This window comes from Macaca thibetana, chromosome 17 (genome assembly GCF_024542745.1).
Source record: "Macaca thibetana thibetana isolate TM-01 chromosome 17, ASM2454274v1, whole genome shotgun sequence".
Lineage (NCBI taxonomy): Eukaryota > Metazoa > Chordata > Mammalia > Primates > Cercopithecidae > Macaca > Macaca thibetana.
The window spans coordinates 48,473,243-48,617,421 of NC_065594.1; positions in this window are offsets into that span (position 1 = coordinate 48,473,243).

The following is a 144,179-nucleotide window of genomic DNA, read 5'->3' on the forward strand; positions in this document are numbered from 1 at the left end:
TTTCCCAAGAAGGTTTGTGTTCACACACACACACAAAATGTTTCTGCACTTTTATTAGTTTTCTAAGGCTGACATAAAAAGAACCAGTACTACAAATTTGACAGTTTAAAACAACATAAAATGCACTGTATCAGAATTTTAGAGTAAAAAAGTCTGAAATCAAAATGTCAGAGGGTCTGTGCCTTCACAGGCACTCGGAGGCAGAATCTGTTCCAGAGGTTCCTTTTCCTTGCCTCTGGTGGTTACTGGCAATCCTTGGTTTTCCTTATCCTGTGGCATCATTAACTCCAGTCTCTTCCTATATTTTCACATGGTCTTCTTCCTCTCCACACCTCTTGCTCTTTTATTGGTAGAACACCAGATATATTGGATCAGGGCCCACCCTAACCCGGTATAATGTTATCTTAACATGATTATATCTGCAAAAGACCCTATTTCCAAATAAAATCACATTCATTTGTACTGAAGTTTAAGACTTCAACATATTTTGGAGATACATTTCAGTCTATATTTGTCTGCCCTCTAGCCCCTTTTTGTGCAAAATACATTATTCACCTTATTCCAGTATTCTCAAAAAGTATTAACCCATTATAGTGTCAACTTAAAATCCAAAATCTCATCTAAATATACAGCTGTCTCTTAAAATGGCATCAATATTTTCTTTTCTGTAGCAAGAAGTGGGAAAGTTTATATTTGTCCACCTGCAAGGTACTTTTCTTTCATGTTTTTACATACATGTGTATACTATGTGTGACTTTCTGACATGGACATACTTTATAAGTGACTGATTAGCCATTATTTTTTTCAAATTTAAATACAATCGCCACATATTATAATCTAGGTCCAAATTCAGTGTGATATTAGTACATGGAAATGTTATCTTAAAATTTAATATATTAAATAATGTAATCTGTATTTGGATTTTGGTGAAAGTCAATAAAAGATGCTCAAGATAATTATCAACATAATGCTATTTTGTTAGATTTTTCAAACTATTAATCAACCATATCTTATTGTGAATCTTCTTATTGTCAGGCTGAAAAAGATATAGTCTATTTCTATTCTGACTTCTATAACCGTATTTCAGGGAAGAGTTATTTTAAAAGGTTAGTATTTATTTACACAGTAAATTTTTCTTGAGTGTATGTATTCCATTGTTTGAAAAACAAAAGCTTCGATTGTCTTAGATTTTTAAGATTATCATAGTTACATTATTTAATGCTTATTAAATTTCAGGAAATGAGTTAAATAATGTATATGTATCTATTATTTAATCCAAACAACACTATTCTGTGATAGATATTACTAATCTTCTAATTTAAGAAACAGAAATGGAAGCACACAAAGGGAGGGAGGGAGGAAGGAAGGTAGGAAGGAAGGAAGGAAAGAAAAGTAATACTTGAGAGCAGAAACTTCTTCTTTACTGCATTTTAACTCTTGAATCCTCCCACTATCTACAATGCCTAGTTCTCTCTAAAGGCTCTCTGTAAATATTAGAAGAAATAAATAAGTAAATGTATAATTTTGTTCTTCCACATATTTCTTTGCCTTACTCATAGAAACAAAACAAAATGAAATGAAAGTATTTAGTATGTTTTAAAACAAGAATATGGCCAGTGATGTAATTAGTAAGTTGTGAGTGAAACTTTCAGCATCCAAAGCAGGGTTGGCAAACTATGGCCCACAGGTCAAGTCCTTCTCACTGTCTGTACTTTTTAAAAATAAGTTGTATTAGAACATAGTCACCCTCACTGTTTTGGTGTGGCTCATTTTTGCTGCATAGCAGGGTTGAATAATTATGACAGAGACAGCAAGGCCTGCAAAGTCCTAAATATTTACTATCTGGCCTTTTACAGAAATGTTTACAGATTCTATATTTAAAGCTTGGATAAAACTCTAATGTACAATATCAAAATGCAGTTGAAACAATTTTATTCCTTTCCTGGTACCCCAGGTTTTGTCAAATAAATGAAGAAAAGTGACCTCCTTGAATGCAGAAAAGCCAGTAAATCACTTAAGGCCATGTCTTTATAGTACCCCTGAATGTAACTTTCTGGGCTGCTTTTCAGAAAAAACAAACAACCAAACAACAACAAAAAATAAAAAATAATAAAAAAAGAAAACACCACCACCAACAACATCCAACACACAATACCCCTCAAATTCAATATACTTGGATAAGTGGTAAGTTAGAATGTTGGCAGCAGGATAAGGCTTAAAATGAAAAAATAAAAAATAAAAAAAAATCAAAAAACACCAAAAACAAAAAAACAAAATAACATGGAAATTCCAGACTCTTTGACTTTTTGTAATAAAGGATGTTAAATATAAAACAACATATTATTTAAAACTAACAATATTTATTATATGTTTAAAGGGGTAGTGAAATGAGAAATCCTTCCATTGGCCAAGTAATTACACTAAAGAATACACTACAAAATAGTAATAATAATTCAGGTAAGGAAAGTAAGGAGAAACACTAGGAATGTTCCCACCCTGGTAAGAGGCCTAGAGGTCTCACCTTCTGTTTCTCATACCTTTGTGTAGTCCTCTTCCACACTGTGCCAGGGTTTGCCTCTGTGATCACTAGAGTACAGTTGAATGATGGTATGTCACTCCTGAAGACATTGAGGTATTGGGAGGCTGAATGGATTAAATTCAACTTAACAAAACTGTTACTAGTTTGTACCATGCTAAATATAATGAAGAAATTTACTTCAATTATTCCCTTAATTGTAACTTAACATCACAATTGTTATAAAGTTTTGCTTCAGTCGTTGTAACCCCATAACTGTCTTACTTCACTACACACATATCTATGGATTTTCAGGAAAATGGAGTCTAGAAATGAATAGGTCACTTTTATTCCTGACTTCCTTTAATATGATCTATTAACAAAAAATTATTATATTAGCTTTGATTATATTCTACTTGAAGGTACAATTTTAACAATGTTAGTATGCATATATTAATAAACAATTCAAAGTAAAGATAAGGAAATGAAGTCCTCATAGATTGGTAAAATTTGGAAACTACTTTACATGGTTTACTATTTGGCTCCTAATCATGTTGGCCATCATAATTGTGCTACAAGTTTGACTTGCTATGGTAATGGTTATATTAAGGATGTTGACTTATTCTTTTGATAAAGTAGAGATAAGTTTATTACCTGGAAAATTCAACAACAAAAATATTAGTATGAACACTGGGAGAATGAGAATATAAAAGTCATATTCAAGAAATCCCTTGTAGGCAACGAAAGTCATGACATAAATATAGGAATAGAGTGCTAATCTTCAGCAAATAATTTGCACAAGCTCTGGTAATATTTGTGAGTTGTTGAAGCATTTAAAATTTGTAGCAAATCATTTTTCCCCAAAAAATATGAATCTAATTTTACACGCAGCAGTATTACAGAATAGACATGGAAATAGTATGTCTTCATGGCTTGGGTTTTTATCAATGCATACATTAAAGTAAAATATTCTTAAAGATTTACTACGAAATAAGTTACTGTTACTACAGAACTAAATCTAGCTTATAGTAAAGACACATCTTTATTATAATGTCATATTTTGGCCTAAAGGTCATGTCATAAATTAAAGCTGAAATTAGTCCAGCAGAGTCCCATTATTTTTTCTCAGCATGAAACTTCAATAATATGACTTAGACTGACCTTTTTTCACTATTGTTTCAAGGTATCTTGTTAATATTCTTTTGCGTTATCCCTTTCTCTCCAACATATACATTTTTCCTCTATAAAGTGTAGTTTAGCTCCAGCTGTAACACATTCAGCTTGCCATCTGTTGAACATTTGGATTCAGCTGTAAATGCTGGGGTATCTATTCTGTAGGGACATTTTGCCAAATGACCACTCTTTCTCTAGATAGTCATTCCTAAGACTATAGTCATATGTGGATGCTCTAACATTTGAGAAAAATCATTTGCCATATCTAGAAAATAATGATTTTTGTAAACAACTTGTGACTATTGAGAATATTTAGTAATTTTTCCATGTGGTAGGTATGTGTTGAAACTGTCGCTAAATACTGTGAATTTTTGGTCTATTCTAACTGAAATCAGAAATATAACATTCCAAAAGCCAATATTAATGCAATTTCTTAATATAAGTTTATCTTCAAGATAGTTTTAAGGGCCTGTTTTCAAGCATAAAGTACTTATATTAATGTTCTGCTATCAAGAAATACTCATAAGTGCTTTTTTTCTCCTCCTAATTTTGCTTGTCATAATTTGGGGGAGTTTGAAAAATGTAAATGTCTAGTATTTGAAAAGAATACCTGTGGCATATAATGCATTACCTATTTAATGAAGATATAATTTGATAAAATACCTATAGTATAAAATGTTTTAAAATACCATTATATACTTTGATTCTATTAACTTAGAAAAAATAATTTGGAGCTTTATTTACTGCTCAAAAATGTAATTTATTAGTAAATATGTCCTAATTATCTACTTAAAAAACTCCAGTCACTTAAAGTATTTAGTTTATTTTTAAATATCTGCTATGTAAAAGATTTCTAGGTAGTATTCATTATACAAAGAAAAAAATGTGGTGTACAGAAGAAACTCACTGTGTAATATGAGAATATATATTACGAAAATTTTATTGTGGTCTTTCAGTTCATTCCATTAAGTACTTATAGTGAATATATATTTTGGAATGTCCAATAATCTCATCATTTTGGAAACTCTACCCAGTTAAGGACTATCAAAGGCCAACTTCCTTAATACAGGGAGAAAAACTGGATGCTGGAGGAGAAGTAGAAACTTCGAAAGAACTAAGCAAGGAGGCTGAGGGAGAAAAATTTACAAACCCAGATGCCATGTCTTGAATCCTTGAACCTTGTCATGCCTAAAACCACTCATGAACTGCTTACAATTTAGGGGACAGTATATTCTATTTCTGGCATAAGGTAGCTTGAATTCTCTTTCTTTTCACTTGTTACTCCAGGAATATTGACTAACAGAAAAGTGGTGCATTTACAACTTTTGTTTCAAGTGAAAGATTAGAAATATTGTTCTGGCATCTGAGGAAAGAGTAGTGAGAATCTCATATTTCTGGTTAAGAAGCTGAATTTTGTATGTAAAAGAGAAGCCTCTAGTTAAGTCATTACCTGCTCTGTCTCTGGACTTAGCCAATGTGTCCACCCAGCTAGCAATGTAAAACCCATGTTGAAATATGATAAAATATGGAGTCTTTAGGCAACCTTACAATCCTCAGCATTGTCTTACAGAAAAGGTAAGACTCAGTTTGAGTTGGTAGAGTGAGATACTCTGTGCTTGAGACTAGTGATACAAACCCATTCAGTGAACACAGTCAAAGGCCTTATTTCATTTCAAAGGCTTATTTTGGGTTCTGTTCTATGGAGACTAGAAGTGTTAGGTACAGAAATAGAACTAACAAATGAAGATAAAAATGCGACTTTGAAGGAACCAAAAAAATAGACAATGTCTGATACGCCAAGACCTCCCTATTGTTTCTTTCCATATACCCCTACCCATGACATGCAGTACTTTCTTCTACTATAAAATGCCAACTATAAATACAAAGCCTTCACACAAGAAATATAAATTCTGCCCACCATATTATTGGTATATATTTATACGAAACACCTTACAAGAGAGAATCTGTGAAAATGGGTGTTGCAAGAAAGCAGAGACAAAAATAACAGGAATAATCTTCATATTCGAAGACCTTGACAAAATTTATGGCATCTCTACTATCAAAGATGGAACCTAGAAACCAAATCAAATTGAGATTTATTGTGTTTTATGGGGGGTATTATGAAAGAAAATCCCAAGTCTGGTAGTCTAGTCTATGATTACTTTTTACACCAATAACTTACCCAGTTCTTCATAAACACTAAAAAAGGACTTCCATCTTAGAGACGTACAGTAAGTATGATGAACACAGAGGATCTCTCAGTTGTCCAGAAATGAGGGACAACAATTCCGACTCCACCCCCTAACTCCCCTCTCCCCTAGTAATCACCATTCCACTCACTAATTCCATACGATCAACTTTTTTCTTTTTTTCAGATTCCATATATAGGTGAGGTCATGCAGTATTTATCTTTCTGTGCCTGATTTATTTCACCTAACATAATGTCCTACAGTTTCATCCATGTTGTCACAAGAGAATTGCCTTATTTTTTTAAGACTGAATAATAAGTACTCCATTGTATATACATATCACATTTTCTTTACCCATTCATTCACTGATGGACACTTAGATTCATTCCAAATTTTGACTATTGGGAATAATGTATTAATAAACATGGAAGCATTAATCTCTTCGGTTCAAGAGATCAATTGTAAAACATAGTGCCTATTGTTATAACAATATATTGTGTTCTTGAAAATAATACAATGTTAAATTGTTCCCATAAAAAAAACTGTGTGAGCTAATTTATATGTGAATTCACTAGTTTTAGCTATTCCACAATGTATAGATACTTGAAAACATCACGCTGTACACAATAAACATATACAATTTTATCTTTCAATTCAAAAATAATGTTTAATGAAGTTAAGAAATGAGACATAAATACTCAGTCTGATGAAATATTACATTTGATTGTGAAGAAAGTAAATGACCTGCTGTCATTCACTATGACCTACTATCTGATAAAACGGACTGCTTTTTCTTGCTGTTGTTCTTAACTTAAAGTGTATTGCCTCTTGTTTCCTTATCTTAAACATCTCTAAACAATTTTTCATTTTTACTCTATATTCAGTGTGCTGGAGTTGCAAATTTGTCATGTAGCCATGCTGTTTACTCTTTTTTTTTTTTTTTTTTTTTTTTTTTTTTTTTTTTTTTTTTTTGAGACGGAGTCTGGCTCTGTCGCCCAGGCTGGAGTGCAGTGGTGTGATCTCAGCTCCCTGCAAGCTCCACTTCCCGGGTTCAGGCCATTCTCCTGTCTCAGTCTCCCGAGTAGCTGGTACTACAGGCGCCCGCCACCATGCCCGGAAAATTTTTTTGTATTTTTAGTAGAGATGGGGTTTCACCGTGTTAGCCAGGATGTTATCGATCTCTTGATCTCGTGATCCACCCGCCTCAGCCTCCCAAAGTGCTGGGATTACAGGCTGGAGCCACCGCGCCTGGCTGCCATACTGTTAATTCTTATGTTGAGGAATGCTAACTGAATCTACTCACAAATCATGCAGTTATTAGAACAGCGTGGTACAAATTAAAAACAAACAAACAAACAAAAACAACCAAAGGAAAACAATATAGAACCTATAAATAAATCCACACATGTATGGCCAATTGATTTTCAATAAAGGCGCCAACAATACCTAATGGAAAAAGGATAGTCACTTAATAAATGGTGTTGGAAAACCTGTATATCCACATGCAGAAGAATACAATTGGACCCTTACTGCATACCATATGTAGAATCAATTCAAAATGCATTAAAGACAGACTTAACACTAAATCTGTAAAACTACTAGAAGAAAATACAGGAGTAAAACTACAGTACATTGGTTTGGTCAATGATTTTTTGAATTTGACTCCAAAGTGCAGGCAATAAAATCAAAATTAGATAAATGGTTTTACATAGAACAAAACGTTTCTGCATAAAAACAATTAACGGTATTCAGAGACAACTCACACATTGGGAGAAAGTGTTTGCAACTATACATCCGATTAGGGATTAATATTAACAACATATTAGGAGCTCTAACAACTCAATAGCAATAAAATTTTAAAAAAACTATTAAAAATGGGCAAATAACCTGAATAGATATTTCTTAAAAGATGACATACAAATGGCCAAAGGAAATGTGAAAAAAACGCTTGACATTGACAATCATTAGGGAAATGAACATTAAAATCACAATGAGATATCTCATAGCTGTTAGAATGACTATTATCAAAAAGACTAATGATAACAAGTGCCAACAACAATAAGGAGAAAGGGAACACTTGTATGCTTTTGGTGGCAATGTGGATTAGTGCAGCCATATGAAAAATTGTGTGTAGGTTTCTGAAAAAAATATAGAATTACCGTATGATTTAGGAGTCTCACTTCTAGGCAGTTATCCAGAAGTTATGAAATTAATTTGTAGAAGAGATGCCTGTGCTCCCATATTTATTGCAGCATTGTTCACAATGGCCATCATAGAATCAACCTAAATGCCATCAACAGATGAATAGATAAAGAAAATGTGGTGTATGTGTATCCATACACACACACACACACACACACACAAACACACACATAAACACAATGGAATACTATTTAGCTTCAAATAAAAAAAATGTCATTTGCAACAACATTAATGAAATTGGAGAGCATTATTCTAAGTGAAATAAGCCAAGCACAGAAGGACAAATACCACATGGTCTTACTTATACGTGAAATCTAAAATAATCCAACACATAGAAGCAGAGAGTAGAATGGTAGTTACAGAACCTGAGGGCAGGGGAAATGGGAAGATGATGGCAAAAGGGTACAAAATCTCAGAGAAGAGGAATATTATTTTAGGTCTTTTGCACAGCACAATGAATATAATTAATAAAAGAGGGCCGGGTGTCATGGCTGAAGCCTGTAAACCCAACACTTTGGGAGGCCGATGTGGGTGGATTACCTGAGGTCAGGAGCTCGAGATCAGGCTGACCAACATGGTGAAACCCCATCTCTACTAAAAATACAAAAAGTAACCAGCTACCTGGGAGACTGAGGCAGGAGAATCATTTTAAACTGGGAGGTGGAGGAGTTGCAGTGAGCCAAGATCATGTCACTGTACTCTAACCTGGGCAGCAGAGCAAGACTCCATCTCAAAAACAACAAAACAACAACAACTACAAATAATAATAGAGGATTGTACATTTCAAAATTGTTAGGATAGTAATTTTCAAATATTGTTACCACCAAAAATGTTACATATTTGAGATAATGGATATGTTAACTATCTTGATTAAATTATGTTAGATTGCATTCATAAATAATACCATTACTTGTTGTCCTATAAACTTATACAATTATAAATTGTCAATTCAAAATAAAAACAGCAGTGTGGAGGGAGAATATTTACTAACATCCAAACGTCTTGGGACTTTAGTTGCATAAAAGAAGGGCATGGGACTAAGAACTTTGGTTGTCAGTGGATAGTTGCATGGTATTTTTGCATTTTTCTAGATCACATTATGAGAATGAGTTTATATGGATGTACTGGGTGGCTGCAGATTTACGGTATTTGTATTATATTATTTTTTGGTCTGCACTGTATAGTATCTTCACTTCTTTTGGAGATCTGCTTATCCACACTCAACCATATGATTCAATAGGCATAATAGCTATAATTCTCTATCAAATTTGCTGACATTCTGAGCAAATTATTCACATGCAATCATCTTCTGACAGTAGTGTTTAGACCAACAGGAAGTTAAGGCAGTCATATTTCTTCTCTGGATTTTTAAAATATGGAAGCAGCTGAAAAAAGATTTTCCTACTGGGCCACATATCTGAAAATTATAGACAGTCTTTTTCCAAAGATCAAATTACCTCCAGAGTAAAGAAATCCTCCACACAGTAAGGGATAAAGATGCTTAAGTAGAAATAAGGTAAAGATAGAGAGAAACACAAGAACAAGAGTGAGAATAAAAGCAAGAGAATGAAAGTGAGAGAGGGAGAGAGAGAAGGAGGGAGAGAGAAAGGGAATCGTCGGCACCCTTGAACCTGAGAGTTATGAGTCAATACGTTCATTTTATTTCACAGACTATTAGAATTTCCTGGGGTTTTTTGGGATGAAACTTAGTCATTATTAATAAAATACCATTGAATCAAGCATTGCCTATCACATCAACTAATAATCTGTACCTTTGCAGTTCTGGCTTCTGTGGCTCAAAATGAATCAAATGTTAATCAAAATCTACATAATATAGCCCAAACAACTGGAAATGAAAAAACAACAACAATATATAAATAAGTTTTTTTATAAATATTGAAACCCCAACTAGTGATATATATGCACTAACAGTCTCCCAATGTCCAATGATGGGGATCTAATCTGATAGGGACATAAGACTGAGTCTTGACTTCCCTGGAACATTATTCCATGGCTTTTCTTGTAAACTGGGTGCTCATCTTTGAACAGGCTCTTCCCTTTTCAGCACTGGGTATAAGTCAGATACTTTCTTCCTTTCACTCTTTTTTTGAGAACAATTTAAAAAGCGCACACATAATACCTATGCTCTTCAGGCTACAGAATATAATTTGGGAAGCAGCAGATAAATAAATAAATCAATAAACAAAAAATTGGCTTCTGTATCCAACTCTTTTCCTCAAAGGAGAATTTATGATGAGAACGAGTGTGCTATTAGGACCAACTATTGCTGTCAGTTTATTGGTTCCTAGTGATTCAGTTTGGCGTTACTAGGTCTAGGCTCATTCAAATGAGAGGAGGAGCAGAGGATATTTGTTTTCTTTCTTTTTTATTATTATTATACTTTAAGTTCTAGGGTACATGTGCATAACAGGCAGGTTTGTTACACATGTATACTTGTGCCATATTGGTGTGCTGCACTCATCAATTCGTCAGCACCCATCAACTCGTCATTACATCAGGTATAACTCCCAATGCAATCCCTCCCCCCTCTCCCCTCCCCCCTCCCCATGATAGGCCCCAGTGTGTGATGTTCCCCTTCCCGAGTCCAAGTGATCTCATTGTTCAGTTCTCACCTATGAGTGAGAACATGCGGTGTTTGGTTTTCTGTTCTTGGGATAGTTTGCTGAGAATGATGGTTTCCAGCTGCATCCATGTCCCTACAAAGGACACAAACTCATCCTTTTTTATGACTACATAGTATTCCATGGTGTATATGTGCCACATTTTCTTAATCCAATCTGTCACTGGTGGACATTTGGGTTGATTCCAAGTCTTTGCTATTGTGAATAGCGCCACAATGAACATACATGTGCATGTGTCTTTATAGCAGCATGATTTATAATCCTTTGGGTATATACCCAGTAATGGGATGGCTGGGTCATATAGTACTTCTAGTTCTAGATCCTTGAGGAATCCCCATACTGTTTTCCATATGGTTGAACTAGTTTACAGTCCCACCAACAGTGTAAAAGTGTTCCTATTGATCTACATCTTCTCCAGCACCTGTTGTTTCCTGACTTTTTAATGATTGCCATTCTAACTGGTGTGAGATGGTATCTCATTGTGGTTTTGATTTGCATTTCTCTGATGGCCAGTGATGACAAGCATGTTTTCATTTGTCTGTTGGCTGCATGCATGTCTTCCTTTGAGAAATGTCTGTTCATATCCTTTGCCCACTTTTTGATGGAGTTGTTTGTTTTTTTCTTGTAAATTTGTTTGAGTTCTTTGTAGATTCTGGATGTTAGCCCTTTGTCAGATGAGTAGATTGCAAAAATGTTCTCCCATTCTGTAGGTTGCCTGTTCACTCTGATGGTAGATCCCATTTGTCAATTTTGGCTTTTGTTGCCATTGCTTTTGGTGTTTTAGACATGAAGTCCTTGCTCATGTCTATGTCCTGAATGGTATTACCTAGGTTTTCTTCTAGGGTTTTTATGATATTAGGTCTAACATTTAAGTCTCTAATCCATCTTGAATTAATTTTCGTATAAGGAGTAAGGAAAGGATCCAGTTTCAGCTTTTTACTTATGGCTAGCCAATTTTCCCACTACCATTTATTAAATAGGGAATCCTTTCTCCATTTCTTGTTTTTCTCAGGTTTGTCAAAGATCAGATGGCTATAGTTCAAAAGCTAGCAGACAGCAAGAAATAACTAAGATCAGGGCAGAACTGAAGGAGATAGAGACACAAAAAAACCTCCAAAAAATCAATGAATCCAGGAGCTGGTGTTTTGAAAAGATCAACAAAACTGATAGGCTGCCAGCAAGACTAATAAAGAAGAAAAGAGAGAAGAATCAAATAGACACAGTAAAAAACGATAAAGGGGATATCACCACCGACCCCACAGAAATACAAAATACCATCAGAGAATACTATGAACACCTCTACGCAAATAAACTAGAAAATCTAGAAGAAATGGATAATTTCCTGGACACTTACACTCTCCCAAGACTAAACCAGGAAGAAGTTGAATCCCTGAATAGACCAATAGCAGGCTCTGAAATTGAGGCAATAATTAATAGCCTACCAACCAAAAAATGTGCAGGACCAGATGGATTCACAGCTGAATTCTACCAGAGGTACAAGGAGGAGCTGGTACCATTCCTTCTGAAACTATTCCAATCAATAGAAAAAGAGGGAATCCTCCCTAACTCATTTTATGAGGCCAACATCTTCCTGATACCAAAGCCTGGCAGAGACACAACAAAGAAAGAGAATTTTAGACCAGTATCCCTGATGAACATCAATGCAAAAATCCTCAATAAAATACTGGCAAACCGAATCCAGCAGCACATCAAAAAGCTTATCCACCATGATCAAGTGGGCTTCATCCCTGGGATGCAAGGCTGGTTCAACATTCGCAAATCAATAACCAAATCCAGCACATAAACTGAACCAAAGACAAAAACCACATGATTATTTCAATAGATGCAGAGAAGGCCTTTGACAAAATTCAACAGCCCTTCATGCTAAAAACTCTCAATAAACTAGGTATTGATGGAACGTATCTCCAAATAATAAGAGCTATTTATGACAAACCCACAGCCAATATCATACTGAATGGGCAAAAACTGGAAAAATTCCCTTTGAAAACTGGCACAAGACAGGGATGTCCTCTCTCACCACTCCTATTCAACATAGTGTTGGAAGTTCTGGCTAGGGCAATCAGGCAAGAGAAAGAAATAAAGGATATTCAGTTAAGAAAAGAAGAAGTCAAATTGTCCCTGTTTGCAGATGACATGATTACATATTTAGAAAACCCCATTGTCTCAGCCCAAAATCTCCTTAAGCTGATAAGCAACTTCAGCAAAGTATCAGGATACAAAGTTAATGTGCAAAAATCACAAGCATTCTTTTTTTTTTTTTTTTTGAGTCGGAGTCTCACGCTGTTGCCCAGGCTGGAGTGCAGTGGCGGGATCTCGGCTCACTGCAAGCTCCGCCTCCTGGGTTCACGCTGTTCTCCTGCCTCAGCCTCCTGAGTAGCTAGGACTACAGGCGCCCGCCACCGCGCCCGGCTAATTTTTTGTATTTTTAGTAGAGACGGGGTTTCACTGTGGTCTCGATCTCCTGACCTTGTGATCCGCCCGCCTCGGCCTCCCAAAGTGCTGGGATTACAGGCTTGAGCCACCGCGCCCGGCCACAAGCATTCTTATACACCAGTAACAGACAAACAGAGAGCCAAATCATGAATGAACTTCCATTCACTATTGCTTCAAAGAGAATAAAATATCTAGGGTATTTGTTTTCAAAGTGTCAAGTAGATGAGAAAGCCCGGAGAAGCCAACATCAGCAGGCCAAGTGCATGCAAACCTCAAATATTTAAAATATTTTACACAGAATCCCTTCACAAAAGACCAGGCCAATATTTACCAGTATGATGCTTTTAAAGTTACTACTGTATTAGAATTGGAGAAGATTGCTTATTGGCTTATATATTTTTAATGCCAGTCATTAGAAGCCTAAATTTACTCCTGGTATCTTTTAATAAAGAAATCTAAAACATTCTCCATGATAAATTTGTCACTGAATTGTATATTTATTTCTAATCTAGTAACTCAAAAATATCTTACCCTAAACATTATTAAACCAGATCACATTATTCCAAGATTAAATACTCCTGAAAACATTTTTGAACGAGAATTTAAAATGGTACATCTAGACAAAATATACATATATAAATCAGTTTTAATCTATATGAATAAATGTTAGCTGCATGTAAGTTGACATTATCCTTCCCAATTCTGAGTAACCTTCAAATTTGAGAAGATCATATAGCAGTTATCTTTGTCAATACAGCCAAGTATATCAAAATACAATGAATAGCCTGTTCAGTCTTATATATACACCTGCTGTTTAATATTTGAAATTCTTGTCAGAGAAGTATTTGCAATTTGGTAGTAGAAAGTGTAAATTATGCTGATTTATAATGTTACCTTTGAAACAAAATGCATAAAGACACATACAACAGCAATATTCACACAGATGGTCTTAACTGTCAGCACACAAAAATAGTAAGCATAGAATTATCAAAAAATCAAGATGAATTATATGCTGCAATGACTTATTAGGGAACTGAGGCTTTTTGTAAAAAATAACATATTTTTTCTTTGCCTGAAATTTTCTTTCTTCATTTTTTTAGCACAACTAATTTTCACTCATCCAGTTTGACTTAATGCATCAATCATCTATTACAAAAACATAGACTCCCCTTCATTTCTCTGTGACACATTGTCCTATGAAACTATTGCCATTATCTCTCTAGCCTATTTTTTTTTTCTTGTTTTTCCCATGGGATGAAAGTTACTTGAGGACAGGTACTTTGTATGCTTAGCACATAGCATCCTGCCTAGCATATGGTAAGCTTTAAATAAATATTAACTAAATTAATATTGATACATTTCTTACTTTCACAGATATAGTAGTTTGAGAACAATGTCAGTCCAGAAATAGTTGGCCTGTTATTTGTTAAACCTACACTACATATTGGCCATTGTGCCACTAGGTGATGTAAAATCCCCACGTGCTGTGGCAATTATCTATTTATTGCATCTCATCAAATTCATTCTTTTTTACCTTGCCTTATGATCCTTGAGTGAGACTCTCCAAACATTGCCTTATTGAGATGTGGCTTGGCAAGGTTTTTGTCATTAGAGCATCCTGAATGAAAACTGCAAGGACAATGGAGGAAAGAATTTGTATCTTGAATTCTTTCTGTCTCTGTCTCAGTCTCTTTCTGTGTCTATCTCTCTCTTTTATTTCTCCCTCTCTTCTTTTTTTTCCCCCCTAAATACATATAACAATGCTTTCCCAAATATAAGTAAAACTGCATATAATAAATTTATTAAATTATACTAAATAAGCCTTAAGTGTGCAGTAGAATGAACATACAAGATGAGGGTTTTTTTTTTTTTTTTTTAGATTTTAATAATTCTAAAATACAACTGCTATGTTTGCTTTTCTTCCTTTCCTGCCTGTGCCACACAATTAACAATCATTGTGATGTTCATAGAGGCAAAGCACTAGGTCAGAGGTGAGTTGCATCAACTTTAGAAGCTGAGGTATGAAAAAGACTTTATTAAACATTTGCAAGAACAGATTAATTTTTAAAATGCATACAGATTCTACAGGTAAGAACCTACCTGTCAAACCTAGATTATAAACCTTGAGGATTTAGTTTATCAGTTTTCTAAGCATGCACCAAGCACTAAGGGCAAACTTTATTACAGCACAATAAGTGAATGAACAATTTGCCATGTAAAAAATATTTTCACCTTTTATCTAGAAAGATAAAATTCCTTGTAATTGTGAGTAACATCTATTGCTCTTTTGAAATCCAATGGAAGCTAATTGTTGTGTTAAACAGGAAATCACCTGCCCAGAATGAGAGTACTTCACTATTAAAAGCATCAATTAAAGAGTCAAGGATGATTGACAAAGCTATTAAATGCTGAAAATATGTCATTTAAAAGGTAGAAGTTAAAAATGAATGTACAAAATCTATGAAATTGAGAACACTGAAGCTAGTGAAAATTGGAATAAATTACAAGGGAGAAATTATTTAAACATGAAACTAAATACCTGTGAATTTGGGACCTGTTGGTGAAACTATTAGAGGACACTGAACTAGTCTTGCACATCTGTAAAATTGATACAAGTTTGAGAAATGAAATGTGGTTTTACCAGGATCAGAAATTCTGCTAACTACATGACTCTATACATTTTATATATCCGAGACTGAGTTATTTGCAAGAAAGTAGACATATATACTTTACTTTCTTTCCCAGGGGAAATTAAAAATGCAAATATATACAAAGGAAAAAAAAAAGAGCAAATACCAGGTAATATATTTTGACTGTGTGCCCATTGAAATCGCAACTTGAATTGTATTTCCCAGAATTCCCATGTGTTGTGGGAGGAAACCGGGGGAGGTAATTAAGGCATGGGGACTAGTCTTTCCCATACTATTCTTGTGATAGTGAACAAGTCTCACGAGAACTGAGGAGTTTATCAGGGGTTTCCGCTTTTGCTTCTTTCTCATTTTTCTTTTACTGCCACCAAGTAAGACGTGCCTTTTGTCTCCCGCGATGATTCTGAGGCCCCCCAAGCTATGTGGAACTGTAAGTCTAATTAAACCTCTTTTTGTTCCCAGCTTTGGGTATGTCTTTATCGTCAGCGTTAATATGAACTAACAAACGGCCGGGCGCAGTGACTGAAGCCTGTAATCCCAGCACTTTGGGAGGCCGAGACGGCGGATCACGAGTTCAGGAGATAGAGACTATCCTGGCTAATCCGGTGAAACCCCGTCTCTACTAAAAAAATACAAAAAACTAGCCAGGCGAGGTGGCGGGCGCCTGTAGTCCCAGCTACGCGGGAGGCTGAGGCAGGAGAACGGCGTAAACCTGGGAGACGTAGCTTGCAGTGAGCTGAGGTCCAGCCAGCCACTGCACTCCAGCCTGGGCGACAGAGCAAGGCTCTGTCTCAAAAAAAAAAAAAAAAAAAAAAAAAAAAAAATGAACTAACACACTAAGCAAGGATATTTGCCTCTTCTTTTATTATATATGATAGCCAGTCTATGTAAACACTTACGTAAGTATTTGATTAAGTATACGGATTTTATTTTCTTACTAAAAAAAATTATCTGATGCAAAGATAAATAATAATAAGATATATCAAATCATTGTAGATATTTAAGGTGTACAACCTGACGATTTGCTATACCTCTTCATTGTGAAATAACCATGACAATCAATGTAACTAACATTTCTATTACCTAAGATAAATACGTTTTTTATGCGTGTGATGAGATAACTTAGAATCTATTCTCTTAATACATTTTAAGTATACAACACAGTATTGTTACCTCTAGTCACCTTGCTATATATGAGATCGCAGAACTTACAGATTTTGGATATTTGATCAACATAAGTTGATGTACTCCTTGACCCACATCTGAATCAATTATTTTTGGTTTATTTCAGTAAGTGCAATGGATCTATGAATTTATAATTTAATAGATTTATATGATCAATCTATTAAACTTATCATTTATATGATGACTGAGTTTCTTGCTCTCAGTAGAATAACAAAAAAATTTGTGTAAGTTTTTGTTTGCATACAACATCTTCAGAGCAACCTCTAAATTGGAAGAAACAAATTTTACTAATGAAAACGGTATACATACTTGCTGAAAAAAAGGTAAGACATATAAATTTTAACTGACAAGGATTTAAGTGGAAGAATAATCCATTTACTTATAATAAATTTATTCTAATAGAAATACATTTTGTAGGTAATACATTTTAAATATTAACTATATGATTAGTACTGACTACAATCTGTACAGATTCAGCCACTTGGTTTCTAAAGATCAATAATTTTATTTATACACTTTCTAAAAATATGCAGTGTTAGCACCCATTTCTAAGAAACTGAGAACACCAAATACATTAATTGCTTTAGAAAAAATCTACAGTATTCTTTTGATAAATAAGACAGATTATTTAGTCACTAATTAGGAGTGTACTCTTCTACAAGACTTTAACTTTGCACAAATTCTCAGTAAAGACTATTCATACAATGATAGCAAAGAATGTAAGTACTTATTGTTTGAAATAAAAAAATGAAATAGGTATGCCCTTAACATTTATAATAGGAATATAAAAACAGAATATCTTTAATAAAAAACAATCCATGCATTTTGTAGAGTAAAATATGCAGGTGTGTTAGAAAGAAAATAATTGTACAGTATGTTAAAAACTGACATGAATTTCAAACCACTTAAGCAAAAAAAAATTAGAGTAATTTTATTAGATGGATAAATTTATATGATGACTGAGTTTCTTGTTCTAAGCCCGGATTTCTTAATTTGTTTTTGAATGCATTTAAAACATAAATTTAATTTCAAATATTATTTAAGAAACAGTAGATAATTCTGTATAAGATCTATGTTTAGCCCGCTTAACTTGATCTACAAAGATTGAAGTTCAAATATTAAATGAATAAATAATCGGATTACTCTTTTAATATACATGAATTGATGTGTTATTCTTATTTCTAAAGAAACATGCTATGAAATATACATGCATGCAGATATCTATCTATCTATATCTCTCAGAAAAATTATTTTAGAATACATGTAATCAGCAGTGAGCTGTTACATAATAGTAAATAAACAGCTCTTAGGGCAGGGGAGCTCTAAAACAATTTGCATTATTTTTCAATTTCCAAGCCAATTTTTATGGCCATTGTTACTCACCTTCCACAATGCCTGAACATTTAACAATCAGGTTTTGCAAGGCAATAACAACTAGTTCCAGTATACCACTCTATAATGTATAGAATAAAACTGAAATAGAGAAATTTATCTATTGGTTGTTAACTTTATTTAAAACATTTACAATAATTAATATTGGCAAATGAAAATAATATTACTAAGCGAAACACGATAAACCATTCTGAGCAATCTATTGCAAGGACAGAAAACTAAACATCGCATGTTCTCATTCATAGGTGGGAATTGAACAATGAGAACACTTGGACACAGGGTGGGGAACATCACACAACAGGGCCTGTCGTGGGGTGGGGGAGAGGGAAGGGATAGCATTAGGAGATATACCTAATGTAAATGACGAGTTAATGGGTGCAGCACACCAACATGGTACATGTATACATATGTAACAAACCTGCACGTTGTGCACATGTACCCTAGAACGAACTTAAAGTATAATAAAAAAAAGTGAATAGTATTCATAAAAACATAGAGGTCTTCAAATGTTTGACTTTAATTTGATATGCTATTTTCATCCATGTATTTTTCTTCTAAAATTGTTATATTCCATAGTTATTTCTACCACTTTATTTTTTCCTTTTTTCTATATTTCTTTATATTAATTTTTAACTCTCCTCTATTGAAAATAAGACAGTTTTAAAGAACAACAGTCTGACTCATTCAATTCTGCTAAATATTTTAGGCTTCAACTCAGCAGTGTTTCTTTTAGTGACCCTATAGAAACACATTTCCCAAAATATAGATATTTATTTTATATTACAAATATTCAGTTTTCTACTTTTCAAGAATTATGTGCTAATTGTTAGGAGTGTAACTAAACTCAAGTTTTCTCAATATACTTTCTCATATCTAGTCCATTTTATAGTTTGTCCCTTTAAAATTTGGTGTAGATACAATATGTAATTTATTATGGAATTTCTTATTTATTTTTATTTAATAGATCCAATAATTATCAAGATTTCTGGGTCCCTTCTTAATAAACAAAATTGAAAATTATGCACTTAAATAATCATATGCCTATATGCCTATATATAGGCAACATGAATTAAAAATAAAGTTATCAATAAATTTATAAAACTTAAGAAATTAAATAAATTGATAAATATAAATTATATCATTTTATAGCATTTATTAATTTCTATAATGTATTTCCTAAATGGGATGACATTCCGGTAATGACTACTCTTCTTGATCATTCAGAAAGTGTTTGTTGTAACAGAATTCTTCTACATAATGCAAACATTTTATGAATACTGTGCTTTGGAACTATTATTTTGTTGTTTTTGTAGAATGTAAAAGAAAATTTAGATATTCTCATATGTGATAGCCTGAATAAGATGGGTTAAAGACCTATATTTTAATGGAAATATTCCAAAAATAATAATGGGGACTAATTAAAAAATATCACATGATGTGGCATGTCCAAAAATGAGTGTTCTCACAGTGTCAAGGTTTAAAAGGTTTTTCTAATTAACTTACTAAATAAGTAGGAGTTTTTGTTTTTCATGATATAACCATATTTCATATATGTATATGTGTATATGTGTGAATGTGTGTGTATATGTATGTATGAATATATGTTTAGTGTGTGTATTTGTACATATATTCTCTGCTGAATACATTTTTATTGAAAACATTCAACATAGACATTTCACAATGAACACAAAATTGTTATTTAACATTTCATTAAACTTACTCTGAACTTTGTAAGAAACCCAACATTCTATGTTTCTAACTGACGTCAGTCAGGAATGAGAGACTCATATAATACAATTTTTGATTTAGGTTTGCCAATGTTGATTATTAACTGTGCCATCTTAATTGAAACTAATCCAAAATCCATTTTTATGATGCATTTATTATCAGCAACATTTCTGAAATGCAATACTCTAAATCTTAAAATGAATTTACAAAAGAGACTTACAACAAATAATATTCATAATTATCTGATGGTTGCATACCTTGTAATAATTGGTCTGTTATTTTAAACTTAGTGCTTACTATACTGCTCTTTAGTGGTAAACAATAATGTGAAATTGTCAGAAACACTAATGGATCCAGAGTATACTCTGGGAATTTGCATTGCTTATTTTGTTTAAAATTATAATTGTGAATGTATTTTATTCTAGTATCTTTCATAAAATTGTATCAATACAGGAAATCTAAAAAGTAATTAGTATTTGCTGGCAAAATTCTATGTATGAAAATGGTGAACAGTAAAATTTATTTACTATTTAATGCTAGTGACAGCTAAGTATAATCCTCTATCAATATGCAAAACTCAGTTTAAAGTAAAACTGAAGTAATGTTTCTCCGTTTGCATAGATGATAGTGTATTGAAAGATTCTACCAACTCCTGGGCCTTTTTTGTTGCATCTTTCTGCTATTGTTATCTAGAAGGCCTAAGCTGTGATCCCTAAGTTTTAGTAAACTAATATATTTATAAAATATATATCTTCCCATCATTTACTTTGAATATATACTATCTTTATTGATTAAATATATTTGTAACATTATATCATATAAAATGTGTATACTCTTCAGATATCATGATTTGCTGCTTTTTATTTAGACAATATTGTATAACAATATTCTTAGAAGATATCTATGATTATACCTGCAAAACTGCAAATATCCAAAATCGTGAGTGGTCCCTAAGACACCTACATTTCCATATATATAAGAACATAGTATTATATTATATATAACATATACTATATATATAATAGAATATATGTAATATATATTCTAATACAGTCTTTTCAAATTCACTAATCTTTACCAGCATGATATCAAAATTATCAGTTCCATACTGTGTATTTTTATCTATGTCCTTATATTTTGGTTTTTAGAATACTTGTGTCTTATGTCTTTCATGACTCTGCCTAACATAGTCAAGCTTTCCTTAAGCTTCTGACCATAAAGAACATAGTTCTAATTGGTTGAATGTAGTTGTTCACTTATTCTATCATGTGTTTCATTCCCGTTTCAGTTTCCACTGATTGATACTTTTCCTGCTTCAATACAAGTCCAGTAATTGTTGATAGTATTCCATGCATTGCTAATTTTGCCTTGTTGGTAATTAGATATCTTAATGTTCCTATAAATATATATATGCTTTGTTCTGGGATGCAGTTGAGTTCTTTGGAAACAGTTTAATCTTTTTTGGGTTTTGCATTTAAGATTATACTTGAGTAAAATCCTAGAAGCACTGACTAAGGCAAATGTTGAATCACTGTTGTGGGAAAATCCTGATTTCTCTACCGGATGGCCCATAAATTATGAGATTTTTCTAGACTGGCTACTGAAAATACCAAATAATTCCATCCCTGGTGGGATCTGGGAAGTGTTCCCCATAGTCCTTTCAGATTGTTCTTTCCCTGTCCTTGGTGGAATCCTCATATTCACATGCTAAACGAAACCCAGTTTAAAAGTCCAGAAACCTGGTACAGGAATGTAGAAGTCTCTGCAGCTACGTTCTCCCTGTACTCTGTTCCATGTGCCTCCCCTATTTCTCCTTATTTTTAAGAAGCTGGAAATTATTCAGTATAACTCTTAATTTTTTCAGGTTTTTTAAAAACTGCAAATATAATGCTACCCATACTAATTTCAATATATTTATCTAACATTTATTTATCTATTGTTCAGTTCTTACAACAGCATTTTCCTGAAGATTAAGTCTTTGTCAGCTCTCATTAATGAAAACATCCTAAAATTATCAGGATTTGCCTTTTGAAATATGCAAAGAGAAAGTAAATTATATAAATTATTTCATGAAAAATCAAATAATTTTCTACAAATGCTTTTAGTGTTTACATTAATATGATCAATGCTGGGAAAAAAAAGGCAAAAATAACAACTAATAAAAATGAGAATTTAAAAAAAAATTGTACATACTCATCCTGCTATGAGCAAAAAGTTATTTTACTGAAGAGTCTAGAGGTAAAATTTTTAAACATCATAATCCCCAAATAACCCTTGATACCTTGACTCCTCATTTAGGCAATAGTGTCACTTCCAAAGTTCATAAACAGCTTTCACGTTTCATGTAGTCACAATTGTTTTATGATTATGATTATTGTTATTTAATTCTTCCCCATAGGTATGTATGCATATCATACATGGTAAGCAAATTGTAAAGACTTTGGGGATAAAATATACATGTCACATTTTTTTTTCATTAGAGAAGAAAATGAGAAAGCTAATGAGTTACCCAAAAATTTGCAAATCTAAAATATTTATTTGGCAGATATATTTTAAACACATGTGTTATTTTATATTTTGCATACACATTTTCTTTGAACTCTAAGAAACATAATTTAGGAGTTTTGATCATGGCAGAGATACTTGTATTGAATATGTATTGAGCTGATAACAATAACCAACTCTGGATAAAACATAAAACATAACTATTTAAGGAGACCCTACAGGAAGGAACTATAAGGATACCAACATTGAAGGAAGATAAGCAAACTCTGATGTGTCATATATAGCTATCCTCTCCTGAGAACACTTTCCAGATTATAGGCCTTACTATTGGGGTATAAGGAAAAATAGAAAATAATACTTTTATTAAGACATAGGAATAATATTAGGTCAATTTTTAAGGTTGTCAGACGTGATGTAAATTGAGGGAAGATTCCCAATTCTCCACCTCTTTCTTCTCTCAAAACAGAAGAGAGTCACAAAGAGTATATACATAAACTTTTCTCAACTCTATTTTGTACTCTTTAACTATTCATGCAAGTGAAAAAAATCCAAGGAATCTAGAAGGAATAGCAGCTGAGATATAACTTTTTTAGACATAACCTGTGCAGAGAAAAAATAATTTGAAGTTCAAATCCCAGCCAAAGAAAGGGTTTGTTACAAAATCGCTGGTTTCCCTGTTAAAAGCAAAGGTTACATATTCTAGGAGTGATCTCTAAACCAAAGGTTTTGCTGTAGGACAAAAGACTAGTCTCCACAAGCTTTCTTTATAAAACCAAAAGCCAAGCCTCCACCATGTCAAGGTAATCCTCTAGTTATTTATCTGTCAGGACAAAATTCAACATTCTTTCGTGTAAGAACAGGCAAAATTAATTAATGTGTGGTAGAATTAAAATAAGAACAGCCCTTGCTATTGGTTTGGAAGAGATAATGTTTGACTGTAAAACAAATGAAGATAAATTTCTGTGGTAGTAGAATTTTTTATATCTTACTCTACACTGTATATATTTGTCAAAATTCATCAAGCTGAATTTAAGATCACAGCATGCATAAGTTAAACCTTAAAAAATTTTATTAAATATGAAACAAATTCAAGAGCAAATTTAAGACTTCATATTTACATAGACTGGATATAGAATTCACAACTATATAAATGTGTTTTCTTGTGTTTATGTATGTTGAGCTAAAACCAGTTAAAAGACTAGTTTGACAAATCAAATCCACACAAATGAACAATTTTACCAAAGTAAAATTTGATTATTAATTTCAAGATTTCAAAAAACAAATACCCACAGGAAAAGAAGAGAGGTCTGGCATGTCTCAGATGTCTCCTTCCTTCCTGTACTGGATATGTGTTTTGTGGGAAGGAACAATAAGCAAAGTTTTTAATGAGATCCTGAATCAACTCAGACAGCAGGAAAATTTATGGAATAAGACCTCTCATTTTCAACCCAGAAAATTGACTAGTTACATAGCACTTGCTGTAGAAATGTGCTTCATAAATCTGTAGATCACAGGTGTATTTGTGAGAAACAGGAAAATTGGCCCAAGGCAAGAATACCCTCTCTCACCACTTGTATTCACCATAGAACTGGAGCCCTGGCCAGGACAATCAGGCAAGAGAAAGAAATAAAGAGTATCCAGATAGGAAGAGAAGAAGTTAAACTATCCCAATTTCCAGAAGACATGATTCTATATCTAGAAAATCCCATAGTCTCAGCTTAAAAGCTCCTTAGGCTGATAAACAACTTCAGCAAAGTCTTGGGATACAAAATCAATGTGCAAAAGCCACTAACATTCCTATACACCAACAACAGTCAAGCCAAGAGTCAAATCAGGAACATACTACCATGTACAATGGCCACAAAAAGAATAAAGTACCTGGGAACACAGCTAACTTGGGAGGTAAAAGACCTCTGCAAGGAGTACTACAAACTACTGCTCAACAAAATCAGGGATGACACAAACAAATGCAAAAAAATATCCATGCTCATGGATAGGAAGAATCAATATTATTAAAATGGCCTTAGTGTTCAGATATTATTAACATTTATAGATTTAATGTTATTCCTATTAAACCATTCTTCACTAAACAAGAGAAAACTATTTTAAAGTTTTTATGGAACAAAAAATGAGCCCAAATAGCCAAGCCAATCCTAAGCTAAAAGAACAAAGCTGGAGGCATCATGCTTCCCGACTTTATACTACATGGCTACAGTAACCTAAATAGCATGGTACTGCTGTTTGCAAAAATAGACACATATACCAATGGAACAGAATAGAGAACCCAGAAATAAAACTGCATACCTACAACTATCTGATCTTTGACAAACTTGACAAAATCAAGCAGTATGGAAACGTTTCTCTATTCAATATATGGTGCTGGGATAACTGGCTAGCTATATGCAGAAGATTGAAACTGGACACCTTTGTTACATCATATACAAAAATTAACTCAAAATGAATTAAAGGTTTAAATGTAAAACCCAAAACTAAAAAATCACTCTGGAAAACAACCTAGGAAATACCATTCTGGAAATAGAAATGGGAAAGAAATCACAAGGATGCCAGAAGCAATTGCAACAAAAGCAAAAACTGACAAATGAGATCTAATTAAACTAAAGAGCTTCTGCACAGCAAAGCAAACTATCAACAGAATGAGCAGACATCCTACAGAATGGTAGAAAATATTTCTGCCATTTGCACATAATGCACTTGACAAAGGTCTAATATCCAGCATCTATAAGGAATTTAAATTTGAAACCCAAAACAGAAACCCCCATTTAAAATTGGGCAAAGAACATGAACAGACACTTCTTAAAAGAAGACAACATGTGGCCAACAATAATATAAATAAAAGCTCAACATCACTGATCATTCGAGAAATACAAATCAGAGCAACAATGAGATGCCATCTCACACCAGTGAGAAATGGCTATTATTAAAAAGTCAAAATAATAGATGCAGGTTGTGGGGAAAAAGGAATGCTTATCACTGTTGGTCAGAGAGTATATTAGTTCAACCATTGTGGAAGACAGTGTGGTGATTCTTCTGAGAGTTAAAGACAGAAATACCATTAATCTCAGCAATCCCATTACTGGGTATATACCCAAAGGTATATAAATCTTTCTGTTATAAAGACACATGCATGCATATGTTCATTGCAGCACTATTCACTACAGCAAAGATACGGAATCAACCTAAATGCTGGTCAGTGCTAGACTGGATAAAGAAAATGTATCACAATACATCTACACCATGGAATACTATGCAGCCATAAAAAGAATGAGATCATGTCCTTTGCGGGGACAGGAATGGAGCTGGAGACCATTATCCTTAGCACAGTAATACAGGAACAGAAAATCATGTCCTGCATGGTTTCACTTATAAGTGGAACTAAATGGTGAGAACACATGGACATGTAGATGAGAAAAACACACCCTGGGGCCATTCAGAGGGTGGATGGTGGGAGCAGGGAGAGGATCAGGAAAAATAACTGATGAGTACTAGGCTTAATACCTCGGTGATGAAATAATCTGTATGAACAAATCCCCATGACGGAAGTTTACTTATATAACAAACCTGCACATGTACCTCTGAACTTCAATTAAAAAGAGAAACAATCATAAATCATGAACATATTAGTTGGAATATTTCATAGAGACTATCTCCTAGAAAATATTGTTTACCTTGAAGCCTAGTTATCAATCTACAGCAGCGTTTGACTTGACCACTGTATTTTCTTTCCCCTGAGAGTACCTCTTCACCTAACTGGGAATAAATGAATGACAGGTCAGCTGCTTAATCCCCTTCTTTCCCAGTTTTTATACTAAAATAAATCACTTAATAATAAATACCCGCATTTTATTGTATTTTTTTATTTAGCTAGGATCAATTTGCAAATCATTTTTTTATTTATTTTTACCAAATTTTAATGCCAAACTAAACCTGAATAATACATATAAAGAAATCCATGATTTAAGACCTCACATGCAGCATAAATAGTCCTGAAATATGTATGCAATAAAGTTTTTAAAAAATTTTATGACTTGGCCAGGCACAGTGGCTCATGACTGTAATCCCAGCACTTTGGGAGGCTGAGGCTGGCGGATAATCTGAGGTCGGGAATTCAAGACCAGCCTGACTAACATGGAGAAACTCCGTCTCTACTAAAAATACAAAAGTAGCCAGGCATGGTGCTGTATGCCTGTGATCCCAGCTACTCAGGAAGGCTGAGGTAGGAGAATCGCCTTGAACCCGGGAGGCGGAGGTTGCCGTGAGCCGAGATGGGGCCATTGCCCTCCATCCTGGGCAACAAGAGTGAAACTCCGTCTCAAAAAAAAAAAAAAAAAAAAAAAAAAAAAAAATTATGACTTATTTTTAGAGCAGTTTTAAATTCTCAACAAAATTAAGAAAAAGATACAGAAATTTCCCATATACCCACTCTGCTTCCGCAAATATGTAACTTTTCTATCATAAACATCTGTCATCAAACTGGCACAATTTTTACAGTTGATGAACCGACATTGACATATCATAATCAGCCAAAGCCCATAGTTTACATTATGGTTCACTCTTGGTGTTGTACATTTTGGGTTTGGACAAATGTATAATGACAGGCACCCTTTTTAGTAGTATCATGTAGTTACTATATATAATCATTGCCCTAAAAATTCTCTGTATAATGTATAATGTATAATGACAGGCACCCTTTTTAGTAGTATCATGTAGATCACATATAATCATTGCCCTAAAAATTCTGTGTGCTCCACCGATTCATCCCTCCCCACACCCAACCCCTTACAACTGTAATCTTTTAAATGTCTGCATAGTTTTTACTATTCCAGAACATAATGTAGTTGGCATCATACAGTATGCAGCCATTGCAGATTGACTTCTTTCACTTAGTAATATGCATTTAAGATTCCTCCATGTCTTTTCATGGTTTGATAGCTCATTTACTTTTAGTACTTAATAATATTTCACTGTCTGAATGCACCACAGTTTACTAATGAATTCACCTAGTAAATGACATTGTAGTTGCGTCCATGTTTTGGCAATTATGAATAAAGCTACTATAAACATCTATGTTCTGGTTTTTGTATGGACATATTTTCAACCCCTTTAGGTAAATAACATGAAATGCAATTGCTGGATCATGTATGAGTATGAGTATGTTTACTTTTATAAGAAACTGCCAGATTTCCAAAGTGAACATATTTCTATCAACAATGAATAAGAGTTCATGTCTTCTATATCCTTTCAAGCATGTGTTGTCATTGTTTTGGATTTTGGACATTCTAATGGGTGTATAGTGGTAGCTCACTGTTTTTGTAATTTGCATTTTCTTGTTGATATGTGAAGTGGACCATCTTTTTATATGCTTATTTGCCATCTATATATCTTCTTTGGTGAGGTGTCTGTTAAGGTCTTTGGCCAATGTTTAATCATGCTCTTTGTTTTCTACTGTTGGGTTTTAAAAGTTCTTTGTAAATTATGGATAACAGTGCTTTATATGTGTTTTACAAAAATATTCTCCCAGTCTCTGGATTGTGCTTTCATTCTATTGACATTGTCTTTCAAAAAGCAGAATTTTAAAATTTTTATAAGATCCACTCTATCAATTATTTACCTTATGGATTGTGACTTTGTTTTACTAAAGTTTTGCCATATCCATGGTCATTTAAGTTTTCTCCTATGCTATCTTACAGGAGTTTTAGAGTTTTTATTTTACATTTGGGTCCATGACCCATTTTGATTAATTTTTTTGTAAAAAATGTGAAGTCTTTGTCCAGATTTATTTTTTGCATGTGTGTGTCCAGTTGTCTAACAGCTTTTTTTTCATCAAGAATCTTTTGCTGAAAAGATTATTTTTGCTCCATTGTATTGTCTTTTTCCCTTGTGAAAGAGCAGTTGACTACATTTATGGGCCTCTGTTTTTCTATTTTTCCTTCATTACCACAATGTCCTGATTACTGTCATTTTACAGTAAGTCTTAAAGTCAGGAAGTTAGTCCTGTAACCTTGTTCTCCTTTAACACTCTGTTGTTTATTCTTGGTATTTTGTTTTTCTCTATTCACTTTAGGATAAGTTTGCTGATATCCACAAAATAACTTGATGAGATTTTGAGATTGTATTGAATCCATACATCAAATTGGGGAAAACTGACATCTTAACAATATTGAGTGATCCAATCCATAAATATGGACGAGCTCTTAAATCATCTTTGATTGTAAATATTGTATACACATTGTTAAATACATACAGAAATATTTCTTTTTAGGGTGTTAATAAAGATACTTTCTGTTTTCAAGTAAAAATTATACTTTCTTACTGCTGGTACTTTTCACCTCTGGTATATAGGAAGGTAATTAGCTTTGGTATATTAACCTTGCACCCAAAACCTTGTCATATGCTTTTTAGTTGCAGAAGGATTTTTTTTGTTGTTCTTTCAAGTTTTTCTTTCAAGTTTTCTACATAGATTATTAGACATCTTCAAACAAAGGAAGTTGTTTCTACATAAATTATTAGACATGTTGAAACAAAGACAATTTTATTAATTTCCATCTAACTTGTACACCTTTTCATTTTATTTTTTGGTCTTATTGCATTACTTAATACTACCAGTATGATGTTAGAAAGGAGGAGTGAGAAGTGGTATCTTTTCCTTATTTTTGATATTAGAAAATATCTCGCCATTATAAATAATGTTAGCTGTAGGTATTTTGTGGCTGTTCTTTATCAAGTTGAGGAAGTTTTCCTCTATTTCTCAATACAGAGAGTTTTTATCATGAATGTGTTTTGAGTTTTGTCAAACAAACTACATCTATTGGTGTGATCATGTGATTTTTGTTTTTTAGTCAGTTGATGTGCGGTATTAATGTTAATTGATTTTGGAATGTTCAATGAATTCTGCATACCTGGGATAAATCCCACTTGGCTGTAGTGTATAATTATTTTTACTCATTGGTGGATTCTATTTTCTAATGTTTTCTATGTTTTCTTGAGGATACTTGTGTCTATGTTCATGAGAGATATTAGTTTGTAGGTTTTTTTTCTTGTAATGTTTTTGTTTAATTTTGACATTTGGAATGCTAGCCTCCTAGAGTAAGTTAGGAAGTATTTCCTATGCTTCTGTTCTCTGAAGAGATTTTAGATTATTAGTATAATATTTCTTGAGTTTTTGTGAGAATTTCCCAGTGAAACTATTTGTTTCTGAAGCTTTCTATTTTGGAGCTTTAAATTATTGATTCAATTTCTATAACACCACATCTGGCTAACTTTTGTATTTTCAGTAGAGACGGGGTTTCACCATGTTGATCAGGTTGGTCTTGAACTCCTGACCTCATGATCTGCCTTCCTTGGCCTCCCAAAGTGCTGGGATTAAAGGTGTGAGTCACTGCACCCGGCCAATCCCACTGTTCTTAACTGTAGCTGTGCTTTATTCAGTTCCTTAGCCCTTCTAGGTTATACATTTTGAAAATGGCATTTATTCATATTTATCATTCAGATTACAATTTTAATGTTATTTCTTTAGGAAAAATTGCCTTAGTACCTAAACTAGGTCAGAGCTTATACTTAGACATTTTACCTTCATTTTTCTTATTAGCATTTGCCACTGTTTTAATATTGATAATATATTTTATTTTTTTAATTGTAGAATACATGTCACAGCATGCATGTCATGAAGTGTAAGCACACTGCAGCCTATGGATGTATATAATTTGCTCACAGTTTTATCTCTAGAATCTAAAACAGTCTTGGTTCACTGAAGGTTTTTTTTTTTTTTTTTTTTTTTTTTTTTTTTTTTTTTGCCCATGTTTACAGAGATAGAAAGAAAAAAAATGGAAAGGTAAATGTGTCAATGTTGTCATCGCATAAGGAGTTAAGGGAGCAAGTGCCCCCTGTGGGCTTAGGTATTCAATACAAGTAAATTTTTAAATAGGAGAAAAAACAAAACAAAACAAAACATTTCTTCAGTATTCTTTGCTTTACAAATTATTTCATATAATTGATTATATTTTAATTTATCACTATAGGTCAAATTGCATTCTCCCCAAATTCACATATTTAAATTCTAACCCTCAGTAACTTGAAATGTGACTGCATTTGGACACAAGTTCTTTAAAGACATAATTAAATTAAAATGAAGGATTTAAGGTGGACTCTAATCCAATATGACAGGTGTCCATCTAAGAGAAGGACATTTGGACATATGGAGAGGCTACACCAACATAAGCTTGTATAAAGGAAAAAGCTATGAGAGGACAACCTAAGAAGATGGCCATCTATCTGTAAACCAAGAAGACAAGTCTTAGAAGTAACCAAACCTGTCAGCACCTCGATTCTGGACCTCTAACTTCTAAAACTGTAAAAAATAAATGTTTGTTGTGTAGGCCACACAGTCTATGGTACTTTGTTGTGGCAGCCCAAACAGAATAAGACACTGACCCAATGCACTTTATTTCACAGTACAATAGCTGTTCTAATTATAATTTTTATATGGGCCACATAAACAAAATCTAATGCAGAAAAAATTCAAATTTGAATGGGATCTCAAAGAATAATTACCAAAAAAAAAAAAAAAAAAAAAAACTATCTTGTGTACTTAAAATATTTTACTTTATTTTCTGTTTTATTTTGTGTTTTAGGGCAATTGTATGTGTACATGTTCGTTATTTGAGCAAGGAGATTGATGGTTTTGGAAAAGGAGATTTTAATGCCAAATAAAATAAATTATCATGTCTGTTTGTAGCTAAAATACTTCAATTTTAATACATCTTTGGTCAGGCATAGTGGCCCACACCTGTAATTGCAGCACTTTGGGAGGCCAAGGCAGGTGGATTGCTTGAGCCAAGGAGTTCCAGATATGTCGTGGCAACATGGCAAAATCTCATCTCTAGAAAAAAATACAAAAATTAGCCGAGTGTGTTGGCACATGCTTGTAGTACCAGCTACTCTGGAGGCTGAGGTGGCAGGATCACTTGGGAAGTTGAGGCTGCAGTGAGCAGTGATTGCATCGCTGCACTCCAGTCTGGGCAACAGAACAAGACCTTATATGTCAATAAATAAATAAATATTTTCATTCTCAGTGGGCACCATTGGTTAACTGTCAAAATCAATCTTACTTTCATAAGCAAAAATAAAAATAAAAATGAAATAATTAATATTTGTATGTCTTCCACCTCTAATTCTATAATTGATCAGATTATTAGTTTATTAGATTTCACATTAGTGGAACTTTCAGAACTTTGTTTTGAAATATACATATGTTTACTAATCAAAAATAGTCAATTTTGACATCGCAATTTTCTTACAAAACCAGTTAATTAATATTAGTATGACTCTTACTAATGGCTTAAAATAATGTAGAAATCCTATGATGCTAAGAATTCTTTTTTAAAATATCTCTTTTTATAAAATAAATTTTAAGGTAACAATCTCAATTCTTTAACTTTGATTTGTAAGGCCTGTATTAACTTTTAAAATAATGTTACATATCTCTATCACACAAAGTTGTCAAAGAAATATAGTAAAAAATTTCAAATAGCAGTTCAAAAGACTTATTAGACTTTTCTGGGACACAGAAATGTTAAAGAAATCAGATATGCCAGAGGGACACATCACACTTTAAAACAAATTCTATTTATGGAAGGTAACCTATATACCATTTGTTTTTTGCTAATTTCTCACAAAACTCTAGCATCTCAATGTACTCTCAGAAAATATTTATTAACACAGGATTTTTGGTTACATATTTAAACCTCAAAATTCTATTTCACAGTATACTAGCAGCTAGTCATTAACATAATGTGAAGTATCTCATATATAATTTAAACCATAGTTGTCTAAATAAATAAAAAAATACATTTATGTCTCATTTTCCTCAATTTTTTATTATGTGTGTAATTGCTTGCTTACTAATCTACATAATCCAGTATATCAGAGTCCCTGTCATTTTAGTGAATTAATATGCATTATTTCAACTTGAATGATTAAACTAAAAGAATATCATCAAAATTTTAGGTTGTCATTTAAATATCATTTAAAAATGCATGTAGAAAATACTCAAAACGTATAAATTCAAAAACCTCAAGAAGTACTAAAGAAAAAAATATAGAGACAATATTAAAATTGATTTCCTATCACTAAGATAATTCTACAGCAATGAATTTGGGTTAAGAGCTGGAAAAGAGAACATTCAAATTTGACTAAAAATATATTAATGGGAAAAACAGTAAATTCACCTATTCTTGCTGTAGAATAACCGCAAAATGCAGAAATAGTCTAGATTCAAAAATACAAATAGGTTTTTTATAAAATGATTTTAGCCTCTTACTTAAAGTAGAAAACCAAAAAGGAGGTCTGGAATTTATTTCCAGTTCTGCAATTTACTCAGTGTGTGACCTTAAGTTGATACTTTTAACCTGTTCTTTTTTTCTTCATTATTATACTTTAAGTTCTGGGATACAGGTGCAAAACGTTCAGGTTTGTTACACAGGTATACACATGCCATGGTGGTTTGCTGCACCCATCAACCCATCATCTACATTAGGTATTACTCCTAATGCTATCCCTCCCCTAGCCCCCCACCCCCACAACAGGCCCCAGTGTGTGATGTTCCCCTCCCTGTGTCCATGTGTTCTCATTGTTCAGCTCCCACTTATGAGTGAGAACGTGCACTGTTTGGTTTTCTGTTCCTGTGTTAGTTTGCTGAGAATGATGGTTTCCAGCTGCATCCATGTCCTTGTGAAGGACATGAACTAATCCTTTTTTATGGCTGCATAGTATTCCATGGTGTATATGTGTCAAATTTTCTTTATCCAGTCTATCATTGATGGACATTTGTGTTGGTTCCAAGTCTTTGCTATTGTGAATAATGCTGCAATAAATACACGTGTGCATGTGTCTTTATAGCACAATGATTAATAATCCTTTGGGTATAAACCCAGTCGTGGGATTGCTGGGTCAAATGGTATTTCTGGTTCTAGAGCCTTAAGGAGTCGCCACACTGTCTTCCACAATGGTTGAACTAGTTTACACTCCCACCAACAGTGTAAAAGCATTTCTGTTTCTCCACATCCTCTCCAGCATCTGTTGTTTCCTGACTTTTTAATGATCGCCATTCTAACTGGTGTGAGATGGTATCTCATTGTAGTTTTGATTTGCTTTTTTCTAATGACCAGTGATGATGAGCTTTTTATCATATGTTTGATGGCTACATAAATGTCTTATTTGAGAAGTGTCTGTTCATATCCTTCACCCACTTTTTGATGTTTTGTTTTTCTTGTAAATTTTTTTAAGTTCTTTGTAGATTCTGGATATTAGCCCTTTGTCAGATGGATAGATTGCAAAAATTTTCTCCCATTCTGTAGGTTGACTGTTCACTCTGATGATAGTTTCTTTTGCTGTGCAGAAGCTCTTTAGTTTAATTAGATACCATTTGTCAATTTTGACTTTTGTTGCCACTGCTTTTGATGTTTTAGTCATGAAGTGTTTGGCCATGCCTATGTCCTGAATGGTATGGCCTAGGTTTTCTTCTAGAGTTCATATGCTTTTAGGTCTTACATTTAAGTCTTTAATCCATCTTGACTTCATTTTTTGTATAAAGTATAAGGAAGGGGTCCAGTTTCAGTTTTGTGGATATGGCTAGCCAGTTTTCCCAACAGCATTTATTAAATAGGGAATCCTTTCCCCATTGCTTGTTTTCATCAGGTTTGTCAAAGATCAAATGGTTGTAGATACGTGAGGTTATTTCTGAGGCCTCAGTTCTGTTCCATTGGTCTATATGTTTGTTTTGGTACCAGTACCGTGCTGTTTTGGTTACTGTACCCTTGTAGTATAGTTTGAAGTCAGGTAGTGTGATGCCTCCAGGTTTGTTCGTTTTTCTTAGGATTGTCTTGACTCTATAGGCTCTTTTTTTGGTTCAGTATAAAATTTAAAGTTGTTTTTTCTAATTCTGTGAGGAAAGTCAATGGTAGCTTAATGGGGATAGCATTGAATCTATAAATTACTTTGGGCAGTATGGCCATTTTCACGATATTGATTCTTCCTATCCATGAACATGGAATGTTTTTACATTTGTTTGTGTCCTCTCTTATTTTCTTGAACAGTCGTTTGTAGTTCTCCTTGAAGATGTCCTTCACATCCCTGGTAAGTTGTTTTCCTACATATTTTATTCTTTTTGTAACAATTATGAATGGGAGTTCACTCATGATTTGGCTCTGTGTTTGTCTATTATTGGTGTATAAGAATGCTTGTGATTGTTACACATTGCTTTTTTTATCCTGAGACTTTTCTGAAGTTGCTTATCAGCTTAAGGAGATTTTAGGCTGAGATGATGGGGTTTTCTAAATATACAATCATGTAATCTGCAAACAGAAACAATTTGACTTCCTTTCTTCCTATTTGAATACCCTTATTTCTTTCTCTTGCCTGATTGCCCTGGCCAGAAATTACAATAGTATGTTGAATAGGAGTGGTGAGAGAGGGCCTCCTTGTCTTATGCTAGTTTTCAGAGGGAATGGTTTCAGCTTTTGCTCATTCAGTATGATATTGGCTCTGGGTTTGTCATAAATGGCACTTATTATTTTGAGAAAAATTCCATCAATACCTAGTTTATTGAGAATTTTTAGCATGAAAGGCTGTTGAATTTTTTTGAAGGCCTTTCCTGCATCTATTGAGATAATCGTGTGGGTTTTGTCATTGGTACTGTTTATGTGATGGATTACATTTATTGATTTGCATATGTTGAACCAGCCTTCCATCCCAGGGATGGAGTCAACTTGATCATGTTGGGTAAGCTTTTTGATGTGCCACCAGATTCGGTTTGCCAGTATTTTATTGAGGATTTTTGCATCAATGTTCGTCAGGGATATTGACCTGAAATTTTCTTTTTTTTGTGTGTGTGTCTCTGCCAGGTTTTGGTATCACGATGATACTGGACTTATAAAATGAATTAGGGAGGAGTTCCTCTTTTTCTGTTGTTTGGAATAGTTTCAGAAGGAATGGTACCATCTCCTGTTTGTACCAATGGTAGAATTTGGCTGTGAATCTGTCTAGTCTTGGGTTTTTTTGGTTGGTAGGATATTACTACCTCAATTTTACAACTTGTTATTGGTCTATTCAGGGATTTGACTTTTTACTGTTTTAGTGTTGGGAGGGTGTATGTGTCCAGGAATTTAGCCATTTTTTCTGGATTTTCTAATTTATTTGTGTAGAGGTGTTTATAGTATTCTCTAATGGTAGTTTGTATTTCTGTGGGAACAGTGGTGATATCCCCTTTATCAGTTTTTATTATGTGTATTTTATTCTTCTCTCTTTTCTTCTTTTATAGTCTGGCTAGCGATCTGCCTATTTTGTTAATCTTTTCAAAAAAGCAGCTCCTGGATTCATTGATATTTTTGAAGTTTTTTTTTTTTTTTTCATGTCTCTATCTCCTTCAGTTCTGCTCTGATCTTAGTTATTTCTTGTCTTCTGCTTGCTTTTGAATTTGTTTGCCCTTGTTTCTCTAGTTATTTTAATTGTGATGTAGGATGTTGATTTTAGATCTTTCCCACTTTCTCCTGTGGGCATTTAGCGCTATAAATTTCCCTCTAAACACTGCTTTAGCTGTGTCCAAGCGATTCTGGTACGTTGTGTCTTTGTTCTCATTGGTTTCAAAGAACTTATTTATTTCTGCCTTGATTTTGTTATTTACCCAGAAGTTATTCAGGAGCAGGTTGTTCAGTTTCTACATAATTGTGCAATTTTGAGTGAGTTTCTTAATCCTGAGCTCTAATTTGATTGCACTGTGGTCTGACAGAGTGTATGTTATGATTTCCATTCTTTTTCATTTGCTGAGGAGTGTTTTACTTCCATTTATGTGGTCGATTTTAGAATAAGTGCAATGTGATGCTGAGAAAAATGTATATTCTCTTGATTTAGGGTGGAGAGTTCTTTAGATGTCTATTAGGTCCACCTGGCCCGAGCTGAGTTCAAGTCCTGGATATCCTTGTTAATTTTCTGTCTTGTTGATCTGTCTAATATTGACAGTGGGGTGTTAAAGTCTCCTACTATTATTATGTGGGGGTCTAAGTCTCTTTGTAGGTCTCTAAGAACTTGCTTTATGAATCTGGGTGCTCCTGTATTGGGTGCATGTATATTTAGGATAGTTAGCTCTTTTCGTTGCATTGATCCCTTTACCATTAAGTAATGACCTTCTTTGTCTTTTTTTATCTCTGTTGGTTTAAAGTCTGTTTTATCAGAGACTAGGATTGCAACCACTGCTTTTTTTTTTCTTTCCATTTGCTTGGTAAATCCTCCTCCATCCCTTTATTTTTAGCCTATGTGTGTCTTTGCACATGAGATGGGTCTACAGAATACAGCTCACCAATGGGTCTTGACTCTTTATCCAATTTGCCAGTCTGTATCTTTTAATTGGGGCATTTAGCCCATTTACATTTAAGGTTAGTGTTGTTTTGTGTGAATTTGATCCTGTCATTATGATGCTAGCTGGTTATTTTGCCCATTAGTTGACTCAGTTTCTTCATAGTGTTGATGGTCTTTACAATTTGGTATATTTTTGCATTTCCATATTTACTGCTTTCTTTATGAGCTCTTGTAAAGCAGGCCTGGTGGTGAAAAAATCTCTCAACATTTGCTTATCTGTAAAGGAATTTATTTCTCATTCACTTATGAAGCTTAGTTTGACTGGATAAGAAATTCTGGGTTGAAAATTATTTTCTTTAAGAATGTTCAATAATGGCCCCCACTCTCTTCTGGCTTGTAAGGTTTCTGGAGACAGATCCACTGTTAGTCTGATGGTCTTCCCTTTGTGGGTAACCCAACCTTTCTCTCTGGCTGCGCTTAACACTTTTTCCTTCATTTCAACATTGGTGAATCTGACTATTATGTGTTCTCTGTATTTCCTGAATTTGAATGTTGGCCTGTCTTGCTAGGTTGGGGAAGTTCTCCTGGATAATATCCTGAAAAGTGTTTTCCAACTTGATTCCATTTTCCCCATCACTTTCAGGTACACTAATCAAACATAGGGTTTAGTCTTTTCACATAGTCCCATATTTCTTGAAGGCTTTGTTTGTTCCTTTTCATTCTTTTTTCTCTAATATTGTCTTCATACTTTATTTCATTAAGTGGATCTTCAATCTCTGATATCCTTTCTTCTACTTGATAGATTCCGCTATTGACACTTGTATATTCTTCAAGAAGTTCTCGTGCTGTGTTTTTCAGCTCCATCAGGTCATTTATGTTCTTCTCTAAACTGGTTATTCTAGTTAGCCTTTCCTCTAACTTTTTTCAAGGTTCCTGGCTTCCTTGTATTGGATTGGAACATGCTTCTTTAACTTGGAGGAGTTTCTTATTACCCAACTTCTGAAGCATACTTCTGTCAATTCATCAAACTCATTCTCCATCCAGTTTTGTTCTCTTGCTGGAGAGAAGTTGTGATCCTTTGGAGGAGAAGAGGCGTTCTGGTTTTTGGAATTTTCAGCCTTTTTGTGCTGGATTTTCCTCATCTTCATGGATTTATCTACCTTTGGTCTTTGATGTTCGTGACTTTCAGATGGGATTTTTCTGTGGATGTCCTATTTGTTTATGCTATTCCTTTCTCTTTGTTAGTTTTCCATCTAACAGTCAAGCCCCTCTGCTGCAGGTCTGCTGGAGTTTGCTGGAGGTCCACTCCAAACCCTCTTTGCCCGGGTATCACCAGCGGAGGCTGCAGAACAGCAAAGATTGCTACCTGGTCCTTTGTATGGAACCTTTGTCCCAGAGGGGCACCTGCCAGATGCCAGCCAGAGTTCTCCTGTATGAGGTGTCTATTGACCCCTGCTGGTACGTGTCTTCCAGTCAGGAGACACTGGCACCAAGGACCCACTTGAGGAGGCAGTCTGTCCATTAGCAGAGGTTCAGCACTGTGCTGGGAGATCCGCTGCTCTCTTCAGAGTCGGTAGGCTGGAATGTTTAAGTCTGTTGAAGCTGCGCCCACAGATGCCCCTTCCCCTAGGTGCTCTGTCCTAGGGAGATGGACGTTTTATTTATAAGGCCCTGACTAGGGCTGCTGCCTTTCTTTCAGAGATGCCATGCCCAGAAAGGATGAATCTAGAGAGGCAATCTGGCTACAGCGGCTTTGCTGAGCTGCAGTGTGCTCTGTCCAGTTCGAGCTTCCCGGAGGCTTTGTTTACACTGTGAGGGGAAAACCACCTACTCAAGCCTCAATAATGGTGGACACCCCTCTCCATACCAAGCTCGAGTGTCCCAGGTCAACTTCAGACTGCTGTGCTGGCAGCAAGAATTTCAAGCCAGTGGATCTTAGCTTGCTGGGCTTCGTGGGGGTGGGATCCACTGAGCCAGACCACTTCTCTCCCTGGCTTTGGTTCCCTTTCCAGGGGAGTGAATAGTTCTGTCTTGCTGGCATTCCAGGCATCACTGGTGTATGAAAAAAAAAAAAAAAAAAAAGAAAAACAAAAAACAAAAAATAAAAAACTCCAGCAGCTAGCTCGGTGTCTGCCCAAACAGAAGCCCAGTTTTGTGCTTGAAACCCTGGTGGCATAGGCACCCAAGGGAATCTCCTATTCTGCGAGTTGCGAAGACCATGGGAAAAGCATAGTATCTGGGCTGGAATGCACCGTTCCTCATGGCACAGTCCCTTTATGGCTTCCTTTACCTAGGGGAAGGATTTCCCTGACCCTTCACTTCCTGGTTGAGGTGACATACGATTCTGCTTCGGCTCAGCCTCCGTGAGCTGAACCCACTGTCTAACCAGTCCCAGTGAGATGAAACAGGTACCTCAGTTGGAAATGCAGAAATCATACACCTTCTAGGTTAATTTTGCTGGGTCCCAGCTACAGACCGTGCTGTTCCTATTCAGATATCTTGCCAGCTACCCAACTTATTATTTAAAGAAAGGTATTCCTTATCTTTTACTTCTCAACATGATCTTTTGTCACATGAGATTTTTTGATGTTATATTTAAGTTTAGCATCTATTGTAGGATCAGTCTCAATGCTTTCAGTCAACTTGAATCTTATCTGTATATCACTTATTGAATAAGAGACTTAGTTTAAGCATTCTCCACCATGAAATTTGTTCCTAGAAGTTGTGAATAGGTCATTTTTATGACTGCTCTCAGGCAAGCAGCCTATGATTGAACATATTTCAGCCTATTATATTCTATATGAAAGATATTAATCTCATGAATAAGAGATTGTTTAGACTGTATAGGTCTCCATATGAATTTAACACTCTTATTCAGTATGGTAATAGTCCATTTCCTTTTTTGTTTAAATATAGATTAATAAAGTAGAATTTTCAGACTTTGACATTCATCTCAGGGCTAGAGATGGTTTGAACCACTGGAAAATGACAATTTTCTATTTCACAAATATCCTACCTTGGCCTAATCTAAAATTCAACGCAATAACTCTAATACATTTAAGTTGTTAATACACTGTGTGGAGGAATGGATTCTAGTAGAGAGCATATTAAAGATTTAAAAAATTAACTGTAATATAAGTGATGAATATGATAAACCAGGGAAGTAATTATAAAAATATTTTCAAGATTTGGGCCCTTGAACTTCCCCAACCCCGGACAACTGGAGTAGAATACAAGGTATAAAGGTTCTTTCTTTATATTACAGAAGGTATACAAATATGATAATAAATGTAAATACTGTTTGGTGTTAAGATCAAAATCAAAACTGACTTTACTAATGGAATTTCAAACTCCTGCATATTTAGAACTTAATCTAAAATTGATAGAATACTTTTTGCAGGGATGATTTACAATATCTACGTTTTAAGTCACTATTTTTTTAAGTAGACATGAATCTTTGGGGTTTCTAGAAAACTAAGTCAAAAGTCTGTGCTGATTTTAAAAATATCATTAAGAGACTTAGCTTACACAAGAACAACTGGAAGAGAAAACCATGATTTTTTTTTTTCATAATCAAGTGAATACAATTACTGCAAGAATGGCCTTTCTTCTGCTTCTTATAGAGGCCTTTTCTCTACTTCCCCCTTCTAGAGGGAAGAGTCTTAATTTGTCTTCTGAATTCCGTCACCTTTCACTTACGTCAGTGTGTAGTATCTACAAGATTCGTCCGTTTCCTTGCAACTTTATCTTCGCTCTATTAGATTATTTTCATGACCATATGAGTATGCTCTTGCCCGTTTTGTTAAATCAAGTGAAACACAGCCCAAACCAACTAAATCAAACCAACACAAATCCAAAGCACAAATACACAAAGAAAATCTTTCCACCCCACAAACTATGTCCCAGTAAAATTCTGATAAAAGTTATAGGTATCTAATATCTTTACTTCGTTATCATTGATTATTACTTTGCAAACTCAAACTAGATTTATGTCTTCAGTCCTGCACTGAAAGTGTTTTTAATCATGTCCTTCTTGATTCCTCTTCCACCAAGTCCTACTCGTTGAAATTACCTATAAATTGTGGATTCAAATGGTCAATTTTTACCTTAAAAACAATGTTACTAGAATTATTATGGGGTGGCACTGCATCTACAGATCAATTTGGAAATAATTTTAAAATCTTTAAATATTTTGGATTTTCCAATAGATGAAACATGACAGAACTTTTCATTTATTTATTTCAAATTAACTTATGTTTAGTATCACTATGATAATTTTTTTTTTACCTTTTACTTTCCAATTGTTTGCTGGTTTTATATAAAATTAACAAATTTTTTTTATAATAAATTTGTTTCCTCTGATCTTTTACATATCACTTTTAGTAGTTTTTGTGTGGTGCCTATGGTTTCTATGTAAACAGCTATATATGTAATGCATTTTTCCTTCACCATTTTTATGCTTTCATTCATTTTTCGAGATATTCAAGGCATTGAGGTACCCTTGCTTTCTTATTACTATTAAGGTGAATATATTTCAAAGTTTATTATTAAGTTTCATGCTTAATGGGTCCTCTATCAGTTTAAAGTGGTTTCTTTTGAATCTTAGTTTGCTACAAGTTTTAATCATGAAGGGTTATTTGAACTTGTAAACTGTTTCTAGATCTATTTAAATTATCTAATGATTCTCTCCTTTATTCCACTAAAATATACATTATACTGAATAATCTTGGATGTAAAATCAACTTTGCATTTGTAAAATAAATAACAATTGCTTATATTTATATATTCCTGAATTAGATTTGCCAACAAATCGTTGTATGTTCTTGAGAGACTGTGAAAACTTGTGCTGGTTCTGAGATTTTGCACCGCAGGTACTTGGAAGCAGACAAGTTAGCTGATCTTAGCTTCATCAATACTGGCAGAAGGCAAAGACTCCTAGGCCCAGCATAATGTACTTTAAATCATAGCCAGAGTTTTATGTTCATTGGTATCAGTTCTCCATGCCCTCTGCATAGAGGTCAGCATCAATGTTTGCACGTACAGTTGGTTGTGTTCATTATAGGTAAATGGAGTTTGGAGTATTCACTGTTTTATATCAAATGGAAACTAGTCTGCTATCTGATCTGGATGTTATATAACCCATCTCTGAGGTTATTCCCTGCAAACAACAATGAGAGATGGTCTTGGTAGAGAGTGTTCAGAGCTTTACATTTTGGGCATGAGCAGTAAAAACATGTATGAATGCTCAGGGCCAATAGAAGATTGCCTCTTGCAACAGGGACATTGTCTATAATAGTATGTATCATCATTATTATTGTAATGTTATTGCTTAGTTTTCTTATCAAGATCACTGTGGCCTCATAAAATAAGTTGGGTAGTATTTTCTACTTCTGTATTTTTTAAAATACTCTGTGAAATATTGCATTTTCACTTCTGTAAATGTCTGACAAAAGTTATCCGGTAATTATGGGGGTATCAGATTATGTAATTCATATTGTTAGTGTTTGTATATTTTATCTTTAAGAAATAAGATTTAAATTTCTTACTTTGGTTTCTACATTTTTATTAATTTCCAAACATATTGAATTTCCAAGGTGTCATTGTACTTTAATTCCAATTGTTGTAAAAAATGTACTTTTTTATTCAGTATTTTTAAAAACTTGAGAGTATTTCATGGGCTTAAATTGTGTCCACCTTATTGACTTTATCCCATATATTCAAAATACTGTAGTTTTTTTTCTATATTTGCTGGATATTATGTCTATAAATATGAATTATACAAATTGTTTCATAATATTTTTCATTTGTTAATGTGATTAGAATAATCTATGTCATTTTTTTAAATTGCCTATTGATTGCTAAGATACAGATGTTGTTTCTACAATATGATTGAAAATGTGTTTATATCCTTTGGTTATAATAGTTTTGCTTCAGATATTTTGAAGGTCTACTACATTTATATACATTTATGATTCTCATTTCATCCTGATGAATTTTCACTTCTATCTTTCTGCCATATTTCTTGTTATCTCTGAAACAGTCTTCTAACTACTGTACACCATATCAACTAGAGCCTACACTTATTCTCTTTTAGGTAATATTAATATAGCAACATAAGCCTTCCTATATTCATGAATTGCTAGGTATGCTATTTTACAGGAATTTATTTTCAAACTACTTTCTGTAATATTTAAAATGTGTCACTTGAAGATTGCCTATATTTATTTTACCTTTCAGATTATTGTAATAATTTATATTTTTTAGTTATATCTTGTTTGCTAACAGTTAATCATCAATGTAGTTGGGTTTATTATTTTATTTTTATTGTCTATTTGTGACTCATTTTTATTTCTGTGCTATTTCTTTCCTATGTTTTTGGAGACATACTAGTTGAATTTCTTTTATAAATGTATTATCTATAATCTATACATATATATTTATAAATATATATAATTTATATTTTATATATATTTATATATATATATATTTTTTTGAGACAGAGTCTCGCTCTGTCACCCAGGCTGGAGTGCAGTGGTGCCATCTCAGCAACCTCTGCCTCCCGGGTTCAAGCAATTCTCCTGCCTCAGCCTCTCCAGTAGCTGGGATTACAGGTATGCACCACCACACCTGGCTAATTTTTGTATTTTTAGAAGAGACGGGGTTTCACCATGTTGGCCACGCTAGTCTCAAACCCCTGACATTCTGTGATCCACCTGCCTCAGCCTCCCAAAGTGCTGGGATTACAGGTGTGAGCCACTACACCTGGCTTATAATTATAAATTTTCCGTTAACTCTTTGAATTATTTTCATTGTATGTATAGATAAGGATATGATATATTGACCTCCTTATGTGTAGTGAAATAATAGCTATAGTCAAGAAAATGAACATACTCAATTGTTAGCGTTTTTTGTTGTAAATCTACACCTAAAATCTACTCTTCTAGCAAAAGTCCCAAATGCAGTACAATGTTATTAGGCATAGTCATCAGGTGGTATATAAGATTTCTAGACTTACTCATCCTGCGTATCTGCAACCTTGTATTATTTGACATATATTTCTCCCTGCCCCACCACACCACTAGTAACCACCATTTTATCCTCAATCTCTTTTTAGGTAAACTGTTTTGAATGCTATTAGAATTTGTTTTAGTGATTACTTTACACATAATTCATTTTTCACAGTCTACAATAAACATTATTTTACCACTTTATATAAAAATATAGAAACTTTGTATAGGGCTTATTACTCTCCACCTTTTGTGCTGTAGGTATGTATTACACATATATACATAATAATCCATGTGAGATAATATTATAAATTTTTATTTTAAATTAAATATTATTTTTGGGAATTCAAAGTGTCTCAAAATCGTAATTTTTATCTAAAAATATATTTTGAATTTTTCTATTTTGCATTCTTCCCTGATGATCTGAATTTCCATGTAGTGTCCTTTTTCTTTAGGTATTTTTTGTAGTGTAGGCACAACACAATATTGTGAGACTTTGATTATTTTTTATTTGCTTAATTTTATTTTTTCTTCTGTTTTAATCGCTATCCACTTACAAGATTTCCCTCAGCATCTGCTCATATGTGATCAGTCTCCAGGCCCTTCATGTAGTAGGCTTTCTATTATTTTGTCTATTTTTTATAGTTTTATGTTTGTTTTATCTGCATAGTTCAGTTGTAGAGGAGACTACTCAGACACTCATAACTACTATGTCTCAACTTTATTTCTTAGGATTTTTGTTGTTGTTGTTGTTGAAGATAAAGTTGATATTTGAGGTGTCCCATTTGTTTTATTTTGCCTTACACATTAAATATATTGTTTCATTTTCTTCTGGATTTATGTATTTCTCAAGAAAAGTTAGCATGGGCCGGGCGCGGTGGCTTAAGCCTGTAATCCCAGCACTTTGGGAGGCTGAGTAGGCCGGATCACAAGGTCATGAGATGGAGACCATCCTGGCTAACCCAGTGAAACCCCGTCTCTACTAAAAAATACAAAAAACTAGCCGGGCGAGGGGGCGGGCGCCTGTAGTCCCAGCTACTCGGGAGGCTGAGGCAGGAGAATGGCGTGAACCCGGGAGGCGGAGCTTGCAGTGAGCTGAGATCCCGCCACTGCACTCCATCCTGGGCGACAGAGCGAGACTCCGTCTCAAAAAAAAAAAAAAAAAAAAAAAAAAAAAAAAAAAGTTAGCATTTACTTAACGTGTTGTTCTGTTCTACAGTGCATAATATGTATTTTTATGTTGAATATTTCAAGATTTTCTCTAAGTTTTGGTTTTAAGATTTTTTTATTATAATGTGCATAGGTGTGATTTTCTTCATATTTCAAAAATCATTATATTTAAACAATTTGTTGTGTAAACTGATCCTTACTCTTGAAACCTCAATTTTAGATCTAAATAATTGAAGAAGGTGATCTCTATGAACTCTAGTAAGATAAAATCAACTAATAAAGATGAAAATGAACAGAGATTGTACATTATTCTCTGACTTGGCTGAAATTTTAAAGTTTGGAAAAAAAATATGAGCAGATCCCTCATGACTTGGTGCTGTCTTCAAAACAGTAAGTTGTCATGAGATGTTCGTCATTTAAATGTGTGTGGAACCGTCCCACTCTCTGTCCCTCGCCCCTGTTTTCAGCATGTGAAGTGCCTGCTCCTGCTTTGATTTCCGCCATGACTGAAAGCTCTCCAAGGCTTCTCCAGAAGCTGAGCGTATGCCAGCAGCATGCTTCCTGTAAAGCTTGTGGAACTCGAAGTGAATTAGACCTCTTTTTTGAAAATAAATGCCCCAGTCTCAGGTATTTCTTGATAGCAAGGCAAGAACAGCCTAATACAAGAGAAAGACATTTTTTTAAATCTGATTGTAAAATATAATAATTCCTCTGGAGCTATTAATTCTCTGTATTTCTCAACTAATATTTCAGCTTTTATAGCTGAAACTTATTTTGCTTCCTGGACCAAAATGTCTGAATGTTAAAACTTATACTTATCAACTAGCATTATCTTCTACATTTACTGTTTTTAATGATTATATATACTTTGTCACGCATGTAATTTTACCACCCCTTCCCACTAAAAATGTTCTTGGTTGATTATCAGATAAGTTAGTATCCTAAAATACTAAAAAGCTAGACCAGTGATTTGACATCAATGGTGTGACAGAAAAAAATTCCAAAATATTTTAATATTGGTTGTTATTAAAGTTTTTATTTAAAATGTTTTATTGTATTTTTGAATAGATCTCTCTCGGGTACAATTAATAAACTATGTATAGAGGGTAAGTATTAAATATTTATATTCATGAATCTTATTAGTATATATTTAGCTTAGCTCTAAATTTCCTTAGCAAATATTTGGAAGATTATCAAAAGATATAAAATGTAAGTGTGCAAAAGAAGAATTTAAGAGAGGCCAGTATATATAAAAGCAAATCCAAGCTCACTGATAGCAGAGAAGTGAACATAGAGCGAAAAAACCACAATATTCCTGTTTTGACCTTAAGTATTCTCACCACGAAAAATGGTTAAGTATGAGATGTGAGTCAAATAGCTCAATTTTGCTATTCCACAATGTATACATATTTCAAAACATCATGTTGTGCAGGATAAATATGTACATCATTTCAATTAAAAATAGATAAATAAAAGTGGAAGCAAATTAAGATTTTCATTATAATGAAAAGAACATGGCCGGGTGCAGTGGCTCATGCCTGTAATCCCAGTACTCTGGGAGGCTGAGGCGGGTGGATGACTTGAGGTCAGGAGTTCGAGACCAGCCTGACCAACATGCAGAAAATTAGCCGAGCATGGTGGTACACGCCTGTAATCACAGCTACTCGGGAGGCTGAGCCAGGAGAATCACTTGAACCCTGGAGGCAGAGGTTGTGGTGAGCCGAGATTGTGCCATTGCACTCCAGCCTGGACAATAAGAATGAAACTTTGTCCCCTGAAAAAAAATATATATATATATATGTATATACATAATATATTTTGATTAATTATGGTATAATAAAATGATGTTATAATTAAGAAAATAGCTGTATTTGATTGTAGAAAATTTTTTTAAATTTATTTTTTATTTTTTATTTTTTTTACTTTTTTGTTATTCTACTTTAAGTTCTAGGGTACATGTGCATAACGTGCAGGTTTGTTACATATGTATACTTGTGCCATGTTGGTGTGCTGCACCCATCAACTCGTCATTTATATCAGGTATAACTCCCAATACAATCCCTCCCCCCTTTCCCCTCCCCCTTCCCCATAATAGGCCCCGGTGTGTGATGTTCCCCTTCCCGAGTCCAAGTGATCTCATTGTTCAGTTCCCACCTATGAGTGAGAACATGCGGTGTTTGGTTTTCTGTTCTTGTGATAGTTTGCTGAGAATGATGGTTTCCAGCTGCATCCATGTCCCTACAAAGGACACAAACTCATCCTTTTTTATGACTGCATAGTATTACATGGTGTATATGTGCCACATTTTCTTAATCCAATCTGTTGCTGGTGGACATTTGGGTTGATTTCAAGTCTTTGCTATTGTGAATAGTACCACAATGAACACACATGTGCATGTGTCTTTATAGCAGCATGATTTATAATCCTTTGGTTATATACCCAGTAATGGGATGGCTGGGTATATGGTACTTCTAGTTCTAGATCCTTGAGGAATCGCCATACTGTTTTCCATAATGGTTGAACTAGTTTACAATCCCACCAACAGTGTAAAAGTGTTCCTATTTCTCCACATCCTCTCCAGCGCCTGTTGTTTCCTGACTTTTTAATGATTGCCATTCTAACTGGTGTGAGATGGTATCTCATTGTGGTTTTGATTTGCATTTCTCTGATGGCCAGTGATGACGAGCATGTTTTCATGTGTCTGTTGGCTGTATGCATGTCTTCTTTTGAGAAATGTCTGTTCATATCCCTTGCCCACTTTTTGATGGGGTTGTTTGTTTTTTTCTTGTAAATTTGTTTGAGTTCCTTGTAGGTTCTGGATATTAGCCCTTTGTCAGAGGAGTAGATTGCAAAAATTTTCTCCCATTCTGTAGGTTGCCTGTTCACTCTGATGGTAGTTTCTTTTGCTGTGCAGAAGCTCTTTAGTTTAATGAGATCCTATTTGTCAATTTTGGCTTTTGTTGCCATTGCTTTTGGTGTTTTAGACATGAAGTTCTTGCCCATGCCTATGTCCTGAATGATATTACCTAGGTTTTCTTCTAGGGTTTTTATGGTATTAGGTCTAACATTTAAGTCTCTAATCCATCTTGAATTAATTTCATGTGTGGTATTATTTCTGAGGACATTGTTCTGTTCCATTGGTCTATATCTCTGTTTTGGTATCAGTACCATGCTGTTTTGGTTACTATAGCCTTGTAGTATAGTTTGAAGTCAGGTACCGTGATGCCTCCAGCTTTGTTCTTTTGACTTAGGATTGTCTTGGCAATGCGGGCTCTTTTTTGGTTCCATATGAACTTTAAAGCAGTTTTTTCCAATTCTGTGAAGAAACTCATTGGTAGCTTGATGGGGATGGCATTGAATCTATAAATCACCTTGGGCAGTATGGCCATTTTCAGGATATTGATTCTTCCTATCCATGAGCATGGTATGTTCTTCCATTTGTTTGTGTCCTCTTTTATTTCACTGAGCAGTGGTTTGCCGTTCTCCTTGAAGAGGTCCTTTATATCCCTTGTAAGTTGAATTCCTAGGTATTTTATTCTCTTTGAAGCAATTGTGAACGGAAGTTCATTCATGATTTGTCTCTCTGTTTGTCTGTTACTGGTGTAGAAAATTAAACATTCTCAGGCAGACCAGGCAATTGTAAAGAAAAATAATTTGTGGTCAATGAATTAAGCAATACTATGCTATAATATACATGATATCAATGTTTATGACACATCATTGCCTTATAAATGGATATACATAAAAATTATATACATACACAATAATCAATACATATTAAATACATATATATCTTTTTGAAGGTATACAAAAACTTTCAATAAATGCATATGTAATGTATATACAAAGTTTTTCAGAATGTATCCCAACATAACTGTATAGTCAAATTAGTGTTAAAATCAAACCAAAATTATAATGAAAAGAGCATATATTTTTATTAATTACTGTACAATTAAATGACAGATTATACTAAGCTTTCAAAAATAACAGTTTTGAAGAATCCATAGTATCAGAAATCCGTATTTGTAATATATAGATAAGTAATTTAAAAACTGGTTGTAATATGTAATAAAATAGTAGTAGTTATGGATGTGTGGTAAATACTTAAAAGTTATTTCTGAGTTTGGGATAATTAACATGCTTTACTTATTATCAAAGTAAATGAAGTAATATTTAAAATTAGACATTGGGCAGTGCAATTACATAGGTAATTTAATTTCAGCTAATAATAAAACAAGTAATTAGAAAAACTAGCCTAGAATTAAAAAGTGAAATCTTGTAAAACACATATATTGATGCATTATTTCCCCAAGTTATCTTATATCATGTGTATTCATTTTTGCATTGTGAATGTATTAGGGGAAAATGCAAGCATTAAATTATTTATTATATATAATAAATTATATATAAAATATATATAAAAATATATAAAATAATTTAATGCTAATTTAAAAATATTTATTAACCATCATAATTAGTAACTTCTGAATTAGCCCCAGAAGACAATAAAGCTTATAGAACTCACTTTATTTAATACCAAGAAAATCATCTCCCAGATTCATGTGGAAAAGATGTAGAATTTGTATAACAATATCTACAGTTAATTTAATTAATCAGTACTTACTATATCTCATGTGCTAGTTAGTGATTATGCAGTAGTAGAAAAAGATCTAGAGTCTCAGGTTTTAAGAAGCTTAATTTGTAAATGGAGATTCAGATCAGAAAACCCAAGTAAATATACTTAATATATTTCATATTTTAAAAGGTGCTATAAAATTATCAATACAAGGAAATAAAAATAATATACATAGATGGAGTGAAGTGAGGACATGCTATATAATAGGATAGTGAAGAGTAGCTCCTTTGAGGATTTGGTAGTTGAAAATAAGATGCAAATACTTGTTTTACTTTTCTAACTAAAAACAACAAAAAAATTATAGAGAGAGTAAAACAGAGTAAAGTTGTCTGGCAGAGTTGTATACCACATTAATAAATAATTTATAAGTATCATGAGAATGTGTCACCTCAAGTACTGGCAACTGGTAAGAAAAGTCAAATTCAACAATTTTTTTTTTTTTAAATAAGGTTTTGATATATTATTTTACATATGTAGAGGTAAGATTATAAAGTCCAACTGGAAATAAGTGTTTTTGACTACTTAACAATTAATTTAAAATTTTCATCCAAAAAGTGTCAGATCCACTCAATCTCAGATCTCAGTGTAAAGATGTATTCTGATTCTGAGCAGAAAAAAAGAGTTTGCCAGGTTTGGTCTTGAATTTTCCTCACTTTCTCAGTAATTTTTATGAGAATTTGGAGGATATATTTATCATACTTTCTCATAAAATGTGATTACAGACAAAAGACAGTGTGTTGACCATTTAAACCAAGAATAATATGAAATATTAGTAAAAATAATAAAATTTGAAACAGTGGAAATGAGCAGCACTAGATTTGATGGGAATATTAAAAGATCAGATATTTTGAAGCTGAGGGTAATTACTTTATTTGAGTGTAGGTTAACCCCCGTATGCCAATTGCTTTTGCCCAACATAACTCTAACATTAGTTACTAAAGATAAGACAGGGAGATACTGTAGATATGCCACGAATTAAGTAAATGATAACTGCTTTAATAGATACTTGAAATCTCAAAGGTTTAACATAAAAATATTTCAGGTGGAGGTCAAATTTCAGTGGGGTGTTCCTGGTCATACTGTTTCTCAGTGTGATTACTCAAGGGCCCAGGCTCTTCATACTTCTGGTTCCACCTTGTACAAGCTATTTCTGTTAAGCCCACTGTAGGAAGACATGGAGAGTGTTTGTACCTAGCATACATGATTTCCCCATATATTTCATTGGCTGAAATGCTTAATTACTCCAGCTGCAAAGGGGGTCATGACATATATACTGTAGATGTGTGCTAAATAGGAAAAGTATATTTAAACACTTGGCATGTTCTACCATATTCCTGTTTATATATCATTTAGTACTCAAAAGAATGCATTACAAGGAATAATATTGATTATGACATTTATTATAAGAATTTGACTTAAATTATTATTTTAACTATTAAAAAGCAGGTCATTTCTTCTGTATCTTTTGCTGTCCTGAAGTCAGCCAATCAGTAAGTTGAGAAGTAAAGATGAGTATTAAGTTGGGGAGAGCAATGGGAAACTGAAACAAGTGAGAACAAGGTAGAATCCACGTTCTTTTCAAACCATCACCAAAACTACAACTTTCAAGATGCTGGTTACTTGAAAGCGAAATTGGCCTCCAGCTGATACCTGGCTCTGAAAGGACTGATCAGAAAGATCTAGAGGTGCTGTGGGCCCAGCTGCTCCCTCACATCAAAAACAAGAGTTGTCAACTTAACTAATTTTTAAAATAAATAAAATTTGTTACACTGATAATTGAAGAAATATCCCTTATGTCTTTGGACTTAAGATTTCATTAGATTTTGCATTCAACACAAACTCAGAATCTCCAGTAGGTGGACAGTCTTACTCCAGTTTCTTGTTCAAGGCCTGTAAACAAAATTATATGTTATTTACTCACAATGGACTCTGCTAAATTACCAGGAAGACAATGGCAAGGATGGCTAATCAAAGACAAAATAACACACAATAAACACTTTTACTTGGACATGGAGAGAAAAGTCATCATACCGCTGTCTCCAGGCCAAAGCAATTTTAAATTTGAGAAGTTGTATGTTTTAAAGAAGTTGATGCAAGTTTCTTCAATCTTCTCTCTGAGGGAAATCTCGGATCCTTTCTTTGATGTTCCTTACCCCCATACTCAAGTCTGTTCTTCCCTATATATTATTCTCCATGGCTTCACCTAAAGTGGAAGTTGGGGAATATGCTTTCCTTTGAGCCCTATTTAGACTTTATGCTGTTTTCTGTTAGATAATTACTGTTATGAAGGTTTTTATCAATTCTCAACTTTCTGAGCAGAGAGCTAGGATTTTAGATCGCTTACCTATATAATTCCTTGATGCACAAGTTCTGTGCACCAAGCAACCACATACAGATGTCGTTATCTGACCAGAAATGCCAGGTATATTATATATCTTTGTTTCTTCTCTCTCATGTCATTTTCATCAATTTAATGACATTTTTTGAAACTATCTGAAAGGGAGCTTTCTTAATCTGAAGTTGGATACAAAGTTGATTTGCTTTATCTAACTCTAAGAAGTTTCACAAAGCTTTTATTTCCCAAAGTCTTTTTAAAGTGTTGTTGTTATAGTCATTTGATTATTTCACTTTTTGGATTTAAGGGCAGTCAGACTTTTAAAGCTAAAATGCCTTTGACTTTAAAATATCTCTATTTCTTGCTCTCCACTTGAAAAACATAATCATCTTTCCTAAGTTGGTTTAATTATAATGATAGATTAAGGGTTCAATAGTAGCTAAAACATTTCAGATTACTTTCAACAATTTCTGCTAGTGATACAGCCTCAGTAAACACATTGTTTGCCTTGAAAATCATTACAGGACATAGTTTTGCCAACCTTTGATAAGGTATAAGAAAAATCTCTATCCTTGCATCCAGAAATATTTGTTCTGTTGCCTGCTTCCTCCAGTATACTAAACCAATGGTACTAATCTGCCAAGAAAGCACCTCAATATTAGCATCAATTTCTGTATTAATTACACAAATTTTTACAGATAAATGTTAAAATCTTAATGACTTAACCCTTCAAAAGTCATATTTGCGTATCATAACAGTTCAGTGGAAGAGTTATTGGTAGGGTGGCTTTTTCTAAGCAGTGATTAAGTGGCTAAAACTTCTTTAATCTTGCTGGTCCACAACCTTCCATGTGTTGCACTAAGACCTTCTGCTCAACAGCATTTAAGAAAGAGGTATCAGCAGTTTCTTTGGCTAGGCATCTGCTCAGTGGATGTGCTTATTTTTGTTGTTCTGCCATTTGCTAACACCCTATGGTCTTCTGATAGATCCTCTCCATTTTACTGATACATATAGAGAAAAAGACTGAAAGGCACAAACTGTACATTTTAATGGGCCAGATGTGAAGGAGGGAAGAGCTTCTGCTTCAATTCAGTTGATGAAAACCCAGTTACATGGCCACACTGAACTACAAGGGAACCTGAGAAATTGATTGGAATAAAATGCCCAGGTTGAAAATAAACAAGTTTTAGTAAGTACATGGTAATCTCTAACACAGAATACAGAATGAATTGTTTGATGACCATCTAGTTCTAAATAAAAGAGGAGAGTCATACAATATAAATGTTATTATAGTATGTTGATAGTTATGTTAGACTCACAGCTGAAAACCTTTTCTTAGAGACAATTAGTTCCATAAGCATGTTGAGAAGGTGCTTCGAATCATTAATTCAGCCTCAAAGGCAGTGAGATCTGTGTGCAGTAATTGAGTCAACTGTTGCCCACAACTGCAAGCTATTACTCTTATGGCAACCAAGAAACAGGTGATCTCACAGGGCTGATTGGATCCTTCCAAAAATGCTTCAGAGAGACAGTTTTATGTGTCACTAATCAACTTCAAAAATGACTGGTAAGATTTTTCCTATGGGGTGATTCCCTCTTGTGTGATATCACTACAGGAGCCTTACTCTTAGAATTGCTTGATGATGAATCATTCTGTAATTGCTTTTCCTCTTATGTATGATATGGTTGCACTTGGGCCAGTGAAAGGCATTGCTTTGTGGTTTCAGGTGCTAATCAATTCCAAAGCAGATGTTAGGCAAAAGACAAACTCAGTGAGAAAAAGTTGATAATACTTTATTGCCCAAATTTTATATCTTCTCCCAATTCCATTTACAGATAATATGTAAGCTATGATCAGATATCTATAAATGGAATTCTAAGATAATAAAACGGATCAGCTTTGTTCATGCATCACTCTTGAAATAAAATATGAACAGAATTCTTTAAGCTGATCAGATGAATAGATCTGTGCTCTAATGACTACAACTCTTTGAATACCTTACAACTCTTATGTTGATAAGATCAATTTCCTTACCACCTGAATAAACATTGTGTCCAGATAGACTCTGCACTATTAACAAGTTACCTATGAATATTTCATTAATTCCAGCATGACTTATATTATATAAACAGTATCATTTGATATCAGTCACACTGGCCATCTTTAATCCCTAGAACACTGGTCGGTAAGACCGTCATACATAAACAAATCCTCTTCTCCAATTTTAGAGATAACTTAGTTGAATTGTAATGTATTCTATATATTTTTCATAAAGGGATAGACCAAGTATAAGTAACCAGATAAATCTGCAAATTGTTCTGTCTTCTATCTTAAGCTTATGCCATAGTTCAACATAGAAACACCATGCTGTATTTAACAAGCACCTTATTAAAATGAATTATAGTTGTTTCCTTGTCACCTATGTAAAGACTGCAATATTAATACTACAAATTTTAGTTTATAATAACACCACTATAATTGTCATATCACCTTATGCATTAATGTAACACTAATTATTAGGAATCTACAATTGTTCTTATTAACTTGAAAATTTTTTGCCTTTGAAAATCTAAGTATAATTAATTTGTATAATTAATATTTTAAAACTATAGGTAGTTGGTATACTGCATCGATTATAGTAATAGTGTATTAATATTGGGTGCTTTAAGAGTCAGAATGTCAAAAGGCACAAAGTAAGGTTTTCAATTAATTGCCATACAGTGTCTCTCATGGAATACAATAAACTTGGAGGTTTTACCAACCAATTACATAAGAACAACTCCAATATTTATAAGTTAGAATTATTTAGAAGATAAATACTGTGTAAGGGTAAAGTAATGCTGGCAAATAATTACAACTCGTTGATTATGAATCTTTTTGGTGCGTTCATGATAAAGATACAGTATGATGGTTTAATGAATAGTGTATGATGGATTTTTTAAATCCATAATGATCATCTTGTGAAAATATGAAAGTGTGTGCCATTTTATTGCAAAAATAAATAAAAAATGTATTATTTTCAGTTTTCAGTGGTGGGATACAGGACAAGAGAAAACAGACATGAAGTCTACAACTCACTTCTGGGTGATCACAGTAAAACCCTCACTTGCCCACTTATTTCTCTTTTACACATTTCTAGCAGATGCTCATGATGCAACATATAGATATGCAAATTTAACTTACCTTACAAAAACAATTTTGTGCTTGGCTGTTTTAAAAAAGCAATAAGCAATAATACATAAATGCTATAATAGATTCTGATTCTCAGTCCCAATATCTTGTCAGAATAGTTCCTGCCTTGATTGAAGGGGCTGAGGTACTCAGTTGAATAAACGAGCTAACTGGTATAGGAAGGGCTATGCTTTCTGAAACCTCCGGAGGTCAGTCTGTTTCTTTATCTTTTACAGCTTCTAAATGCTGCCTGTATTCCTTGGTTCTTTACTCTTTCTTTAATCATTAAAGCAAACAATGATGGGACGAGTCCTTTTATATCACATCATTCCAACCTCTTCCATTTTTTAGGAGTCTGGGATTACACTGGGCACACCTAAATATTTCAGAGTGATCTTTCTAATTTGAAGTCAGTTGATTAGCAAACTTAATCACATACGCAGTCTAAATTTATTTGTAACCTAACATATTTATAGGTTCTGAGGATTAGGATATAGGCATCTTTGAGAAGCCCTTATCTCATTATCTGCCTACCATAGGTGCCTTTTGCTATACATTTTCCAACATGAATAGACTTTGAAACTTTGAAATAAAATCACCTTTTACATTTATGATTCATTTTATGGGTTTTGAAAACTGTTTGTGCCTGACTAAACTGTGACATGGACTGCAATTACAAGCCACTGTGAAGTCAGTGAAACCAAAGTTTAGCAATAAAATATTTTAACTTTTAACTGAATGTATAGTTAATTTAACTCACACACATACATGTATACACACATACATACACATTCACACACACACGTAATCTGAAAACAGGGGAGGCCTGTCTTACTTGTATGTTTTACTTGAATATAGAAGTAACAAAACAAACAAAAAAATGTGCTGGCTACTAAAATAGTCTTGCAAAATTGGTTCTACTTTTTAAATTGCTTTTATTTTAGAAGGTTATGATTCTCCTGCACTCTGAACGACTCAATGTAGTATTTACTTCTATGATCTATTTACGGTCATAATACTGAGGATGCAACTGCCAACCTTCCAGATCAGAGTCACCTTGGTTATAAGGGCGAACCAATTAAACTTACAGAAAGTAAGCCAGCAAAGTGGTGTTACTAGCTTTGAGATAATGATGAAAAGTTATAAAAATGAGTTGAGACTTTTTGAAATAATGATACTTGAGTTTAAAATTTGGTCAAAGTAAAAATAAACTATTACTTTACAAATAATAGACTATAACATTATTGTCAGATGATTTTCAACCACAAATGTATCTCATCATAAAAAAGAGCCTTCTTTTAAATAATTTGTTTCTGTCTAAGAGCACTTCCATAACCTCATAAACCACAAAACCTGGGAGAAATATAAATTAATTTAATAAGTATTTAGCAACTTTAAATTAGAAACTAAGATAATTCCTGAGGTAGAAATAGTCTTTTTTTTTTTTTTAACTGAAACTGAGCATGCAAGGTATTCATGCATATTACTAGGCACTATTTAGACTTATTTTGTAATTCGTATTATTGTTTTATAGTGAAAAATGCTGTCTTAATCCTATTGATTAAGACATATGGAAAATTGTATTGTGTGGTGCCCACAAATTTGTTACGTCTCTGATTTCTGCTTATTTAAATTGAAAAATAAGTAGAAATGAGAGTTTTTATCACAAATAAAACTTAGCTTCTGTGCCTATAGTATGTACATGTGTCTCTTGAAGAGATGTTTTCTAGAAATTTACCTAAAATAATTATTTGGTGGGTCGTTTACTGTTATTTGCTTTTGACTGACAGATATCATTTCTTCTAATATCTGTTGTGTGGCCTTGACAGATTTTAGTGCTAACACTATCCAATCTCTTATTTTTAGATCTAACTATAATGACTGTATTAGGCACATTTATATTAATTTCCTGTTGTATAAAAATAATATGGCAAGGTAATTACAATGTTTTAAATAAACAATAAAATGCATTTAAATATATAAAATACAATGTGGGAAATATTTAAAAATCAATTTAATTAAACTTTAAAGTGTGTGTGTGTGTGTGTATATATATATATATATCTTTCTATTTTTGAGCTAGAATTTTTTTTTTTTGTAATTCCAAATTGTACCTTTAAAAATTTCTAAATTTCTGGGAAGCTAAAATTGAAACAATGATAGAGAGATAATGCACAAAATAGAAAAAAGAGAAAATTACTTGCAGTGACTGTAATTTTGAACTTCTTGAAAATCAACACTTCAATATTAGTTCAGTAAAATCTGTGTTATATTTTGCAAGTGATAGGTACTTTCAATTTTAATTTTATGTGTAGTCAACTAACGTGAAAAAACGTGGCTGTGCTTTGGTCAAGGATAGGCCAAGGTAGGATGTTTACATCCTGTGTGACTCAATGAGTCTAGAGTACAAGCGTATAACTCCACTTGTCAACATAACCATGTAGACCTAACATAGAGAAGCTCACCACCATAGCCATAACATAGGGAACAGCATCACTTGGCTCTAAACCACTATTGTCTGTAAAAGGTATAATTGTCCTGTTGACACTATACAGGAGTACTGGTGCCCAGAGAAAGAGAGAGTCAGAGCTGCCTGTCTTTGCAGACAGACAGAGGGGAGCCAGGACACAGCTCAGCTTGATCGTGCCCAGGGAGAGAAAGAGTTAAGCTGCTGACCCTGAAGGCAGGGGAGAGCTGGCCATGCAGCTGTGTGTGGGGACCACCTGACTAAGCAGCTGAGACAGGGTAGACAGTGTGAGAGAAAGCTATTGATGACAGCTGCTGCTGAATAAAATCATCTTTCATCTGCCTACGCCCCGCCCGAGTATTCTTTCTGCTCATCTACCCACTCCCTCAGGACCTCAACATGACCTTTGGTATGGTCATTAACCTGACAACATGTTAGAAAAAAATCACAGGACAAAACTGATGAATTTGCATAATTTCATAAAGAGTTCTGTGTAGATCACTCTTAAAATTTATCAACAACCAACAAAACACGCACACACAACTAACTTGCTAATACGTATGATCAAAGATTGAAGTGTGTTCTTTTTATGAATCTAAAAGTAAACCAAAAAGTGAAACTAAAGGTTTTAGAGTTAAAGTAACTCAGATATCCTCCTCACCTGTGAACAGGATCTAAGACTTCAGAAAGTCTGGAAACTTTTCACTTTCAGGATGGTGTTCCAGATGGCTCTTCTGTCCTCCCATTAATCAGGGAGATTGCTGAATGCAGGCTGCCAATTACACAAAGTCTTTGTTGTTGTTGTTGTTGTTGTTATTTGTCCACTGATGAGTGTTTAGATAGAGTGTGCTTGTTTTATGTACAATTGGGGAGCAGATGTAGGTTATTTGTATATTCATGCTAGCTCCTTGACCAAACCCCTAGTAACTTGTTTATGCATGTTTGGTTATTTGGATATGGTATGGGCATCAGCATCATAGATTTGTGCAGAGTATATAAGGACATGATTTCTATTCTGGGTATAGTGTATAACAAATGTATACTTTCCAGTCTTCTGAGTCATTCATCTTCTAATCAAGATCCATTCACCGAAGTATTTTCAGGCATTCCTACGCAAAGTCTTGCTTGGGGAATGCTGCTGGGTCTGGGGTTTGAGTTCTATTTATAAAGCACGTGGCGAAACCACCTACAACAACAAGTGGGGTTTCACTAAGTTTACGGAATATATCTTATGAAATGTTTTGTGACTGTCAAGTTATATATAATAAATATCTCTATGAGGTGCAGAATTTGGCATCAGACTTAGTTTCATATAATCTGGTATTGAGGTTGTGGAGTAGAGTACCTAATATTTTCCACGTCATATATATATATATATATTTTTTTTTTGAGATGGAGTCTGTCTCTGTTGCCTAGGCTGGAGTGCAGTGGTGCGATCTCGGCTCACTACAAGCTCTGCCTCCCAGGTTCACACCATTATCCTGCCTCAGCCTCCTGAGTAGTTGGGCCCGCAGGCACCCGCCACCACGCCCAGCTAATTTTTTGTATTTTTAGTGGAGACGGGGTTTCACCCTGTTAGCCAGGATGGTCTCGATCTCCTGACCTCATGATCCGCCAGCCTCGGCCTCCCAAAGTGCTGGGATTACAGGTGTGAGCCACCCCACCCGGCCTCTACATCATATTTTTAACAGCTAATGCAACCAATCACTACAAAATATAGCCTCATTTTTGCATAATTAAGTTTATTTAAATCAATTTACAAGAAAAATTAAATGGTTTATTGGTGAGAATAAATTGTTGAAAGGAACCCAAACACCCTAACGATAAATTCAAGTCAGTGAAACTATGAAAGCATGACAGGCAAAACTAATGAATAATCATCTTCTTCTGAGCAAGAGTGTAAGAATTTTCAAAATATAAAAATTCAAGCAAAGTCAGTTAAATGTTCTCTTTACGCCCAAATATTCTACATTGTGCTCTACAATTTTGTGTCATACTAGGAAAGAAGTATTTCTTCAACACAATGCATTTACATGGATTTCTTATTTTTTAAAAGAGGGAGTCTCACTTTGCTGCCCAGGCTGGAGGGCAGTACCAGGATCATAGTTCACTGCAGGTATGAACTCCTGGGCTCGAGGAATCCCCCAGCTTCAACCTCCTGAGTAGCTGGGAGTGAAGGTGTGAGTCACTGTGCTACACAGATTATTTTTTAAAATTCTTCCATGCTCACTTGTATCTTCATGGTATTATAGCTAATGTTAAGAATAATAATAACATGATAGTGCATACTGATTTATATGTATACAAATATGTTGTATACAAACATAAGCTTTTTTTTATTTTGGAGCATTTTTTATTTGTTGTGTTTCATTTTTGTTTCTCTTAAGGTCTTATGCCTCTTTTAATTTGGGGGCAGTTTTACTTCTAGTTTTCCCTGAGGTATGTATCTGGGAAAGAGTTTTAGGTTGGCCTAACATCTAACATGACACTGAGAGATACAGAAAATCCACCCTAAACTCAAAATCATTTTTAAACTTCTCCTTTTCTGATCCTTAAATTTATCACATTCCCTATCCTAACATCATATGTTCTTATTTACATAGAAATTGGTTTTACAAATTTAAAATATAATCTTGTAACTTAATTCATTTTCATACATTTCCTAATGTATCTAATCATCCTCTGCATAATTAAGTAAAACAGTCAGCTTACAATATTCAAATAGACCAAAGAATACTAAAAAATAAATAAATAAAAGAAACAAAAGTCGTTTTGGACTATTTACTTTACCTCAACATTTTTATCTCCTTACAACTTTGAAATAGAGGCAGAATAAACAAGGGCCTAGGTAACCACTTTCACTTGCTTAATTTAGTCAAAACTGCCTCTAAATGAAAGAAATTTCCCCTGTGTTTCTCAGCTTTCCACTACTTTAAATAAGAGAAAAACTAAAAGCCATTCTTCTCTAAAGGTATGTGTCATGTGTTTCAATTCAAAAGCTTTAATTTGAATATATTACTTCAAATTAAATATGAAGATCATCTTAAGTAAAAAATAAATCATTATAAATCATATCAATGTAAAAAAAGTTCATATTTTAAATTTTACAGAAAATATTTGATTTATCCCACTTTAAATATATTAAAAGCTCGATTCTTTCTGACTTTGGTTAAATTTTTGTATTGGTATAAGCATATAAACACATGCAGTTCTCATGTGAATAAATGTTACCTCACATAGAACATGAAACCACTGCTTCCCAATTTCTGCAAAGCGATTTGAAATAAGCAGAGTAATATCATATAAAGACAGGGATTTAGCCCAAGTCTATCTATTATATTCAAATATTTACACACACACACACATTATATACATATATACACACACACACACATACACTCATATGTTATACAGAGGTATATTTGCTGTTCTAAAACAAAACATCAAAATTGCATCATTGAGCTTTTCAACAAATATTGTTTTGCTGTCTGTAGAATTATATTTCACTCTGTAATTTGCGATTATTAAAGTGAATGTATTAGCTTTCTCTTTGCTGCTGTAACAGATTCCCACACATGCAGCCCATTAAGGCAACACAAATTTACTATCTCATGGTTCTAAAGGTGAGAAGTTCATTTGGGCTGGACTGGCTCATTTGCTCTTGGTTTCTGAAGACCAAAATCAATATAGGTTATGCTCCTGTGCTATTACCTTGAAGCTTTCAGGGAGAATCTGTTTCTAGGCTCATTCAGGCTCTTGGCAGAATTCGGTGCCTTACAGCAGTCCCTGACATTTTGGCACCAGAGACTGGTTTTTTGGAAGACAATGTTTCCATGGACTGGGGGCAAGGAGATGGTTTCAGCGTGATTCAAACGCACTACATTTATTGTGCACTTCATTTCTATTATTGTTACATTGTAATATACAATGAAATAATTATAAAACTCATCATAATGTGGAATCAGTGGGTGCCCTGAGCTTGTGGTCCTGCAACCAGATGGTCCCATGTTGGAGTGATGGGAGACAGTGACGATAATCAGTCATTAGATTCACATAAGGAGTGTGCAACCTAGATCCTTTGTATGCACAGTTCACTATAGGGTTCTCGCTCCTATGAGAATTTAATGCTGCTGCTGATCTGACAGGAGGTGGAGCTCAGGCGGTGACATTGGCTTGCCTTCCTCTCACTTCCTTCTCAGTCACTCGGTTCCTAACTGGTCATGGACTGGTAATGGTCTGTGGCCTGGGGGTTAGGGAACCCTGAATTATAGGGTTGAAAACCCAGTTTTTGTTTGTTTGTTTTTTGGCTATCAGGTAAGTATCTCCACATTGTCCGCTTTGTCTTCAAATCAGCAATATTGCATTGAGTCATCATGACTTGATTCTGGCTTTCCTCACTGCTGAATCTCTTCTGCTACAGGTAGGAGAAAGTTCTCTGTTTTAAGGGCTGATGTACTTAGATTGGGCTTACCTGGATTATCCAGGCCAATCTCCCATTATAAGATTCCTGTTATCTGGGAAGCTTTTTTTTTTTTTTTTTTTTCCCCCCTATGATGCGATGTATTCACAGGTTTAGGTGAATAAGGCATGAACAGCTCTGGGGAAGAAGTGGCATAATTCTGCCTATCATAGTGTACTTTGCTCCAATCCTTAAAAAAATGCTTACAAAAATACAAGGTTTAACCCTTTTCCCATTTGCCTCAAGAATACTCGCTGGTGGCAGTTGCAGCTGCAGCATTTATCCTGAGATAACTTTGCCATGAAATATCTGGATTTTATTTACTTATTTTTTCGCATCACTCTAGTATATTGACTTTGGAAACAAAAGACATCATTCTATTTATAGCATTCTGCTTTTAGTAGTAGTATTTCCATTTACAAAATACAGTAATTTTTGGTCACTGAAAATGTCAAATCCTAGAAAATGTGGCATTTTACGTGTGATGTTAATATCCTTCTGGAGCAGTCATTGGCCAAAGATTTATTTGATGTATCTGATTTTTCCAGAATAGATGATTCTGATGCTTTAGACAATTCTGATGGTCTGCTCACAGATAACTCTAATAACAGTTTATATATATAATATATATATATATATTTACATTGAAAATCAGTCAGTTTTGCTTCAGCCTCAAATAGTATGTTTATGTAAAATTAAATGAGTACTGGCAGCAAGATGCACTTTTCTTCTAAATGGAAAAGTTAAATAGCATTCTTTGGGTTAGATTTTTATTTTAAAGATCCAACAATCTTGTGTGTGTGTGTGTATGTGTTTGTGCTTTTCTATCCTATGTTGATTTGGTGTAACCTGAGATGTCATCTGGAATGAATTCACCATGAAAAGATTGTTTACTGTGTTTTTGCCATAACTAGTATTCTGAGCATTCCTTTGGGGAAAAAAAGCCTACTTTAAAAAAATCTGCCCTTGGGTAAATAGTTAATTTTAAAATGATAGTAGAAACTATTTCAAAATCAGATTTTGAAGAAATCCTTGGAATACATTAAAGGTAAAATTATTTTACTATGAGTATCCCATTTATGTTTTCCCTCATATCATTTTAGAACAGCATTTACATTGATTTTATATAAGGACTCTCAGTTTTGGCTTCATAGAAGTAGAAATGCAATTCCCCATCATTATATCCCATTGTATTAAAATATCTTTTCCTGCTTCATTTTTTTTCTGTAGGTTTATATGTTAGATTTAACTCCTAGCAAAAGCTCAAGATTACCTACTCTTCCTCTACCCTGAAAATAAAACATATTTGGGCCATGACCATGAAGAAAAGGGAGACATATAAACATTTACAGTATTATCTCCTGATTAAATGCTGTTCTTTATATTATTTTCATCTTTTTCAATAAACACCTGGAGCATAAGAGGACTGGAGCACTGTCCTGATGGAAAACCAGAAGAAGTCCAATGTGCTAATTCTGATTAAGGAACTCAAAGAACTCAACAACAAAAACAAGCAAATAGCCTCAATAAAAAAGATGGGCAAAGCACATGAATAGATACTTTTCAAAAGACAACATAGAAATGGCCAACAAGTATATGAAAAAAAGTATTCAACATCATGAATGTCATCTTACACTAGTCAGAATGGCTATTACTAAAAAGTCAAAAACAACAAATGTTGGCAAAGATGCAAAGAAAAGAGAACACTTACACATTGTTGGTGGGAGTGTAAATTAGTACAGTCTCTGTGAAAAATAGTATGGAGCTTTCTCCAAGAATGAAACATAGAACTACCATTCGATCCAGCAGTACCATTACTGGGTATCTAACCAAAGCAAAATAAATAATTATATCAACAAGATATCTACTTTTATATGTTTATCACAGAACTATTTACAACAGCAAAAATATGAAATCAGCCTTAAGTGTACATCAATAGATAATTGGATAAAGAAAATATGGTACATATTGAAATATTATTCAGCCACATAAAAGGATGAACTCATTTCTTTTGCAGCAACAGGAACTGGAGGTCATTATCTTAAGTGAAACAACTCAGGAAGTCAAATACTGAATGTTCTCATTTACAAGTGGAAGGTAAAGCTAAGGTATGCACATGGACATAGAACATGGAATGACAGATCCTGGAGACTCCAAAAGGTAGGGGGCAGAAGAGTGATGGGTGGTGGTAAATTACTTAGTGGGTACAATGTACAGCATTCAGGTGACAGATGTACAAAAATCCAAGATTCCACCGCTACACAATATATTCATGTAAAAAAATTGCCCCTGTACCCCTTAAATTTATACACCCCCAAACACCAGAAAGTCTCAGTGGAATGGAACACAATCCCAGGAAAAGAAAACATAAAGTTGGAAATGGTTTAGGTCATGCTGTCCTGGGCCATGTGGGGAATTTCTGTTTTCTGAGTACATTGTTTTCTTGAACTTTCTCTTCCAGGTGCATACATAGGATTAAAAATCTGTCTTCAGTAACAGAATTTGAAGAAAGCAGTTGTACTGACATAAAATCTAACAGATTATATGTATTTGGGGCTAAATTAATAAAACAAAATAAAACATTACCCATTCCCATAGGATGGTTTATGTACATTCACATGTAGGGAAAGTGTGCCATATTTTTTGGAAGAAAAGTAACTAATTATATAATACATTTTCTGAAACTTCCATAAGACCATAAGCATTCCACTTTTTCAAGCCACAGTTTATTCCCTTTAAGATTTATAGATGTAAAATTTTTTTAAAGTATGCTTTATTCAATGATTCCTGTATTTTCTAGTCTGAGATTATTAACAATATTAAAATATTAAAATTTTCCAAAGTAGAATTTTGTGTCATTATCAAAATGATTATTAGTTTTGAGTTAGCAGGAATTATAAAGTTTAATATGGGGCTGGTAAACTAGACTTCAATTTAAAGATTCACTAAAACATTACTAGGAAAGATAAACTAAAAGTAGAACATTAATTAGAAAGATATTTTTTAGAATTTGGTGAGTAATTTCATTTTATATAGATATATGAATAAAATGAATATTACCAAGGGATATCAAACTGGTATCTAAGAAGGATAAGGCCTGGTTAACTCCAGAACCTTTATTTTGCTAAGTGACATTCATAACTCTTTTTCATAAATCATAACTTTTCTTGAATCTATCAGAGAGAGCTCAGGTTGCTACACAAACAAGCAGCTTGATATCTAAAATAATGCATGTTAAGAGAAGAGAGGATGTAATCACTGGCACACCCTGTGTCAGTGAAGAGAAGGAAGGGACATGGACACCACGCAAGTAGGTAATAAACTCTAAGAATTTGGCTAAATTTTATATAACAAATTGCTAAAAGGTGAGTATAGCTAGCATGTATATATAGAAACTCTGAGAGTTGCAGACATAAATGGAATTTGCACTCATTCTCAGCTTTTCATGAGAATGTTCAGCATCAGGGAGATGATAAACAAAAACTGTAAGCTACTGGAGGAGAAACAGGAAAACTCTCCATCCATGAGACAGGTCAAAATCTGTCTGGGAGTAAAGGAAATGATAATAACATTTCTGCTGTATAGGGAAAGGGAAAACAATATTCTAAATCCAACATTCTAAACTGCAATTACTTTTGCACCAACCTAATTTTCAAGATACTATCAGAAAAGGTCTACCACTAAATGAGACTAAGAGAACTCTATCCCCTAACTAAGTTGTTGAGATGCTTAGCATCTTTTTCTGTTAGGGGATAACAGAAAAGATACTTAAAAGGGCACGCCTTAGAGAACCAAGCAAACATGGCCCACTTAAGCCTAATATTGAAGCAGGAGAATACAAAACAATTATTGATCCTCCAACATCTTAGATAAAATTAAGCAAAAGCAATAACAGAAGAACACTAGGGAAGGGCTGAGTGTGGAGAGAGAATATCTCTTTGTCAGGATCAGAGGGTTAATGCCAGTAACGAAGAATGAATCAAGAACATTGAGAAAAAAACCCTCTGGTGCCTCAGCCACTACCTGATGTAAAGATACTGCATAGGAAAATGCAAGCTGTTATGCACTGGATGTAACCATAGCAACAAGACGGAAACCCAGCTCAACTCCTGATGAAAAAGAATCAAACATTCATGTTAACAGCAAAACAAACAAAAAACAGCAACAAATTGAGCAGGTGCATTTCTAGGGGTAAATATAATTTACTTCAGTCTCTGGTATTCTAAATATGATGTGTTATATTAAGTAAAAGTACAAGACAAATTTAAAAAGCAGGAAAGAACCATACAGTATCAAAAATAGAGTTGATAAAACCAGAGTCAGTAATGACCCAAATGTTTAAAAAGACAAAAAAATTAAAGCAACTACACATAAGTGAAAATCTAGTATAAAAAGATGAACAATAGGCATGAACATACGAGAAATATAAAGGAAGAAAAACCTACAGAACTAGAATATAGGTTAAAAAAATTCAATTGGATAGATGTTAATTAAAATAATTGATCATTTCAAAGAACATATTTAATTTCTTGGTTTTAATTTAATTTCTGCTCTAATTTTTATTTATTTTCTTCATTTTAGGCTTAAATAGCTTTTTTCTCTAGTTTCCTAAGGTGGAAACTTAGGTTATTGCTGTAAATTTCTCTCTAATCACTTCTTTCACTGCATCCCAGACACTGAAATAAGTTGTATTTTTATTTTCACTTAGTTCAAAACATTTCAATTTCTCTTGAGAATTCTCTGACCCATGTACTATTCAGAAGCATGCCATTTTAATTTCCATGTAAGTTTACACATTCTTCACTAAACTACAGAAAACTGTTTTAAAATTCGTATGAAATTAAAAAAAAAAAAAAAAGAGACTGAATAGCCAAGGGAATCCTAAACAAAAAGAACAAAGAGACATCACTCTACCCAACTTCAAAGTATACTACAGAGCTACAGTAACCAAAACAGCACAGTACTAGCACAAAAACAGACACATAGACCAGTAGAACAGAATAGAGAATCCAGAAATAAAACCACACATATACAACCAGCTGATCTTTGACAAACCTGACAAAATCAAACAATGGGAAAAGGATTCCCTACTCAGTAAATCGTGCTGAGATAGCTGGCTAGATACATGCAGAAGGTTAAAACTGGACCCCTTTCTTAAATCATATACAAAAATTAACTCAAGATGGATTATAATCTTAAATGTAAAACCCAAAACTATATAAACTCTAGAGGACAACCTAGGCAATAGCATTCAGAACATCAGTACAGGAAAAGAATTCAGGGCGAAGACACCAAAGGCAATTGTAACAAAAGCAAAATTGTCAAATAGGATCTAATTGAGGTAAAGAGATTCTGCACAGCAAAAGAAACTATGAATAGAGTAAACAGACAACTTAAAGAATAGGAGAAAAGTGTTGCCAACTATGCATCTGACAAAGGTCTAATATCCAGCATCTATAAGAAATTTAAACAAATTTATCAAAATAAATAAATAAATAAAGACAACCCCATAAAAAAGTGGGCAAAGGACATAAACAGACACTTTTTTCCCTATTTATTTATTTATTTATTTATTTATTTATTTATTTATTTATTTATATTTTAACTATTTAGAAATAACTCAGTGGTCGTCTGAAAGGCTTATTGTTATTTTCTTTTTTTAATTTTTGTTTTTCTTTATTTCTTCTAAAAAAAATGGGATACATGTGCAGAAAGTGCAGGTTTGCTAAGTAGGTGTACATGTTCCATGGTGGTTTGCTGCAACTATTGACCTGTCCTCTAAGTTCCCTCCTCTTGTCCCACTACCCCCGGTGTGTGTTGTTCTCCTCTCTGTGTCCATGTGTTCCCAATATTCACCTCACACTTATGAGTGAGAACATGTGGTGCTTGATTTTCTGTTTCTGTGTTAGTTTGCTGAGGATGATGGCTTCCAGCTACATCCATGACCCTGCAAAAGATACTATCTCATTCCTTTTTATGGCTGCATAGTATTCCATGGTGTATATGTACCACATTTTCTTTATCCAGTCAATCATTGACAGGCATTTGGATTTGGTTGGATGTAAACAGATACTTTTCAAAAGAAGGCATACATGTGGTCAACAATCATATGAAAAAAAGCTTAATATCACTGATCATTAGAGAAATGCAAATCAAAACCACAGTGAGATACCATCTCACATCAGTCAAAATGGCTTGTATTAAAAAGTCAAAAAGTAATAGATGCTGGCAACTTGTGGAGAAAAAGGAATGCTTATCTACTGTTGGTGGGAGTGTAAATTAGTTCAGCTACTTTGGAAGGCAGTGTGGTGTTTCCTCAAAGACCTAAAGACAGAATCACCATTTGACCCAGCAATCCCATTACTGGGTATGTGCCCAAAGAAATAAAAATCCTTCTATTATAGTGACACATGCACACATGTGTTCACTGAAGCACTATCCACAGTAGCAAAGACATGGAATCCACCTAAATCACAATCAAAGATAGACTGCATGAAGAAAATATGGTACATATATGCCATGGAGTACTATGTACCCATAATGAAAGAATGAGAGCATGTCCTTTGTAGGGACATGGATGGAGATGTAGGCCATTATTCTTAGCAAACTAATGCAGAGACAGAAAACCAAATACTGCATGCTCTCACTTATAAGTGGGAGTTAAATAATGAGAACAAGTGGACACATATAGGAAAACAACCCACACTGGGGCCTTTGAAACGGTGGAGGGTGGGAGGATGGAGAGCATTGGGAAAAGTAAGTAATGAGTACTAGGCCTAATATTTGGGTAATGAAATAAACTCCACAACAAACCCCATGACACAAGTTTACCTATGTAACAAACCTGCACTTACAGCCTTGAAATTAAAATAAAAGTTTTAAAAAATGGAAAAAAAAAGAATTTCCTGAAAATTTTTGCATCTTTCGTTTTCTTCATTTTCTCTGTTTTTTGTTTGTTTGTTTGTTTGTTTGTTTTTCAGTGTAGTATTTCTCTGTGTTACCTCATTTTTTAAATTTATGCAATGGTTGATGATACATGTTTAACAACCAGTTCTCCGGAAAAATAATGTAAGTATATGTGTATATACATAAGTTGATTATAAATTTTACTGATGTAAAGGAAGTATAGCACACATTTACAAATAACAATAAACTATATAAACCTCTTTATGATAAATCCCTAATAGTGAATCAATTATCGCATAAAACTCTTAAAGCGTTTTGCCAGGTTTTTGTATCTATAGAAGCAATTGACTGATTAAAATAGTTTTTACCTGAAATTTGGTTATTTTTTGTTTAAATTAATGAGTAACAAAATAGTGGTAACATAACAGAAATTCACGTGAGTCAAAGACGTAACCTTTTTATTGAAAAAGATAATAGTTTTCCAATAATGGATGTTTTGTGGTAATCATAATGTAATAGCTATTGATACAACAAACTAAAAATTTTCAATTACTTTTTACATCTGGAAAATTGGCAAAACCTCAATGAATTTTACATCTAGAAAACTGGCAAAACCTCAACGAATGAGGCAATGCTAGATACAGCAAAGCATTCAATTCATTCCCTCCACACCTGCCATATCAGTCTAGATTCAATAAAATCTCAATCAACATCCCAGCAAGGGCTGGGCACAAGGGCTCACGATTGTAGTGCCAGCATATTGGGAGGCTGAGGAGGGTGGATCACAGGAGGCCAGAAGTTCCAAACCAGCCTAGGCAACATGGGGAAACCCCATCTCTACCAAACATACACACATTAGCCAGTCTCATAACCTGGTCTCAAAAACATAAAGAAATGAAACTAAAATTAAAAAACCAACATGCTTTGTATATACATTGATAAGGTGATTATAACATGTATGTGAAATTCAAAAGGACCTAAAATAATCAAAACTCTCTTCAAAAAAAAGAATAATCTTCAAAACAAAGAACAATATTGGAAGACTCATATTACCCAATTTCAAAACTTTTTTTTCATTGTATTATATTATTTTTGTGTTTGTTATGTAGGAAAACTTACGGCATGGGGATTTGTTGTTGAGATTATTTCATCATGCATGAACTAAACTTAGTACCCAATAGTTATTTTTTTCTGATCCTCTCCCTCTTCCAGCCCTCAACTCTCAAGTAGGATCCAGTATCTGTTGTTGGGCTCTTTATGTCCATGTGTTCTCATTATTTAGCTCCTACTTACAAGTGAGAACATGTGGCATTTGGTTTTCTGTTCCTGATGTAGTTTGCTAAAGATAATGACCTCCAGCTATAAACATGTTCTCACAAAAGACATGATCCCTTTTGATACTGTTTGGCTGTCTCCTCATCAAAATCTTGAATTGTAACTTGCATAATCTCCATGTGTCATAGGAGGGACCTGGTGGGAGGTAATTGAATCATGGGGGTGGGTTTTCCTATGCTGTCCTCATGACAGTGCATAAGTCTCATGAGATCTGATGGTTTTATAAAGGGCCGTTCCCCTGCACATGTTCTCTTGCCTGCTGCTGTGTAAGACATGCCTTTGCTCCTCCTTTGCCTCCTGCCATGATGGTGAGGCCTCCCCAGCCATATGGAACTGTGCGTTCATTAAAGCTCTTTTTCTTTATAAATTACTCATTCTCATATTTGTTCATAGCAGTATGAAAATGAAATAATACAATAAATTGGTACAGGTAGAGTTGGGCAGTGCTATTATCATCCCCAAAAATGTGGAAGTGACTTTGGAACTGGGTGACAGGCAGAGGTTGGAACAGTTTGGAAGGCTCAGAAGAAGACAGGAAGGTGTGGGAAAGTTTGGAACTTTCTGGAGGCTTGTTGAATGGTTTTGACCATAAAGTCTTGCTAAGGTGGTCTCAGGCGAAGATGAGGAACTTACTGGGAACTGGAATAAAGATGATTCTTGCTATGCTTTAGCAAAGAGATTGGTAGCATTTTGCCCCTGCCCTAGAGATCTGTGGAACTTTGAACTTGAGAGAGATGATTAAGGGCATCTGGTGGAGAAAATTTCCAAGCAGCAAAATGTTCAACAGGTGACTTGGCGGCTCTTAAAATCATTCATTTTTATTCATTAACAAAGATACACTTTGGAATTGGAAAGTATGTTTAAAAAGTAAGCAGAAAAAATAGTTTGGAAAATTTGCAGCCTGATGATGCTGTAGAAAAGAAAAACCCATTTTCTGAGGAGAAAGTCAAACTTATGCAGAAATTTGCATAAGTAACAAGGAGTCAAATGTTAATCACCAAGACAATGGGGAAAATGTCTCCAGGGCATGTCAGAAGTCTTCATGGCAGTCCCTCCCATCATAAGCTGGGAGGCCTAGGAGGAAAAAGTTGTTTCCTGTGCTGGGCCCTAGACCTTGCTGTTTTGTGCAGTCTTGATACCTGATGCCCCGCATGCCAGCCATGGCAAAAATGGGCTAATGTAGAGATCAGGCCATTGCTTCAGTGGGTGCAAGCCCCAAGCCTTGGTGGCTTACATGTGGTTTTGGGCCTGCAGGTGCACAGAAGTCAATAATTGAAGTTTGGGAACTTCTGCCTAAATTTCAGAGGATGTATTGAAATGCCTGGATGTTCAGGCAGAGGTGGCTGCAGGGGCAGAGACCTCATCCTCAAAGAGAGAACCTCTGCTAGGGAAAAGTAGGATAGGAGGCCCCAGACAGAGTCCCTACTGGGGCACTGCTTACTGAAGCTGTGAGAAGCTGTCATCATCCTCCAGACCCCAGAATGGTAGATACACACTGACAGCTTGCACCATGAACCTGGGAAAGTCACAGACACTCAACACCAGCCTGTGAAAGCAGCCAGGATTGGGGCTATACTCTGCAAAGAAACAGGGGCAAAGCTGCCCAAGGCCATGGGAACCCATCTCTTACATCAGGGTTACCTGGATGCGAGACATGGAGCTAAAGGAGATCATTTTGGAACATTAGCTTGACTGTGCCACTGGATTTTGGATTGACATGGGGCCTGTAGCCCCATTGTTTTGGACAATGTCTCCCATTCAAAACAGGCATATTTACCTAATTCCTGTACCCCCATTGTATCTAGGAACTAACTAACTTGGATTTTGATTTTCCAGGCTCATAGGTGGAAGGTACTTCCTTGTCTCAGGTGAGGCTTTGGACTATGGACTTTTGAATTGATGCTGATATGAGTTAAGACTTTGGGGGACTACTGGGAAGGCATGATTGGTTTTAAAATGTGAGAACATGAGATTTGGGAGGGGCCAGGGCAAAATGATATGGTTTGGCTGTATCCTCACCCTATTCCCATCTTGAATTGTAGCTTCCAGAATTCCCACGTCATGGGAGGGGCCTAGTGGTAGGTAACTGAATCATGAGAGCAGGTCTTTCCTGTGCGGTTCTCATGATGGTGAACAAGTCTTAAGAGATCTAATGGTTTTATAAAGCACAGTTACCCTGAACATGCTGTCTTGCCTGCCACCATGTAAGATGTGCCTTTGCTCCTACTTCACCTTCTGTCATGATTGTCAGACCTCCCTAGTCATGTGGAACTGTGAGTCCATTAAACCTTTTATTTATAAATTATTCAGTCTCAGATATTTATTTATAGCAGTATTTAAAAATGGACCAATACATCATTCTATGTAGTTTTCCATGGTGTATATGTATCACATTGTCTTAATTCAATCAGTTATTAATGGATATTTAAGTTGATTTATTTATTTTTCTATTGTGAATAGTCCTGGAAAGAACATATAGGTGTCTTTACAGTGGAATGACTTATGTCTTTATGGTAGAATAATTTATATCCCTTTGTATATATACCCAGTAATTGACTTACTGGGTCAAATGGTAGTTTTCTTTTTAGCTGTTTGAGCTATTGCACCGTTGTTTTCAACAATGGTTGAACTAATTTATATTCCGATCAACAGTGGATAAGTGTTCCCTTTTCTCCACAACCTTGACAGGATCAGTGATTTTTGACTTCTTAATAATAGCCATTTTGACTGATGTGAGATGGTATCTCATTGTGATTTTGATTTGCATTTCTCTAATAATCAGTGATATTGAACTTTTTTATTTATATGTTTCTTGGTGACATGTATATCTTCTTTTGAAAAGTATCTGTTCATGTCCTTTGCCCATTTTTTTTTTTAGTAAGGTTATTTGTTTCTTGTAAATTTATTTAAGTTACTTATAGATACTGAATATTAGATCTTTGTCAAATACATAGATGGAAAATTTCTTCCCATTCTTTAGGTTGTCTATTTACTCCATTAATAGTTTATTTTGCTGTGCAGAGCTCTTAAGTTTAATTAGATCCCATTTGTCAACTTTTGCTTTTGTTGCATTTGCTTTTGGCATCTTCAACATGAAATCTTTGCTTAGTTCTACGTCCAGAATGCATACGTTGTTTTTCAGGGCTTTGTAGTTTATCATTTTACATTTAAGTCTTTAATTCCTTTTTGTATATTTTATTTAAGAAGTGTCCAGTTTTAATGTTCTGCATATGGCTATCCAGTTATCCCAGCACCATTTATTGAACAGAGAGTCCTTTCCCCATGGCTTGTTTTTGTCGGGTTTATTAAAGATCTGATGGTTGCAGGTGTGTGGCCTTATTTCTACATTTTCTATTCTGTTACGTTGGTCTATGTGTCTTTTTTGTAGTACAGCTAACATCATACTTCATGAGAAACTCAAAGCTTTTCTGCTACGATCAGGACTGAGGCAAGGACATCTTCTCTCACCATTCCTTTTCAACATCACACTGGAAGTTCTAACTGATGCAATAAGCCAGGATAAAAATAAAACATGCACTAATTGGAAAGAAACAAAAATAAAATTGCCCTTGTCAATTGAAAAAAAAAAAGCAAATTAACAAAATCATACATTTTACCCTGGTTTGTACAACTTGTCCATTTTCATAGTGCAAATACTTTTATGTGAACCTATTTCAAGCTACTAACTTCACATCTCTTGGAGTTAGAAGAGATGCGTGCTACCACTGATTAAATAGTATTTTCACTACAAAACTAGAATAGACATAAATAACTTTGAATCCAGACACAATATTAAAATTTAGCAGAAGAATTAGGAAGTAATGAGTGTAAAGTAGTAGTATCTTTGTTTTTAACCTAAACAATGTAGAATAAATTTATTCATAGCTGTGTTAAGCAACTGGCTTTAGTCAGCTGGTATGAGCTGGCTTCTTCATAGCACAATTTGCTAATATGTAATATCACTGCCTGCCTGATCTCTGTTATCAAACAGATGACTTTATGACATAGAATCAAAAGATACATCTGGGTTCACAAATCATTTTTTTTTTTGTTTTCATTGTGGTTTGTTGCTATTTTTCGTTTTTTTTTTTTTTTTTTTTTTTTTTTTTTAGAAGCTAGATTTTCCTAAAATCTAGTACATATAAGAACATTCATAGTCTTTCTTCCATTCTTCTTGGTCAATGAGGAAGGAACTTTGGAAATTTCAGTAATTTTTCTGGAACCATTTATTTTGAAAACAATATATTGGTTAATTTAAATAATGTTGATTATATTAGTTATATATTTACATGTTCAGAAAAGATAATATATTTGAAAAATATAGATGATACCCATACACAAAGAAGTCTTGGCTGTACTATTAAGTAACTATTCTTGAAAAAAATAAATTAATATATTTAGTAATGGATATTATTCTGGAATTTAGGTATGAAAAAGAAAACACCTAATTTAGATTGTCAATATGAACTTTAAGTATGAAATAAAGAAAATAAATGATACTAAGAAACCATAGGCATCTGATAACTTGAAGACAAAAAAGTCTTTTTATATTATATACCATTCTCTATCAAGTTTTATTATAAATCACTACTTTTCACAGTTAAAAATATCTTTAGAAGCTTTCCACATCACCTTTTTGTGTTGTTTTATTCCCAGGAAATATCTGTATATAAAAACATAGAATTATTTTTTCTCCTAAGAATTATCATAATAGCAGAGATGATACATTATATTTTATAATAATGTGTATTATATGCCCAATGGATTTATTCTGTGCACTTCTTCTCAATGACTAACTGACTAAATAAATTCTCTCAGGACACAGCTCATCATAATGCTGATCAGCTATGGTTCATTTATTGTTATATAATTGCAAAGGATGTTTATCCTTTTTTGCCCTTTTATGCTGCACAAGCTGTTGTAATGTTCTGGGTCACAGATAGGATGAAACTGTGACTAAGCTCTTTTGTGAGTGCTCTATAATTTGGTACTTTGCAAGAATGCAAACAGATAAAATAATGGGTTTCTTGACTTATAAATCTTAATGCTGAAATATAAGCATAATATATTAACTTTATAAAGAGTTATTTGAGCTTGTCAAAATGTCTTACAAATGATTTGCTCCGTCTTCTTCTTTATAAAATTATACATACTATTTCAATGAATTAAAGAGATGAAAGTAATTTAGAATTTTCCAATATATTATTCTTGTTTTAAAATTGTACAAGCTGAGGATTTGGAGAATAAGAATAGATTGTATAATGTTACACAGATTATAAACACATTGCAACTGAATGCTAAATCCTCAATTGAAAAATCTGGAGATGCTTTATCTCCAGATACAGAAGAAAAAAAAAAAAGGCATTCTAGTAAAAATTGGAGTGAGGCACGTATCTCTGACTGATTAAAATTTTAGAGACAAAGACTTTGCAAATCATGGTTGTTAAAGTTTTAGTCATTTGTTTTCCATATTTACTGATACAGCTGTGTTTAACCCAAAGACAATTTGGTTTTTATTTGGGGAGATTGTGATCAACCATATTGATATCTTTGGATATCTTAAAGGGATATCTTGGAGGAGAGCAAGATTTTAGCCCCTATCCCAAATGCACAACAGCTACCTCTCCTGTCACTGCTTTCTCATAAGATTGAAGGAGATACACCCCTGAGGCTTCATACTCCAGAATCATCTTCATTATATTTATCGATAGGCAGTGCCAGTGCAAGTTTAGATTCAACTCAAGAGTGCAAATAGGATATGATACTTTTTCTCTAATTAATGCTAAATTTATACTGTATAAAATCTCATGTAGTTCCCTACGATTTCTGGCAAATTTTATCACTTTTAGTTTTCTATTTTAAAATTAAATGGTCATCTTTTTCATTATATTAATGTCTTTTTTCTCATTCCCTATGCAAAGAAAAGATACTATCTCTAGGAATTTGCAATGAAGAAGAGGTATAATTTCCATTTTTACTCCTCCTTTTACTTATATCAGGCTTCTGGAGCAAAGATAAGTAATATATTTTGATTCAGAAATTTCTCCTGATTTCTTTTTCTAGGTTTTATCGTTCTCATGAAAAGTTTGGAGGAGAAAAAGATTAAACAAAAACAAGGCAAACATTGATTTAGTAAACTTTCGGTGGTGTAGAAATTCTTGGTTGGTTATTACTGATATTCTGGTTTACTTTGGCTTCTATTCACTATGGGTATTGAACACTGGTAGTTTTGGCTCTCTTGTGGGCACATGCATTTTTAATTAAGAAAGACTGTGGGGCTTCAAAGTAACACAAAGTTGAGCATCTGTCACCAAACGAACCTCTTCCTCCACCTCAAATTCTGCCACAAGGAGTTTTAGAATCTGCTGCTAGTGTCTTCTGTCCCAGTGAATTCCTCTCTGACTTACCAAAATGGCTCAAGAGCAAGCACTTCGCAAAGGGAAAGCCACGTCTTTGTTATTCCCGAGTGGTAAGATTGCAGGACATTTACTGCTGGGAAAAAGCCGTTCCCAATCCCACCCCAACCTTAAGACTGCTCTAATTTTCTTCCACCCATGTGGTTCTAACCAGGGCTACATTGTGCAGCTCAGTAAATTCACTCCTTAGTCAGAAATTAGTAGGTGAACGAGATATCAATCTCCTTTTAAAAATATATCCCAAGTAATTGTCATAAAAGTACTTATATCGGTTGTTATTTTCAGAATGTGGGAGTATCCTTTACTACAAATATTGCACTCCCAAACTCCTTGATGAATCTCTTCCTGTTTTTCTTTGTGTGTGTTAGAAATCAACTTCAACAATACTTTATGTATTGGTACATATACATTATATACTTATCCACATTTTGTTTACTATTATACCGTTTACTTTTTATTTTTTGATATTGTATGCCAAACACAATTATTATTGTTTTGCTTTTTAATATAGGAGTCATAGTAATATATTCCCTCTTAGTAAAAGATTTCTATTCAATCTAAATGTAGAATGTTTGCCATGAAACAGTTGATTACAGAAAGTAATTTACTATTTCATATATTTTGATGCGTAAATATCAGTGACAAATTAATATATATAAATATACATATTAAATATGTATACATGCATATATTTAAAAGATGGGATCTTTATATGTTGCCCAAGCTGGAGGGCAGTGGCTATTAACAGGCTTAATCTTAGGGCATTACAGCCTTGAATTCCTGGGCACAGGCAAGACTCCTGACTCAGCCTTCCAAGTAGCTGAGACTACAGGGATGCTCCACAGTGCCTGGAGTATATCCTTTATTGTACTTCTTAACACTAGAAATTATTTTTCTAAATTTTTGAACTCTGGTTTAATTCTTTGAACCAACTGCAGTTATTACCACAATATTCTTATTTGAACAATAGTTTTCAAATTTCTGTAACTAAGATCCCTTCTGCTACTCTCCATCCAAACACAGGGATCATGTTTCTAAATCATTTGCAATATTATTTTCATGCTATTACTAAGAATTTCTTTGTGCTGTTCTTTTTATTGAGTATACTTTGTTAACAGATATTCAGTATGTAATCATTACTATCAGTTATTTTAATTGCACATGCATTTTCTTAGTTCATAGTTTATTATGTTTCTTATACTACTTATTTTCTCTTTTGGGGGGAGTATTTTGTCTAAGTTTACTTTATATAGAGTATGTCTTTGTAAAATTTCAACAGGTGTGACAAATAGTTAATGCAAGTGCTGAATCTTGGTATAACCACTAATGTCTTTTTTTAAAAAAAAAAAGAATGTATTTTTGATATATATAATATAGTGTACCTTGTATATATCTCTAACATATGTGTATATATTATATATACATATACATGTATTTATATTTGTTGGGTGTAGAAATTTTGGTTTATAGACCTTACTATTTGCACATTTTTATAAAGCTATTTAAGTGTGTTTCCCCTGATACAGTTCAAAAATATATCTGCTTTTCTTTATTTTGTAAATTTTCTTTGATAAAAAGGTACTAAAAATCCCTCTCTTCTAAGTTCAAATTATATATACATACGTATTTATTTTGTGTCTTATTCATTACCCCTAGTCATTGTACCATTTCAATATGCAGCTCCAAGTGGCTATTCAGTCAAGAAATGTGAGCATCTATTATTTGTTAATTTTACCTCCTCTATCTTTTCTGGTACCTCAGTGAGGTACTCATACCATGAGCATAGTAGAAACCCTAAATATGTAACTCATTTTTTTCATTTATTTGTTATAATATTTTTGTATTGCAAAATAATATTTTTATTTGACTTAGGTTCTGGAAGATACAGTTTCCAGCACCGATGATTCAATTTGCTAACTTATTTTTTAAAAACAATTTGATTATGTAGGCCATCAATGCCTTATAATAAAAATTATCTCCCTGATTATTATATGTTCATGATGCTCAAACTTAAAATTATGGAAAAAAGAAGTATGTCATTCATTAAGTTATCCTCATCCAAAACATCCACACAACTGTTACCAATTTTATTGTTTTTTAGAAATGTTTTATAGCAGTAAATATAACTATGTATTATAATTTCTTAACCTTTGTGATTGAATTTCTGCAGTTCAAACTTTTCACTTAATATCAAGATACAGAGATTATTCCACACCTATATTACTATAGTGTGTTGTCAACATTTTGAATATTTACTAGTTTGAAAGTAAGAAATGCTATGTCATTATACTTTTAATTTTCATTTATCTTATCGTAGGTGGAGTTGAACATATTTTTATATATTTAAGGGCTTTTTTTTCCCTCAAAACTCAATTCATTAATTTTGCTAATTATTTTTCTTTGGTGTTATAATTCTAAACTTGGCGAGGCGCGATGGCTCATGCCTATAATCCCGCATTTTGGGAGGCGGAGGCAGGCGGATCACTTGAGGTCAGGAGTTTGAGAACAGCTTGGCCAACATAGTGAAACCCCTTCTCTACAAAAACAAACAAACAAACAAACAAACAAACAAAACACACATTAGCCAGGTGTGGTGGTGCGTGTCCGCAATCCCAGCCGCTGGAGAGGCTGAGGCAGGAGAATCACTTGAACCTGGGAGGCGGAGGTTGCATTGAACTGAGATTGCACCACTGCCCTCCAGCCTGGGTGATGGAGTGAGACTCTTGTTTCAAAAAAAAATGAAAAAATAAAAAATAAATAAAAATTTTAAAATTTCTAAATTCACTTTCTATGAGATCATTATATAATAGGAAGATTAATCCTTATTCTTTGAATCACTAATAAATATATTTACTAGCTTCTATATATCCTTTTGACTTTTCAAATGTGGTTATTAGCAGGAAATATTTTTAGAAATATAATCTAATCAATGTTCTAATTATATATTCTATATTTTATGTCATAGTTAAAAAACCACCTTCTTATTCCAAGACTTTAAAGATTTACTTCCTAATTCTTTTAAGTAATTTTATGATTTAATATCGTAATTGTATGCAAGGTAAATAGAATTGATACGTTTCTAATTACGAGTTTTCTGAGTATAACTTTTTTAACGTCTTCAAGATTATTTTTTATCCATCAAGATATTTTTGATACTCATATTTTTCTACATTTTTTAGTTTACTTCAAAAAATGTTATGTGTTGATGCTATTTTCTTATAGATTCAAAGGTTATAAGTGCAGTTTTGTTACATGGGTATATTACATACTGGCAAAGTCTGAAATTTCAGTGTAGCCATTTCCCAAATAGTGTACATTGTATTCATTAAGTAATTCCTCATTTCTCATCTCCCTCCTGTGTTCCACCCTTCTAAGTTTTCAACGCCCATTATTTGACTCTCATTGTACGTGATTATAAACTATTTCCCACTTATAAAAGAGAACATGTTTTGACATTCTGTTTTTGAATTGTTGCTCTTAAAATAACGGCCTCTGGTTCCATCATGTTGCTGCAGAAAACGATTCATTTTTTATGGCTAAGTAGCATTCCATATGATATATATATGTACCACATTTTCTTTTTTTTTTTTTTTTTTTTGAGACCGAGTCTCGCTCTGTCGCCCAGGCTGGAGTGTGGTGGCCGGATCTCAGCTCCCTGCAAGCTCCGCCTCCCGGGTTCACGCCATTCTCCTGCCTCAGCCTCCCGAGTAGCTGGGACTACAGGCGCCCGCCACCTCGCCTGGCTAGTTTTTTTTTTTTTTTTTTTAGTAGAGACGGGGTTTCACCGTTTTAGCCAAGATGGTCTCGATCTCCTGACCTAGTGATCCGCCCGTCTTGGCCTCCCAAAGTGCTGGGATTACAGGCTTGAGCCACTGCGCCCTGCCTGTACCACATTTTCTGTCCAATCATCATCCACTAGATAAACGTTTACGTTGAGTCCACATCTTTGCTTTTGTGCATAGTGCTGCAATAAATGCATGAGTGCAGGTTATACTTTTGGTATGTTTCTTTCTTTCCCATTGGGTAGATACCCAGTAGTGGGTTTGCTGGATCTACTGTTGCTTCCATTTTCAGTTCTTGGAGAAAACTTCATACTGTTTCCTGTAGTGATTTTAGTAATTTACTGGGAATGTAAATTAGTAAAATTGCTACAGGAAGCAGTATTGCTTTTTTTCCTGCATCCTTACCAACATCTCATTAAAAAAAAAATCATAGTAGTCATTTTTAGTGATTTTAATTTGCATTTCCGTGATAAGTAGTGATGTTGAGAATTTTTAAAATATATTTGTGGGTGATTTGTATGTCTTCTTTGGAAAAATGTCTGTTCATGGTATTTGTCCACTTTTTAAAATTAATTATTTGTTTTTTGCTTGTTCAATGGCTGAATTCCTTGTGGAGTCTGAATATTAGTCTTTTGTAAGATGCACTATTTGCAAATATGTCCTTTCATTCTTCAGATTGTCTGATCACTTTGTTGATTATTCTTTTGCCTTGCAAATATATATATATATATATATATATATATATATAGTTTATTTAAGTCTCATTTGTCTATTTGTCTTTATTGCATTTGCTTTTGTAACCTTATTCATGGCTTCTTTGTCAAGGCCAATGTCCCGAAGAGTTTTTGATTTTAGGTTTCTTCTAGTGTTTATATAGTTTCAGGTTTTACATTGAATCTTTAATTCATCTTGAGTTAATTTTTGTATCTGGTGAGAGACAGAGGTCTGGTGACATATGTTTCTGCATATGGCAATCCAATATTCCAAGCACCATTTATTGAATGTGATCTCATTTCCCCAATGTATGTTTTTGTCAAAGTTTCAAAGATCAGTTGGCTGATCTTTCAAAGATCTTATGACTTTTTGATTCTGTTCTTTTGATCTGTGTGTCTACTTTTATGTCAGTACCATGCTATTTTGACTACTATAGTCCTGAAATATAATTTGAAGTTAAAAAAATAGACAGAAATACAATAATAGTAGGACACTTCCACATTCCACTTACAGCACTACACTGATTGAGACAGAAAATCAACAGAGAAACACTAGACTAAAATTAGACCTTAGAACAAATGGACCTAACAGACATTTACAGAATATTCTACTCAACAACCAGAAAACATACATTCTCCAAGATAGACTATACGCAACAAAACAATTCTCAATAATTTTTTCAAAATAAAAAATATACCAAGTATGTTCTTGGACCTCAGTGGAATAAAATTAGAAGTCAATTCCAAGAGTAATTCTCAAAGCTATACAAATACATGGAAATTGAACAACGTACTCCTGAATGATCTGTGTGTCAATAATGAAACTAAGATAGAAATAAAAACATTTTAAAATGAATGAAAATGAAGACACAACATACCACAACTTCTGGGATATAGGAAAAGCAGTACTAAGAGGGAACTGTATAGCATTCAATGCCTACATAAAAAAGATAGAAAGATCATAAAATAGCAACTTAGTGTTGTACCTTAAGGAACTACAAGACAAGAACAAAGAAAACTCAAAATTAGCAGAAAAAAAGAAATGGCAAAGATCAGAACAGAAATAAATGAAATTAAGACCAAAAAATAAAATACAAAGGATCAACTAAATGAGAGTTGGTTTTTTGGAAAGATAAAGAAATTTGATATACTGCTAGTTAGACTATCCAAGAACAAAGAGAAGATTCAAATAAGCACAATTAGAAATGAAAAAGGAGACATTACAAATGATTCCACACAAATACAAAAGAACCTCTGAGACAACTATGAATATTTCCACCTTGAGACTTCTATGAACATTTTCTAGTTTCCACATTGCAAACTAGAAAATTCAGAGGAAATTGATTAATTCCTGGAAACATACAAACTTCCCAAGATTGAACAAGGAAGAAATAGAAATCCTGAAAAGACTGACAATGAGTGGTAAAACTGAATCAGTAATAATAATAAAAAAAAAAACCAACAACAACTCCCAAAAAGAACAACAACAAAAAAGCCAACACCAGATGGTTTAACAGTAAAAATATACCAGAGAAAGAATAACTGGTTCCAATACTACTGAAAATGTTCCAAAATGTCTAGGAGGAGGGAATCTTCCCTAACTCATTCTACAAAGCCATTATCCAATAAAATGTTACCAAAGCCCCCCCCCCCAAAAAAAAACGCAACGTAAAAAGAAAACTACAGACTAATGTCACTAATGAAGATGATGCAAAAATTCTCAACAAAATGCTAGCAAACCAAATTTAACAACAAATCAAATATAATATACAGCAGTCACATGGGTTTTATTCCAGGAATGCAATGATGGTTTGACATACCTAAATCAATACATGTGATTCACCATATAAACAGAATTAAAAACAAAAACTGTATGATAATCTTAATATATGTAGAAAGAAAGCATTTGATAAAATTCAACATCCTTCATGGTAACAAACTAGGGATGGGAGGAACAGATCTCAAAATAATAAGGGCCATCTATGACAAACCCACAGCCAACGTCATCTTGAATGGGGAAATGTTTGAAAACATTGCACCTAAGAATGGGTGCTATTTTAAATGAAGTCTTCTCTTGTATTACATTTTAACTCACTTATATGTAAACAAATGCTATTAATTCATTTAATTTTATTCACTATCATATCTTAAAAATCCTCTAATTGACTTTAGTAATCATTATTTAATTACTATGTTTTCCTAGGCATACAATTGTATCATCTGCAATCTGAAAATAATGATACTATGAATTTCAGATTGTTTTAGCTATGATTTCCTTCTATTAAAATATTGTTACTTTTTTCTGTCTATAGATGAACTGCTTCTATTATATTCCTGTTAGGTCAGATGATGCTATTAGAACATCATAGAGTTACAAAGTTTGTTTGGTTAAAGCTGTTATTAATTTTTATTTTTTCCCAAGTTGAGTTCTGACTTTTTGATATTCTTTTTAGCATCAACATAATTGTATTACTTAAGTGTACAAGAATTAAGAAATTAATTAATGCTTAATATACAGAATACATATTGTAATTATAAACTAGAATTCCATTTTTGGGGAGCAAGAGGTGGGTAATTTTATCTACCATGTGTAGATAATGTATGGTGGATTCTGAATTCATTATGACCTTTGCATCAATCTTAATTAAAATTGTTCTTTCTTTTTTAAAAAATCTTTTTCAGGTGTGAGATTAATATAATCTCACTTCACTAAAAGTTTCCAAAAATTGGGGATTTTGTTTTCTGATTTCAGTATGTACAATATTTTAATAGTAAGGTAGTTATCTGTTGTTCAAAAAGTAGATTAATCATTTATTAACTTATGGCTTCAGAAAGAGATAATTCCTTTAAAACTCACATCTTTCCACCTACTATGGATGTAATTTTTTCTGGATGGTCTATTTTGGGGTCAGTTTTCATAAATTAAATTTTTCTACTTTTTTTTTGTTTTAAAATGTATTTTATTTACATAGGGTTGAGAGCAAAATAGTACAAAAAGGTACAAGGTTGCTCAGATGCTTTTTGAATATTAATTGGCTATTTGTCTGTTAGTTACCCTAAAATATCTTGTTTTGTGTATTTATGACTTTTCCTTATTTTCTCTATTATGTTAGGTAAAACTTTGAAAAAATTCTCAAACTTTTAAAAAATGATCTTATATATTGTTTTATTTCATTGTATTTTTATTCTAAGATACAAATGTCTAGTACATTTCTGTTGTTTTCTTTATTATTTCATTTTACTGCATTTCTGTCTATTAGTCTCATGTGCTTAATATTTTTATTTCTATTAATATTAAAAATTCTGATTATGATTTTTCTGTACTTTGAGTTTAAGTTCAGCTCTATTACATTGGTGCTTTTATTAACATTATTTGAATATTTTCATCTTTTGGGGGTAGAAGTTAGTTTCAAAATTTTGATATCAGTTTTTGGTGTTTTATATTTTGATGGTTATTAATGAAGCTGATAAAAACATTCACGTGAATATCTATTTTTGACGTTTACAAACTGGATATTATATTTTATTTAACCCAAAATACCATATATATACACGTATATATGTGTGTGTATATATATGTAAATATATTTATATGTATGTATATGTGTGTATATATAGGTATATGTATAGAGCATGGCATTATCTCATAGAAAATCTTATTAACTTTTCAAAGTAATTTATATTTATCCCATTTATTTCCTTTAATAGAAGCCACATAGTAGACTTGCTTGACGTAGTTTTTGATATGGTTTGGCCAAGTCTCATCTCATAGCTCCCATAATTCCCACATGTTGTGGGAGGACCCAGTGGGAGATGATTAAATCATGGCAGTAGGTCTTTCCTTTGCTATTCTTATGATAGTGAATGGGTCCCTTGAGATCTGATGGGTTTAAAAATGGGAGTTGCCCTGCACAAGCTCTTTTTTTGCCTGCTGCCATCCACTTACATGTAACTTGCTTCTCCTTGCCTTCCGCCATGATCGTGAGGCCTCCCCAGCCATGTGGAACTGTAAGTCCAAACAACCTCTTTCTTTTGTAAATTGTCCAGTCTCTCATACGTCTTCATCAGCAATGGACTAATACACTTTTCCCTCTTCAATTGTATACATTTAATCTAATCAAATTATGATCTCTTTGACATTAATGATGAGAGGTAGTGTCGATTAAAAATTATAACTATGTTGCTTTGCAGAAAATTAAAGGCCACAAATAAAATGATCTTGTTAAGTGGTCCTTAATCAATAGTTGGATTCCCTCATTGCAATAAAGAGCTAGCAGGTAGAAACAGATTTTTCCTATTTAAGTCCAAAGAGCCATTTTACTCGGCTGGGAGGGTCACTAATATGGTTTGGCTTTGTGTCCTCACCCAAATCTCATTTTGAATTGTAATTCTGAGTGTTGGGGAAGGGGCCTGGTAGGAGGTGATTGGATCATGGGGGCAGATTTCCCCCTTGCTTTTCTTGTAACAGTGAGTGAGTTCTCATGAGATCTCATTGTTAAAATGTGTGTAGCACTTCACCCTTTGCTCTCTCCTGCTCCACCATGGTCATATGTGCTGGCTTCCTCTTTGCCTTCTGCCATGATTGTATGTTTCTTGAGTCCTTTCTGCCATGCTTCCTGTACAGCCTGAAGAACTGTGAGTCAATTAAGCTTATTTTCTTCATAAATGACATAGTATTAGGTAGTTATTTATAGCAGTGTGAGAATGGACTGATACAGAAAATTGGTACTGGAGAAGTGAGCATTAATATAAAGATGGCCGAAAATGTGGAAGCAACTTTGGAACTGGGTAATGAGCAGAGGTTGGAACAGTATGGAGGAATCAGAAGAAGACAGGAAGATGAAGTAAGTTTGGAGCTTCCTAGAGACTTATTGGATGGTTGTGACCAAAATTCTGATAGTGATATGGACAGTGAAGTCCAGGTTGAGGTGGTCTCCGTTGAAGATGAGCAACTTCCTGGGAACTGGAATAAAGGTCACTCTTGCTATGCTTTAGCAAAGAGACTGTTGGCATTATGCCCCTGTTCTAGAGATCTGTGGAATTTTGAACTTGAGAGAGTTAATTTAGAAAAAGTCAGTTAAGAAATTTCTAAGCAGCAAAGCATTCAAAATGTGATCTGGCTGATTCTAAAAGCCTAAACTCATTTGCATAAGGAAAGAAATGACCTGAAATTGGAACTTATATCTGAAAGAGAAGCAGAGCATAAAAAGTTTGGAAAATTTGCAGCCTGATCCTACAGTACAAAAGAAAAACCAGTTTTCTGAAGAGGAATTCAAGGCTGCAGAAATTTTCATAAGTAAAGAGAAGACAAAAGTTAATAACCAAGACGATGGAGGAAATGCTTCCAGGGCATTTCAGAGACCTTCACAGCAGCCCCTCTAATTACAGGCCTGTAGGCCTAGGAGGAAAAATGGTTTTGTGAACCAGGCCTAGGGCCCTGCTGCTCTGTGCAGCCTTAGGACATGATGCCCTGTGTCCCAGCTACTCATGGCTCTACCCATGGCTAAAAGGGGCCAAGGTACTGTTTGGGCCATGAGACGGTGAAAGCCCCAAGGTTTAGTAGCTTCCATGTGGTATGTAGGTGCACAAAAGGCAAGAACTGAGGCTTGAGAGCCTCTGCCTAGATTTTGGAGGATGTATAAAAATGCCTGGATGACCAGGCAGAAGTCTGCCGCAGGGGCAGAGCCCTCATGGAGAACATCTACTAGAGCACTGCATGGGAGAAATGTGGATTTGGAGACCTCACACAGAGTCCCCACTGGGACACTGTCTAGTGGAGCTGCGAGTAGATGGCCACCATCCTTGAGTCCCTAGAATGGTACATCCAATGACAACTTGCACCATCCCCCAGGAAGAGCCACAGTCACTCAACACCTGCCTGTGAAAGCAGCTGCAGGGGCTGAACCCTGCAGAGTCCCACGAGTGGGACTGCCCAAGGCCTTGGGAGCCCAACCCTTGCATCAGCATGCCTGGATGTGAGACATGGAGTCAAAGAAGAATATTTTGTAACTTCAAGATATAATGACTGCCCTCTAGGGTTTTAGACTTGCATGGGGCATGTAGTCCTTTGTTTCGTCCAATTTCTCCCTTTGGGAATGGAAGCATTTACTCAATGCCTGTATACACCACATTGTATTTTGGAATTAATAAACTGTGTTTTTTTGTTTGTTTGTTTGTTTGTTTGTTTGTTTTATTTTACAGGTTCATAGGTGAGGGAACTTGCCTTGTCTCAGTTGAGGCTTTGGACTTGGACTTTTGCATTAATGCTGGAATGACTTAAGAGTGTGGAGGACATTGGGAAAGCATGATTGTGTTTTGAAATGTGAGAAGAACATGAGATTTGGGAGAAGACAGGAATGGAGTGATATTGTTTGGCTCTATGTCCCTACTCAAATCTCATGTAAAATTGTAATTCACAATGGTGGGGGAGGAACCTTGTGAGCAGTGATTGAATCATGGGAGAGATTTTCCCCTTGCTGTTCTCATGATAATGAGTGAGCTCTCATGAGATCTTGTTCTGTAAAAATGTGCAGCACTTCCCTTTTGCTTTTTCTCTCTCTCCTACTCCAACCTGGTGAGATGTGCTTACCTACCTTTTGCCTTTCACCATGATTGTATGTTTCCTGAGGTCTCTCAGCCATTCTTTCTGTACAGCCTGCAGAACTGTGAGACAATTAAACCTCTTTTCTTCATAAGTTACCCAGTTTCAGGCACTTTTCATAGCAGTGTGAAAATGGACTAATGCAGTCTCTCAAGGTCCTCACTTCAGGATCTGACCCTGAGATAGGCCAGTCTTTTGTCAGAATGTTAGAACAGGGCGATAGCTTGATATGAGCAAGAGAAGAAGCCTTTGAAAAAAATGAAGTCTGAAATATTTAGGTTTCATATATATATGCAGGCTATATATAATCAGCGAGGAGGGGAAACACCTATGCAGAAAGAAATGCCCTTTAAGACGACCATTGATTGTTCATTCTGCAGTTATGAACTGTTAGGAAAGTTAGGAAAGGAGGTCCAAGGAGAAAACTCCTAAGAGATATGCAGGCACAATAAGTACAGATTTAACTGCAATACAACTTTCCTGGTAGTGGTAATGAGCAAGCCTGCCATTGGTAGAATTTATATTCAACACCGGGTTTGCTCATGCACTTCACCTCACAGTAAGAGAGAATCCCACAAACCTGGGGTGGGAAGTAGACGTGGAAAAGACAGAGACTTAAGGCAAAAGTGAGAAATTAGACAAAGGTAGAGGCTTCAGACAGGCAGGAACTTAAAGAAAGAGTCCAACATAAAAAGCTGCAAGGTAGAATGCTCTGATCTGCTGCTGTATCATTACATTCTCTTTTTAGCAGCCTGCTCTGCCTTGTCTTTCCGAGTATACTGTCTGTGCTACTACTTAACCCTTGCTCTTACTACTGCTGTTTTCCAGCCAAACCAGCCAAGAGCTGTTTTCCAGCCAGGTCAACCCACTCCTCTCTAGGACTGTACTCTTATCTCCTTAATAAACCTTTTGCTTACATTACTAATTGGTCTCTTGCCTGAATCTTTTATCCTAAGAAGACTAAGGACAGAGGACTCCTGAACTTTCCCCTAATAAGACCTGTGGTGAATATCCTTTCAGCTCCATAAGCAATGCTTCATTGTAGCCAAACACCAGTCCTAATAACTGCAAAGCCTCCTTGGAGTCCCAGAACCTCAGAGACGTATGGGATGTCCCCAAGCCTCTGAATGAGATTGTGCTCTCCCACCTCACTTATATGCTCAAACACAAACCGATTCTCACACACACTCATACACCAAGTTCATTTATCAATTTAAATCACTTAGCAAGGACTTGAAAAGGAAGACTAAGGAAGACTACATTTAAATATATCTTTAGACAAATAGGGATTGTTAGGAATTTAGTTTTCTTTTCTTTTTCTTTTTTTTTTTTTGAGTCGGAGTCTCACCCTGTCGCCCAGGCTGGAGTGCAGTGGCCCGATCTCAGCTCACTGCAAGCTCCGCCTCCCGGGTTTACGCCATTCTCCTGCCTCAGCCTCCCGAGTAGCTGGGACTGCAGGTGCCCACCACCACGCCCGGCTATTTTTTTGTATTTTTTTTAGTAGAGACGGGGTTTCACCGTGTTAGCCAGGATGGTCTTGATCTTCTGACGTCGTGATCCTCCCGTCTTGGCCTCCCAAAGGGGAATTTAGTTTTCTTTAATGCATAATGAAGAGTTAATACATTTACATTTTCTAAAAATGTTTCCTGAATTTCACAAAATAATTTTTTCTTTATTGAGGTAGCTTCCTCTCTTTGGTACTCTTAAGGTGTCATATTTTATTATAGAACTGGTTATAATGTATGATTAAGCACTATCTATTCTCTAATATTAATTTCAAATTATTTTATCTTTAAACAAGTAGTTTATTTTAACATTCAAATAATATCCCATAAATTATTTTCATGTGTGAGGAACTGTTATAGTTTACTATCATTATAAATTTCCTATCATTTCAATGCTATTTCAAGATACTTAACATTTACATTAATTTCTTTCTCTGGATAATATTTAGAATACTTCTACCATGTTAAAAAACATAAGTTTGATTAAAAATATGACATCAATACTTATAGGTTATTTAAAAAATTTTGACAATCATAGTGTCTAAAATGTGAGATTTTCTCATTATATTTTCATTATCACAAACATTACAATTGTAATGCATTCTCTTCAGAAATTTCAATTATTAATAGGCTGAATTATATTTCCCTACTTTCTAAGTATATTAAAAGGCTATCCTTTTATGTTTTATTTTCTTTTTTCTTTAGCCTTTGTATTCCAGGAGACCAATTCCAATGAGCAATTTTTCCATTGCAGCAATTTTTGCCATTTAATGTGTACAGCATAAATTTTTATTTTTTGCTATTCAGTTTATGATTTTTAATGATTACTAGTTTTCTTCTTCTCTCTTTTCTGCTTGCATATTTTTAAACTTCCATTACGCATGTTATAAAATGTTCATAAATTTTATGGATTTTGCATGTTACCAGTTTTATTTGGATGTTCTAAATATTGTTCCAATTTGTCTTTATTATAAATCTTTCCTACGCCTTATGTTGAAGTTGCACTCAAAATTCACTACATATATACAAATAACAACATAACTTCTTCACTTGGGACAAATAATGTGCTTTCAAATTTTATTTAATTTCTGCAATAGCCAAAATAATTTGTAGCCAGGTTTTGGCTAATACAATAATAGTTTTTCTAAAAATGTGGACTAAAATCTATTTACCGACCACCACATATTTATAACAATTTGGAAACACATCCACAGATTTTGAAGACTTAAAATCTCCACATACTAGTTTATTGATTGTATTCATCTTTTTAACTTTATTATTGTTTTGTATCTTCTCAAAGAAAAGGATTTGTCATACTCATCCATCTAAATCCAGGGCCTTTCCATCAATAATACCATGTAAAAATTAAAGAGAATCTCTGAATGTAAACACTTGTTTTCTGGATATGAAAATGCAGTTTATTTGTAAGACTAGGTGCATTATTATGCAGAGGGACAATCAATCGAGTTTATTCAATTATTTTTATATTAATAACATTTTAGTACACCCTATGTTGGATTGGTCTCCCATGATGAGCATCTCTGTGTGTGCAGTTTATCATTAATCTCTTCTGGTAATGACTAAATAAAAGTGTCCAGGTGTCATATTTTCTTTTCCTGACACTTCTGAAACTCTTAAGTGTGAAACTTGCACCAGTTAAATATCAGGCAATAACACATTTTAAATATAAATATTTTAAACCAAATAAAGGATAGATTTATATAAATGCCTAACTCTCAGGAATTTTCATTAAGGAAAATACATTTATAGGTCTCAAAACTATTTTCATCTTCCTAAGTGGGCATGTGCAAATATAGTGTTTCGTTATTTCGCTATTTTATCTCCTTTGTTTTGATAGGGCTCCACTGTTTGGCTGAGTTTTGAAAATGACCAGAACTCTCTTACCTGTGAAACTGGCTCTTTTCTGTACAACAGGCTAGTTTTTTTTTTTTTTTTCCTTGTTTATAAATGCTCCCTTGAGTCCTAACATTATGAGACTTCAAACTCTTAAATTTCAAATCTACTTAAAATCTAACAGACCTGAGGTTGCACATGCTGCTAATTTTACACTCTGCCTCAGCCACATATTTATTCATATCTCAATGAGATCACAGCATTCCTTTAATTTTCTTGATTGTTTCCAAGTTACCGCTACTTTTCAGATTCCACTTTATTACTTGGAGTCATTTCTGTTTATCAGCGTGTGTCATGGAAACATCTCATCTACGGAATCTGTCTCTAATATACTTCATATGTTGAAAGTGCTATAATATGGAAAAAGTAAGTGTTGCATGTATACATATAATATATGTGGAGTTCACTCTCCATTACAACCACTTTACCATAACTTCCAGACAGTGAATAGATGCTAAATATACATGCTAGCATGTTTTGTCACTGTTTGTCCTCTTGACTCTTAGCTCAGTCTCCATGGACATGATATACACATGACCAGAAATCGCCTGCAGTGATTGTTTTGGTGAAGTCTTATTGAGCATTTGTTTGTCTTATACCCTCTGCCAGATATTAGATAAAGAATATTTTTTAAAGTCTTGCTTTGATAGTTTATGTTCAAATAGAAAACAAAAATTATAGACCCATATAACTATGACAGAAAGCTGACTTTCAATTGGAAGTACAGGGAATAAGCATATGAAACCCCTCATATATTTACATAAAACCTGGGAATTAGCATCAAGCTAACTCTCATTGTTACATTTACTTGCATCTGTTCTCACTCAACCTCCTTCTCTCTCATTTTAGTCATTTCAATCCTTTCTAAAATAAACAAAAAACCTCCAATTGTGTTCATGATTAAAATCCCTCAAGAGATTTTCTTTATAATTATCAACTACACCTATGTTTAATATTTTCCTCTCAACATCCTTCCTTTATCAAATAGAAATAAGCATTAAGAAAGAGCTGTCTAAGCTCATTATTTTGCTCTATTAGCTTACTTACTCACTTTCCATCCCACCTTGGGCAGACATGAGACAGAATTCTACGTAACCACTTCCTTTTTTCATCTTCAGTTTTGAATATCTTATTTATTCTATAAACATTGTAATCTGATTTCTATTACCAAGAGCACACATGATGAAATGCTTATTGCCAACTGACTTACCTCATGGTAATTACAGTCCCTTGTGATCATGTATCACCATAGGTAATTCATTTCTTCTTGATTGAAATATTAAATTCACTCAGAATTTGGGAACACTAACACTTCTGATTTGCTTCCTAACTCCTTAGATGTCTACTTTTATTATCAAATGTAGCCCACTCTTTTTCTGCTTTATCTTAAATATTAAATATGACTTGAATATAGCTGTATTCATATAAAAAATGAAGTCTTCAAATTACACATATATGGCAAGCTTGTCATGTTAATACTAAGAAAATTGAACAAATTGCAAATAAAAATACCTTTTTCAGATGATTTTTTTTTCTATGAGTTGGCTTCCCATATCATAGCAAGTTTCTGAAAATGCGATGGTTCTAATGAGGTAATTGGAAGGTTGATGCTTGAGCTATGTTCTTTGTTGCAGAATGACACAGTATTTCAAACAAACAAACGTCTTTGATGAAGTCTTCCCATAATACTTCAGCCACTGTATATTATCAACATATCTAAGTATTATGAATCTATTATCAGCTTCTATCTAGCATCTATCTATCTATCTATCTATCTATCTATCCATCTATCTATCTGTCTATCATTTATCCATCCATCTCTATCTGTCTATCATTTTTTAGTGTCCTAGAATGCTACTTTGTGAGTTCACAAAACACTCATATTAACTTTTGGAATACCGGACATTTCTTTTTGTCCAATTTTTAGCCCAAGTACACTTTATTTATGAAACTTTTGTGCATTTTATTTTTTTCCTGGACTTGTTAAATAGAAGATGCTTGCATTTTGAATATTTTTGTTGAATTAGTCCATATATATCTGTAAATGCTGAATGATGATTTTTACCACTTCACCATCAATTATGGCTAAAAAATTAAACTCAAGATATATAACATTGTTTGTTTGAGTAAAACTAGAAAGAATTCCATAGGTGATCCTTTCTTCTAAATTAATTTTGTTATCATTGATTACTACTGAAGCATTGTGAAAAAGTGTATTTTCATAAATTTATGTGAATCAAGTGATGCTTATCTTATTAAAGTAAAAATATTAATTCTATGTCCAAAATTGACAATAAATTTAAATTTAAAATAAAAGTGAGTTGAATAAAATTAAAATAACTTTGAAAGTAACTTATATGATTAATATTATTTTCTCAGATTTTCAATCATCTTCGATGTAACTGTGACAAATCCAGATTTCCTAACTAATAAACCAAAATACCATGCATATTTATGGGGTCTTACTGTGATACCACGACTTTGATAACACCTGAAGTCACCAATATCCTCTTCAATGACTCAAATCCGCTGACTATGTTATTTGATATTACAGTAAATTTAAATTGTGGTAAATATATCTCACCCTCTACTGTCAATTTGTATACTTATGATGTGCTAACAAATAATTCTCTAAGCTGGCATCTGTTGGAAGTTTGCATTTTGGGTCACACTAACCTGGGTTAATTTATTTGCCTTCTCTTAGCTTTTTTTTTTTTTTTTTTTTTTTTTTTTGACAGAGTCTCCCTCTGTTGCCCAGGCTGGAATGCAGTGGTGCAATCTCGGCTCACTGTAACCTCTACCTCCTGGGTTCAAGCAATTCTGCTGCCTCAGCCTCCCAAGTAGCTGAGACAACAGGTGCGTGCCATCACGCCCAGCTGATTTTTGTATTTTTAGTATAGATGGTGTTTCACCATGTTGGCCAGGCTGGTCTTGAACTCCTGACCTCGGGTGATCCACTCACCTTGGCCCCCCAAAGTTCTGGGATTGCAGGCGTGAGCCACTGCACCCAATCTCATTAGCCTTTTGATCAGTAAAAAATAAGCTACATGAGAGTGAAGTATTTGATTTTGTTTTTTGTTTAATATTCTGTATCCAACTCCAGTTAACACATAGGTAAATTAATTAGAGATTTAGGTTCCAGTTTTATTTGTCAATCTAAAAATTACTTATGATCATTTCTCTGCTTCTCTCTCTCATTCTAGATTAAAACCTTCCAATAGGCTACCACTGAGCTTTGTTCTTTTCACATGTTATAAACTTCTCTACATTTGACTCACTCCTAGTTATCTTTTAGGATCCAACTTTCTCTGGTAAAACTCCCATAGCCATGTAATATGTGATTAATCAAACTTATTGTGTGCTTCTAAAACACTATATACTTCACATTATCACAAAACGTAACACGTCCTACTGTAATTAACTATTGTTTATGTATAGCTCTTGAAAGACAAATAATTATTTGTAGCATTTCTGTATGTCTAGTTTCTATCACACCATTGGGCACATAAAACTGGTTGAAAAATAATGTCTGTTGCATTAAATGAAAGATTTCATATAGGAGATTTTACAGAAATAAGTAGGGATGTGAGCAATATAGTATAGAAAAAATAGGCCTAACTCAACAGCAAAAATAGAACTAATGAGAAATACTATTATTCTCCAATATCTGTGTTAACAGAAGAATGCCATGTTTTTTTCCTACCATTTAGAAAATGGAATCCAGAGAATTGTAATTTTTCATACACTAAGAAATTTAGTGTGTGAAGGTATTCAAAAAGCTTAACCTCCAAATTAAATCTGATCTCACAAAACTCTCTGCTTTATTATTCTAGTCTATTCTTTATAGAAATTATTACAATTTGTTATAAGAACTCGCAGGGCTCAGAAGCCATTATGCTCATACAGTTTATTATAGTAAATAAATGCAAAGCAAAATTAGCAAAAAAGGTAGGTAGAGTAATGTCTGGAGAAAACCAAACACGAGCTTTCACATGTCCTCTCCCAGTTGTTTCACACAGAGTACTTAATTCTCTGAAAATGAAATGTGACAATGTCTGCAAAGTGTTGGCTAGTAGGTTAGCTAAATGCAATCTTAGGGTCCAAGGTTTTTATTTGAGCCCACTCACATAGGCGCCCTCTACCTAGCACATCGAAGAAAGAAGAAAAACATGTTCAGCACAAAACACACCACGTATGCAAACAGTTTAGGGACAGTCAGACACACTTGTTTAATCAGCATTTTATATCAGTGTAGGGAATGGATTATCAGCCAAGTTCCCAGAGACCAAACAAGTACCAAACTTGTTTTTTCTAAGGATAGTCAATCTCAGGCTTGCTATGTTCACTTTTTGGCACAACTTTACACACTATATTAGCACAAATCATAGCTCTAAAAGGGAAATTAAGTATTTTTAGATTAAATAAATGAATGGGTTTTAGGAATTTTCAATTTAGGTGTCTAATTAATTTTTCAAATGTTTTTTTGCATTTGAATGTATTCTTATTCTGAAATGTCAGAAGAGTAGCTAGTGGCAGGAATGCATTATACAACATAGTCTTAGTATATCAATAGAACCAAGTGGAAAAAATAATTTTCAACTATGGGATATGAAAGAAGTTGCTCTTCTATTTTGAAACAGAATTGAACATGTGTTTTATTTGACTTCCCAAATTCCTGGAAAAGCAGCCAAAGGTACCCCTGCATTGACTTATCATCTAAGAAAAGACAAAGTTATATCTACTTTTAAAATAATTATTCTACGAAATATTCTGAACACTATCATTTTATCATGCTCTTAATTTTTAAACTATGGGTGAAGTTCAGCTGCATGTGTCTTCAGAATCCATGTGAAATATTTCACATGGTTCCAAACTGGAAGATGAGGAGCTCAAATGGCTGTAATGCCAGTGAATCAGTAGGAAAAAAGGATACTACTCCACATTTTTGAGTTTCAAAGTGACACTGGATTCCTACTACATAATGAGAATAAGTAGGGGTATGTCTGAAATGGAGGGGATCTCCTGGATGTCTTATTGTATTTCCGTTACTGATTATGAAGCCAAACAAAAATAATAGCAACACAATACAGGCAAACCTATTGATAGTCTTAACCTTTTGGAATAAAAATGTGTACCACCCAACATGCAAGGAACCATAATACTCAGCTGAGTTGCTTGCTTAGTGCAAAAAAACATAAATGGATAGTCAGGGAAGGCAGATTTAATTACTAGTTGTAACCACATGACCACTCAAAGATACCAGAACTATAATAATTATGAATATCTCTTATTTTGAATTTTATGTGGTTATATTATCATATGTATTAATAATTTTATTTTCTCCTCTTCCATAACCCTATCATATAACATGAGTAGTATTATTAGTAGATAACCTTGAATTTCAGTATTTAAGTTAAGGTACATCAAAGAGGGCTAGCGTAAATTAACCTAAAAAAAGAGACAAGGCCCATGGATAAAGAGACCTTGGGAGACAAGTTTAAGGCATCTTTTAATGAATGCATTTTTGTTGTTGTTGTTGTTGTTATTATAGTAGCCACTTCTTATCCATGGTTTTCCTTTTGGCAATTTCAGTAACCTGCAGTCAACTGTGGTCTGAAAATATTAAATGAAAAATTACAGAAATAAGCAGTTTATAAGTTTTACATTGTCATTGTTCTGAGCAGAAAAATCTTGTCTTCCCATCCACCCTGTCCAGGATGAGAACCATCTTTTGTTTTTTTTTCGAGATAGACTTTCACTGTTGATGCCCAGGCTGGAGTGCAATGGTGCAATCTCATCTAACTGCAACCTTGGCCTCCTGGGTTCAAGTTATTCTCCTGCCTCAGCCTCCCGAGTAGCTAGGATTACAGGCACCTACCACTGTGTCCAGCCATTTTTTGTATTTTTTTTTTTAGTAGAGATGGGGTTTTGTCATGTTTGTCAGGCTGCTCTTGAACTCCTGACCTCAGGTGATCCACTCGCCTCAGCCTCCCAAAGTACTGGGATTACAGGCATGAGCCACTGTGCCCAGCTCTTTTTGTCCAGCACCTGCACACTGTATAGACTCCCCAGTTAGTCACTTGGTAGTCCTCTCGGTTATCAGGTCAGCTACCCCAGTATTGCAATGCTTGTGTTCAGGTTGCCCTTATTTTACATAGTAATGGCACCAAAACACAAGATGCTGGTGGTTTGAATAGGCCAAAGAGAAGACATAAAGTTCTTTATTTAAGTGAAAGGTGAAAGTTCTTGACTTAACAAAGAAATAAAAAAATTGTATGCTAAAGTTGCTAAAATCTACATTAAGGATGAATTTTCTATCCATGAAATTGTGAAGAAGAAAAAAGAAATGTATGCGTAGCATATACAGAGTTCAGTACTATCCACAGTTTCAGTCATGCACTGAGGATCTTGAAACATATCCCCCACCGATAAGGAGGAACTACTGGTTATGAGGAAAAGATGCATTTTCTTTGGTAGAGGTATGTTGCACCCATGTCTTTATTTGGAAGTTAAACATTGCTATATGTGGGATATATACAAGCCCACAGACAAGAGCTGGACTGTAGTAAGTTTACAGTGTGTCAGCATAGCTAAGTTGGGTGTATATTTTTCCAGTATTCCTTGCCCTGTGTATATCTAAATTCACGTAGTTACAAGGCACATTTTCTGTAAGATTTGGTAGGTGCAAATGAAATATCAGCCATACTCTTACACTTCCAATTTGGGGCAGGGCAAAAATGTTTTAGCTGACGCCGATTGCCACTTACCCTCTGGATTCCCATTTTTCCCCCTTAGTAGACCCAGAAGATCTGTTGGAAGTCCAGCTCCTGCTGACTCTCCTCCTTCAGCTTCTTTGACTCTGCAGTTATGTGAATTATCAGACCCACAGTGAAAGTTTCAGCTTTCACTCATTATCTCCTCATAATCAAAGCTGAAAACCTTAAAGTGGAAGAGAACAATTTTGATTCCAATCTATCTTCAGTGGTCCCACAAATGATCACAGTTTTATTTCTCCCCCGTCTCTATTTTCCTATTTCCCAATTTCCTGACCACCTATTGATTTTGATTTTGATTAGACTCTGACACAACTAATATGCAAAAATTATATGTGCATAAAACAAACTTGAGTGTCATAAACCTTTCAACTCTAATTATTAATGAGCTATCTATTTGGTAAAGTTGTTTAAAATTCTTAACACCTCAATTTCCTTTCCTGAAAAATGAGACTAGTAATATCTAGCTCAAAAAATTGTTTTGACAAATAAATGAGATAAAATATGCAAAATGCTCTTGTTATTAAATAAATTATTCAGAGAGCACTCAGACAATGTCAAATATAATATATTATGCTAAAAACAATGAAAATAATTTCTTTTCAATTAAAGTGAAAATAAAAACTCTTCTAGTGGTATTTTTCCTCAACAGTGTTCTAAATGTATATGGTTCAAATATATGTGATTTCATGAACACTTAATAATACTGTTGTATATAAAAATCAGTTTCTGAGCATTTTTTCAAAAGGTAGATTTGGCATGAGAGAATATTAGAAATATGAGAAATCTTTCAAAACTAGTAAATGTTTTTGGTTAAAAATGCAGGATTTATCTCCTTTAAATTTATTAGTACATTAAAATATAAATATTATTTCATTTAGAGAATAAATAGGGTCAGAAGTCCTGATAATTTCAAATGAAAACATCAAACTCTTTTGAGAGAATCTATGATAAAGATACAGAGAAAGTATTTTAAAATACTACTTATACTCAAGGAATCATCAGAAAAATTCACTAAAATGTGAAATATTAAATAAAATCATCAAGTTACTTTAGAGACCTAACCATTTATTCATGTGAAAGTCATGACTTATCCACCCAGATTCATTATTATGTAACTGTATCTCAATATCTCTGTGGCTATCTTAAAATGCATTATGGAAATTATAATATGTCAGATAACAGTTTATTGTCAAAATTTTCAAATACTATAAGTAGGAAAATGTTTTCAATATGTCAAAAAACAAAGAGAGTGGCCTTTAAATTGAAACATATTCACAACAATTTTTACACAAGTAAGGGGAAAAAATCAATAGGCACTTTTTGAATGACTCCGAAAAGTTATGCTATCCAGCATGTGTTATCTGATTTACAAGTAGACTGACATGTTTTACAGGTTGGGTGAGTTTGTGTTAATGTCACATAAAGATGTTGTACTAATTTGTTTGTGAATTCTCCCTATCATTACTTCATTGTAAAATACAAAGTGTAACTAACTTTATTTAGGTGTGTGGAGAATCACCCTCTGTCTTCTACCTATTGGTGTTTCTCCTAGGAGTCAGTCTCATTCTTCTCCATGTACTTAAATCTACTGCAACTCCAGCTGTTTTACCTATTTTGTCATCATCTCAATCAAATAACATCAAAAAGAAAGAAACTAAGAAAAAAATTCCAATCAAACAATATGCTAAGACTATTATGCTGAGGCTATAACTTGAGATTTAACACAGTAATAAAATGCCAAAGTTCAGAAAAACTAAAAAAAAAAAAATGATATTGCAATTACATGCTAGAAATAATTGCCGGTGAGAGAGAGGCAGAGGCAGTAATTGAGAAGGGGGTGAACGGAAAAGTGCGAGTGAGCTAAGGGTGATTTAAAAAGGTATAAAAACCTAGTGCACACCCATGATTTCAGAACTGCTCTGTGTAAGTAATATGTTTTTATAAACATTTTATTAGTACTTTTCATATACATTCTTTCATTTTGAAAGAGATAATCTCTTTCTCTTTTGTTTTAAAGATAGACATCTTAGCAACTGTTTTCAAAGTTTACTATGCATCTCATTCTCTGTAAAACTGAAGAAATTCATCCAATTATCCTATAGTACACACTAAAATAAGTCTGAGGTAGAACTTTTCCATCATAATTTTCAGGGATAATTAGACATTTAGAATCAACAGAAACCATATACATTTTTATCATCTTTATATTTGGCTTGGTAAAAGATCATTGCACTCTCATTTCTAGTATAATTTGACTGCATGAGAAAATGCTGTATTTTATTGTCTTTCTTGATACTACAAGAACATATTAAATTTTGACAAACAATAAAAACAGTGCCATATACAACTTATCTTTGAACACAACATCTCAATTAAAGAATGTTTTAGTTCTGATACATATTTCTCTAATAAAGTTTATTAGTGAACATAGCAAAATAACTTTAGGCAAGAATATAGAAAAATTATAAAATGTTGATCATAAGAAATATAATTACATATTGATTGTCTATGTGGTTTTTCAGCCTCTTTTCCCTGTGGGGAGTAAATAGGAATAATCCATTTGAGAAGACAACTCAAGGAAAGTGATACTAAATTGTGTGTGTGTCTGTGTGTGCATGTGCAGACACATACCTGTGCGTATTAATAACGCTTCACTATACAGCAGAGCGTGTAGAAATATTTTCTATCCATTTTCAGTTTTAAGCCTCATGGACCATTCAGAACGTATTGATATTGTGTTACACACCAAAACCTGAGAATCAAAGAAACTATTTTGCCTTTTTAAGATCATACAGCTAGTAAGGAAGTTGGGAACTGAAAATTTAAAACATAATTTTTATGATACCCAAGCTACTTATTATTATCCCACTAAATTTTGCTCCATGATCTGTATATTTTATGACTATTTCAGGAGGAAATATTGAAATAGTCATACTTCAAAATGTTATTTTTATTTTATTGATAAATAATATTTTGCATATTTATGGAGTAATGTGAATGCTTTTAAAAGCAAAGGATGTGTAATGATTAAGAAAAGTAATTGAGGCTATTCATCACATTGAGTACTTATCTTTTCTATGTGTTTGTAACATGTCTTCGATTCTAGCTACTTTGAAATATATATTGTTGCAAATGACAGTCACTCCATTATGCTATTAAACACTAGGACTTATTTTATTGCTTCTATATAGCTGTAAATTTGACTCACTCACTGATATGGTTTGACTCTTTTTCCCCACCCAAATCTCATCTTGAACTGTAATCCCCACATGTCAGGGTAGGGACAAGTATAGGTACCTCTTTGAGATACCTGTATAAGAATGCTTGTTTTGTGAATAGATAATTGGGAGTGAAATTGCTAGATTGTATGGTAGTTCTTTTATTTGTTTTTCATATAAATTTTCATACTGGTTTCCACAGTGCTTGTATTAACATACATTCCCACTAGGAGTGTATAAGAATTACCTTTTCTCCACTTCGTTGCCACCATCTGCTATTTTTTTTTTTTTTGTCTTTTTAATAACAGCCATTCTAACTAGGGTAAGGTGATATCTTATTGGGGTTTTGACTTGCATTTTACAAATGATAAGTGATGTTGAGCATTTTTGTATATACCTGTGGGCCATTAGCATGTTTTTTTTAAAAGAAATGACTATGGGTATTCTTATCTTACGTTTTAATTGGATTATTCTTTCTATTGTTAAGTTATGTGAATTCCTTATATATTCTGTATATTAGTTCCTAGCCAGATGAGTACTTTACAACTTTTTCTCCTATGAAAAATGTTTTCTCATCACTCTGTTGATTATTTTCTTTGCTGTGAAGAAATCTTTTGGTTTAACATCATTCCAGTTGGGTATTTTTGTTTGTGCTTTTGAGGTCTTAGCCATAAAATCCCTACGTTAATGTCCTAAAGTGTTTATTCTATGTTTTATTTTATTTTATAGTTTTGCATCTTACATTTAATTATTTATTTTATCTGAACTTAATTTTTGTGTATAGTGAGAGATAAGAGTCCAGTTAAATTCTTCTGTATATGGATAGCTGATTTTCCCAAAACAATTTATTGAAGATGATATCATTTCTCTAATGTATGTTCTTGGCTCCTTTGTTAAAAATCTTATATATTTGAATTTATTTCTGGGTGCTTTATTCTGTTCCATTGTGTCTATTTCTATACCAATATCATGCTGCTTTGATTATTATAGCCTTGTAATATATTCTGAAGTCAGGTGGTGTGAGGTTTTGAACTTTGTTCTTTTTGCTCAGGATTGCTTTGGGTATTCCGACTACATCTTGGTTCCATAAAAATTTTAGGATTGCTTTATTTTTTATTTTTTATTATACTTTAAGTTCTAGGGTACATGTGCACAATGTGCAGGTTTGTTACATATGTATACTTGTGCCATGTTGGTGTGCTGCACCCATCAACTCATCAGCACCCATCAACTCGTCATTTACATCAGGTATAACTCCCAATGCCTCCCTCCCCCATCCCCCCTCCCCCCTCCCCATAATAGGCCCCGGTGTGTGATGTTCCCCTTCCCGAGTCCAAGTGATCTCATCATTCAATTCCCACCTATGAGTGAGAACATGTGGTGTTTGGTTTTCTGTTCTTGCGATAATTTGCTGAGAATGATGGTTTCCAGGTGCATCCATGTCCCTACAAAGGACACAAACTCATCCTTTTATATGACTGCATAGTATTTCATGGTGTATATGTGCCACATTTTCTTAATCCAGTCTGTCACTGATGGACATTCTATTTCTGTGAAAAATTGCAATGGTATTTTGATAGGGAAGGTATTGAATGTGCATTTTGTTTGGGGTAGTATGGTTGTTTCAATGATATTAATTCCTCTTATCCATGACTATAGGATGTCTTTTCATTTGTTTGTTCAATGTTTTCATCAATGTCTTATAGTTTTCCTTGAAGAGATCTTTTACCACCTTATTTAAATTTATTCCTAGGTATTTTGTTTTTATTGTAGCTATTGGAAATAGGATTACCAACTTGATTTATTTTTCAACTATTTAATTATTATATAGAAATGCCACTAACTTGTATATGTTAATTTTGTCTTCTGCAACTGTACTGAATTTATTTTTAAGCACTAAGAGTTATTTTGGTGTAGTCTTTAGGTTTTTCTAAATATAATATCATTTCATCTGCAGATAGAAACTACTTAACATTCTCTTTTCCAATTTGGATATCTTTTATTTTTTGTTTTGCATGATTGCACTGGCTAGCACTTTCTAATACTAAGTTGAAAAAGAGTGATGAAAGTGAACATTCTTGTTTTATTCTAGTGCTTAGAGGAAAGACTCTAAACCTTACCCTATTCAGAATGACATTAGCTGTGGATTTGTCATATGTAACCTTTATTATTTTGAGGTATGTTTTTTCCTATGTCTAGTTTGTTGAGAGTTTTTGTCATGAAGAGATATTGAATTTTATCAAATGCTTTTTCTACATCTATTGTGAGTATACGTTTTTGTCCTTCATTTTCATGACATGATGTATCCCATTAATAGATTTGTATATGTTAAATCATACTTGAGTCCTTCAGAAAAATTCCAATAGATCATGATGTTATCTTTTTGATATCCTGCTGAATTTTATTTGCTATCATGTTGTTGAAAATTTTTGCATCTACGTTCATGAGGAATATTGACCTGTAAGTATTTTTGTTGCCGTTAGGCCTCTGGTTAGTTTGGTATCAGGGGAATGTCAGCCTCATACAATGAGTTAGAAAGAATTCCCTCCTCTTCAATTTTTTTGAAATACTTTGAGAAGGATTGGTACTATTTCCTTTTTCTATGTTTGGTAGAATTCCATAGTGAATCCATTCAGCCATGAGCTTTAATTTGTTGAAAGATTTTTTATCAGTGATTTACTATCACTACTCATTGTTGTTCTGTTCAGATTTTCTATTTCTTTCTCATATAATCTTGATAGGTTGTATGTTTGCAGAAATATACCCATTTTCTCTATGTTTTCCACTATTTTAATATATAGTTGTTCATAATCTCTGTTGATATTTTGTATTTCTGTAGTATTCGTTGAAATGTTGCTTTTTTCATTTTGATTTTGTTTATTTGGGTGTTTTTCTGGTTAGTCTAGCTAACATTTAATCTTTTCTTAATCTTTTCAAAGAATCAACTTTTCATTGAACTTGTGTGTTTTTTAATGTCTTTTTCATTTAGTTCTGCTTTGACCTTTATTATTTCTTTCCTTTTGCTAATTTTTGCTTTGTCTGGTTCATGCTACTCTAATTCCTTGAGGTGCATTATTAGACTGTTTATTTGAAAAATTTCTGCTCTTTTGATATACATGTTTATTGCTACAAATTTCCCTCTTAGTACTGCTTTTGTTGAATCCCATAGGTTTTGGTATGCTGTGTTTCCATTTTCATTTGTGATAATTTTTTTATTTGTATTTTAATTTATTCATTGACCCAATGGCTGTTCAAGAGTGTGTTATTTCATGTCCATGTATTTGTATAGTTTCAAAAGTTCCTCGTGGTGCTGATTTCTAGTTATATTCCATTGTGTTCTTAGAAGATACTTAATATAATTTTTAAAAAATATGTTGAAAAGGCTTTGAAGAATAACATATGGTCTATCCTGGAGAATGTTCCATGTAGTGAAGAGAAGGATGTGTAGTATATTTTACAGTTATTAGATAAAATGTTCTGTAAATATCTGTTAGGTCCCTTTGGTCCAAGATCCAGTTTAAATTCAATGTTTCTTTTTTCATTTTCTGTCTAGATAATCTGCTTAATGCTACTGGCTGTTTGTTGATGTTCTCCACTATTATTGTATTGCAGTCTGTCTCTCTCTTTAGATCTAGGAATATATGCTTTGTTAATCTGTATGCTCAAGTGTTGGGTGCACACATATTTAGACTTGTTATGTCCTTTTGCCAGATTTTTCCTTTTATCATATATGATGCCCTTCATTGTCTTCTTTTTCCTTTTTTTTAAACTGCTTTTAACTTGGAGTCTGTTTTATCTAATCTAAATATAGCTAGTCATGCTAGCTTGCATTTACATGAAGTATCTTTTGTCATTATTTTATTTTCAGACTTCATGTGTCTTTACAGGTGAAGTGCAGTTATCGGGAAGCCTTGCTTGCTGCTGAGTCCCAGGTGTGGTCAACCATGGTTGCTTGCACCTAAGCTCTGGTGGCAGCAGCTGTCACATCTCTTGCACCTCAGCCCCAGTGATGTTGGACTCTAGCACAGTGAGCAGTCTGTTGAGGACGGGGCTCTAAAATGGTGCCTTGTGTAGCTGCTCTGGTCTCAGAGAATGTGTGGGACTCAGTGCTACCTTCCTCATTGGTGCAGTGCCTTCACACAATTTCCTTCTAGCTCCTTAAGCTCCTTATGTTAGTTTCAGGGTCCTCAAGGATTAAGGGTCTTTCTCATGGTTAGGATTGCCAGAGTACATGATGGAAATGTAAACCTCTGGGGGTATTTCACTCATTCTTTCTCCATACTGGGGAGTATCTCTCAGCTCTCAGTCACTGCTGGCCTTGCAAGCTGTCTTGCTTCATTCTCCTTTGCTTTAATTATTGTCTGTCATGTTTCCATTGAATTTCCATGTTCTCTTGTTTCATCGATTTGAAGTGTGATAATCTATTAATAATTTTGGTGCTTCTAGTGGAAGAGTTGAGTACAAAATGCTTCGTCTCAGCTATCATTAACGCCCCTTGAAATTTTTTAAAGGAAAATATGTTTTAAGCTTTAATATTTTTTACCATTTCAAGTTTTATTCAAACATTTTAATCTGCATTGCATAGATCCTATGTGTATTAGAAATTGTAAGTTTTAAGATATTGAATATTTATCTAAAAGCACACAAAAGTAAACATAATTTTGAGGTAGCAATTAATTTAATGCTTGATATTTGGCTGGTGACTCTTATGAATTTATGCAAAATTACGTAAAACAAAAATTATATTTTGTCAAGATGACTTACTAGAGATGTTGGATACTAGTTTTTCTCAAAAAGTAGAACCAAAGTTACAGGGGAATAATTGTATCTCAAATAGAATGTCAAGGGAAGGGTGGAGACTAGTAAGGAGCTAATGGTAACAAACTAGGGTACAGAGGAAGACAGAAGCATGAAGCTGGCAGAAGTCAGATAGGAACCATGAGGGATTTGGTAATTTGTTGAAAGGTTAAATGGGAATGTTTTTATCCCCTCATCCCTGTGGCAGACTGCCAGTACCTGAACTGACAGAGAGCTCCTCAGCTCTCATAAACCAATCATCACTGGTATGGGCAACAACTTGGGTTCTTCTTGAGAGCATTACACTGGACTACCAACATGTATCAGGTCCATCACTCTCACTCTGGACCTAAGCCGTGGTGGGGGGCATTATACTGGGAAGTACAGTCATCAGGAGACTGTTTCCTAATTAGAGAATCTCTACCCTTGTGTCTCCACATCACCAAAGCCCCCACAGACCATCTCCACCACCCGCTCAACTTGCAACAACCACACAAGGCTCCCTGAGCACAGAGGAGTGCAGGGTTCCCAGTGTTCTAGCCCTTAGGGAGTGTTGCTTCTAAGGGAGATGGAGTGCAGCACACCAAGGGAGTAGCTTTTGGGACAAAAGAAACCAGAGCATATAATTTACTGTGCCTGAAAGCTCCCTGCTTAAGGGCTGAGAATGACTGTGCCACTTCCAATGGAGATGTGGGTGCTTTAGTTGGCTCTGCAAAGGAGTATTGAAATTCTCTCCCTGTGGCCAAGTGACCTCAGTATTTGAGAACAGCCTTGGGGATAGGCATTTCTCCTCCCACCTCCACCCACTGCTGCAGAAACACCTGTTGCTGCTCCAACAGGGGATTGACACAAGCATGCCAGAGGAGGATCATTCTAAGGCTCTTAGGGGCAACAGCATCCCAACTGGACCAAGGCTTGCATGAAAGGTTTGGCCCTTCTCCTTTCTACACAAAGTAGCAGAATTTCTGTAGTAGAGGGAACCTACTAGCCTGAAGGTTGAACTTCATGACCCAATACAAAAATCTGCTGACATGAGTACATAGCATTAGAAAACAAACTTTCTGACACCTCCTCCCTCCCAGTCCAGCAGGAATTTGCAAGCCTGTTCACAAGCCCAGTACATAGCTTGCTACTACAACCAATCTGAGAAAACCATCACAGTAAGGCTCTCAATAACCAAGGAACACATATACAGAGAGTGTTCAACACTGAAAGCACTTAGAACCAAAGACTAACAACCCTAGACAGCATACATTGTAGCCATGTTCCAAAAAGGGAATTTAAAAATCCCATCCAAATGTAAGCAAATTCAAATCCAAAAGTAAAAACAGATAATTTATCTACATGCACACGTATGTTTATTGTGGCACTGTTCACAATAGCAAAGACTTGGAACCATGATAGACTGCATAAAGAAAATGTGGCACATATACACCATGGAATACTAGGCAGCCATACAAAGGATGAGTTCATGTCCTTTGCAGGGACATGGATGAAGCTAGAAACCATCATTCTCAGCAAACTAAGACAGGAACAGAAAACCAAACACTGCATGTCCTCACTCATAAGTGGGAGTTGAACAATGAGAACACATGGACATGGGGAGGGGAACATCACACACTGAGGCCTGTTGGGTGGGGGGCTAGAGGAGGGATAGCATTAGGAGAAATACCTAATGTAGATGACAAGTTGATGGGTGCAGCAAACCACCACGCACGTGTATACCTATGTAACAAACCTGCACATTTGGCACATGTATCCCAGAACTTAAAGTATAAATATATATATGCAGAATGGAGAAAAAGTACAAAATCAAACCATATGCAGCTAAAGACACCACACTAAATTATACATTCAATAAATATTCTATGTAAACAGAAACTGACTGCCAACAGGAGTAACTAGACTTTTATCAGATAAATGTACTTTAAATCAACAGCAGTATATATATAAAAAAAGAAAGTCATTATGTCATGATAAAGGGATCAATTTAGTAAGAATGCATAACAATCCTAAGATATATGCAACCAATACTAGAACATCCAGATTCATTTTAAAAAAAAATTACTACTAGACCAAAGAAAAGAAATTTATTGCAACACAATAATAGTAGGAGTCTTTAATCCCCTACTCATAGCACTAGTCAGATTATTGAAGTATAAAATTAACAAAACAATTGGATTTTAATTGGACTTAGACCGAATGAACATAATAGACATTTGCATAACGTTCTACTCAGCAACAGCAGAAAATACATTCTTCTTATCAGCACACGGAATTTTTTTTTTTTTTTTTTTTTTTTTTTTTTGAGACGGAGTCTAGCTCTTTCACCCAGGCTGGTATACAGTGGTGTGATCTTAGCTCACTGTAACCTCTGCCTACCAAGTTCAAGGGATTCTCCTGGCTCAGCCTCCTGAGTAGCTGGAGGTGTGCCACCACGCCTGGTTAATTTTTGTATTTTTAGTAGAGATGGGGTTTCACCATATTGGCCAAGCTGGTCTCAAACTCTTGACCTCAAGTGATCTGCCCACATCTGCCTCACAAAGTGCTGGGATTACTGGCTGAAACATTCTTTAGACTTGTTCCATGTGCTGATAATAGATCATATGTTGGGCCACAAACATATGGTCTATCTTATTAATAGATATTATGTCATATTTGATTGACCATATGTTACATCATGAAACAGTCTCAAATTTTTTTAAATCAAAATTATGTCAAGTATCTTCTCAGGTCGCAGAGGAATAAAACTAAAAATCAATTCCCATAGAAACTCTCAAAACTATATAAATGCATGGAAATTAAACAATTTGCTGTTGAATGATCTTTGGGTTAATAACAAAATTAAGCTAAAAATTAAAAATAATTAAACAAATGTAAATAGAGATATAACATGCCAGAATCTCTGGCATACAACAAAATGCAGTGCTAAGAGGAAACTTTATAGCATTGACTGCTGACTTCGAAAGAAAGAACAATCATAAATTCACAACTCAATGTAACACCTGAAGGAACTAGAAAAGGAAGAACAAGCCAGACCAAAGAGAAGAAGAAAAGAAACATAAAGATAAAAGCTGAACTAAATGAAGTTGAGGGGACAAAAAGTAATACAAAATATTAACAAAATTAAAATTTGGTTATTTGAAAAGATAAACAAAATTGATAGCCTACATGCTAGATTAACCAAAAATGAAGAATAAAGATTAAAATAAGCACCACCAGAAATGAAAAAAGAGACATTAAAATCACTACTACAAAAAATACAAAAGACCATCAGAGACATCTATGAACATCTCTATACTCACAAACTACGCATCCTGGAAGAAATGAATAATGAACCAGAAAGAAATAGAAATCCTAAACAGTCAGTCACCTAACAAGTAGTGATACTGAATCAGTAATAAAAATTATTTTGTCCCCAAAAGCCCAAGATAACATGGATTCACAAATTCTACCAGACATACAGAGAAGAACTGGTACAAATGGATATGTATGTATATGTAAATGTATATGTATGTATACACATACATATATACACACACATACATATGTATGTATGTATATACATACACATTTACACATGCATACATACATGTATATGTAAAGTAAGGACTTAAATGACCTTTATAAATTGTTATGTAATATTTTGTTATATTTTTATATTGTTTGTATTTTATAAAGGTTAAAATTACATTTATTTTTGTTTTCTTTTGAATATTTTATTAGTTCTGACTTCTCAAACATGGATGAATTATTTTGCATTCACAAATGTTATAGTGGAATGAAGAAAATTCTTGCAATATAATACTTTGAATCATGCTGAAGCTGTACTCCACTTTTCGGAACCGTAATATTACAGATTAATAGTTTGTTACTGAAGGATTCATGAGTGTGAAAGAAAATCACATAAAATACACTTATCCTAAATAGAATGAGGTGGAAGCTAAACCATAAGTAGATACCAGGATATAATAATGAGTACTTAAAATGAGGACAACTCCAAATAGTACTTTGAAAGCTTAACTAGAAGAATACAGGTAAGAAACTCACCTTCAGAAATATTTCTAGAACCCCAATTCCCATATGGCTTAAAAAGATTTTTAAAGTTATGCTGCAGAATCTAAAGCAAACAAGTGAGGGGATACAGACAGATAAGAACTTAAGGGAAATAGAAAATGAGAAAGAAAATAAAAGTCTAACACCTGGGATTAGGATAAAGAAACTTAAGAAAAGAAAGCTAAAAGCTTTTTATCAACACAACCTACTCTGGAAAAATCAATGAACCCAAGAGAATAATATATATGTTTTCCTGTGTGCCTCTCCTTCGTAAATTAACTGTCGTATTTTTAGCAAAATGTAATCACCCATCCTGCACCAACAAAATACAATGTACAATGAATCGTACAAACACACATGTGTACATTGTATTTGTAAAATAAGCGTGTAAAAAACAACAGCAAAATAATTACTTTTAGCTATTCAGGAGAATTGAGAGAATAAGCAATCCTCACAAAAGGGAATATTTTACTATTGCAAATGCCTTTGAACATTATCATCCTAATCATTGAACATGTTAATATAGTAATTCAAGTGGACACATAACAATTTTGCATCAGAGAATACTCAATGTATTTATTCCTTTAATATGATCACAATCTAATTCGATAAATTAAAAGAAACATTTTAGACTCATTGTGTTAAATTACTAAATCAAAATATAATTGTACCCAGACAAAAGAGGAATGGTTTCTAACGGTTGTGAGCAATTAGAACATAACTTCAAAATATACATATGTGAGATGCATAGCACCTTTAAAAATAATATATTTCCCCCCACTTTAAAACATGTTCAAATGAAATGTGGTATGTACAATATAGCAAATTCTAATTCCTAGCAACTGTTATTCATAAATCCAAGTTAATAAGCCTGCATATTGTAATCATTAGAATTACTACAAGTATTTTGGATCTCCTCTTTGTGGACACACAATAAAATTGCACTTTCCTGCACACCATAATGTTACATGTGGCCATATGACCTGCCTGGACATTGGAGTCTGAGTAGAAGAAATTCATGGCACATTTGCTTATAAACTTTCCAGGGTTAGTGCATGATTCTTTATATCCATTTTCTCCCTGCTACTGTTTCTGAAAGGACTGGTCAAGATATATACTCTCTGTCTGAATCTCTGCCAACCTGAGATGGATATTTAGCAAGAGCAAAATTAAATGTGTTGGGAAACACTTAAGGAGCAGGTTAGTACTTCAACATAACAAGTTTGTTCTTAATCATACCAATCTAATACGATGTATTATCATCAATGATAGAATCCAGCTTTAGCATCATATATCCCAAATGCCACCCCTTGGACTACTATTGTCTGCAAGTCTCTCAGAAACCTCTTTTTGTTCTGAATCACATAACATTCATATTTATTTCTGGGGACGATATTTGTAGTCACTAATAAGATACCCATTGGAAGAATATGTGTCAATCAAAATAAAAAAGCCTCATATAGCATTATAGAATTTCATAGTCAGAAAAATGCAGTAAAGCCAGTATATATTTCATATTTTTATTTAATGTCTCTTGAGGCCCATGCCCAGAATATCCCTCATGATTTAAAAGATTGGCCTGAGGCCGGGCGCGGTGGCTCAAGCCTGTAATCCCAGCACTTTGGGAGGCCGAGACGGGCGGATCACGAGGTCAGGAGATCGAGACCATCCTGGCTAACACTGTGAAACCCCGTCTCTACTAAAAAAATACAAAAAACTAGCCGGGCGAGGTGGCGGGCGCCTGTAGTTCCAGCTACTCGGGAGGCTGAAGCAGGAGAATGGCGGGAACCCTGGAGGCGGAGCTTGCAGTGAGCTGAGATCCGGCCACAGCACTCCAGCCTGGGCGACAGCGCGAGACTCCACCTCAAAAAAAAAAAAAAAAAAAAAAAAAAAAAGATTGGCCTGAGTCCTAAGTTTTAGATGTTTTAATTAACCTTTGATTATATATCCTATTATGTATGGCATATAGGCTATACCAATTAGTCACATATTACATTTCTTAAAATTTCTTGACTATCTTTTCTGAAAACAATTCTATAATACAATCAATGTAAAGCATCAACTTACTTTTGAAGGTCATCAGATCTAAACCTCATCTCATCAGATTCTAAAGGAACTCTGGGAAATTTAGGCGCCCTAGAGGACGAACAGTTGTATTCTGTTACTACTCTTCAGTTGTTTCTATGGGAGGTGGGATAAACAAAGAAAAGAGAAACAAGGAAATGGGTCAGGCTCAGTGGCTCATCCCTGTAATTCCAGCACTTTGGGAGGCAGAGGCGGGTGGATCATCTGCGCTCAAGAGTTCCAGACCAGCATGGGCAACATGGGAAAACTCCATCTCCACCAAAAAAAAAAAAAAAAAAAAAAAAAAAAAAAGAAGAACAAGTGTTCAGCGATCTTCAAAATTAAGACAGAAAATGAAAGAAAACCTTAGCTACCTATATGACCGCATAACAATCAACTTTATACTTTAGCGTGTTCATACCTAGAAACAGAGGCCATTGGTGGAATTAATTTATAATTAAGATATTATGCCATAACATGAACATTTGCTTTTCAGGAACTATCTACTTTTTTCAATTTGTTAATTGGTACATAATAATTGTTATATTTATTGGGTACATGTGACATTTTGATATTTACATGCAAATGTGTAATGATCAAATCAGGATAATTGGGATAATCAATCCTTCACCTCAAAAGTTTGTCATTTCTTTCTGTTGGGAACATTCCAAATCTTCTAGCTATTTTGGCATATATAATAAATTATTTTTAACCATAGTCACTCTACTGTGCTAACTTTCCTTAGAATCTCACAGGATTCTTGTAATTGGAGATGTTTTGAGTGTAAGTGTGCCTACTGGTACCATTCTTTTATTAAATACAATATTTGTAGTTTCAACAGTTCTAAAATTTTCCTATTTAAAAATTTCCTATTATTTATAATAATATAACAAATTTCAGAATTGCCCCATATTCAACTATAGGCCATCAATAGTAATTATTCCCATTTATACTCTCCTTCATCCCAATTATGCGTGCTATTGCAGGTAATGCTACCATACCATGATACAGGTTAATGTATAGATATGCTGTAACCCTGGTGACTGCGCTATAGTATGAATGTGGCCTCCATGTTTCAGTTTAAGTCATCTAATTGCTTCCTCTTGTCTTCCATTATATTTTGCATTAAAATCTATTCTTCTCAAAATACATTGTTTTCTATCACAGACTATTTAACTTTAACCATAGCACACAGTCTTAGAGTCTTAGATAAAGGTTGGGTGAGATAACACTAAGCCTCAAATCATTCATCCTTTACTATTACCACATTAAAAGATTGAGTTTAATCTCATTTTTTATGTAGTTTTTGTTTTTGATATTGTTTTCAATCCATTTTTGCATTATTGGATTTTAATTTTTCCAACATAGAATAAAGGGAACATATTTGACAGGTTATTTAAGCTGGCATGTTACCTGACCTACCTATATGCTGTCATATAGGTAGTTATGGTTTTCATTTTCTGAATGCTGAACACTTGTTCTTTCTTTCTTTTTTTTTTTTTTTTTTTTTTTTTTTTTTTGTAGAGATGGAGTTTTCCCATGTTGCCCATGCTGGTCTGGAACTCCTGAGTGCAGATGATCTACCTGCCTCCCAAAGGGAGAGATTGGTTTTCCTCCACCCAGAGAGCAACAATGCACCACTAGTTTTTTGTTGTTGTTGTTGTTCTCTTTTTCTTTTTCTTTTATGGCAACTACATTAATTTTATCTATTTAAATTATTGCATTATTTGTTAAATATTATGGTACTACTCAGTTAAGTTCTTTCTTGTTCTCATTATTATCATTATTTTCTGTCAGCCATTCTCCTTCTTTTGAATGACTCTAACATTGCTAATACCAATAAAGATCATATCTGCATGGTAGCGAATTGGCTCAGTTTCCAAAATAGTTTCTCTCCCTCTTAAAAGGAGGGTTGAATAAAGTTCATACAGGGAATGAGTTCTATCCGTATCATAGTATCTACCACTGTTTAGATCAGAAGTATATAATTTGGCTTGCCTTATTACTCAACATTGCATATTCCAAACTTACGTTGTTGGTGCTTAAACATTTTGTTGCTGTTGTAACAAATTATCCCAAATTTAGTGGCTTAAAACAATATCGTGTTATTACACTACAGTTCTGGAAGGCAGAGGTCCAATGGTCTTATGGGGCTAAAATCAAGGTGTTAGCAAACCAGTATTCCTTCCCAAGACTCTAAGGAAGAAAACATTTCCTTTTATTTCCCATTTTCTGAAAAGTGCATACGTTCCTTGCTTCTTGGCTGCTTTCCTCCAAAGATCTCCTCTTCTGTTGCCATACTTCTAATTTTCTTTTATATGGATCCTCTTTGACTTTGACCTTCCTGACTCTCTTTTATATGGACCCTTGTGATTTCATTGTGTCCACTCAGATAACTAAGGAAAATTTCTCCAACTCGATATCCTTATGGTAATTATGTCTTCAAAGTTTCTTTTGCTTTTTAAATTAACATATACATAGATATAGGCAATTAGGATGCGGCAACTTTTGGGGGAGGCATTATTTTTCCTGCCATAGTTTCAAATACGCCTCAAATTTTTCTTTGCTCAATTTTGTTTACTTTGCCTTCTCATATCAATGGATATATTATTGCTAAGGGCTGACAACACTCAGAAAAATGGTATTTCATAGACATTACCTAATTTTTATACCACCTTTTTGCAATCTGTTTTATCAATTTTTTTAGATAAAGATATTTCATTTATATTCCACTGATAAGATTCACCACTGAATATCTGCTGCTTTCAGTTCTTCAAACCAAGGACAGGAGGACAACCATGCTATCATCAAAAATTTTTAAGTATTTTCTACACACACACACACACACACACACACACACATATATATATTAACTTAAAATTTCTTTAACTAATAGATTTTGGAGACTAACAGTCAACCCCACTTCTGATACTACCCTGCAAAGCTCATGCTTTCAAAGAACAATGGTTATAGGTTTGGATTGACAATCTGCTTCATTAGGAAAAACAAAAACAACAACAACAAAAAACACAAAACAGGTTTCATTCCATATCAAATTGATTTAATTTATGAAAGAGGGCATTCCCTTTTATCTGAAGATGAGAGAATCAATACGTAGCTAATGTTTTAAGACTTCTAGTTACCATTTCCAAAGGTTCAGATATCCTAAAGTCAATGATATGACTTGATTCCACTCATGATGTGTGTAATCATGAGAGGTGAGCATAACTGTTTGAGAAAGCAGGTCATTTCAAAAGAGCCATACAGAATATCCTTTAAAGAATACCCTTAGCTGGTCACATTATTCCCTCAAGGCTATGGGACTGGATAATTACAAAATTCTCAAAGGATTCATAACTAACCCTGTTTTCTGTTTCAGTTACATCTCATGAAATCCACTTACTCATTACTTGTTAAACAATGTTGATAATGAGATACAAAGGTTTTGTTCAGTATATAACCTAGACTGAATTCTCATTTATGATTGATCCATATACAGGTTAATAATTGTTCCTTGAGTTAATGTCATAAGGTGGATTTAATGAAATATCAAATTCTCTGGTGTGTCTGATGCTAGAGGAAAAGACTACACAGCTAGTAATTAACATTTTCTTCTAATGACATTCATCAGTTTTTGAAAATTTGTATCCGTTATCTTTTCAAATAATATTTTTCTTTATTATCTATCACTTTACGTTCTTGGATTCCAGTTAACTGTATTTTGGACTTTTCACTGATTTCCACAATTCATTTTCCTCTCAAAGTCTCTTCTCTTGCATGTCCTGTTTGTACTGTTGTGGACACTCCTCCCACTGAAAAGTGATGCATAGATTCATCTTGGATTGAATGTGAGATAATTTGCAATTGCTTAGTCCCCTAGAATATGGCAAAAGGGATATATTTGGCTTTTGAAGATGCCTTCAAATGATATTGCTTCTTCCTTGCTTACTCTAAGAAAGTCATCCTTGGAATCCAAGCATCATCCTGTTAGGAAGGGGGCATGGTGAGTTCACAGGTAGGGGCCCATGTAGAAAGTAAATGAAGCCCTTCATTCCCACTGCAAGCCAGCATTCTTTTGAAGAAATGAGAACTAAATAATCTTAGCCTCCAGGCTTGGAGTCATCCCTCTTAGGCCGCAGATATCATGGAGCAGAGAAAAACCATCCTTGTTATGACCTATTTGAATTCTTAACCTGTGTAATCCAGCACCATAATAACTGTTTGATGATGAGTTCATTTGCTCACAATTTTGAAGTAAGTTTTGAAGTAATTTGCTACCCAGCTAAAGAAACTAGAATAGGGCATGGTAAGGAAATTAAGGACTGGCTGCCTCAACTGGGTGAATATGTCCTTCATTTGAATATGACAAGTAGTGAATGAGGAATATTTTTGGAAAAGTTTTATATGATTCAGTGGGAATTGGGGCATGTGTTGGGTAAATCATGAGATCACAAAATTCTGCCTCTCTTCTACATCACAAACATTTGCCATTACCATGCCAGACACAATCAAATCAGGTCTGGGCAGTATTTGTTTTTCTGGCAGAGGGAGATGTTTTGCTCAAATATTTCAACACTAATATTGTATTAAACTCAGCAGAAATCTTGGGGAGAGTGTAAACCTTCATTAAAGAAGGATTTTTAACATATTAATTCCAGTGTGCTCTGGTGTGTTTAAAGGATGTGACTGGGAATGCTGAAGGCTCAGGACAGCAAGGTCCGTTTTTGAGACTCCTATGGTCTGTGTATATAATGCAAACTCATCACTGCCAATTGTGGGGCTTACCTCTGCTTCCTCTTAGCCACTGTACCAGTGAAGGAAAAGGAGCCAGTATTTCCTCTGGTACAATTGGTTGGAAGAGTCAGATGAATGATAAACGCCATGTTGAATGAATGCAAGATGAACGAATGGTTTTCCCTAGTGATACCTGGAAACCTGTGCCAAAGAACATGTGTTCTTTGTGACTTGCCCCAAGTCATAAAGTTATGCCCCAATATAGTATGGACCTATAGTAGTGCTCTCTAAGGATTCTAAGTTATAAAATGTAGAATATATGACAAAAGAGCACTTTCTTTGCAAGAATATATAAACAATTACATTACTTTTAAGTAATTTGGAAAGGAATATTTGTGGCTTTTTTTCCCAAATAAGGTATTAGTAATTACATTAGTATTAACTAATAGTTGTTGTGTTAATTTCTACATGAATATTTTTTCAAAAGCTATGTGTATAATACAAATTATTTTGGTTTATATGTGTAGTTAAATAAAAATTAAAGTCTACAGAAAACAATCCGTAAGAGGAAAATATTTTGAATAGCTCATTTAAACTTCAAACTAATATAATATACATGAAGACTAATAGAAAGAAAGAAATTTAGCTTTGAGAAAGTTACACACACAGTTAAATGCTTCTATTAACATCTGTAGAAATTTTCAAGTAATAGTAGGTAAAATTGTGTGACAAATAGACCAGGTAGTAAAGGACTATGAGTAAGCATTCATAACCATGGGGTTATGGTTATGTTTAATGTGTTCAAGGAGGGAATTCCTAATAGTCTTAACGTATTAAACATTGAAGATGTTTCAACTAAGTATTATTTTTTTTAAATGTCGTGTAAAATGTAGCAAGCATTCCAGAGATTAAGATGGAGGTAAATCCAGGTATTTGATTCCCTTTGAAGCAATTGTGAATGGAAGTTCATTCCTGATTTGGCTCTCTGTTTGTCTGTTACTGGTGTATAAGAATGCTTGTGATTTTTGCACATTAATTTTGTATCCTGAGACTTTGCTGAAGTTGCTTATCAGCTTAAGGAGATTTTGGGCTGAGACAATGGGGTTTTCTAAATATGCAATCATGTCATCTGCAAACAGGGACAATTTGACTTCTTCTTTTCCTAACTGAATACCCTTGATTTCTTTCTCTTGCCTGATTGCCCTAGCCAGAACTTCCAACACTATGTTGAATAGGAGTGGTGAGAGAGGGCATCCCTGTCTTGTGCCAGTTTTCAAAGGGAATTTTTCCAGTTTTTGCCCATTCAGTATGATATTGGCTGTGGGTTTGTCATAAATAGCTCTTATTATTTTGAGGTACGTTCCATCAATACCGAATTTATTGAGCGTTTTTAGCATGAAGGGCTGTTGAATTTTGTCAAAAGCCTTTTCTGCATCAATTGAGATAATCATGTGGTTCTTGTCTTTGATTCTGTTTATATGCTGGATTATGTTTATTGATTTGCGAATGTTGAACCAGCCTTGCATCCCAGGAATGAAGCCCACTTGATCATGGTGGATAAGTTTTTTGATGTGTTGCTGAATCCGGTTTGCCAGTATTTTATTGAGGATTTTTGCATCGATGTTCATCAGGGATATTGGTCTAAAATTCTCTTTTTTTGTTGTGTCTCTGCCAGGCTTTGGTATCAGGATGATGTTGGCCTCATAAAATGAGTTAGGGAAGATTCCCTCTTTTTCTATTGATTGGAATAGTTTCAGAAGGAATGGTACCAACTCCTCCTTGTACCTCTGGTAGAATTCAGCTGTGAATCCATCTGGTCCTGGACTTTTTTTGGTTGGTAGGCTATTAATTGTTGCCTCAATTTCAGAGCCTGCTATTGGTCTATTCAGGGATTCAACTTCTTCCTGGTTTAGTCTTGGAAGAGTGTAAGTGTCCAGGAAATTATCCATTTCTTCTAGATTTTCCAGTTTATTTGCGTAGAGGTGTTTATAGTATTCTCTGATGGTAGTTTGTATTTCTGTGGGGTCGGTGGTGATATCCCCTTTATCATTTTTAATTGCGTCGATTTGATTCTTCTCTCTTTTCTTCTTTATTAGTCTGGCTAGTGGTCTGTCAATTTTGTTGATCTTTTCAAAAAACCAACTCCTGGATTCATTGATTTTTTGGAGGGTTTTTTGTGTCTCTATCTCAAGGACTTCTTCAAGGAGAACTACAAACCACTGCTCAGTGAAATCAAAGAGGACACAAACAAATGGAAGAACATACCATGCTCATGGATAGGAAGAATCAATATCGTGAAAATGGCCATACTGCCCAAGGTAATTTATAGATTCAATGCCATCCCCATCAAGCTACCAATGAGTTTCTTCACAGAATTGGAAAAAACTGCTTTAAAGTTCATATGGAACCAAAAAAGAGCCCGCATCTCCAAGACAATCCTAAGTCAAAAGAACAAAGCTGGAGGCATCATGCTACCTGACTTCAAACTATACTACAAGGCTACAGTAACCAAAACAGCATGGTACTGGTACCAAAACAGAGATATAGACCAATGGAACAGAACAGAGTCCTCAGAAATAATACCACACATCTACAGCCACTTGATCTTTGACAAACCTGAGAGAAACAAGAAATGGGGAAAGGATTCCCTATTTAATAAATGGTGCTGGGAAAATTGGCTAGCCATAAGTAGAAAGCTGAAACTGGATCCTTTCCTTACTCCTTATACGAAAATTAATTCAAGATGGATTAGAGACTTAAATGTTAGACCTAATACCATAAAAATCCTAGAGGAAAACCTAGGTAGTACCATTCAGGACATAGGCATGGGCAAAGACTTCATGTCTAAAACACCAAAAGCAATGGCAGCAAAAGCCAAAATTGACAAATGGGATCTCATTAAACTAAAGAGTTTCTGCACAGCAAAAGACACTACCATCAGAGTGAACAGGCAACCTACAGAATGGGAGAAAATTTTTGCAATCTACTCATCTGACAAAGGGCTAATATCCAGAACCTACAAAGAACTCAAACAAATTTACAAGAAAAAAACAAACAAACCCCATCAAAAAGTGGGCAAAGGATATGAACAGACATTTCTCAAAAGAAGACATTCATACAGCCAACAGACACATGAAAAAATGCTCATCATCACTGGCCATCAGAGAAATGCAAATCAAAACCACAATGAGATACCATCTCACACCAGTTAGAATGGCGATCATTCAAAAGTCAGGAAACAACAGGTGCTGGAGAGGATGTGGAGAAATAGGAACACTTTTACACTGCTGGTGGGATTGTAAACTAGTTCAACCATTATGGAAAACAGTATGGCGATTCCTCAAGGATCTAGAACTAGATGTACCATATGACCCAGCCATCCCATTACTGGGTATATACCCAAAGGATTATAAATTATGCTGCTATAAAGACACATGCACACATATGTTTATTGCAGCACTATTCACAATAGCAAAGACTTGGAATCAACCCAAATGTCCATCAGTGACAGATTGGATTAAGAAAATGTGGCACATATACACCATGGAATACTATGCAGCCGTAAAAAAGGATGAGTTTGAGTCCTTTGTAGGGACTTGGATGCAGCTGGAAACCATCATTCTTAGCAAACTATCACAAGAACAGAAAACCAAACACCGCATGTTCTCACTCATAGGTGGGAACTGAACAATGAGATCACTCGGACTCAGGAAGGGGAACATCACACACCAGGGCCTATCATGGGGAGGGGGAAGGGGGGAGGGATTGCATTGGGAGTTATACCTGATGTAACTGACGAGTTGATGGGTGCAGCACAGCAACATGGCACGAGTATACATATGTAACAAACCTGGACGTTATGCACATGTACCCTACAACTTAAAGTATAATAATAATAAATAAATTAAAAAAAAAAAAAAGATGGAGGTAAATCCAAACAAAAGGGTTAGATTTTTTTTTTTATTATAACCTTAGAGATACCTAAAGATTTTTGCATTTTTTGGATACTTCATGTAACTTTTACTTATAGAGTTACTCAAGATTGACTAAACATGTTTTACTTAAGACAAATGAGAATCTGAACAAAGAATGTGAAACCAAGCACCTGTAATTGCTTGTTGAGACTGAGTAATAAATAACCGGGACTGATGAGATGCAGCTTAGCTGGAGAATGGAAGCTAATCTTATTGTCCTGAGTAATTATTTTCCTGAGTTGGAAATGTAATTAAGCCAAAGCAATCCCATAATTGATAATTTTCTGGAACCGAGGTTGCACATAGTGAACACATACATGTGATACAGAATGACTGGGACATCAGATGCTATGCATGAGAATCAGGAGATCATTGCTATGCTGTTCTTTGCTGTTTCCTTTCTTCAAACTCAGTAAACCCAGTAATTTTTTTTTTTTTTTTTTTTTTTTTTTTCCGACAGAGGGTCGCTCTGTCGCCCAGGCTGGAGTGCAGTTGCGTGATCTCGGCTCACTGCAAGCTCGGCCTCCCGGTTCACGCCATTCTCGTGCCTCAGCCTCCCCAGTAACAGGGACTACAGGCACCCGCCTCCATGCCTGGCTAATTTTTTGTATTTTTAGTGGAGACGGAGTTTCACCATATTAGCCAGGATGGTCTTGATCTCCTGACCTCGTGATCTGCCCGCCTCGGCCTCCCAAAGTGCTGGGTTTACAGGCGTGAGCCACCGTGCCCGGCCCTTAATGTGGTTTCAGGTGGAGCTACTGTTTTTACAAATTGCATGGTCAAGCTGAATTCAAGACCACTGCTTGTAATAGAAAAGAATGGGTGATACTGAGATCAACCCATAGAATCAAGATTATCTACTAGACATAAACGACATAGTTACAAAAGTATCAAGGCATATCATAGTAGGACAATTATAAATAAAACAAATAATCTTAAAACTGCCTAGAAAAAAAAAATACACACATTAGTGCCATAGTAGCTGTGTCATGACTGACAACTGAGTTTTCAACATAAATAAACTAGAACAGGTGGGATCGAATTTTTAGAGTGCTGAAAGAAAATAACTTCCAAACTCAACTTTTAAATTTTGTTAATATGCCATTCAAAATTAAGAGTTCATAAACATTTTATCTGACAAAAGTTTAAATGTTCATTTCTATCAGACTTTTAAGAGAAATAAATTTAAAAGTTATTAAGATAGAACATAATCACAGATGGAAAGATAGAATGACATGAAAAAGGAAGAGCAATAGAATATTCAGATATAGGGATAAATGCAAATAAATGTTGACTACATATTTACTACAGGATAAGAATGATAATGTATGAAATTTAAAATGTATGTGGTGCTAATATGATATCAGCAATGTTAAAGGTGAAAGACAAAAGTAGTCAGATTGTCTTAAGCTATCCCAAAAGTCGTAAAGGATATAATTTAAATTACATTGTAAGAAATCAATCATAAATTTAGATACTTCTATGGTAATTACTAACAGAATGATAAAAGATTATATAAATAATATACTGATAGAGGGGAAATTAGAATAATCAATTAAAACTAAAAAAGATAAAAAGGACACAAAACAGACATATTACACTAAATAAGTAAGATTGTAGATACAAACAAAAGTAAGTCTAAAATTAAAATGTATGAGAGGCTATTACTCCTACTAAAAGGCTAAGATTATCAGACTAGATTTGAAAAGCAACAAATAATACCATTTGACATACACATGCTTTAAGTATAATGTCACAAGAGGTTTAAAGTAAAAAGATTTAAACAAAAACTGGTGATATAGCGAAATTAATATCTGAAAAATTGTCTTTAAGGCAAGATGTCTAATATAAAAATATGAATATTTTATAGTAAAAGCATCAGTCTTCCAAAATCAGTATCCACTCAATGAAATAGCCTCAAATATACAAAACAAAAACTTAATAGAAATAAGATGAGAAATAAGCCAATAAAATTAGCAGGAAATGTCTATCTACTTAACATGTACAATTGAATAACTACAAGGATATCCACATTCATTTCAAGTGAACATAGGCCATTTACCAAAAGTGATTATATAGCTGTGCCATTAAACAAGTATCAAGAAATTTCATGATGTTATAAAGTTTTTCAAACTGATCATAGACTGGCTCATAAACAATTCTGAACAAGTTTCAAAGCTTTGAAATTATGCAGAATATTGTCTTTTGACATATAATTGTAAAAGGAAAGGTAAACGCTAACACTTAATAATTTAGTTAACCCAATATGAGAAAGTATCTTGTAGTAAGGAAAATATATTCTTAAACTAGATGGCAATGGTGATTGCAAACTGTGTAAATTAAATTATCCTAAGTGTACACTGGCAATGGGAAGGTTGTGGGGTATGTATTATGAACTTACTATTTTAATCATTTTAGAATATTTATGAAAAAATAAAATAGATTTATCAGTCCATTTTAAGTTCAGGCAAACTCTCAATTTCCATACATGGTTTTACCCTGAATTCATTAATAGTTGAATCTTACATTTTCCAGTGTGATTTTTTAAAAATATATAATTGTCCATAGTAGGAAGAGAATAGTTTACTAGTAAATAGAATGTATTATGAGGTTTAGAAATGTTGATAGCTCATAAGCAAGTAGAATTTTTTTCAGGGATAATAGTATGCTTAACAGTTCCACATGTCTTAATATAATGGATGATGACTATCACTTAAATTAGGAAAATAGTCATTATTTAAATAGGTATTAAATTTACTTGACTATGTTAAGAAAAAATTATTGTCTTTTTAACTTTTTTATTATATATTTTTTTTTGGTCAAACTTAATAGAAGGTGAGTGGAAAAATCAATAAGAACACTTTTATGCTTTTACTCAGAATGATGTGACACAAGAATAATTCCAAACAAAAGTTCTACCTGTGGAAAGAAAGGAATAATTTTAGGAAGAAAGGTCAACAAAATTTCAAGACCAAATTGAGAGTAAGCAATAAAAAAGAATTCTTAGAAAAGAAAGGAATTATTCTTGTAGTTTATCATTCTCAGTGGTTTGGATAGGTAACATGGGTTTGGGTTTGGCAAAAGAGTTTGATAGGATTAAGTTTAGTTGTTAAAGTTATTTTAGAGCAAGTGTGACGACTTTTTGATTCTATAAGCACCCTTACAAGAGAGAAAAATATGGTGAACTCAGCTAGCATCACCCAATTCAGCAACTGTCAGCAATTTGACAAGCATAATTTTTTTAAAGTTGATGTAAAATTTACATCACATAAAATTAACCATTTTAACATAAACAATTTGGTAGGATTTAATAAATCCAAAACATGATGAAACTCCTATCTCTATCTAGTTCTAAAATATTTTTATTATCCTAAAAGGAAGCCCTGTACTCATTATGCCATTGAGCTCCATCTCCCGCTGCAGCTCCCAGCAACTATCATTGGACCAAGTATAAATAGTATGCACTTTTATGTAAATGATTTCTTAATATAGAAAATATTTACAAGCATATTATCCATTAAAATATATTCTAAAAAGGAAAATACGAATTTTGCAAAGTCTGTAAAAGATACCACATGGTTGTGAACATTGTGATGCTGAGCAAGGTAAGAAAAATTTAATCATTTTTCTCCAATTTTATAATAATGGACTATTTGGTAATACCTGATTAGATAAACATATACATTAACATATTTTTAAAAAATATTATGAAAATATGCATAATTATTTATGAATTATACATTTTAGTTGTTTAACAAAGGTTTTCACTCGTGTTCGCTTATTTGATGACCACTATAAACTTTTTGGTAGTTAATGATATTTTCTTTATTATTGATATGAGAAAATGTATTATGAGATATCTCTAAGGAGACATATCTAGAGGGTGGTACACAGTCACTTACTTTCAGATTCTCTGCCTTTAAATTGAGTAATCTTTGCACTAAGCGCAGTATGTGTTTGTGTATACACATGTTGTATGTACCTGTATGTGTTTTTCAGCAGTTTAAATTCAGTATGTATATGAAAGCCTGTAACAAATGCATCAGCATGCAGAGCTCCTCAAGTTGTCTCCTCACCATTTTGCTAAATATTTGAAAAGTGATGAAAATATGAATCACTGTTGTTGTCACAGTTATATTCAAGTATTTCCCTTAAAATTTATAGAGAATTTTTGAAAAAATTTAAAAGGAGTTAACCCTTAGCAGCTATTAAATTATTAGAAATCATTTGTTGAACATATTTTCCAGCAAACAAAACAAAACAAAAAACCAGTCCTTACAGAGGTCATGACCATAGGAAGACTAAAGTCCTAAACAAGTGAAAACATGTATGTGGATGGCTACTTCAGTGTAATAACCAAAGAACTGATAACAGCGTTATGAGTCACTAAAGGGTCATCTATACTTGACATGGCCAATTTCTCTGATGAATTTCATTTGTGAAACGTCTCTCATTCAGCGTTCCCAGTAACCACTGAGATTACATCTCTAAAGGTCACAGTGATCTCAGTGGTGCTCAATCCAATAATCGACTTTTAGCCGTCATTGCATTCATCTCGATTTAACGATTAGCAGTATTTAAAACAAAACATCTTTCACATACACAAAACATTTTCTGTCTTGACTTCCAGGTTGCTCCGCTTCACTGCTTCCCATCTACCTCACTGGACATTCCACTCTTGTGCCCGATTCAGCTTATGTTTTCGAACACCTAATAGTGGGGAACCTTGAGTACAAGGTCTTGGCTTGTACTCATCTCTATTTACATTGACTCTGCTGGTGATCTCATCCAAATTTATAGTTTGAATATTTGGCAAGTGAATTTACAGTTCCAGCCCAGAAGTCTTGTCTGACATTCAGGTTTGATATACCCAAATGTGAACTGAAAATATCCACTTGGCCTTCTACTAGGCACTTTACATTTAATATATCTATATTAAATTACTGATTCTCATATCCATAAAATATTTATCTCAGAGTTCTCTTTTTTAAAAACTGCAGTTTAGTGATTCCTCTCTTTCAGGGAAATAAATTTTGGTTATTCCTTAATTTTCCTTTAGACTACACCTTTATTCTCACAACACCACCTGTTGAATATACCTTCAAAAAAAATCTAAGATCCAGTTACTTCTAAATATTTCTGTTATTTCTGTTCTTTCCCAGTCAACATAATTCCCTATCAGGGTAATTGCAATATTTTCCTAATTTGTGTTTCTTTGATTCATGTACATCTATGGTCTAAATATTTTTAAAAGGTAGCCAGAAAGGTATTTTTAGAAGAGTTATATAATGTAATTTATTCATTAATGCTTTGCTTTGGCTTTTCATTTTACTGTGAGTAATAACAATACACCTATAAGGCCCTGTATAATTTGACCCTCATTAACATTCCTGACATCATTTCCCAATACTCTCTCTGTGATTCCCCCAATTCCAGGTACAGAGAACTCTGTGTTTACTGAATGAAGCAGACATATTCTATATAGTGTACTGTACTAGATACTAGCTTGGTCTGGAACACATTTTCCTTATACATCTACATGGCTTCACTTCCTTCAGTCTTCACTTGGTTTTGTATTTTGTGATACCATTCCTTGCCATACTATTGAAAAGCACATCCTGTTTTGTAACCAGCCGCATGATTTATGACCTTTCTCAGCTAGTTCTTTTCCATGGCACTTGCCACTGTCTGACATGTTCTAAATTTTACTCGCTTGTCTCTTGTCTATGTTTACTAGAATGTGAGAATGTGAGCACCATGAGAACAAGATTTATGCTTATATTTTCAGTGCTCTATCCCCAGAACCTGTAATTGTATTGACAAATAGTATGCATCAAGATATCTTAATTAAATAATAATTAAATTGTGTATGTGCACAAATAATGAAGAAAAGAACAAAGATACAAGCATAAAAGTCATTATTAATGTTGTCTAGAATTGATCCCTTATTCAATGAGCATTCTTATTAATAACTTCTTTTGAATTTGTTGTATAAAAATATAACTACAAAGTATTAAATCATTATTTTCTTAAAAGTTGCTCTTACAATAAATTATACAGGTATTTAAGAATGACAATGTCAGTGGAAAATGATTAACCTTACTAATACAAAAATGTACAACTATTTGAATGATTCCTCTTGTTCTTTATAGTCCCACTATTTTATTGACATATATACAACAATGTTATTATTCTTGATGGAAAATAGTGCAGTAGTGCTTTCACAAAATCAAAATCCAGGCAATAATTAATTACAAATAAGTTTTGGCAGTTACCATAAATGAATAATTTGGTCTTTATCTTCTTCCCTCCAGTTACCCTCGTCCATGAAGCCATAAAAATATATAAATCCCAAGAATGACATTTCTTAAGGAATTATCAACATTCACAACATTTCTATGAGGTCAGTTTCAATACTTTGCTAATAAAATCAGATTTGTATGAGTGTATTTTTAATGCATAAGTTTTTACAGTGAAATCATTCTGAGAAGCAAATTATCTAGGTGATCATTTTTGCATTAGAGTAATCTTATATTCTTTTAAATACTGAACACCATCTGTGTATTCCAGGAAGTCTTCTGCACACTGTGTACACAGTGGTACACAAAGCGTTTATGTTTTCTTTTGCCAATCTGAAGTTTACAGAGTATTAGAGAAGATATATAAATATTAAATATGATATTTGAGGATATGAAAAATGGACAGATTGTTATAAAAGAAAAAAGAGTAATCAAATTATTAATGGTTGTTCAAAAAGTCCTGTCTGTAGAAATTTCATGTAAGCTAAGACCTAAAGGATGAATTGCATTAGTAAGACAAGATATTAGATGTGTTTAATGAGGCATAGGATGTGGCATATTTAAAATGTATTGACACAGATGATCCTGATGTTTTAGAGACATAATAACTGAACAGTCTGGGCAAATTGTGCTTTATATATAAACAAATGCCTATAAAAGTAGAGTTTGAAAGAGTAGGAAGTGTCTATATCACATAAATGGTATAAGTAGGTAGACCATAAATATCATACGAAGCCAAGACAATCTTGAGAATATAATAAATCACCCTGAATAAACATGCTAGTTTCATAAATGTAAACAAAGACTGACAAGGTCAAATCACAACCCTACGTCAAATCCATTATATAAATTTCAATTTTGTTAAAGCAGAAAATTTCCCTTTACACATCATATGTGAGGTCTTGGGGTTGACCACAGATATCTAAAGTAATCTGAATAAAATTGACACTATACCAGAAACAAAAGGATAAAACCCAAAATCAATTAAGTGGTAGCAAGAACAGTGTTTAAAAAACAGACAATCACACTCATTTAATGTGGCTAAGGCATGCCAGTGGCTTAAAAATGACTACAATGAGCAGTCGCAAAACTCAAATGCGAAGTAAAGAAATTATAATTATTTATAATTATATATTAACTGAACTACCTTTCTTACCTCAGCCCCCTATGTCTTTGATTTTTATTTTTTCTTGATTTTTTTTTAAAAAAAATAAACCCATGCATTAGATTGAGAATGAGAAAGACTGAGCAAATGTGAAAATCTGTTAATCTATGAATATAAATACCCACAAAAAATATGGTGGCAATATTGTTGAATGTCTTGAAAATATTAAATCTGGTTATATTGAAAAGAGAAATAACTAAATTCCTACAAAATTTTAACATTTCTATAAATTCCCACAAAATACTTCATATAATTATGGATATAAGCTCTGCAATGTGTCAGATATACAGAAAATAATTAGAAACTTAGTAAAACAAAATCCCGATTTAAGTGTTCAAAGTTTATATTAAATGGTTGGTGTTACTTTTAAGCAAGTAAATAGTATTTGACATTCAAATATTAATAGTATGAGTCTGTCAGACAGAGTTTCCTTCAGGAAACAGAAATCACTCTATGTAATTTAAGAAATTGCTACAGATAACTAAATGCTTACAAAACTGTTGGAAAGGCTGATGAGTGGGTTCTCACTAAGCCTAATAGAATGACTGTAAGAACAATATAGAACGGACCTACCAGGGAAGCCACTACCTCTGAAGACACTAATGAAACAATGAGTTCAAGAATACTTGACTTCTTGTTCTCTTCCTGATGACAGAAAGCTGTGATGTAGGCATCAGAAAACTGAGATGATGAAACTTCACTGCTGAAGTCAACAGGCCTTCACCTTCACATCTTATGGGCTGAAGAATAAAAACTGAATTCATGTTCCCAAAATATCTAGGTCTGGGCTTCCCTTCTGAAAAGGTGTTTTTGTACTTATTAAATTGATTTACTTATTATATGGCGATTCAGACAAATGCCACTTGGTCATGGATATTATACAACTTTTTATATATGCTGGATTTGATTTACCAATATTTGTTATGCCTTTTTGGGTTGATGTTCCTGAAGGATATTTGTGTAGTGTGTTCTTCTTATCTTGTAATGTCAATATCGTATTTTTGTATTTGGGTAATTCTGCCTTCCTATACTAAGTTGTTGAGGCTCTCATTCTCTTCTATTTTCTGAAAGTATGTATGTATATTAAAGTGATGTTATTTATGAATGAAAAGTTTGATAGAATTCTTCCAGGAGCATCATCTGTGCCTGAAGATTTATTTGTGGGAATTTTTTTAGTAGACATTTTTTTTTATTATAAAGAATGTTATTTGTATTTTCCGTCTTTCTTCTGTATTGGTAAGACAAGTTATTTTAGAATTTTTTTTCATTTAATCTAAGTTGTCATTTTTTACATATAGTTCATGTTATAAGAACTATAGTATTGTTGATTTCCTTTTTCTCTTTTATTTCCCTAACTGATATTGCTTTGGATTGATTTATCAATTGTATTAATATTTTTGAAGAACAAAATTTCGGCTTTTTTAGCATTCTGAAATGTTCATCTATATATGATTGCTATTTTGTTTTTATTGCTTACTTTCTTTTACTTTCTAAATAATTTCATACAGTTTGTATTTCTAATATAGGTATTTAAGGCCATACATATTCATCAAAACACTGCATTATTTTCATCTCACATATTTTGATATGTTGCAGCTTTATTAATATTGTTTGAAATATTCTACAATTTTTTAATTTAATTTATATTTTGACATGAGTTATTTAAAAATGTTATACTTCATTTTCTAACATTTGGTAATTTTGTAGGTGTATACTTTTTGATTTCTAATTTAATGCAATTTTAGTGAGAAAACTCATTTAGTATATTTTTAATTCTTGACATTTATCATGTTTATTGGACAAGAATTTGTGTTTTCACTTGAACATTTAACTTAGTAAACGTTCCTGCTGCACTCAAAATAACATATATTCTTGAGTTGTTGGGTGTGTTTATTTAATAGATATCAAATATTAAATTTTATTAAGCATATTACCCAAATATTTAACATCTTTAGTGATTTTCTGTTTATCATTCTATCAATTACTAAGAAAGTAGTGTTCAAACATTGGCAGGGGTTATATGGGATTTATATACTATCCTTTCAATGTCTATGTATGTTAACAATTTTTGTAATAAAATATTTAAGTAAAAAGGAACATTTCATTTCCTAAAATATCTAAATCTGTTAATTTATAAGTTCATTGATTTCCACACTTCTTAAAATAGCAAAACTTTGAAAACTAAAGAAACAAAAATCACTAGTATATAGCAAGTAAAGATAGAGCTGAAAAAAAAAAAAAAAAAAAGATAAAGCAATGTCGTGGTGGTGCCTGCGAGATTTTCAATTCATTAGTGGTAGATCAATAAATGATTGACTTGTGGTGCAATTTCCAACAGCCTTTATTGTAACATTATATGATTTTAAAAATCTATATGGCGATGAAAGCTGTCCATATGCTACCAAATATGGTAGTCATCAGCTACATGTGACTGTTGTATTGTGGCTAGTTTGACACCAGAAATAAATTTTTAACTTAATTTGATTTAATTAATTGATGTTGAAACTGAAATAGTTATTTGTGTCTAATGGCTATCATGTGTGTCTACTAGCTATCATATTTGACATTAGTATAGCATACTCTTTGCAATCACTGCACAAAATTATAGAGGTAATTTGAGCATTTTTATTAGCCAGTTGTTATTTATTGCATTTAAGTAATGAACATTGTGATTACAAAACTGTGATCCAAATTATTACTCTTTCTAAATTTTAGTTATTCTACATAGAATAGCTGAAGTTAAAACTTACATTATTTTTGCTAAAAAACATATTATTATTACATAATATTACAATGAGAAACTGTTTATTCTAAATATCTGAAGTTCTCATACAGGCTTTAATATTTTTTATTATGATCATCAAATACAGCCTGTGTATTTCGTTTACATATTTTAATTTTTTATTTTCAAATGGAAGTGTGTAGGTGGGAGATCCTATGTGTTCGTGTTACTAATACATCTCTTGACCATCATTAATTGAGATTTATTTTCCATTAATGTCTTCAGAGTTTGGAAGAAACCGGGTATGGTATTTTAACGGATTTTCATCTACAATGTAATAAATATTTTTATTCTATATGTAATACAATGCAAATAGCAAAAATGGCAAAATCATATGATGTACTTTAATCTATTTTGCCTAACTTCTTGAGTGTCATAAATGCTTATATTGAAAACATTTTTATAATCAAAATTTATTGGAGTTTAGCATTATATTTTTTAAATGGTGAACTAATATATTTTTCTGCATATATATTCTTTCTTATATTTAACCTTGTTCTGTGAGTCTCTTACACATTGTTATTTCAAAATGCTGTTCTTTCTTTGAAAAGGGGGTATTTATTAATACGAACCAGGGCTTTGTCAATTATTATATATAAACAAGAGTGGATTTCTTAGAAATAAACTGTAGACTTCAGGATTCTTCATTGCATGAACCATTTCTATGCTCTATACAGAATTTTGTATTTGAAATTTTACATTCCTTCACTTAAATAGTTTATACAGATTTTATAATCTCCAGTCTCATAAAACCCTAGTACAGAAACTAAGGAATAATTAATAGCTCATCTTTTTAATTATTAAGAATATATTTCTGAAATATCCACTATCTATTTTTATTATCAGGTTCAAAGACATGAAATGAGTACATTTAATTTAAAGCAAAAGTCATATCCTTTTTGTTTAATTATAGAGTGATTTCTAGAGATAAAAGTCTAAGTATCTAAGTAAATTTGTTACCTTAAAACCCTTTCTTTTCCTCATTCTATTGTTTTTCTTCTGGTGAAAATTGCAGGCCAACATAAAAACAATTTGACACCTGTTAGCAAGAACACTGTCAAGGTGAAAATATTTTGTCATTTTTTCTTAGAAGATAATCAAACTTAGGAGAATCATATATTTATAGTTCTACAGAAGGAAATACATTTCAGATATAAATCACTAAACACTAAAAATTAAAATGTTACCTTCCCCAAGTGAGGCACATTTTTTCAAATTTAAAATAAAAAAATTAAATAATATTAAAAACCCCAGTGATTTTGTAAATATGGTATTCTTTTGGTATTGAAAATCATATGGCTATATATTTTTTTCTTATGTGATTATACATTTTGACACACACATTAATAAATGTAAATATACATATGCATTTAGTTTATACAGAAAATTAAATCCAATCTATATTCGCTATTTATATTATTAGCAATGATTAAAATAAAGAAAGTAGACTAGCTGGAAAAGTAGACTAGTAAGCAAGAAAATAAAAAAGGAAGATAGATTCTGCCTAATAATTTTTATAGAGTCATGAATAAAATTCACATAATTCTAAAAATGTATCTGCAGTTTATTCAAGTAAAATCAACTAAACGGGAGAAGCTCTTCATATTTTGGAAATGTACTGAGGCAACAGGAGTTTACCATTATGTATTTCCAGTTGTTGGAAGTAGATGTAAACTGATCATTATGACTTTTATCTCAGAAACGTTTTAGTCCAATGTTTCTGAAACCCAGGAAATGTTGTACATTTCGAGCCTTTCAACTATTGTACTGATGAAAGCAGCTCACTCACAATAGCATTTTTAATTTGACAGGGGATTACGAAAACACTGGGTGCTCTTTAACTTTTGTCACAGTCATCTATTACATTAAGAACAAGTTGATTTTCATATTTGTCAAATTAAAAAGCATTGTATCATGCTAACCTTGGGTGTTCATTTACATAATTGGCTCTCTGCTCGCTGTGTATTATGTGACACCCTCATTTGATTACTGTTCATTTTTCTGAAATTCTGAAGCAGCATCTAACATAACCTGCATATTAATATTTCATTTTCATCAGGCCTTACTTTATGCAGTCAAGTTACAGCAAATGCTACCTTTTCATTAGTAAGCTTGTTACAAGTCTCTTGTTTCAGAGCTTTTAAAAAACAAAGTTCGATTCACATGTTTACTCTGTTCCATATAGAAAAATATAGCTGGACTCTAATGGTTTGTTTAAGTAAGTAAAGGATCCTCCTGCTGGGTCGGCCTTGAGAAAAATCTCTGAAACTTGAGGAAGAAAAATGCAGTGTTTATTGGCCCCTATATCAGCCAACATTTTGTAATATACATAAAATAAAAATAAAATAAAATGTTAGTGACTTACAATAACAATTTTTTTTTTTTTTTTTTTTTTTTTTTGAGACAGAGTCTTGCACTGTTACCTGGGCTGGAGTGCAGTGGTGTGATCTTGGCTCGCTGCAGCCTCTGCCTCCAGGGTTCAAGTGATTCTCCTGCCTCAGCCTCTCAAGTAGCTGGGATTATAGGCGACCACCACCACGCTCAGTTAATTTTTGTATTTTTAGTAAAGACAGGGTTTCACCGTGTTGGCCAGACTGGTTTCTAATTCCTGTCCTTGTGATATGCCCACCTCAGTCTTCCAAAGTGCTGGAAGTACAGGCGTGAGCCACCACACCTGGCTGAATAACAAATTCTTAATTCTTTTTCTTAAATCTGCAGGTTGGCTGTGGTTTTCTGCTGGGCTCTGGATTTACAGTGAATACTTTTGTTGCCTGGGCATCTATTTTGAGTATCAGATTAATTGTCTTGTACCAGGAGCAGAATATAGACATAACTAACTGAATTTCCAGTTCTCAGCTCCCTCCCAGTTACTGAATGTGGTCAATCCAGATATCTGCCCTCAATAAGGACTTCTTGGTGACCTCCCTCTGGGACATATAGACAGCATCTTCTGGACCAGGCCCATTGATCACCACTCCACCCCCCACCCCACCCCCTGCATGGACTGGAGACCATCGCTCAGTCACAGCAGTGTGACACTGGCAGACAGCCTATTGTTTAAGTGTCCAACATGAGTCCCACACTGCTGTGACTGAGCAGTGGCCTCCAGTCCATGCAGGGAGCTGGAGAAAGGGCAGTGATCAACAGGCCTAGTGAGTTCCATGTTGGACACTTGGGGAATAGGCTTTCTGCCAAGGTAAAGGAGTATACTTTGAAAGGCACACTGTAACATCCACAACCAAATCCTCTCAAGTCCTGTCAGGACAGGCTTAGAGTCCCTGTCAAGAGAGAGACCTCGAGCATAAATTACAGAGAAAGAAAACAATCTGGCTTAAATCTGCTCCACCTGTCTCTCTTTTTAGGCCCCAGACTATAAAGCGGAGAGTGAGTACTTGGGCACTGTGATGATTAATTTCATGTGTCAATTGCCATGCGCCATGGGGTGTCCCCCAAATAAAACATGTATAGGGGTGCCTGAGAAGGTGGTTCCTGATGAAATTAGCATTTGAAATCGTGGACTCGGGAAAGTAGATCACTCTCCCCAGTGGGGTTGGGGATTATCCAACCCATTGAGAGCTTCAACAGAACACAAAGGTGAAGGAAGGATAAATTTGCCATTTTTGCCTTCTGCCTGTTTGCCTCATAAGGACATAGGTTTTCACCTGCTCTTAGTCTGGGATTTACACTTTTGCCTACCATGGTTCTCAGGCCTTCCTGCTTGGAGTAAATTGAACCACACTGGCTTTCCTGGGAGTTCCAATTGCAGATGACATATTATGGGACTTGGCCACCATAATTAGATGATTAAATTATTCAAAATAAATATTTTTTGGTTCTCTTTCTCTGGAGAACTTCAACTAATACAGATATGTTCTTTGTGTGGTGAAGGACAGGGTACTGAAAGCATAATCCAAAACATCTTAAGCACATTTGAAGCCTCTACTCAAATATTAATTAAGTCAAAGCAGCTAACATCCATTGCCAAAAGTACTCACGGTCAAGGAAGAAATGTAGACTTTTCATTGGCAAGAAAAGGGAGACTGATTATTTACTGAAAAATAATATAACCTGTCCCAATCCTTCAAGGAAATGTTTCAACTTACTAGGCAGTTCACACCTGCAAACTCACTTGGTCTTCATAGCAACACTGATAGACAGATTTTTGTTTGTTCATGTATTTCTCTTAAACAGGTTATGAAAGGAAATAAAGTACACCAACAATAAGAGTGAATATTTGTAAGACTGAACTGTTTACTGAGCAAAAGTTGGAATGTAGACCTATTTAGTCCAAAAAGCCTTTTAGAATTACAGCCTAGAATGGCTTTCTTCCATCTACCCAACTCATTACATTACTATCTCTCATTATATAAGCTCAATTTTTTAAAAATTGAAACACTGCTATAGATAAAGTATTTTTTTGTGTGTGTTTCTGCCTTTCTTCCTGCAATTCAAGCCACAATTTTCTCTACAATGCATATTTACTTGTTCTGAATGAAGTATTTTTAAGAAAACATCTAGTTACTTTAGTTCTAGGAGAATTCATATTTTTGCACTCAATGTCCCTATAAAGCCAAAGTGGGATGGAGATGTGAGAAAAGAAAAGAAGATAACCTTATAGCAAATCTATATGAAAAATGTGAAATAAAATGACTCCCTGCAACATTCAAATGTCAAGATTGTCTATAAATTTCCATGTCTTGTTAATTACCAAATCCCAAGATTAGCACCAAAGCATTGTGATGTTTGTAAATATCTGAAATTAACACATACCAAGGAAAACTCTTTCCTCTGAGAGAATAGCTGAGGAAATCAGGTCGACGAGAAGCTGAAGGCAAGAGAGTACCTAATTCTACAAAGCTGCTAAAAAAATAAATGCTTCAGTTTTGTATATGTATTGAATTTTCCATGTCCAATCTAAACCCTTATTTTTTTAAAAAAAAAACATTGATTATAGTGACAAATAATATTCTGTAGACAATTGAAAAGTAAAAACATATCCATCTGAACTCGGGTATACATACCACCACCACTTTAGTATGCATTCACACATGTTATTTCCATGAAAATTTTCCCTTTTTCTTCACATTTTCTCTCCCCAATAATCTCAGGATAGAAGGCTGATGTAGCAAACAGTGCTAGATATGCCCATATAAATTTAATAAGGAAGATCTATAAGTTTATGTCTCATTCATTTGAATTATAGGCTTGTTGTTTTTAATAGATTACTACATTCATAAATATTAACACTTGGTAATTTTCTTCATAGTGTTTTTTGTGCTTTAGATGACATACTGTGGTTTATCACAAAATTCAACTGTTTTAAATTAGATAAATTATTTACTGTATGTAAAAGAAGCTGATTCTGCCAGATAAAGCAGAAAAGGAGCCAAAAGTGTTCAGAATAGCAAGAAATGCTGGGTTTGAGCCTAGGCTTCCCCATCTGCTCTAAAACATAGCTCTGGTTTGGATAGAAAAGAGCTGCTGCCTCTAAGAAACTCTAGATGACACTCTCTGCTACTCAAAAGTCTGCAGTCAACTCCAACCTACAGGTCATTATTACTGTCCCTGAAACAATTATCTTCTTTTTTTTATCAGTAATTCTTGATTCAATAAAAGAAGCTGGTGCATATATTTCTGGTACATGGGAGGCAGAATTAGTGATCATCACCATTTCTAGCTCTTCTGGCAGGGAGCGGGGTGGGGGGTGTCAGCCAAGCAGCACTCATAAAGATGGTAGTTCCACCACATAATGGTCAAATAAATGACTAACTTTTGTTACATCATAGTAGGTCTAGCCAGTCATCATTGATCAGTAATTTTTAAAGATTTTTTTTTCATCTGTATGAGTTAAAAAAAAAAATGGTTCATTCAGTTTGATTAAGCACAAATATTTTGTCTGCAATGTATATAGATGTTACCCATTAATGTAATTTCTTAGCATTCAAGCTATTGAAAAATGAATAAAACCCATGGAAAATTATTCCATTGGTTGTAATGAAATATGGCGCATATAGGTAGACTAAAAGAAGTTTTCTACATATGTGTAGAAAGGTTTTTTGCATTCTTGGAAAAGATATAGCACACACGTAGCTACAATGAAAGTTTAACTTGCAAGTGCTGAATCTAGCTGAGACTTAGGGGGCTATCCAGATGAATATGATTGTTACCATCTTTATCCCCCTTGATCCTTGTCTTGCTTGGGGTATTTCCCATCATGATGGTTTTGGGGTAAGATTCAAGGTTCAATTTCCCTTGCTGGAAATTTCTCGACTTTTGGGGTAAGGCTCAATTTCCACTGGAAATTTCTTGCCTTTTGGGGTGAGGCTCAATTTCCCCTCCGGAAATTTATTGCCTTTTCTACTACTGGAGGTTTGTGTGAGGTTCAATCTCCCCCCCGCCGCCCCCCGTAGTGAGGATGTCTCACATTTGTTTAACTTCTTAGCTCCTGCTGCTGTGTGGTTCCCCTATTGGCTAGGGTAAAACTGCACAGGCTAAACTAATTCTGATTGGCTAATTTAAAGAGAGTGACAAAATGAGTGCTTTGGTGGGGAAAAAATTGTTATGCGTAGTGGAGAATAAGTCAGGGCAGAGCAGGTAGCAGGTAATCTGAATGAGTCAGGGTGGAGCAGGTAATCAGAAAGAGTCAGGGTGGAGTAGGTAATGGAAAAAGGTTGCTTTACAAGGAAGTTAAGTTTAAAAGTAGAAGAAAAAGAATTGAACATACTGACATATTTATTATTTGAAGAGAAATTTAGAACTTATATCTAACATAAATGTTCAGTCATTTTTTAAAAAAATTTCTTTTGTTGAATAACAATAAGCAAATGTAAATGTACATGTCTCCTGGATTTATGCTGTTGGATCAATAGATTTTTTAATTTTATACTTCCTTAAGAATTAATAGCTAAGTCTCAATAAGCTACCTCAAAGAAGTTCACTGATGGTAATGTAGTTTTTATGACATATCAGGTTTTATGCATGTTCTTTCACAATTTCATTGACATCAGTGAAATTATAGGTCAATATATTTAACTTCTGAATAAATATAGCTTTTAAAATCTATATTATACTTCAATTGGCTTATAAAATTTTTGAATTTTAATATAACTGATATGGCTTGGCTGGGTCCCCACCCAAATCTCATCTTGAATTGTATTTTCCATAATCCCAATGTGTAGTGGGAGGGGCTCGGTGGAAGGTAATTGAATCATGGGGGTGGTTACCCCATGAAGCTATTCTCATGATAGTGAGTGAGATCTCATGAGATCTGATGATTTTATAAGGGGTTTTTCTCCCTTTTGCTCATTCTTCTCCTTGCTGCTGCTATGTGAAAAAGGATGTGTTTGCTTCACCTTCCACCACGATTGTAAGTGTCCTGAGGCTTCCCCAGGCATGCTGAACTGTCAGTCAATCAAATAGCTTTTATTTATAAATTACCCAGTCTTGGGTATGTCTTTATTAGCTGTGTGAAAATAGACTAATACAATAGTACTGCAGGAATGCATCCGTGATATTAAATAGAAATCTCAATTTACTCAATTCATTCAAGTTAATTCATTTTTGCGAGGACACAAGGAAAAAATAGAATGAAAAGAAATGGGATTAATATTGAAAAAGTCATCTTAGAAATTTTCTAAAATATTTTTTAGCTATATGAATAAAAAGTAATCAATATTAAAATCAAAAACTTCTAAGTTATACAAACACTTTCATTTTATACTTGAGCATCCTGTGAAGGGCCATTGGTTGCTTATTAAATGTTAACTTTCCTCTCTTTATTAATAAAAACTGTATTTGCGCAAGGCAACAATGACCCCAAAATGAAATGAACATGTCTTTTTTTCCCCTTGAATATACGTTACCATGCCACTAAATTCTGGCCAAGAATTTAGCCAGATGCCAGGGATTGAGGGGAATGAGAAGATGTTGGTCAAAAGATACAATGTTTTAGTTAGATAAAGAATGTTTTAGTTTAGTTCCTTTAAAAAGGATTGATCATCTTATGTTGAGAAGTGACATCTAAGTTTTTTGTTTTTTTGGTTTTTTTTTAATTTGGTTACCCTATGTGCAGTTTATCAAAAGCATTAGAATAAATTAGAATAAATGCTTGGTTCATTTTTTCCATTAGTCTTTAGAGTAATGAATTATTTTACTTGCATCACTAAACCATGATCATTACATTTTTATGTTTTTTTAATGTTATTTAATATTTTAAAATTTTAGTTGTATATATTTTGGAGATAAAAAAGGAGGCTATGATATATGTATATTATGTATAATGATTGAATCGAGGTTATTAACATATTCATCACTTCAAATACTTATAATCTATCTTTTTATATCTAAATAAAACATTATTTCCTTTGACCAATATCTTCTCATTCCCCTCCATCCCTAGCATCTGGCAACTATCATTTTTCTTTCTGTTTAAGTCTAATTGTTTTAGATTTCATTTATGAGTGAGAACATGTTTTTGTTTGTTTGTTTTTGTTCTTGGCTTATTTTACTTAGCATAATGTCCTCCAGGTTTATCTATGGTGATGCAAATTATAGAATTTTCTTTTTTTAACGCTGACTGTTGGGGTGATGAGATCCAACACCAGTTCACAGGGGAGATGAAGTCCAGCGGAGTCAAAGGATTGAGACAAGAGTTTGAGAGAGAAAAGTGGGACCAGGGGGCCATCGTGCTTGTGGAGGCTGCAAAGTCCTTGAGCTCTGGGAGCGCACACTATTTATTGGCAATCCAAAAAAGAAACAGGTGGTGAGAATGTGGGGGTCAAAAGAGTGTGTTGCATTAAGCACATAATTTACAGCTGTGATGGTTAACATTTTCTCTCCCACGTGAGATAATGGAGAGCAAGTTCTTTTAACTCAATTAAAATTGATCCTGAAGAGCAAGGACCAAGGAGTCAGCAAGTCTAGACACATTCCAGAGCCATGAGCCCCGGATTCTATCCAAGCCATGAGAGATTTTATACCCTGGGCTTAGATTATGGTGTGTCAGGGTAGCTTTCCACCCCTTAGCATGGAGTTTGGTGTTCCAAATACCACTAGGGTTTTTAGACCCTGAACCCTGGACATGTTATGCAGTTTTCTTGAAAGTTCCCCTAAAGTTAATATCAGTATTATGGAAAATGCCAATTGTTCATCCTCTAACAAGATAATACCTACTTTAAATGATTTGTCTGGTCATTTTTAACTAAAATGTAAAGACAAGTTTCATTGATTTAAAATTTAAAAATCAAAAGGTTTTCTTAGAGTGACTCAAATTAATGGAAATTTTCAAAAGAAAAATGATGTTATCCTAATAAAACTTTAAGATGTGTCTATAAAATATACTGCCTGATATTAGGTCACTCAAGCTTTTCTTTTATTTGTATGTGGATATTAAGTCACTCAAGCTTTTCTTTTATTTGTATGTGCCTTATATTTATCATCTATCTTATATATCAATTTCATCTGTTTTTAATTTGAATCTATTTTAAATTAATTTATTGTAGACGCATACAGTGGGTCATGTTTTTCTTCCATTAAGAAAATCTCTATTATTAAAGACTTTCTATATTTAATATAATTATTGCTATAAGCTTTATATATGCCATTTTATCCATTTATTTTGTTTGTTTGTTTTCAGAGATTTTCTATTTTCCCTTTCATTTCCTCTTGTGGGCTACCTAAATATTATTTATTTCATGTTTTCATGGAAGTGTTTTGAGTATAACTTATTTGTTCATGATGCACATCTATCTTAATTTGTTGGCAATGCTCAAGTTTAAATCTGTGTATGAAGTCCTAGTCAACTTTTTGTATGGCCCAGGCATTAAAATGACCAGAAACTACATAGAACCATCTCTGAGAACTGAATGATAGTGTGGATCACTACTCAGGCTTTCTATTAACACCTGAGTAGCACACTGCTGGGAAGACTAGAATAGCAATGCAAAGAATTAGAAAAGTAAATTTAAAGTTTCTTTCCTCCTCCTCTGTCCTTTCTGTAACCTTATTCCCATTCTTTTTGAAAGAGGCTAGGGTGTGGTCCCTGTTTTCAGTTGTTTACTTCAGGTGGTTGGTGGAGCTTCATCTCTGAATACATTCAGCACTATCTGGTAATGGGGGAGCACCACCTTCATTCATTAGTGCAGGGCAGGAATTGGCAGCAGGATTCTGTCTCACAGTAACCATGATGGCAGTGCCCTGTGGAAAATGGGAAGGTTATAGAGCAAATATTGTCAAAAGTGTTTTGTCCTCCTGGGCTTCCCAATCCTTGTACTTTGGTTAGAGAATGAAGCAATTTCTTGTTTGCATTGTTGCTTGTTTTGTCTGAATCTGTTCCTGTTTCTAGGAAGTCACTTGTTGTAATGTCCAGGCTGGGATATATAAGAAGTAAAAATGTACCAACATATAAATGTAAAATAATGTCAAGAAAGTCCTCAGGTACTGAAGTCACTAGTCAATCTGTATTCTTTCCCTCCTTCCACAGTCTTTATAGTATTTTGTACATTTTGTTCGGGGTTTACTATTTGCAATTATTAGTAGGGGAGAGGTCTGTGGACTCACTCTGTGTTCTCTGAAGCTGGAAGTTTCTTAATTTAATTCTAACTATCCTTACATGAGAGTTTTTAAAAAGCAGATTACTTTTACCCACATATTTATTATTTTTATTGCCATTGATTACTTTGTATAGATATACATCTGGACCATTTTCCACTTGTCTAATAATTTGGTATTTCTTTTAGTACTGGTGTGTTGACTGTCAGATACAGTGCATTCTAGATTTCTCTTCAAAGAATCAGTATGTCAGTATGTTCAGTTGTTTGTCCTCCATTTCAAAGTTTAACTTCTTCATAGTTTCAGTAAAGAACATTTTCAACCAGTTTTAATCAGTAGTTTACATCTGTTCACCTGGTCACCTACTCTGTCCTGACACATCCTGGTCACCTGCTTTGACCTAAGTCACCCCTGGTCACCTTCTCTGACCTAAGTCACATTTACTTACCTGTTCCTAACCATCCTTCCTGCCAGACTACTCATCCTGTCACTCTGGCTTATACCCCTGCTCTCTTTAGAATAGCAAATCAGAATTAGCTTAGACTGTGAGGTCTAACCCTAGCCAATAGGGGAACTACACAGCAGTAGGGGCTACCTGCTTTAGGAATAAGAACCCCTTCCCCTCCCTTGTTCAGGTATGCTCTCTCCATTACTCCATTCACAAGTTGCACCCTTCTTTAGAGGTGAAAATTGATTTGCTGAGAAAATTATATTTATATTTTTTGCTATTTCTTTGTGGCACCAAGGAACAAGCATTTTGTTTCTAACATTGACCATGAATTATTTCTTTTTGTATATCTGGAATTATTTCATCATTATTTTTGTATGATATTTTGTTGTGCATAGAATTCCATATGAATGATACATAGTTAAGTAAATAATTACTTCAATATATTCTGACTTTCACTGTACAATAAAAGGCTGTTGTCATTCTTTTTTTTTTTAATTTATTTATTATTATTATACTTTAAGTTGTAGGGTACATGTGCATAATGTGCAGGTTTGTTACATATGTATACTTGTGCCATGTTGGTGTGCTGCACCCATCAACTCATCATTTACATCAGGTATAACTCCCAATGCAATCCCTCACCCCTCCCCCCTCCCCATGATAGGCCCCTTTGTGTGATGTTCCCCTTCCTGAGTCCAAGTGATCTTATTGTTCAGTTCCCACCTATGAATGAGAACATGCGGTGTTTGGTTTTCTGTTCTTGTGATAGTTTGCTAAGAATGATGGATTCCAGCTGCATCCATGTCCCTACAAAGGACGCAAACTCATCCTTTTTGATGGCTGCATAGTATTCCATGGTGTATATGTGCCACATTTTCTTAATCCAGTCTGTCACTGATGGACATTTGGGTTGATTCCAAGTCTTTGCTTTTGTGAATAGTGCTGCAATAAACATACGTGTGCATGTGTCTTTATAGCAGCATAATTTATAATCCTTTGGGTATATACCCAGTAATGGGATGGCTGGGTCATATGGTACATCTAGTTCTAGATCCTTGAGGAATCGCCATACTGTTTTCCATAATGGTTGAACTAGTTTACAATCCCACCAACAGTGTAAAAGTGTTCCTATTTCTCCACATCCTCTCCAGCACCTGTTGTTTCCTGACTTTTGAATGATCGCCATTCTAACTGGTGTGAGATGGTATCTCATTGTGGTTTTGATTTGCATTTCTCTGATGGCCAGTGATGATGAGCATTTTTTCATGTGTCTGTTGGCTGTATGAATGTCTTCTTTTGAGAAATGTCTGTTCATATCCTTTGCCCACTTTTTGATGGGGTTGTTTGTTTTTTTTTCTTGTAAATTTGTTTGAGTTCTTTGTAGGTTCTGGATATTAGCCCTTTGTCAGATGAGTAGATTGCAAAAATTTTCTCCCATTCTGTAGGTTGCCTGTTCACTCTGATGGTACTTTCTTTTGCTGTGCAGAAGCTCTTTAATTTAATGAGATCCCATTTGTCAATTTTGGCTTTTGCTGTCGTTGCTTTTGGTGTTTTAGACATGAAGTCTTTGCCCATGCCTATGTCCTGAATGGTACTACCTAGGTTTTCCTCTAGGATTTTTATGGTATTAGGTCTAACATTTAAGTCTCTAATCCATCTTGAATTAATTTTCGTATAAGGAGTAAGGAAAGGATCCAGTTTCAGCTTTCTACTTATGGCTAGCCAATTTTCCCAGCACCATTTATTAAATAGGGAATCCTTTCCCCTTTCTTGTTTCTCTCAGGTTTGTCAAAGATCAGATGGCTGTAGATGTGTGGTATTATTTCTGAGGACTCTGTTCTGTTCCATTGGTCTATATCTCTGTTTTGGTACCAGTACCATGCTGTTTTGGTTACTG